General features: G+C 42.5%; 2 protein-coding genes across 9 annotated transcripts; one reads left to right on the top strand and one right to left on the bottom strand.

Annotated features, from left to right (window-relative positions):
* The first annotated feature begins 12,304 nt into the window (after window positions 1–12,304).
* Window positions 12,305–47,472, top strand: LOC115114355 (ATP-dependent 6-phosphofructokinase, platelet type-like). Of its 7 annotated transcripts, XM_029642516.2 has the most exons (23): window positions 12,315–12,533; window positions 21,200–21,273; window positions 23,009–23,086; window positions 24,754–24,943; window positions 25,201–25,366; window positions 25,539–25,583; window positions 25,794–25,902; window positions 26,066–26,161; window positions 26,424–26,519; window positions 31,284–31,376; window positions 31,706–31,831; window positions 32,057–32,121; window positions 32,308–32,377; window positions 34,563–34,709; window positions 37,712–37,782; window positions 37,939–38,026; window positions 41,801–41,953; window positions 42,802–42,966; window positions 44,270–44,331; window positions 44,737–44,848; window positions 45,008–45,107; window positions 45,330–45,435; window positions 46,500–47,472. In XM_029642516.2, the coding sequence occupies exons 1-23, from the start codon at window positions 12,440–12,442 to the stop codon at window positions 46,639–46,641; spliced, it is 2,448 nt and encodes an 815-aa protein (XP_029498376.1). In that variant the 5' UTR covers window positions 12,315–12,439; the 3' UTR covers window positions 46,642–47,472. The 7 variants fall into 7 exon arrangements, with proteins under 7 accessions (XP_064869452.1, XP_029498381.1, XP_064869450.1 ...); XM_029642521.2 differs by lacking the exons at window positions 26,424–26,519; window positions 41,801–41,953 and adding an exon at window positions 38,689–38,841 and having other exon boundaries at window positions 12,312–12,533; XM_065013378.1 differs by lacking the exon at window positions 41,801–41,953 and having other exon boundaries at window positions 12,313–12,533.
* Window positions 47,473–47,996: 524 nt separating this feature from the next.
* LOC115114353 (presequence protease, mitochondrial-like) lies at window positions 47,997–61,772 on the bottom strand. Of its 2 annotated transcripts, none has more exons than XM_029642514.2 (27): window positions 61,462–61,772; window positions 61,120–61,296; window positions 60,755–60,861; window positions 60,389–60,540; window positions 60,161–60,275; window positions 59,968–60,064; window positions 59,674–59,834; window positions 59,315–59,441; window positions 58,920–59,008; window positions 58,593–58,721; window positions 58,330–58,443; window positions 58,143–58,239; window positions 56,818–56,952; window positions 56,413–56,551; window positions 56,213–56,329; window positions 55,806–55,935; window positions 53,845–53,965; window positions 53,679–53,755; window positions 53,320–53,485; window positions 53,056–53,156; window positions 52,829–52,949; window positions 52,226–52,282; window positions 51,830–51,942; window positions 51,512–51,634; window positions 50,508–50,653; window positions 49,986–50,088; window positions 47,997–49,799 (listed from the first exon to the last, which is right to left on the bottom strand). In XM_029642514.2, the coding sequence occupies exons 2-27, from the start codon at window positions 61,285–61,287 to the stop codon at window positions 49,706–49,708; spliced, it is 3,099 nt and encodes a 1,032-aa protein (XP_029498374.2). In that variant the 5' UTR covers window positions 61,288–61,296; window positions 61,462–61,772; the 3' UTR covers window positions 47,997–49,705. The 2 variants fall into 2 exon arrangements, with proteins under 2 accessions (XP_029498374.2, XP_029498375.2); XM_029642515.2 differs by having other exon boundaries at window positions 61,120–61,225; window positions 61,462–61,771.
* Window positions 61,773–119,442: the final 57,670 nt, after the last annotated feature.

Below are 119,442 nucleotides of genomic sequence, written 5' to 3'. Positions count from 1 at the left end.
GAATGATGATGCATTCCAAACAGTCATTATCCTAATGGTAGAACATTTACCTGCTATCATTATCCGCAGCTTTGAAACCCACATCCATGAAGGTTGCTGAAGCAATGGCTTTTCAGTGGACGCATGTTAGAAGGCAGTTCACGCAATCCACAAACTCCGGTCATTTGTATCATAATACCTATTTTGCATAATCCTCCCAATAAATACCATTTCAACTTTACTTTTAATTAACTGGTGTTTAATCCCTGCCAGTCACATACCATTGTTGTCCCCAGAAGGATCATTATCATAAATAATATTCCAATTATGATTCCAATATATGGCACACGTTGTACACAGGGATGCAACAATACCATATCAATATCTTGCTAATTGTGGCTGTCATATTTGTTTCAGTTCCAGCTGTATGGAGAGCAGAGATGCAGGTTCAGGTTGTTTGTGTCCTTTTATTTCTAAGGCGGGTCGATTTGAACTATAAGCCTCCTCGAGGGGATCAGTTTGATACTGTAACCTCCTTTATCTATGATTCCAATGCTGTGTCTGGGGGATTGTGTCGAGCCCGTTGTGATCCCTTCTTCCAGATATCCTTTCACCTCACTGCCTCTGTGTGTTTTTTAGTCTCTACCCCACAGCTACTTGAGATTATGAGTCCCAAATGGCATCCTTTGACCTGGTCAAATGGTCAAAAGTAGAGCTCTATATAGGAATAGAGTGCAATTCGGGAGCATCCTGGTAGTAACAAGGTGTACTTTCATTGTTTGTCTGATACAAAATCTGTTCTTAGAAGACCTTAAGATAAAGGAATGAATTTGGGAAAATTCTAAAAAAATTTTTTACAGAGACTCATTCACTACACTATGTTAAATAATGTCACCAGTGGTAAATGTCCTCTGTTCATATCACATGAACATGTTTATTACTGTAAAAAGGTACAGTATAATTAATACCATTCTTTCAGGATTCTCCGAGACACATTGCTGATGGTGTTAAGTTCCCTACATGTATATTGTGTAAGAGGAATATAGCCTTGGTGGTGGGCAGAGTACAAAACATGATTTAGCACGTTAACACACAAACTGTTTTGATTCAAAATGGAAATTCCAGCAATGTAACTGTTACCATTCAGTGGATCAACCTGCTGTCATGTTTGTGCTTCTCTCCATTTTGTTTACCACACACAGCACCTTAACTCCTAATGTGAGCTTGAGAACCATCTCATGCAGCCCTTTTTCAAAGGTTTTCTTTGGGCAGTATCTAGAGGCATGCACCTGCTTGAGCTATGATCTGTGTGCCAATTGGAATCCCTATTTCCTGCACTACTTTTGACCAGTGCCTATAGAGAATAGGGTCCCATTTAGGACACAGATATAGGCTACAGCTAAAATAATCCTCATGGGTGGGAGAAAACCCCACTGGGTTTAACATTGACTATACTCATGCCTCTGTCACGCCGTGTCATGTGGAATAACTTTAGGATTTAAGGATACATCCCAACTTTGGGATGGAAACGGAGGGACAGGGTTAGATGAAACAGGGTCTGCGTCCCAAATGGCACCCTATTCCTATTATAGTGCACTTTGTAGGAAATAGGGTTCCATTTGGAACACAGCCAGTGATGTGACCTCTTTTCACCTCAGTTCAGGCTGAGTTTAATATAAGATTTCAGCATTGTGTTGGCATAAGAGAAAATCCAAGTCCTCATTGTGTCTCATAAGGAACAGATAACACATGCTCCAGTCAGTGGCTGAGAGCCCAGGGGGCAGGCAGGGGGAATGAGCTGCTGCCTAAATGATCCTAACACAGGCCACTCAGATAGGATACAACATTTTGTATGTGCTCTCCTGAGGCCAGGCATGAGAGAAAACAGATCTGACCCTATTCCACTGGAAGTATCTCTTCCTCCAAGACATGTGGAAAAATGTGTATTTTTAAAGTGACGTTTGACCATATAATATTTGGCTCTCTATTCTCTCTTTGTTTTCTTCAATCAGATTTGGCATCAAATGGAAATGTGATAATGATTGTAACACTTTCTATTTAGTTGAATGCAATATTTGGCATGAAACCAGGCTCTCACATTTTTCATATGTAAACCTGCAACAGTTGTCAGCATCAAATTTTGACATTGTCCCTCATATTTTGAATGGAGCTCCACCCACCAGCCTCCACTGCTGTATACAACTACAACTAAATAAAAACTAGTAAATCAGGTCTGAAAACTAACCTCAAATAAAAATGTAAAAACAAATCGAAATAAAAACAATTATAAAAACACAAATCTATAATACCCTTAATAGCAATGTGCTGTAATGGTGGCCTGGCCACCAAAACAACATAAAATGTACCTTGTGCTTACATCCATTGCAGGTTCTTGTGCCACCTATTACGAGATTATGAGGTGGGAAGTAGCGGTGCGTGGGTAAAATCACTGGGGAAGCCAGAAAAAAAGCCATATTACAACCTATGTGTTGTGATATAATTACGTTGTTTTCTTTATAACCTGTTAGTTCATATGCCTTGCGACTGTGATGTATATATAGGCCTAAAGGCCAAGACTACAAGAAAACACAGTGGCAGAATCAATTCAACCAGGCCTTTGTTTCATCACAAAACTGGAGAGCAACCTCTGTCTGGTGAAGTCCACAAAACATATTGCATGTAACAAACAGTTACATGACCTACAGCATGGTCCAGCAAGTTAATGATTCCGACATTTTCAGACTACTAAACAACTATTGATTTAGAACCAGGGAGAGTTACCGCAGGTCGCAAGGAAAACAGGAGCTACCTCCACTATTTCAGCACCATTTCAACTTCAACATCATCAAATCACCTATGCTAAGTCTAATACAATGACAACTAAAGATACCAACAACAATTTAGTAGAATCAATTTAAGCTAAATATAATGTGGCAGCCCATGGTTCTGATTTCTGTGTGCACGTTTGTGCAGGTAGAAAAAACATGTTGACTCACCCTACTTGAAGAGAATGCCATTCTCCTCTCTCTCATGTTGACGAAACGGTCCCTTTCTCTGTCATACAGTACACACTTTTTTATTTTTTGTTGTCCTAGGCTACCTGGCTACAATGCTTGCTCGCTAGCCAACCTTCCTTTCATTGGCAACGTTAGCTAGTTAACAATCGCCTGCTACATCACCCTAAATATTGAACTTCTATCCTCTCAGGCCAGGGGCACAATGGGAAGGTTGGATGGTTGGATCAGATTCGCTATTATAATCATTGGCCAGTACGGAGAATGTAGTAAAACCCTAATCCTATCTCCAATTTAGGAAAGGGACCATTTTAGCTAGCTAGCTAGCCACCGGAGGACAACAACACAAGTTCCAGTAATCACCCGGTCTAGAGTGTCAGCTATAGCCCCATTAGTTCCATTAATCACCTGGTCTAGAGTGTCTGCTATAGCCCCATTAGTTCCATTAATCACCTGGTCTAGAGTGGCTGCTATCACCTAATCAGTTCCATTAATCACCTGGTCTAGAGTGGCTGCTATAGCCCCATTAGTTTCTTAATCACCTGGTCTAGAGTGGCTGCTATAGCCCCATTAATCACCTGGTCTAGAGTGGCTGCTATCACCTAATCAGTTCCATTAATCACCTGGTCTAGAGTGGCTGCTATAGCCCCATTAGTTCCATTAATCACCTGGTCTAGAGTGGCTGCTATAGCCCCTTTAGTTCCATTAATCACTGATTGCTATACTTTGTTGCAATATTAATTGCCTCTGTATCAGAACCCCATTGACTGTTTTACTGAAAATAACAGTAATCATGAGCTAGGTTCACGTTTTGGCAAAAATGATATTTCCTACTCTAGTCCACATGCCTGTAGCTCTGTGCACTGACAGTATCACATTCAAAACTTGTAGTATATCGTGTTTGATTATAATGATCTTTGGGCATAGCCATGGGAAGTAGTGATGCTGAGGGTGCTGCAGCGCCCCCTGATAAAAAAACAATAATTACATGTTTTATTGTTTTTAGGTGGATGGAATGCAATACTTATTTTAACAGTAGTCCAATGATACTGATTTTCTGAATAATTTCACAAGATATCAAAAACTGTTTGGGGGAACTAGAATCACGTTAAGAGTGATAACTGTCAAAGGTTGGAATTCTCCTTTAATATCTCTCAATCTGTATTTTATATGGCTTTAAAGGGGGAATTAGCAGTTGTGACATCCATTTTTAGACTTATAAATGAATTATAAGTATCCATTGATTCTTGAAAAATACAACTTATAAATGCCTCATGAGCTTAGTTCAACCGCCGTACCCCATCAGAACCCTAAATATAAGCTTGTTTTACTCAAATTTTTGTAAACAATGTAAATGTAAACAAACATTATATAGCCACACAGCATGGTTAAACTATCATTTTATTATCACGGATGGTCAGTCCTTGTATCCATAGCTCTGTCTACGAATTTGAGAGTGGTTACATTTCTCCAGCATCATCAGCTTTTTACTGAAATGGGCAGGGAGTGCACTTTGTTACTGTTTCTATTGCTGATTGCCACTTTATATGAATTATATGAATATGCATGACTTGAGGCTGATGCATTTGTTTACTGGGTTCTATTGTTTTCTTTCTTTTTCTACATCTAGATGAATGGTCGAGAGTGCATGCAGAGGATGAGAGAGACATTTGCACAAGAGTTAATGCGGACCTGATGAGTGATGAGGAGGATGGCCTGCAAACCTAGATCCCACGGACCCCTCAACCCTCACCACAGTAACCCCAATGGAGGCTGGCCCGAAGCCAAGCTGGATGACTCCTGGCAGTACTGTGCTTGATTATTTTGAACACTTTTGTTGATCTTTGAATTTTGAATAGGCTCTTTCATATTGAGGTATACACCCCACCCTCTTTAACCCATGTAAGCAGGTAAACACCACATCTGAAATTCGAAGATTAACGAAAGGGTCTTCAGAAGAATGAAGCAGAGTACAGGCAGTCGTTCTCCAGTTTGGAGGCTAGCCCTGGGCCATCGGGCTTCCTTCAGTTTCAGGCCCTGCTTAGCCTAAATGCAGATACTATTACTTACTTTCTCCTGCTCTACTGGCATGAATTGTCATCCTTCAAGAAGTGTATTTGTGTGTTTTATTCAAGGGACTAAGAATTGTTTTAGGAAAGCGATGTCATGAGGTGCTGGAAAAACCTTGATAGTGGTGCTTGAATTTTATTTCTGAAAAGGTGTAGGAACCCCAATGTGTGATATTAATAACATTAAGTGATATTAATAACATTAACGTGTTCATCCAGTCATTCATAACTCACTGTAATTCATTAACACTGACATTTATTGGCGAGTCGTTGGCGGATGTGGACGAAGATGTTTTGCATCTCCAGTAGATGTCAAAGGTGTGCACTGGATGTGTCCTGGTAAGTGGGTGGACATGTGTTTACTGGGGATTTACTGAACTGTTGCTGGCCATATACACGTCTGTGCACATCCGTGCACTAAAGTGGTCCGTTGTCTGAAATTTACGGGACGTGTGCAATGCCGAACACTGCTGGGCATTTTCAGAAATTGTACATTTTCGGACTTGCGCACTGGAGTGTTCGACACATAAATGTGCCTTTTCATGCAGTGTTACATGATTGGGAGAAGCTGGTTCTAGAAAGAGTCAGTCTGTCTCAGTTATAACCTGAAGACAATAAGATAAGACCTAACCTGTATTTTACACTGAGGCCTGAGTAACTCGGTAAAATGGAGCAATCGTCCATTGAGTAGGCTAGTCTCAATAAGTTCAAATCAAATCAAATTTTATTTGTCACATGTGCCGAATACAACAGGTGTAGGTAGACCTTATAGTGAAATACTTACTTTACAAGCCCTTAACCAACAAAACAGTTAAGAAAAATACAGAAAAAAAGTAACAAATAAAAGTAACAAATAATTCAAGAGCAGCAGTAAAATAACAATAGCGAGGCTATATACAGGGGGTACCGGTACAGAGTCAATATGTGGGGGCACTGGTTAGTCGAGATAAGTTATTGAGTGTAGGGGGCATGATTTTCGTTTTTGGCTAAAAAAAAATGTACCCACTTGAAACTTCCTATTTCTCAGGCCCAAAAACTAGAATATGCATATAATTATCAGATTAGGATAGAAAGCGCTCTAAAGTTTCTAAAACTGTCAAAATATTGTCTGTGAGTATAACAGAAATAATATTGCAGGCAAAAACCGGAGGAAAATCAAACCAGGAAGTGCTGTTTTTCCTGAAAGCTCTCTGTTCCATTGGATGCCTTGCCTCCATTTAAAGGGATATCAACCAGATTTATTTTCCTATGGCTTCCTCAAGGTGTCAACAGTCTTTAGACATAGTTTCCACACCCTGTGCAACTGGGTCCTGGACTTCCTGACGAGCCGCCCCCAGGTGGTGAGGGTAGGTAACAACATCTTCACCCCGCTGATCCTCAACACTGAGGCCTCACAAGGGTGCGTTCTCAGCCCTCTCTGTACTCCCTGTTCACCCACGATTGCGTGGCCATGCACGCCTCCAACTCAATCATCAAGTTTGCAGACGACACTACAGTGGTAGGCTTGATGACCAACAACGATGAGACGGACTACAGGGAGGAGGTGAGGGCCCTCTCTTTGTGATGTCAGGAAAATAACCTCACACTCTGTCAACATAACAAAGGAGGTGATCGTGAACTTCAGAAAACAGCAGAGGGAGCAGCCCCTATCCACATTGACGGGACAGTAGTGGAGAGGGTGGAAAGTTAAGTTCCTCAGTGTACACATCACGGGCAAACTGAAATGATCCACCTACACAGACAGCGTGGAGAAGAAGGCGCAGAAGCGCCTCTTCAACCTCAGGATGCTGAAGGAATTCGGCTTGTCACCAAAAATACTCAAACTTTTACAGATGCACAACCGAAAGCACCCTGTCGGGCTGTATCACCGCCTGGTACGGCAACTGCTCTGCCCATAACCATAAGGCTCTCCAGAGGGTAGTGATGTCTGCACAACGCATCACCGGGGGCAAACTACCCACCCTCCATGACACCTACACCACCCGATGTCACAGGAAGGCCAAAAATATCATCAAGGACAACAACCACCCAAGCCACTGCTTGTTGACCCCGTTATCATCCAGAAGGTGAGGTCAGTACAGGTGCATCAAAGCGGGGGACCGAGAGACTGAAAAACAGCTTCGATCTCAAGGCCATCAAACTGTTAAACAGCCATCACTGACATTGAGTAGCTGCTGCCAACATACTGACTCAACTCTGGCCACTTTAATAATGGAAAAATTGATGTAATAAATGTATCACTAGCCACTTTAAACAATGCCACGTTATATAATGTTTACATGCCCTACATTTCTCATCTCATATGTATATACTGTACTCTATACCATCTACTGCATCTTGCCTATGCCATTCGGCCATCACTCATTCATATATTCTTATTCATTCCTTTACACTTGTGTGTATAAGGTAGTTGTGGTGAAATTGTTAGGTTAGATTACTTGTTAGATATTACTGCATGGTCGGAACTAGAAGCACAGCATTTTGCTACACTCGCATTAACATCTGCTAACCATGTGTATGTGACAACTAAAATTATATTTTGATTTGAGTACAGGAGGGGACTGAGCACGCACCCGTGAGGGGACCCCGTGTTGACGATCAGCGTGGCGGATGTGTTGTTACCTACCCTTAGCACCTGGGGGCAGCCCGTCAGGAAGTCCTGGATCTAGTTGCAGAGGGAGGTGTTTAGTCACAGGATCCTTAGCTTAGTGATGAGCTTTGAGAGCACTATGGTGTTATAAACCAATCTTTGTCCCCCTCCTTTAAAAAAAATCTGACACAGAAAATGTTACTTATTTGGGGGTGCTGTTTTAGTGTTGTTGTGTTGTTTTTTCCCCCCTGCGAAATCATGCTGTTTTAGTATCAAATGATAAGCAACTCTCAGGTTTTTTGATTGAGTCTTTTTCTTTGGTTGGAGCGCCCCTTGCTGGTTAGAAAGCAGAAGTACATTCATAGAGGTTCACAACAGCCTGCAGAGATACAATATGCCACTAGATGTCTCTCTTGACTGACAGTAACCAAACAGATGCCTTCCTGAACCAAATCAAATCACATTTTATTTGTCACACACGTGATTAGCAGACGTTATTGCGCGTGTAGCGAAATGCTTGTGCTTCTAGCTCTGATAGATTTTATTACTTGTTAGTGCAGTAATATCTAACAAGTAATATCTAACAAATTACACAACATATACAAGTAGGAATGTATTAAGACTATTGACGTCAGAGCGGAACGGACTAAGATACTGTAGAATAGTATAGAAAACATTATATACACGAGGTGAGTTATGCCAGATATGTAAACATTAAGTGACTAAGATAGCATAGAATACAGTATATACATATAAGGTGAGTAATGACAGATATGTAAAAATTATTAACGTCGCAAGTGTTCCATTCCTTAAAGTGGCCAGTGATTCCTAGGCTATGCCTATAGGCAGTAGCCTCTAATGTGCTAGTGATGTCTGTTTGGCAGTCTAATGGCCTTGAGATAGAAAGAAAAACTGCTTCTCTCGGTCCCAGCTTTGATGCACCTGTACTGACTTCACCTTCTGGATGATAGCGGGGTGAACAGGCAGTGGCTCGGGTGGTTGATGTCTTTGATGATCTTTTTGGCCTTCCTGTGACATCGGGTGCTGTAGGTGTCCTGGAGGGCGGATAGTTTCCCCCCCAGTAATGCATTGGGCAGAACGCACCACCCTCTGGAGAGCCTTGCAGTTGCGGGCGGTGCAGTTGCTGTACCGGGCGGTGATACAGCCCAACAGGATGCTTTCAATTGTGCATCTGTAAAAATTTGTGAGGGTTTTAGGTAACAAGCCACCTTTCTTTAGCCTCCTGAGGTGGAAGAGGCTCTGTTGCGCCTTCTTCACCACACTGTCTGTGTTGGTGGTCCATTTCAGTTTGTCGGTGATGTGTACACCAAGGAACTTGAAGCTTTCCACTTTCTCCACTGCGGTCCCGTTGATGTGGATAAGGGGGCGCACCCTGTGCTGTTTCCTGAAGTCCACGATCATCTCCTTTGTTTTGTTGACGTTGAGTGAGAGGTTGTTTTCCAGGCACCACACTCCCAGAGCCCTCACCTCCTCCCTGTAGGCTGTCTCGTCATTGTTGGTAATCAAGCCTACTACTGTTGTGTTGTCTGCAAACTTGATGATTGAGTTGGAGGCGTGCTTGGCCATGCAGTCATGGGTGAATAGGGAGTACGGGGTGGGGGGGCTGAGCACGCACCGTTGTGGGGCCCCAGTGTTGAGGATCTGCGGAGTGGAGGTGATGTTTCCTACCTTCACCACCTGGGGACGGCCCATCAGGAAGTCCAGGACCCAGTTGCAGAGGGCGGGGTTCAGACCCAGGGCCTCGAGCTTAAGTGGGAAGAAAGACATCGGTCTCGGCGACGTGGCTGGTTTTCATTTTGTAGTTTGTGATTGTCTGTAGTCCCTCCCACATACGTCTCGTGTCTGAGCCGTGGAATTGCGACTCCACTTTATCTCCACACTGACGTTTTGCTTGTTTGATTGCCTTGCGGAGTGAATAACTACACTGTTTATGTTCTGCCATATTACCAGTCGCCTTGCCATGGTTAAATGCGGTGGTTCGCGCTTTCAGTTTTGTGCGAATGCTACCATCTATCCACGGTTTCTGGTTAGGGTAGACTTTTCTCATCATCAAACAAATACCCAAATGAACCGGAATTCTATGACAAAAACGATTAATTTGGAATTCATGGGCACATGTTTAAGTAGTAAAACAGTAAATTTTAGGAAAACAGTGATGCCTTTTTTTTCTTTACTTGTTTGACAAATCATTTCAGACACAGTGTTTAGACAACTTACATGACTGCACGTGCTTGCCCTTTTGGATAGGGTTAAACAACCAACCAGTTAGAACCCTTAGAAACAAAGGAGATGTTTACGCAACATGATTGAGCAACTCCCGGCCAGTTAAGGCTGTCAATGAGGGACTACTTTTCTCACGAATTAAGCCACAAAAACGCACAAAAACGCACGAAATTGGCTGAAATGCATTTTGTACATATATGCACGAATTGATTGTGAGACTGTGTTGCGTGGTGACATGCAGGACCAAACAGTTGAAGTGTACCTATGATAAAAATGACAGACCTCTACATGCTTTGTAAGTAGGAAAACCTGCAAAATTGGCAGTGTATCAAATACTTGTTCTCCCCACTGTATACACACTCACACACGCTCACACCTAGACTCGAACACACACAGAAACACACTCCCACTCTCTCACACACAGAACACACATACCCACGCTACACACACACTCCATGACTGCTGCTACTTGATACCTACGGTGCCTTCAGAAAGTATTCATACCCCTTGATTTATTCCACATTTTATTGTGCTATAGCCTGAATTTTATAATGGCCTTTGATCATGTTTGAGCTGTCACTACAACTTGATTGGAGCACCCTCCTATCCACATCGATGGAACAGTAGTGGAGAGGGTAGTAAGTTTTAAGTTCCTCGGCGTACACATCACAGACAAACTGAATTGGTCCACCCACACAGACAGCATTGTGAAGAAGGCGCAGCAGTGCCTCTTCAACCTCAGGAGGCTGAAGAAATTCGGCTTGTCACCAAAAGCACTCACAAACTTCTACAGATGCACAATCGAGAGCATCCTGTCGGGCTGTATCACCGCCTGGTACGGCAACTGCTCCGCCCACAACCGTAAGGCTCTCCAGAGGGTAGTGAGGTCTGCACAGCGCATCACAGGGGGCAAACTAACTGCCCTCCAGGACACCTACACCGCCCGATGTCACAGGATGGCCATAAAGATCATCAAGGACAACAACCACCCGAGCCACTGCCTGTTCACCCCGCTATCATCCAGAAGGCGAGGTCAGTACAGGTGCATCAAAGCTGGGACCGAGAGACTGAAAAACAGCTTCTATCTCAAGGCCATCAGACTGTTAAACAGCCACCACTAATATTGAGTGGCTGCTGCCAACACACTGACTCAACTCCAGCCACTTTAATAATGGGAATTGATGGGAATTGATGTAAAATATATCACTAGCCACTTTAAACAATGCTACTTAATATAATGTTTACATACCCTACATTATTTATCTCATATGTATACGTATATACTGTACTCTATATCATCTACTGCATCTTTATGTAATACATGTATCACTAGCCACTTTAAACTATGCCACTTTACATACTCATCTCATATGTATATACTGTACTCGATACCATCTACTGCATCTTGCCTATGCCGTTCTGTACCATCACTCATTCATATATCTTTATGTACATATTATTTATCCCTTTACTCTTGTGTGTATAAGGTAGTAGTTTTGGAATTGTTAGTTAGATTACTCGTTGGTTATTACTGCATTGTCGGAACTAGAAGCACAAGCATTTCGCTACACTCACATTAACATCTGCTAACCATGTGTATGTGACAAATCAAATTTGATTTGATTTGATTTCAGTAGATTGGACATGATTTATAAAGAAACACATCTGTCTACACAAGGTCCCACAGCTGACAGTGCACGTCAGAGCAGAAACTATACCATGAAGTCCAACAAACTCCAAGATAGAATTGTGATGAGGCATATATCTGGGGATGGTTATACAACTATTTTTATAGTGTTGAAAGTTTCCAAGAGCACAGTGGTCTCCATCATTGGGAAATTGAAAAAAAACATGGAACTACCCAGACTCTGTCTATAACTGTCCGTCCGACCAAACTGAGCAACCGGGCAAGAATGACCTTAGTTAGGGTGGTGACCAAGACCACTCTGATATAACTACAGTGTTTCTTGGCTGAGATGGGAAAACCTGCCAGAAGGACAACCGTCTCTACAGCACTTTACTCAATGCTTCCTGTTTAGCTGTTCCTCGGTCGTGACTAGTTACTACAGCCTCAAAGGCACAAACCCCGCCTATTTATACAGTTTAAAAGTGATTTTAAACCTAAACATAACGTTTAACCTAACCTTAACCATACTGCGAACATTATGCCTAACCTTAACCTTAAATTAAGACCAAAAAGATCCAAGAAAAAAAATCTATATTCAATTTTGACTTTGTGGCTTTGGTAAGTAGTGGACACCTTCCTAGTCCCTACCATCTTGTCGCTGTCGTAGTTTCTAAGGACCCAATTGGTCAGAAAAGTTTGAGGAATATACGTGATGCAGTAATCTAATGGATAACAGCACTGTCAATTAATTAATTACAGGAGGAAAGCTCCCTCATAGGCTCACTGCTGCCATCGGGAACAGTGGGGACATGAGCGTGTCGAGAGCAGGAAAAGGGGGCGTAATCACTTATTCTATTTCATAACAAAATACAACTACCGGTGTTCAGATATTATATTTGTGAAGGATAGACGAGCCATGGCGAAGCAGCAGGACACAAAGAAATTATTTGAGGATCTCTCTGGCGCCGGGAAATCCATCGGCGTTCTGACAAGCGGAGGAGATGCTCAAGGTATCGATTACTGAAACAAGTGGATAAGAGTGATATATTGTATCAAATGGATTACAGTGTAATAACTACATGATACTAAAAGGGAAACAAACTGTTGAGTTATCATTTTTCCAAGTGTTGTCATTGTTTAGCCTAAAGGATCCATTTATCTTACAATAGGCCTATTTGTTATCGTATGGTCAACAAAATGATGCAACAGATGATATGGTTGAGTATTGACACTGACAGTCGTATAAGCTATTTAACAGAAACATTTTAAATGTAGGGGCCTAACCATTCTTTTTTGAATTATTTGGAAGTTATGTTACAATATCTCGTAATTTAAAGAAATGTGATTATGCACTCTTATAACCGATAAAACACATGTAGCCTATAGGAGCAAATAAGTTAGGATACCATCTTTGAGGTTACTGAATCCTGCATTGCAGACTTCCAATCCTTGGGTAGATTACGTGGCGCAGAAATGTCAGTCTGCAGCTATCGCGCCCTGCATGTTAAAGTCTACATGCCAAGATTTTAGAGAGCAAAGATATAGACCTACACCTCAAATTCCATCATTGGCGCTTACCCAATATTGTAATGAATGTAACTTTATAGACTGTTGCAATGGCTTTCATCGTCGACTTCCCCTGTGCGTTAAAACAGGTCTTGTAGCGTGCATGACAGATGGGCAGACATCCACTTGAGTTGTGAGGAAGGGTGGGGGTCATGTACTGTAGACCAGGCCTACGTGAGGAGCGGGAAGTAGCGGGGTTTTCCCAAGAATTTATATATAAACTAGATGTCCGATTGGGGGAGCTATGTTGAAGCCACCGGACCTCCATCTTGACACGCCCCTACCTTGTAAAAAAATATTTTGGAATTGATAGAAATGCATTTATTAATGTCTACATTCGTTTTTGCCACACTTATTCTATTACAGACATCATACTTTTAAGTTATGTTATGTGAGCTAAGCATAAAAAAGGAAAATATATGAAAACATTTTCCTTAGAGTATACATTTTTGGAGATGACTAATGTTACTGGCCCCGCTACAACCAAAACATTGTAATGTTTGTTCTGTACATGTAATTTTGTTCTTGAAACATTTAATTGAAAAACTGTAGAATTCCATTCATTCCTGTGGAGGACTGCTCCTACTGGGGAATGCCAATATGTCTGATCTTTTGGTTCAAAGCCTCTCAATCCCCAGTCCAGGGTGTATAAACAGTTGAAGTTGGAAGTTTACATACACTTAGGTTGGAGTCGTTAAAACTCGTTTTTCAACCACACCACAAATTTCTTGTTAACAAACTATAGTTTTGGCAAGTCGGTTAGGCATGACACAAGTAAATATTTCAACAATTGTTTAGAAACAGATAGTTTCACTTATAATTCACAGTATCACAATTCCAGTGGGTCAGAAGTTTACATACAGTAAGTTGACTGTGCCTTTAAACAGCTTGGAAAATTATGTTATGTTTGGAGGAAAAAGGGGGAGGCGTGCAAGCCGAAGAACACCATCCCAACTGTGAAGCAGGGGGTGGCAGCATCATGTTGTGGGGGTGCTTTGCTGCAGGAGGGACTGGTGCACTTCACAAAATAGATGGCATCATGAAGATGGAAAATTATGTGGATATATTGAAGCAACATCTCAAGACTGGGTCTTCCAAATGGACAATGACCCCAAGTATACTTCCAAAGTTGTGGCAAAATGGCTTAAGGACAACAAAGTCAAGGTATTGGATTGGCCATCACGAAGCCCTGACCTCAATCCCATAGACGATTTGTGGGCAGAACTGAAAAAGCGTGTGTTAGCAAGGAGGCCTACAAACCTGACTCAGTTACACCAGCTCTGTCAGGAGGAATGGGCCAAAATTCACCTAACGTATTGTGGGAAGCTTGTGGAAGGCTACCCGAAACGTTTGACCCAAGTTAAACAATTTAATGGCAATGCTACCAAATACTAATTGAGTGTATGTAAACTTCTGACCCACTGGGAATGTGATGAAAGACATAAAAGCTGAAATAAATCATTCTCTCTACTATCATTCTGACATTTCACATTCTTAAAATAAAGTGGTGATCCTATCTGACCTAAGACAGGGATTTTTACTATGATTAAATGTCAGGAATTGTGAAAAACGAAGTTTAAACGTATTTGTCTAAGGTGTATGTAAACTTCCGACTTCAACTGTATAATGGGACATTTTTTCACCAAATATTTTTAATATAAGGTACGATCCTCGCTGCGCTTTGATAGGTGGGGGCAATGTACTGGTGGGGGTCATTAGCATATTTGGGGACACAGTCAAATATATGTATATTTGTGCCAACCATCAGTGGAAGTGTTGTTGCAGATTAAATTTGAGGGTTATGCCAGTGCAAGTTGAGCACCTCATTTGACACTGTCTGTTCTGCAAATGTTGTAAGAGCATGTGTCACTAACAAGCTGCTCTGTAGTTATTGTGCATTTTCCAGCAATTTAACAGCAACTTGTTGTTAGAAGTTGCTGTGAATTTGTATTTTCTTAATTAACTGGAAAACATTTGTCAGTAAGTTATTGTAAAATTCACAATAATTTACAGGCAACTGGCTGCCATGAGCAATACATGCCAGTAATGTTATGTGCCTTCACTGACTCTTCTGTTGACAACAAGCAACATTACTTGCTAATTGGCAGCATACTGTAGAAGTGGCAGCCTATCATAATATTGCAGGCGTGGCTTTCAGCTCCCATGAGAAGGAATATCATCCCAGTTAATGTGATCTGTTCTATTCTGCTCATAAACACGATCTTGTACACTGTCAGTTATCCAGCCTTGTTAAAAGCTGACGTACACTACATGACCTTCAACCTTCTGGGAAGAGAACTAGTGAGGTTAGGCACTGATGTTGAGCGATTATGTAAGGCTCGTAGTCGGCGTTCCAATTCACCCCAAAAGTGTTCGATGGGGTTGCCCCTGTGCAGGCCAGTCAAGTTCTTTCACACTGATCACGACAAACCATTTCTGCATGGACCTCGCTTTGTGCACAGGGGCATTGTCATGCTGAAACAGGAAAGGGCCTTCCCCAAACTGTTGCCACAAAGTTGGAAGCACAGAATCTCATTGTATGCTGTAGTGTTAACATTTCCCTTCACTAGAACTAAGAGGCCTAGTCCTAACCATGAAAAACCATTATTCCTCATCCACCAAACTACAGTTGGCACTATGCATTGGGGCAGGTAGCATTATCCTGGCATCCGCCAAAGCCAGATTCATCCGTCGGACTGCCAGATGACATTGTACATGGTGATTGCCCATGAAAACTCATTTTGTGAAGCTCCCAACGAACAGTTATTGTGCTGACATTGCTTCCAGAGGCAGTTTGGAACTTGGTAGTGAGTGTTGCAACCGAGGACTTGAGTACTCGTGGTCCCGTTCTGTGAGCTTGTGTGGCCTAAAACTTTGCGTCTGAGCCGTTTTTTCCTAGATGTTTCCACTTCACAATAACAACACTTACATTTGACCAGGGCAGCTGTAACAGGGCAGAAACTTGACGAACTGACTTGTTGGAAAGGTGGCATCCTATGACTGTGCCATGTTGAATGTCACTGAGCTCTTCAGTAAGGCCATTCTTCTGCCAATGTTTGTCTGTGGAGATTGCATGGCTGTGTGTTCGATTTTATACACCTGTCAGCAATGGGTGTGGCTGAAATAGCCAAATACACTAATCTGAAGGGGTGTCCACATACTTTTGCATATATAGTGTATCACCCAACCCTACTCTACAGCTTTAAAGATTGTTACTGTGCATGGCCCTAATATTGTGGCCTTACTTATAGCCTTCAAACACAGTGTTATGTCTATGACATTATGGGCATTTAAAGTATTCAATTTTCTTCTTCATTGGCTGATTGCTCCCAACTCATAGTAATCCCCACCCTGTTGACTACTTTACAATGGCAATGTCCATGCTGAAACAGGTTATACCCATAATGAATACTCTATCTATAGAACAGGTTCAACTTCACATGCATCCACTTATATCAGTCCATTCGTAACATTCATAACAACCTAACCATCTTCTATTTGATCAAGCAAATTAGCAATAACAAAATGTGTTGTCCAATTTTACACTCTTGTTGATCTCCATACAAAAATTCCTCACTTCTTGGGCTTATTTTCGTGGACAGATTTTGGGCAGAGTAAAACCTCTCACTTTTCCTCTTCCTCGAACTGACTATCCTCCTGAGACCCAGCAAAAAAAAGGGTTTGGATTTCTTATTTTTTATTTTTTTACACCACGTAAGTGTTTGGGGTGGGAAAAACATCTTACAAAGAACATTAAAATAGATATATATATATATATGTTCTATTTTATTTTAAATTTTCCATAAAATTATCTCAGTGGATCTCAGTTGATAATATGAAAAATGTAACATTACAGTAAATGTTGACAGTAGGTAGAAAACATCCAGATGAAAACTCACCAAACTGTTACTGAGATATTTACCTATTAGAAACAATTTGAATATCAAACTCACAAAAATTATAATTCCACAATTACACGCACTTACCATAAAATGTGCTAATTGTAATGGAAATTGTGATGGTTGCCATTTTGAAGAACCAGAAAGAAGAAATGATCAAGGTGACACTCATACACATATGGTATCATTGAAAAACCCAGAATGCCCTCTTAAAGGTACAACAGGACCTAACACAGTGGCAAGTATGGTCTTAGAGATATAGACCAAAAACGAATGTCCGTTAGAGAGAACAAAAATGAGTCTCAGGAGGCTACTATAATGTGGAAACCTAACTGACATCCCAGTTAAGGACTGTGGTAGTAATAGAGTAATAGTGACTCAGTCCTTCATTGCTTCATGCCTGGCTGTCATCCAGTAACAATATTGCAATCTCTGAATATGGACGGTCTTATTGGCATACAGGCTACAGTAGGCTGAGATTTCCACTGAACTTAGGATACTGTAGTAGGCTACATTTGCAATAATAGCCTATCTGTCATTGAAGTGTGACGTGGTGGGGAGTAGAGTAGTGGGCTACTCCCTTTCTCACCAGAGCACCAGTGACAGGAGCCTACAAGTTTCATTTATGATCATGTAATGACAATTCTAGCTCTCCACAATAGGGTTGGGCGATGTCAACCTTTGTCCTGTCGTGATTATGTACTCACTAAATATTGAGCTATACCTGGCCTGGGCAATCCCAGTACTTGGGGGCCCGATTGGTGTCACACCCCCCCCCCATCCCTAGCAAACACAGCTGATTTAAACTAGGTGCATTCTAAACTGAAGATCATGATTAGTTGACTATTGGAGTCAGGTGTGTTAGCTAAATAAATAAAATGAACACCTCTGGTAAAACCCCCGTTGAGCTATAGCTCAAAATCGCATGCTACATCTGGACAAATCATGACCAAAGATATTGTTGTTGGAAGCCTGAGCAGAGGTTAAGTGCTGGCAAATATAATATTTATTTCTGGTGGAGATTCAGCATGGAACAGGTGTGTCTGTCTGTGTCTGTGTCTCGTACATATGATGGAGCAAAGTGACAGTCAGCTGATGAGGAACAGGCTGTTTTACCGTAGTGAGTTAGGTTATAAATAATGGGTGTTATAGAAACAAAGTCTACAGTCTTGAGAACTGGATAATAATTGCGTTGCCTCATCAGCCTGTTTTAATAGGCTATTGTTTGTTATATCACTCATAAATCTGTGATTGAGAATAGCCTATAGACTCCGATTTCCATTATTTTTGAAAGCTGCAACTTTAGGAGAACAGTAACTTCTTAGGCTATTTGGGAAATTGGCTAGTTGTTCATAACTTTAATTTGTCTTAAATCCTTATGGAAAAAAAAACACATTTTTTATTTGATTTATTTCACCTTTATTTAACCAGGTAGGCTAGTTGAGAACAAGTTCTCATTTACAACTGCGACCTGGCCAAGATAAAGCAAAGCAGTTCGACACAGAACAACATAGTTACACATGGAATAAACAAACATACAGTCAATTATACAGTAGAAAAAGTATATATACAGTGTGTGCAAATGAGGTAGGATAATGAATGTGCAAGTAGAGATATTGGGGTGCAAATATGGAAAGGTGCAAAGATAAATACATAAATACAGTATGGGGATGAGGTAGTTGGATTGGCTATTTACAGATGTGCTATGTACAGGTGCAGTGATCTGTGAGCTGCTCTGACAGCTGGTGCTTAAAGCTAGTGAGGGAGATATGAGTCTCCAGCTTCAGTGATTTTTGCAGTTCATTCCAGTCATTGGCAGCAGAGAACTGGAAGGAAAGTGGGCCAAAGGAAGAATTGGCTTTGGGGGTGACCAGTGAGATATACCTGCTGGAGCGCGTGCTACGGGTGGGTGCTACTATGGTGACCAGTGAGCTGAGATAAGGCGGAGCTTTGCCTAGCAGAGACTTGTAGATGACTTGGAGCCAGTGGGTTTGGCGACGAGTATGAAGCGAGGGCCGGCCAACGAGAGCATACAGGTGGCAGTGGTGGCTAGTATATGGGACTTTGGTGACAAAACGATGGCACTGTGATAGACTGCAATTCAATTTGTTGAGTAGAGTGTTGGAGGCTATTTTGTAAACGACATCGCCGAAGTCGAGGATTGGTAGGATGGTCAGTTTTACGAGGGTATGTTTGGCAGCATGAGTGAAGGATGCTTTGTTGCGATATAGGAAGCCAATTCTAGATTAAATTTTGGATTGGAGATGCTTAATGTGAGTCTGGAAGGAGAGTTTACAGTCTAACCAGACACCTAGGTATTTGTAGTTGTCCACATATTCTAAGTCAGAACCGTCCAGAGTAGTGATGCTGGACAGGCGGGCAGGTGCGGGCAGCAATCGGTTGAAGAGCGTGCATTTGGTTTTACTTGCGTTTAGAGCAGTTGGAGGCCACGGAAGGAGAGTTGTATGGCATTGGAGCTTGTTTGGAGGTTAGTTAACACAGTGCCCAAAGAAGGGCCAGAGGTATACAGAATGGTGTCGTCTGTGTAGAGGTGGATCAGAGAATCACCAGCAGCAAGAGCGACATCATTGATGTATACAGAGAAGAGAGTCGGCCTGAGAATTTAACCCTGTGGCACCCCCATAGAGACTGCCAGAGGTCCGGACAACAGGCCCTCCGATTTGACACACTGAACTCTATCAGAGAAGTAGTTGGTGGACCAGGCGAGGCAATCATTTGAGAAACCAAGGCTGCCGATAAGAATGTGGTGATTGACAGAGTCGAACGCCTTGGCCAGGTCGATGAATACGGCTGCACAGTAATGTCTCTTATCGGTGGCGGTTATGATATTGTTTAGGACCTTGAGCGTGGCTGAGGTGCACCCATGACCAGCTCTGAAAGCAGATTGCATAGTGGAGAAGGTACGGTGGGATTCGAAATGGTCGGTCTGTTTGTTAACTTGGCTTTCGAAGACTTTAGAAAGGCAGGGTAGGATAGATATAAGTCTGTAGCAGATAGGGTCTAGATTATCTCCCCCTTTGAAGAGGGGGATGACCGCGGAAACTTTCCAATCTTTGGGAAAAACATGTGACCACGTGATTTTATGTAAAGTTACTGTGATAACATGTAACAACGTGAAGAAAACATGATCTCATTTGAAATAAAAGTGACAACATGGTGATGCAAAATTTCAACATGTGATGCCATGCCAACTACACATGTGATGACATTTGAGCACGTGAAAACACTGTGTCAAATGTTATTGAGAATATTTTATTTTCAAATGTATAATGGACATTAATTCAATCAGTCATCGTCCCCTGCAAGTGTTATCTAGTTCCGTTTGTGGACAAGAATGTTTTTAGAATGTTGTATCATGGTCCCCTGGATAACTTGAGACTCAACCTTACAACCTCTTGGCCAAGTTTGTATCAGGCCAATGTCTCATCAGAATCCAGGTGCGGCCAATTTGCATAACCACTCCATCCTGTAGCCTACCTTGTAAACTAAAGAATGCGGTATGTATATTTCCTCACATGATGTTAGTAAAAACCACTTGCAAGTCTTACCTGCCAGAAAAGATCAGTTTGTTCTGTATATAGGTGGATTTCTATAATGACTCACAGAACCATTGGCCAAGCTTCAGGAAATCTTCCAGTGGATTAATAACTTTTGAAGTGTTTATCATTATTAGTCCACATTGAGAAATCTGTGCCATTCTCCATGTGTAGACTCATCTCCTTCATCTTATATCGTTACTGGTACCCTAGCATGACTGCTTGGCACTAGCCAAGCCACAGTACCAGTATCAGTGCTTACAGTTTCATTGCAACTAAGATGCCAGTTTTTATAATCATTATGATCAGTTTTCAGACTGTAAATGGAAAATGTATTAGATATTGAATTAATGCAATGACACATGGCCGATGGCTATGCAAGCAACTTTCTCTGCTGGACAAAGCACCCCACTGGGCAAAGACGTCAATTCAACGTCTATTCCACATTGGTTCAACGTCATTTCATTGAAAACAACGTTGATTCAGTGGGACATCACTTTAATTTGGTTGATTTATCTCTGTGATTCATTCCATCTCCCTGATGAGTATTTTCAGTCTGGAGTCTACTGGATGAAACACGCAGTGCCATAGCCATTCATGTACTGCCATTTTTAATTCTCTCTCCAACCTCTCTCTCTCTCTCTCGTTGTGCAGGTATGAATGCTGCGGTCCGGGCTGTTGTCCGCATGGGTATTTATGTGGGAGCTAAAGTCTACTTCATCCATGAGGTGAGATCATGACAGACACGACTTGGGGGCTTGTACCATTCTACCACTGACACTGAGACAAATCAACTCTGGCAAGCTCTGTGTTCAGAGGGCAAAGCTATTCTTTCAAATGAGGGTCATGAAAATGAGAAGTAAGGTTATTTAACATTTTGCCATGTCATGGCTATCCCTATAGTTCTGTTTTTATGGGGCATTCACTCTGTTATTAGTACTCCTGCGCAGCAGTCTCGTTGTGGATGAACCTGGTCTGAGTGCAATGGCAACCATGTATTGTGCTAATATGGTTTAGTAAACGTTGTTGAACTGGAACCTTGTCGTTGTGTCATTTCGAGTTAACAATGGGGTCAGTCCTAAATGGCACTCTATTCCCTATATAGTGCACTACTTTTGACCGGGGCCCTTTATAGGAAATGGGGGCAGTTGATAGTGGGAGTAGTTTCCCATAGATAAGTAGCTTCTTAAAGCGATAGTTCACCCAAATTACAAAATGACACATTGGTTTCCTTACCCTGTAAGCAGTCTATGGATAAGGTAGGACAGTAATTCATGCGTTGGTTTTGTTTTCCCAGCACTGTTTCCACATGATAACATTTTAGCATTTGTGGCACAAATCCCATTCAAGTCATGGGACTGATATAAGCATTTTTCACGCATCATGTCTAAATCATTCAAAAGTATCTACAATTTATGGTGAAGCTCAACAAAGTCACTTAGATGATTTGAACATGATGTGCGAAAAATGCTAATATTGGTCCCATGACTTGAATGGGATTTCCGCCACCAATGTTAAAATGATAGCATGTGGAAACAGTGGCAGGGAACTTTGCTTAAGTGTTGTCTATTGTTAGAGACTCTGGTGTTTAATGAGTGATGAAAGGCATCCCGTTGAGGAGGCTCACATCACACTCACTGGCTTTGTCCCAAATGGCACCTTATTCTTTATATAGTGCACTATTTTTGTCCAGTGCCCTATATAGTGCAATACTTTTAACCAGGGCCCATAAGGTCTCCTATTTTGTGCCCTACTTTTGATCGGGGCCCATCTGGTTCTGGTCAGAAGTAGTGCACTATTTCCTATATAGTGCTCTACTTTTGACCAGATTCCTATGGGTCCTGGTCAAAAGTAGTAAGAGGTGTTAGGTTCTATTATTAGAGTAAGAACTCAACAGACACTGTGAAAGCTCAAACCAAGTTTATTCTTCCCAGAGGGTCAATACAGCTGCATTAGACAAAGCCATGGTTCCACCTGTGGTAGTATACAGACCCCACTTTGGGTGGAGTCTCCTCGTTATCGCTACACATTGCACCATTATTGCTAGGCAGGGAGCTGAGTGATATTGGCCTTAAACGGTTCCTCACTGTCACGGATCCCTCCGGAACTTTCATCACACACACCTGTCCCCTATTCCCACTGATTAGTATTGGTATATATGTGCCCTTTGATTTCCATGGTCTTGTTGATTATTGTTACAATCTGTCTGACTCAATATAGGATGTAGGATTCCTTGAGTTGTCTATGGAGGCCAGTAGTGACAGTATCTATGATATTCTGTTGTTTACTTTTACAGGCAGTAGTTAGCATGATTTAGCATCGTCATCTCAAAGTCAATGTCAATATCCCTGATAGCAAAGCTGCATTGTAGAGTCAATGACTGATACTATGTAACAACATTATAAGTGGTGAAGATGTTCGGAAATGAATAGGCCAATGTTAAGGTTTCTTTTCTCCTTGCAGGGTTACCAGGGTATGGTAGATGGTGGAGATAACATTGAAGAGGCATCATGGGAAAGTGTCTCCAGCATGTTACAAGTGGTAAGGAGGCAAAATACTAGGGATTTCTTTAGAATTCCCATAGGCCATGTACAGTATACAATGCTAGGAATATGAGTTGAAAGTTATTCCGCTAGCTAAGAATAGCAAAGCACCCTTAAGCCAATTAGCCTGTTACCGACCCTTAGTCAACTTTTGGAAAAAATTGTGTTTGACCAGATACAATGCTATTTCAAAGTAAACAAATTAGCAACAGACTTTCAGCACGCTTATGGTGAAGGGCATTCATCATGTACGGCACTTACGCAAATGTCTGAGAAAAATGTTTCATCAGAAAACACTGGGGGCTGTTTTGTTAGACTTTCAGTGCAGCTGATGATTGACATTATCAATCATAATCTGCTGCTGGAAAAATGAGGTGTTATGGCTTTACATCCGCTGCTATATTGTGAAGGAGAGTCACCTGTCTAACGGAACACAGAGGGTGTTCTTTAATGGAAGCCTCTCCAACACAACCCAGGTAGCCAGGCATTCCCGAGGGCATCGGTCTAGACCCCTTACTTTTTAAAACCACTGGCACTGAGTAAAGCCTGTGTGTCGATGTAACAAAGAGCTGCAGTCAGTTTTAGAATGGGCAGCAAGAAATAAGCGAGTCCTAAATATAAAAAAAAAACTAAAAGCATTTGGGACAAATCATTCACTAAACCATAAATCTCATCTAAATCTTGTAATGAATAATGTGGAAATTGAGCAAATTGAGGAGATTAAACTGCTCGGTGTAACCCTGGATTTGAACCGTTATGGTCAAAACATATTGATGCAACAGTAGCTAAGATGGGGAGAGTTCTGCCATAATAAAGCGCTGCTCTGCCTTCTTAACAACACTATCAGCAAAACAAGTACTACAGGCCCTAGTTTTGTTGCACCCGGACTACTGTCCAGTCATATGGTCAAGTGCCACAAAGAGGGACATTGGCAAATTACAGTAGGATCAGAACAGAGCCTCTGGCTCAGGGTGGATGCAGAATCCACATTACTGCTTGTCTTTGTGAGCATTATTGACATGTTGAAATCACTGAGCTGTCTGTTTAAGTGACTAGCACACAGCCCAGACATGTTTTATTGTATGTAATTGTGATTGGAACCAAGGATGTGTAGCTGCTACCTTGGCAGCTAATGGGGATCCAGAATAAAATCCAAATCCCAAATGGTATAAATATATTTGTGGTCCCAGACTTGTAATTGACAAATTGCATGTGACAGATGAGCGCAGCTGCATTTCTGCCTGATGCTAACAGAGTGGAAGGTGCCTTGTCATTGTGGATTCTGCATGAACCCGTTAGTTAATGACAACAACAAAACACACCACACAACACAAAAAAAAAACTAAATGAGAGGTTGAATTAATGAGGCATATCAATGACTGCAGCAGTGCTCCATTGTGTCAGATTATGCCATCCATTGGTTTGGTCTAGAGCTTTGTGTTCCATCCATCCAACCGTCATCTGCCCATTCATCCAACATCCATCCATCCACCTTTATCCATCCATCCCTCCAGCTATCCTTCACCCATCTACCCAATCTTCCTTCATCTATCTATCCAACCTCAACCTATCCATCAATGAAATTGTCATCCATCCAGCAATCCATCTTTCCAACTGTCATTCATCCATTCATTTGAATTCTTAGCTGTTGTGTTTTCCTGTCAGGGTGGCACAGTCATTGGCAGTGCCCGCTGCAAGGAGTTCCGCAGCCACGAGGGGCGTCTAAAGGCTGCCCACCAACTGGTTCTGCGTGGCATCACCAACCTGTGTGTGATCGGAGGGGACGGTAGCCTCACGGGGGCCAACCTCTTCAGAGAGGAGTGGAGCGGACTACTGGAAGAACTTGTTCGACAGGGTAACTGAACGTTGTAGTCCATGTAGTGGACCAAATGTTCACAGTAATCTACTCGATCACTAAATTAGATCACTCATTTCCCACGCAAATTGCAAAAAAATGTATTTTCCCACATGATATGTAGTAAGACATGTATTACTAGGTATTACCAAAGTCTGTATACCAAAGCCTGTATACAGCCATTCCACCTATGCGTGTACATTACTCAGTAGTAAACGCAGTGGGTTAAATTGTGGTCTTGTGTATCCTGTTTAAAGGTCTGATTGATGAGGAGGCTGCTCAGAACAACTCAGAGCTGCACATCGTGGGAATGGTGGGCTCCATCGACAACGACTTCTGTGGCACTGACATGACCATCGGGACAGACTCTGCCCTGCACAGAATCATAGAGGTGGTAGACGCCATCATGACTACTGCACAGAGGTACTGACAGAAACAGTATAGCAAGTGTATCCCAAATGGCACCCTATTCCCTATATAGTGCACTATTTATTTGGGAAGCATCCAGTGAATTTAATAAAGGGTACATATTACAGCTCAGTGGTGTTGTTTGTACACACTCAACCTTTACACAAACTTCTCTCCTTTCTCTCAGCCACCAGAGGACGTTTGTGCTAGAGGTCATGGGAAGGCATTGTGGGTATGGAATTACATTTATTTGCTGCTCTGACTTCCTGCTTTATTCTTGTGTATTTCCTTGCTGTAATTTAGCTATGGGCTCTCAGCGGTCTTGCTTTGAAAATGTTTGTCCATAATACATACAAATGGGTTTGTGTTTGCATGTAGTTATTTATAGTTTATTATATTCTAATGTGTGTGTGTTTGCGTGCGTGTGTGTATGCGTGTGTAGGTACCTGGCTCTCGTCAGTGCTCTGGCCTGTGGGGCCGACTGGGTCCTGATCCCTGAGATGCCCCCTGAGGATGGTTGGGAGGAACATATGTGTCAGAAACTATCTGAGGTAAAACACACACACACGCACAGGTGACATCTGACATGTGCAGATGTAACAATAAACATATTTGCTTAGTGATCACAAGTGTTGTAGTGTATTGTATTCCCTTGTATTCCCTTCAAGCAAAATCAACAGTGTTCATTCATGCAGTGTGTTTCTTAATGCCCAGAGCCGATCCAGGGGTTCAAGGCTGAATATAATCATAGTTGCTGAAGGAGCCATTGACAGACAAGGAAAGGCTATTACTGTTGATAATGTCAAGGATGTGAGTACCTGAATATGCAACGAAGGGGGAACCAAAAGCAGGTCCGACAGATGCCTGAATAGCTCCATGCTTTACAGATGAAAGGAATCTGTACAGTGAAAGATAGAGAAAGAAAGAAGAGGTAGTAGACATATCTGTTCTTTCTTGTTCTAAGGTAGGCATGCAGCTGTTTCAGCATAAACCGGGTCCAGCTTTTGACAAGCCAAATGCAAAACTTTTCTGTCATGTACTGTATATCTGTGCTTTGTTTGTATTCCTATAGAACCGTGCAGATAAGAAACGGCTCAATATCATTATTGTAGCTGAGGGAGCGATAGATTGCCACAACAAGCCTATCACTACAAACCATATTAAGGAAGTAAGTGCTATGAGAAGACCAGCCCAGCCCAGCTGTCTTGTACTGGTACAGTACTCATCTGCAGGCCTGAGTTCAAATCCGGTTTAAAATCTTTCAAATACTTTGAATGTTTGCTTGAGTGGCAGATGGGTGGGGTTTGCAGTTTTGCGACTATTATATTGTTACCAAGCGCCAGCCAAGCTCAATTAAGCCCAACTTAAGTATTTTAAATGATTTCAAATAGTTTTTGAACCCAGGTCTGGTACAGTACTCCTTTGTTTCCATGGTTCCTTCTGGTTGGACATTGTCATCTCTCACTCTCTCTGTCCCATTAACAACATGCTGTACATGTTTTAACTCTGAAGTATTTTCATGGACCTTTCTTAGTGATGTGAAGTTCTGTGAATTATACTCCTTCCTGTTTGTGCATTGCCACCTTGTTCTTCGTCACCGCACCTAAGAACCTAGTAAGCATAGAATTACATATAGAACTTATAGGATCTCTGTGCTGGTAAGAGTCCTATACAGTACATTTTACCTGGGAGAACAGAAGAACAAGATGACACCCTATTCCCTATATAGTGCACTACTTTTGACCAGGACCCATTGGACTCTGGTTAAAAGTAGTGCACTATATACAGAATAGCGTGACATTTGGGACACAAAAGTGTTGGTGTTACATCTGCTCCTGCCACGCCCTGTTCTGCTCATCCTGTTTCTCCTTGACCTGCCACGTAACAGTACGATCTGGCCAAAGAGATGAACCCATACTCTCCACCAAACTCTCTCTGGCCAAGGCGCCCTGCTCGAGCAACATGACCAAGCCCTGAAAGTCCTTCTGGAGCACATCAAGGAGTTTTCACAGAGCCTGTCTGACCTACAGGGACGGACCTTCACCCAGAGCTCACAACCAGTCCCAAGTCATTCTTCTCCGCCTCGGGAGCCGTTTCCAACTCCCGAGCGCTACGATGGCAACCTCTGAGCTTGCAGAGCCTTTTTAGTATAATGTTCACTAGTATTTGAGCAACAGCCCTAATCTTATGCTAGCAAACATGCCACGATTTCCTTCCTGATTAGCTGTCTCCATGGAGCAGCGCTTTCCAGGGCCACAGCGGTGTGGGAGAGACAGTCCCCCATCTGCTTCTTCTACGATTCACGGAGGAGATGAAGAAAGTCTTTGACCACCTTGTCAGCGGTAAGGATGCGGCTAAACGACTCCTGTCCCTCCGTCAAAGCCACCATAGTGTTGCTGAGATGGCATGTGAGTTTCGCACCCTCGCCGCTGAACGCGGCTGAAATGAGGAGGCCTTTCAGGGAGCATTCCAGAATGTGCTCACTGAGACCATCAAGGACGAGTTGGTGTCCAGGGATGAACCTGATGGACTCGATGAATTCATCTTTCTCGCCATCCGCATCAACAACAGTCTCCATGAGCGTCGGAGGGAGAGAGTAGGTAAGGTTGCATGCACCATAATATCTGCTTCAGCACCTTGTCCTCCTTCTCCGACTGCATCCCTTTCCAAGGCACTTCCTGATCCTAAACCCATGCAGCTTGGCCGGGCCCGTCTCTCCAGAGGAGAGGCAGTGGCGAATCGGCGCTAGGAGCTGCCTATACTGTCGCCAGGTTGGTCACTTTGTCTCCACTGGTTCCCCAGTTCATTCTAGAACCTCCAGACCTGTCATCAGTTCCTCCAGAGTATCACGATCTACCTCCTGTGTTCAGCAAGCACCCGCCTCATTGGCCTTACGACTGCCCCATTGACCTCCAGCCTGGAGGTCCTCTTCACAGTAGCCGGTTATTTAACCTCTCTCGCCCCGAGCAAGAGGTTATGGAGAAGTACATCCAGGATTCTCTGGCTGTAGGACTTATCAAGCCATCTTCCTCCCTGGTGGGTGCTGGGTTTTTCTTTGTGAAGAAGGATTAGTCACTGAGGCCGTGCATAGACTTCCGTGGGCTGAATAATATCACAGTAAAGAACAAGTACCCCTTGCCACTCATCAGCTCTGCTTTTGCCCCCCTCCATGGTGCCACGGTGTTTACCAAACTCAACCTCCGGAATGTCTACCACCTTGTCCGCATAAGAGAGGGATCCACTGGATCACTTTGAGGAGTTGGTCATGCCTTTTGGTCTAACTAACGCCCCTGCTGTTTTCCAGAACCTAGTCAATGATGTGCTGAGGGATGTGATTGGACACTTCATTTTTGTCTATTTAGATGACATCCTGATTTTTTCCAAGGACCCTGAGGCTCACCATCAACACATTTGCCAAGTTCTTCAACGGCTGTTGGAGAATAAGCTTTTTGTTAAAGCTGAGAAATGTGAGTTCCATGCTGCTTCAGTGTCTTTCCTTGGTTATATTATTGCACAGGGACAGTTACGTATAGACCCTACCAAGGTCATGGCAGTCACAGAGTGGCCTGCACCATCCAACCTGAAGCAGCTACAGTGTCTTCTGGGGTTTGCAAATTTTTACAGACGTCTGGCTGCACCACTCTCACCTCCACCTCCACTCCATCCCAATGGACTCCTGAGGCAGAGGCAGTATTCCTGGAACTCAAGCGTCGCTTCACCTCCGCCCTGGTCCTTACTTAGCCCAACCCAGGACTCCAGTTCACCGTGGAGTTGGACACCTCTGACACTGGGGTAGGTGCTGTTCTTTCTCAATGTTCCCCCTCTGATCAGAAGGTCCACCCATGTGCATTCTTTTCCCTTAAGCTCTCACCTGCAGAGGAATTTTGACATCGGAAACGGTGAACTCCTGGCTCTTGAGGAATGGCGTCACTGGCTGGAGGGCTCTGTACTCCCCTTCATTGTGTGGACTGACCATAAAAATCTGTCCTACATCCAGACTTCCAAACGTCTGAACTCCCGGCAAGCCAGGTGGGCCTTGTTCTTCGGTAGATTCAATTTCACACTCGCTTATCGCCCCGGTTCAAAGAATATCAAGCCTGATGCCATCTCCCGCCAGTTCACCACCGACAGCACGGGTACCGAGGCAGAAGCCATTGAGCGATCCACCTGCATCATTGCCACCGTCACCAGGGAGATCTAGTCCCGTATCCGCCAGGCTCAGCAGAACCAGCCTGATCCGGGTAACGGTCAAAATAATGCTTTGTTTGTTCCAGATTGTGTTCGCTCTGTTCTTCAGTGGGGCCATTCTACTCACCTCACCTGTCACCCTGGTATGAACAGGACTCTCGCCTTCCTGCGTCAGCACTTCTGTTCACCGACCATGGAGAGAGATGTCCGGGAGTTTGTCTCAGCCTGCTCGGTTTGTGCTTGGAACAAAACTTCCACTAAACCCACTTCCGGACTGCTGCGCCCTCTTCCCTTACCCAGTCGCCCCTGGTCACTCTGGACTTCATCACTGGCCTTCCCCCATCTAACGGTAACTCCGTCATCCTCACCATTATTGACAGGTTTTCCAAAGTGACTCACTTCATTCCCCTCTCCAAAGCTCCCGTCCTCCAGGGAGACTGTGGACCTGCTAGTATCCCATGTGTTTTGTCTGCATGCCATTCCCACTGACATCGTTACCAACTGGGGACCCAACTCCCAGGTATGGAGATCCTTCTGTTCAGCTCTTGGTATCAATGTCAGTCTTTCTTCTGGATATCACCCCCAGACCAACGGCCAGACCGAACGGGCCAACCAAGAGTTGGAGACTGCCCTACGCTGCGTGACTTCGGCTAACCCTTCTTCCTGGAGCGCTGAGCTAACCTGGGTTGAATATGCCCACAACACCCTCACCAACGCCTCATCAGGTATGTCACCTTTCGAGTGTGCCCTGGGTTACTAACTCCCCTTGTTCCCCATCCAAGAGGTTGAGGTTGCGGTCCCCTCTGACCAGGACCATCTGCGCTGTTGTCATCGTACCTGGAGGAAGGCTCGGGCTGCCCTTCTTCGTGCCTCCGACAGGACCCAGTCCCAAGCCAACCGTCGCCGGGTCTCAGCCCCAATCTACACATCAGGTCAAAAGGTATGGCTCTCATCAGAGGACCTGCCATTGAAGAAACTGTCCCCCCAATTCATTGGTCCCTTTGAAATTGACCGTGTCATTAACCCCTCTGCTGTGCGCCTGAAACTCCCAGCCTCTCTCAGGATCCATCCTACCTTCCATGTATCCCTGATTAAACCTGTGTGCTCCAGTCCCGTCTCCTCCTGCAAGAGCTCCTCCACCCCCTCGACTCATCGATGACCATCCTGCCTATACCATCCGGCGGCTTTTGGATTGACGCGGTCGGGCTTGCGGCTGGCAGTACCTAGTGGACTGGGAGGGGTATGGGCCGGAGGAGCACTGCTGAGTGCACCACCGTCACATTCTGGACCCCTCCCTCTTACGTGATTTCTATACCTCACACCCAGATAAGCCTGGTCAGGGGGGGTACTGTAAAATCTGCTCCTGCCACACCCTCTATTGCTCATCCTGTGTCTCCTTGACCTGCCGCATAACAGGAGGCTCACTTACTGTGTACATGACAGGAAGTGTTTTGCATGTGTCTACAGTGCTTGTGCTTTCCCCTTCTGTCTTTCTTTCTGAGAAATAGCATGCTATTTTCATTCTCTTTCTGCCATACATAGTGTATTATGTAACATATCTCAAATACCACGTTTTCAAATAGTCAATAGTTACGTCCCAAATGACACACTATTCTTTATATAATGCACTACTTTAGATCAGAGCTGTCTGGTCAAACGCAGTGTATTATATAGGGAATAGGGTGCCATTTGGGATGTAACCAGTGTTATTTAAGTACACTCTGATCTTCCTCTCCTGCTATAGCTGGTTGTTAGCTGTCTGGGGTTTGACACCCGAGTCACCATCCTGGGTCACGTCCAGAGAGGAGGAACCCCCTCTGCCTTCGACAGGATCCTAGTGAGTGGTACATCCACATACCAATATTACATAATTAAAAGGCACTTACAGTTTCAGTATTGCTTCCCAAATGGCACCCTATTCCCTATTATAGTGCGCTACTTTTCAGTTGGAGTCACAGCCATTTGTGCTGCTGCTTGTCTAATAGCTGCATAATATCCCTGGTTTGTTTGTTTTGGTTAGTGACCATGAGGCAGCCAAAGTTTCAGAGTGGTCATCATAATTTAAAGAGCATGTCATACTATTAAGCAATTTATAACTTTAACTTGAAGTTACAGTATTTTCCCAGTGTCCCAAAATACAGTGTAACCTTTGACCTGTCTGTCCAGGCCAGTCGTATGGGAGTGGAGGCGGTCCTGGCCCTGCTAGAGGCGTCAGACAGTACCCCGGCCTGTGTGGTGTCTCTGTGTGGGAACCAGGCTGTCCGTCTGCCCCTCATGGAGTGTGTTCAGATGGTAAGTGCTGTTGGCCTGCCACTTACACTGTGTGTTCAAGATTGCTTTACTCAACTGTAAATGAAGCACACATATGGAGTGACCCCATTTTAGTGGTGTGTTTTTATGTTGTACACCCCCAAGTACTTCTACCTACAGTATACATTATAGATATATTATGAATTAAGATAATTGGTAGGCTGTTGATTAGAGACAAATTACCATTCGTAATTATTTTCTCACTAGACACAAGATGTCCAGAAATCCATGGACGAGAAGAATTTTGAGGAAGCCGTGAGACTGCGTGGGAGGTACATTATCTGACTGTGTATATAGGATTTCTTTGGTAAAATAAACATAAATCTCTGTATTTGGAAGCTTCATTGAATTGGGATTGATTTTCCACTGGCCTTTAAAAGCTTATGCAACTCAGTAATGGAGGCTTCTGGAGAATGGTAGAAGGATAAATAACAGTATGTTTCATTAATATTTTGCAGGAGTTTCGAAAACAACCTGAACACCTACAAACTCCTCTCTTACCACAAAGCAGACTCTGAACTCCCAAATGTAAGTAACCTCAGATAACCCAAGATAAAATGAATAATGTACATACACAAAGTAACTGTGATATTCATATTTATTTCCTCCTAACGTTTGTGTCATTCCAGCATTTCTCAGATTTGCGCGTTAGGAACAGGTACTTCCTGTTATGGTGCATTGTGGGTCATGCAGAGTTCTTTTTGTGACAGTAACAGTGTTTGTTCAATTGCTTCCGTCTTAAGGGGATAGGAGGAGGATGAGCCCCTGTTTAATGTATGTGCTATACTGTAGCCTACTATACTATAACAGTTCTAGCTCAGTGCTCCTAAGTGCCAACTATTAGTTGCAACTATATCTATTTTTAATTATTATACATTTTTTTAAAACCTTTTTCTCCCTAATTTTGTGGTATCCAATTGGCAGTTACACTCTTGTCATATCACTGCAACTCCCGGACTTGGGAGAGGCGCAGGTCGAGAGCCGTGCGTCCTCCGAAACACAAACCAACCAAGCTTGCTTCTTGACAGAATGCCCACTTAACCCGGAAGCCAGCCGCACCAATGTGTCGGAGGAAGACCTGGCGAACATGTCAGCGTGCAATGTGCCTGGCCCGCCACAAGAGTCGCTAGTGCGCGATGGTACAAGGACATCCCTGCCGGCCAAACCTTCCACTAACCCGGGCGACGCTGGGCCAATTGTGCACCGCCCCATGGGTCTCCCGGTCACGGCCAGCTGAGACAGAGCCTGGACTTGAACCCAGAATCTCTAGTGGCACTACGATGCAGTGCCTTAGACCACGCCAAGTTGCAACTATAGCTATACCTGTCAGATATCAGTCTCAACGTCAACAGTGAAGAGGCTGGCAGCTTCTATAGTACCCGCAAAACACCAGCCTCAACGTCAACAGTGAAAAGGTGACTCCAGGATGCTGGCCTTCTAGGCATAGCTCCTCTGTCCAGTGTCTGTGTTCTTTTGGCCATCTTAATCTTTTCTTTTTATTTTCCAGTCTGCAATATGGCTTTTTCTTTGCAACTCTGCCTAGAAGGCCAGCATCCCGGAGTCGTCTTTTCACTGTTGACGTTGAGACTGGTGTTTTGCGGGTACTATTTAATGAAGCTGCCAGTTGAGGACTTGTGAGGCGTCTGTTTCTCATTCTAGACACTCTAATGTACTTGTCCTCCTGCTCAGTAGTATACCGGGGCCTCCCACTCCTCTTTATTCTGGTTAGAGCCAGTTTGCTCTGTTCTGTGAAGGGAGTAGGACACAGCGTTGTACGAGATCTTCAGTTTCTTGGCAATTTCTCGCATGGAACAGCCTTCATTTCTCAGAACAAGAATAGACTGACGAGTTTCAGAAGTAAGTTCTTTGTTTCTGGCCATTTTGAGCCTGTAATCAAACCCACAAATGCTGATGCTCCAGATACTCCACTAGTCTAAAGAAGGCCCGTTTTCAGCTGTGTTAACATAATTGCAAAAGGGTTTTCTAATGATCAATTAGCCTTTAAAGTGATGAACATGGACTAGCAAACACAACGTGCCATTGGAACACAGGAGTGATGGTTGCTGATAATGGGCCTCTGTTTCCAGCTACAATAGTCATTTACAACATTAACAATGTCCACTGTTTTTCTGATCAATTTGATGTTATTTTTGTGTGTGCTTTTCTTTAAAAAACAAGGAACTTTCTAAGTGACCCCAAACTTTTGAATGGTACTGTAGGTGATTACAACGCTTATGATGTCACTCATTATACGGTGGGTCTATCTGTCCATGATCTTACTGTGATCATCATGTGATTGACAGAATTTTCCTAAGCTCAGAGCCAGTGGTCTATGTGAATGAAGTACAACAGCAGCCTATAACAGCCAGTAACATCTTGGAGCCATAGCATGAGGCCTTGTTAGAGATTATCAATGTATGCTGCTCCATTCTCCGCAGAGACAGCAGCTTTGCCAAGCCTTTACAGCATTTCTCCTGAACAACAAGCACTATGTGCTCCTATTGTATACAGAGAGATCTGCTGTTGATATGTGTGTCAACGGCTTGGAGTTGGGGCCAATTCTATTTCAAGAATTGGATAAGTGCCATTTATCTTCAATGAGTGTTTTGACATGAACTGAATTGAAAAAGAATTGTCGCCATCCTCGCTGTCTAAAAGTGTGTGTGTCTGCACATATGCTCGTGTGTGTGACGGCTGTGCTGTTGATCCTCAGAGCTCCTTCAACGTGGCTGTGCTGAACGTGGGCGCCCCCGCGGCGGGCATGAACGCAGCTGTCCGCTCGGCCGTCAGGGTGGGCATCAAAGAGGGGCACAAGATGTTTGCCGTTAATGACGGCTTCGAGGGATTCTACAAGGGACAGGTACTGGCGTTAAGACAAAAATCTGTTTTGTTTACCTTGTTGTCATTTCATTCTTACCCAATGAGGACTATTGTCCCTTATCAAGCCCCTATGACACCTACTTCCTGTTATTGTTAGTAGCGCCTTACTGCCACATGATCAACAGGTCAACGTGATAAGAACACAAACACATTTTGACCGTATTAGTCCCCTAGTATTGTTTACACCATAGAAATAGTTATGGTGTTTACACTATATCTTGAAATCACTAGCAAAACCAGAATACTTCTGCATATTTGATCAAAAGATATCAGACAGTGTTGGCTGTGATGAAAACATGACAGCGAAAACAGGTAAGCTATAGGTTATAGTGACCTTGTTAGTGTAATACACTTTTCAAACCAAGATGTTTTGCCGCCAACTTTAGCATGCTGCCATCTTTTTTTCCCATCTCTTTTATATCTGAAAGGTGTTGCCGGCAACAAAGCCTGTACTTTTATTTCCGCCGACCGACCTAGTCATGATTGCGGTGGCTAGCCAGCTCATATAATTAAGAGAACATATCTAACAATGTTTTGAGTTCAACTGTAGCCAACTTTTTATTCACCATAACAGGAAAATTAACACATTACAAAATAATTATTTACAAGTATGGCATGCTGCTATCTTCTGCTGTGAATGGGAAGAAATAGAACAACTTGCAGCTGTCACTCATGTTACCAGGACTACTGTTGCAACAACGGGGTCTAGGAGCTAGGGTCAAAGTTAAATGTCTCTTGCTCCTTGCCGGCTAAAGCAATGGCGATATAAAAGGGGAATGCAGACAAGAAAGACGTAGAAATAGGGCTGTTTGAAATGGGATCATAGAAACATTGCCCGATTGTTTTTACAATCCTATGTGAAATCAGTATAAGTCACCTATACCCCTGTGCCCATGCCACTGGCACAGACAGTGTTTTACAGATACAACTTGTGTGGGGAAATAAACAGCTTACAGTAAGCCATTTACTCTCACCCTCACCCCTTCTCCCTTATGGAGGCCTCTCTCTCACCCCCACTCTCACCCCTTTTCCCTTATGCAGGCCTTTCTCTCATCCCTACTCTTACCCCGTCTTCCTAATGCAGGCCTCTATCTCGCCCACACTCTCACCCCCTCTCTCTTATGCAGGCCTTTCTCTCATCCCTACTCTCACCCCCTCTCTCTGATGCAGGCCTCTATCTCGCCCACACTCTCACCCCCTCTCTCTTATGCAGGCCTCTCTCTCACCCCATTCTCATCCCGAGTTCCCAGGCCTCTAACCCAGTTCCCAGGCCCCTCACACCCACTCTCTTAGCCTCACCCCCACTGCCTCTCTTTGTCACTCTCTCACCCAAATCTCGTGCCCTCACCCAGGCCTCACAACACTGCCTGGGCCAGTCTATGTTCAACTGGAGGAAAGCATGAAGGCAGGGATAAGTGATTGAAAAGCATTGGCTGCTCATCCAGACATTGTCTAAAGCTACTGTACCTCGGCCAACATTGGGGGATGTGTAAGATGTGGGTAGAGGGCTGTTGGTAGATTATAGCCTGGGTGCTGCAGTACAGACAAGCTGTCAGCTCAGCATTCAACACCATATTGCCCTCAAAGCACATCACTAAGCTAAGGACCCTGGGACTAAACACCTCCCTCTGCAACTGGATCCTGGACTTCCCGACGGGCCACCCCTAGATGGTAAGGGTAGGCAACAACACATCTGCCACGTTGATCCTCAACACGGGGGCTCCTCAGGGGTGCCTGCTCAGTCCCCTCCTGTACTCCATGTTCACCCATGACTGCGTGGCCATGCGCGACTCCAACACCATAATTAAGTTTGCCAACGACACAACAGTGGTAGGCCTGATCACCGACAACAATGAGACAGCCTATAGGCAGGAGGTCAGAGACCTGGCAGTGTGGTGACAGGACAACAACCTCTCCCTCAACGTGAGCAAGACAAAGGAGCTGATCGTGGACTACAGGAAAAGGAGGGCTGAACACGCCCCCATTCACATAAACGGGGCTGTAGTGGAGCTGGTCGAGAGCTTCAAGTTCCTTGGTGTCCACATCAGTAGCAAACTATCATGTTCCAAACACACCAAGATAGTCGTGAAGAGGGCACGACAATGCCTATTCCCCCTCAAGTGACAGTAAAGATTTTGCACGGGTCCTTTTCAGTCATAATTTCTTGGTAGGGCAACTGCTCGGCATCAGACTGCAAGGGGGTAGTGTGTACGGCCCAGTACATCACTGGGGCAAAGCTTCCTGCCATCCAGGACCTCTATACCAGGCCGTGTCAGAGAAAGGCCCTAAAAATCAAAGACTCCACCCACCCAAGTCATAGACTGTTCTCTCTGCTACCTACGGCAAGCAGTACCAGAGCACCGAGTCTAGGTCCAAAAGGCTCCTTAACAGCTTCTACCTCCAAGCCATAAGACTGCTAAACAGTTCATCAGATGGCCACCCGGACTATTTGCATTGACCCCCTTTTCTACGCTGCTGCTACTCACTGTTTATGAATCCCCTACCTACATGTACATATTACCTCAATCTCTACTAACCTGTACCCCCGCATATTGGCTCGGTACCCGTACTCCCGGTATGTGGCCTCGTTATCGTTATTTTATTGGGAAACTTTATTATTCTTTTTTTTCTTTTTTATTTAAAATAAATATTTGTGCAAATATTTTCTTACTTACTTTAAAAACAACTCTGCATTGTTGTTTAAGGACTTGTAAAGTAAGCATTTCACCTGTTGTATTCAACACGTGACAATTTGGGGGGGGATATTGTCATACCAAGCAAGATAAATGTTGATTGTAAATCTGATGTGCTTGATTGCTTTTTAGAATGTAATTCATTCATTTAGCTTAAATGCTAATGTTTTGTGTCCCCTTGAAATGAACATGATGATGTTCACATTTAGCACAGCTTTTTGGAGACTACACAGAACACATTTGAAACCTCATTCTCAAACACAGTTTTGTTGTTTTTGTCTCCACACAGATAAAGGAGATTACATGGGGAGATGTAGCAGGTTGGACCGGCCAAGGGGGGTCCATACTGGGAACAAAGAGGTAGGCTAATGTTTATGTCTGTGGGACCTAAATGGCAACCTATTCGCTATATAGTGCACCACTTTTGAACAGGGCCGATAGAGTGCCATTGAAAAAAATCAACACTGACTTACTGTAGTGTGTAGATGATTATTGGATTTTCATTTCTAATTTTAGAACCCTTCCAGCGAAGCATCTTGATAAGATTGCTGAACAAATCAGGATACATAACATCAATGCTTTGCTTGTTATCGGTGGATTCGAGGTATGTAGAGCACATAACAGCATCAAGTACATTTTACATTCACAGGTGAATATTTACATTTTATATGTAATATATTTACAATATTATTACAGAATTATACCACTATTTTGCAGTACCAAATTGTATATTGTACTTTTTATAATTTCGAAAAGTTATTAACATTAAGCGTATGAGTAAAATTGGAATCTTTGAGTGATACTAAAACATATACTCTATTCTCATGTGTCTTTGTGTCTTTTTCTTAAGTGTTTCACGCAGTTATATTCATTAATTTCACAATCTAAAGTTACAAAATATTCTCCTTTATTTCCTCCTATAATAATCAAGAACATATTTCTGTATGTTCAAAGAAACCCTTTTAGGCTCTCTCCTCCCTGTGTGTCCCTCCCATCTCTGTGTGAGTTACTGTGTGGTGCTTCCTGTCTGAGTCACACTGTCCGTTGTGATAGGCCTGGCTCCCTCACCCTGGCTCCACCCACCTTGTCTCATCTTTACTCATGGTTGTGTCCCAAATGGCACCCTTTTCCATATACAGTGCACTACTTTTGACCAGGGCTCAGGGTCAAAAGTAGTGCACTACATAGGGAATAGAGTGTCAGTTTGTGCAAACACATTAACTCCTCGCTCTTAAGCCCTGGCTCTGGCTCTGCCCTGTACTGCAGGCCATCCTGGGAGTCATAGAACTGTCCGCGGCCCGGGAGAAATATAATGACTTCTGTGTCCCCATGGTTATGGTCCCTGCCACATTCTCTAACAATATACTGGGCTCTGATATCAGCATTGGCGCAGACACAGCTTTAAATGCTATTACTTATGTAAGTGTGGCTGGGGATCAGAGGTCACGAGGTCAGATGTGTTTAGAACACCTACCACCCAATCAGAATAAAGGACTTCACTGATTGCAGCTTGCGTGTGTGTACCAGCATCACAACAGGCTGAACATAACTAGGTCTAACCCAAACACACCATACTGATTTGTGTTGAGCTAGGTGTGCATGTGCTCCTATATCATCTGAAGGAAAATAGTTAGGTAGAGTTTAAAAAGCCTTAGAAGGGAATCATAAACACAGTGAAATAGCAAGATAAGGTATGACAACTCATCGTCTGATCAGCTGCAAACAATGTATACATTAGAAACAGCAAGCAATTACAAAACAGTGTTTTCATTCAAGCTCAACCCATGCAGAGGTAAAGTAGTATATAATTAGGGGCCAGTTTCCCGGACACACTTTAAGCCTTGTCGTAGACTAAAAAACACTTTCAATGGAGATTCTCCTTATGTTTTTTTAGTCCAGAACTAGGCTTAATCTGTGTCTGGTAACTGTCCCTGTAAGTCGAGGTCTTTCAGTCTGAGGCTTCTGTTGCTGGTAAATATCACAATGAAGATCCCAGGTAAGTGATAGATACTTGCATGAAGTGACGTCAGTGGCATGTTTTTGCGGCTAGCGTTGTTCTGCCTGCAGCTGCACCTTTCTATGCTTGTTTGCTAAACACAAGGAGTTGACTTGTCCCTGGTCTGGTTTAACACAACACTTCCTATCCTGCTATCTCTACAGCACTCCTATCCCGCTATCTCTACAACACTCCTGTCCTGCTATCTCTACAACACTCCTGTCCTGCTATCTTTACAACACTCCTATCCTGCTATCTTTACAACACTCCTATCCTGCTATCTCTACAACACTCCTATCCCGCTATCTCTACAGCACTCCTATCCTGCTATCTTTACAACACTCCTATCCTGCTATCTTTACAACACTCCTATCCTGCTATCTCTACAGCACTCCTATCCTGCTATCTTTACAACACTCCTATCCTGCTATCTCTACAGCACTCCTATCCTGCTATCTTTACAACACTCCTATCCTGCTATCTTTACAACACTCCTATCCTGCTATCTCTACAGCACTCCTATCCTGCTATCTCTACAACACTCCTATCCCGCTATCTCTACAACACTCCTGTCCCGCTATCTTTACAACACTCCTATCCTGCTATCTTTACAACACTCCTATCCTGCTATCTTTACAACACTCCTATCCTGCTATCTTTACAACACTCCTATCCTGCTATCTTTACAACACTCCTATCCTGCTATCTCTACAGCACTCCTAATCCTGCTATCTCTACAACACTCCTGTCCTGCTATCTTTACAACACTCCTGTCCTGCTATCTTTACAACACTCCTATCCTGCTATCTCTACAACACTCCTATCCTGCTATCTTTACAACACTCCTATCCTGCTATCTCTACAACACTCCTATCCTGCTATCTCTACAGCACTCCTATCCTGCTATCTTTACAACACTCCTGTCCTGCTATCTTTACAACACTCCTGTCCTGCTATCTCTACAGCACTCCTATCCTGCTATCTCTACAACACTCCTATCCTGCTATCTTTACAACACTCCTGTCCTGCTATCTTTACAACACTCCTATCCTGCTATCTTTACAACACTCCTATCCTGCTATCTTTACAACACTCCTATCCTGCTATCTTTACAACACTCCTATCCTGCTATCTTTACAACACTCCTATCCTGCTATCTTTACAACACTCCTATCCTGCTATCTCTACAACACTCCTATCCTGCTATCTTTACAACACTCCTATCCTGCTATCTCTACAACACTCCTGTCCTGCTATCTTTACAACACTCCTATCCTGCTATCTCTACAACACTCCTGTCCTGCTATCTTTACAACACTCCTATCCTGCTATCTTTACAACACTCCTATCCTGCTATCTTTACAACACTCCTATCCTGCTATCTCTACAACACTCCTGTCCTGCTATCTCTACAGCACTCCTGTCCTGCTATCTCTACAGCACTCCTGTCCTGCTATCTCTACAGCACTCCTATCCTGCTATCTTTACAACACTCCTATCCTGCTATACATTTGTCTACAAGCCAGTTGGATGAGGTAGATGTTTTCAAGGGAAGGGTATTTAATGAAGGAGAACTAGTAGTAGTAGTAGTAACATTTAGATATTTTTACTAGTTGATTTTAATTCCATCATCAACCAAAACTAGATTTTCACTAAGCATCTGAAAAGCATTTGAATAGTCACTACTGTATTGGAGAAGGAAGTGAATTCACTTAAGTAACCTACTTGTTGTGAACAAACACAGTATCTTATTTTGTGTTTACTGAGAATCTATTGCTAATAGTGAAAAATGGAGATTGAATGTGTCATAGAACAGTATTAGGCTATCTAATTGTTGTCTTGAACCAGGCCAGACCTCCATCTTGTTTTGAACACTGTCTGCATCGGTAGTGTACCTCACGAATAACAGCCAGCATTTTTCCACTCGCGTTCAAACATTCCCTCACGTCGTGAGGCCAAGTGCAGTGTCGCCAGGCTGCATCGTGACAGTCTGAGTCTACTGTTATTTCCACGTCAACACTTCTGTCTGTCTGCCAGCCAGGGTGACCAACCAACCCCACCCTTCTCTTCTTTACCAATGGGATGCCAAGCCAACCCCCCTATCACACGGAGATAGCCACCCTCAGGATACACAGACACTGCATTTTCTAGATCAGGCCCTAGTAGGGTAACAGGAGGTTCTGCCTCCCAAATGAGAGCCTATTCCTTTTATAGTGCACTACTTTTGACCAGGGTCCCATGGTCCCAATAGTGCACTGCATAGAGAATAGGGTGCCATTTGAGACAACGCCCATAGTCGGGGTAAAATGAAGTAGGATTTCTCTTTGAGTCTGAGAGTGCCCCCTCTAGTGGTCTAACACGTTTGTGCCGCACCACCTCCAGGCTTTTGAGTGTCTGCTGCAGCTCTATGAGGCCCGGACCAGCCATGAGGACTTTTGCATCCCGATGTGTGTGCTGCCTGCCACCATTAGTAACAATGTGCCCGGTACTGATCTGAGTATCGGGGCAGACACTTCCCTCAATGCCATTGTGGAGGTAAGGTAGAACTCACATAGTCTGGTCCCAGATCTGTTTGTGCTCTTGCCAACTCTATTGCTGTCATTGTCAAGACAAGCATGACAGGGAGTTGGCATGAGAGCACAAACAGACTAGCACTCAGGCAAGAACTCACAGCTTTCAATAAGGGGTGAAATTATACCGTACTATTGAAGTTATCAACCATCACTTGATTTGTATTATTATGTGGTATGCTTTCCTAGAGATCTTCAAGTATACTCATGAGCATTGTATTAGCTAAAATACAAAAATAGTTTAGTCAAGAATTCTCTTATTGGACAGACCCTAGTTGACATTGTGGAAAAGAAGAATGCACAAATGTACTTGGGAATATAGACCGACAACAGACACAGACATTTCCCACAATGTCTCCCACATTTACACAGACTTATACAAGCACACTGTACACAAGCCCATTTCTGTGCACTTACAACATGCATACTTTAATAGTTAGAATTACTCTTCCCTTTACTGACTGTTTTCTGCTTTAGTGTTATGGAAGAATTCTTTATCAGACTGCATCCTGGTAAATCTTGCAATACTGTTTGTATTTTACGATCGTATTATATTGTGACATGGAGCATGTTTTGGGCAATTGTGTGAGCATTTGATACCTACTGTATAGAAAGCATTTTTGTATGTACCTACTACCTAACAAAATAACATTGTCTGCAAGCTATTGATAACCTTACAGTCGTTGTGTCCCAAATGGCACCCTATTCCCTGTAGTGCACTACATAGAGAATAGTGTGCCATTTGGGATGCAGAAGTGTGTCTATTTGATCTGACTATGAGCATCTATGTATGTGTGTGTGTGTGTGTGTCAGACATGTGACCGCATCAAGCAGTCTGCCAGTGGGACCAAGCGGCGTGTGTTCATCATTGAGACCATGGGGGGGTACTGTGGGTACCTGGCCAGTGTCGGGGGGCTGGCTGCGGGGGCTGACACTGTCTACATCTATGAGGAACCTTTCGACATCAGAGACCTTCAGGTCAGGACCATTGTTTTACAAAGGGTTGCAAAATTCCGCCAACTTTCCCAAAAATCGCAGTTTTTATAGAAATCCCGGTTGGAGGATTCTCGGAATCAGGACATTCGGAAACCTCCAACCATGATTTATGGAAAACCAGGGGAATTTTGGAAACCTAGTTCTACACAGTATACAGTACATTGTTACAAATGTAAATGTTTACATCATAGTTCATTCCTCAGTGGATACATGTGCAGCTGTGACAACTTTCTAAGTTGAAGCAGTTTTTTTAGTATGGAGAACAATCTCCATGTGGCTGTCAAAGGTTACATTGTCCTATTTATACAGTGCTGTACAGTACAATTACACTCCAAGGAACGAGCATCCTTGACAGCAATGTTTGTATTCCCTTTATTGTGCACTACTTTTGAGCCCTTTTGACCTTGGTCAAAAGTGGTGCACTGTAAAGGATGGGGCGGCAGGTAGCCTAGTGTTGGGCCAGTAACCGAAAGGTTGCTGGATTGAATCCCTGAGCTGACAAGGTAAAAATCTGTCATTCTGCCCCTGAACAAGGCAGATAACCCACTGTTCCCCTGCCAATCACTCTCTCCTCCCTCAGCACAACGGGGCCTCTATTTTAGGAGTGCTCAGGTGACCCAGATACAGTACGTAGATAAGGCAGTTATTAATAGGTGGAGAGCATCATAATTCCAGGAGTGTTAAGCTCTGATCTAGACACATCACATTATGGTTTGAGGAGGTCTACTCAACACCAGTAGAGAGTTGTTGATGTGCCCGTTTTTATTGTCCGAGAGACACATTGCTGTTTTCAGGTACACAAAAGTTATAGATCCCCTCAGATTATGGAGAAAATATGCAGTCTCCTTCTAAGACCAGACCAATGTCATCAAAATGAAAGTATTATTTAATGCCATGAACGTTACGGATATGCTACATTGTGAAACGAGGTGATGTTGATATTTACCCGTGTGTTGCAAAGAGCACACACAGTATAAACAAAAGATCGTGTTGATTTTGTGTAATGAGTGCTCATCAATACCCTTCCCACAATGTTCAAGCTGTAGCCTACATTGGTCGGAGTGAATGGCGACAACTCCTCTAAGTGGACAGAAAATCAGTAGGATGTGAGCCACCTCCTGGTCACCAGAGCACACTGCAGCGCTCTGTCCCTGAGACACAGCAGAGGAATGAGCGCTCAGTCTGCAGCTCTGAAAGTTCGTGCAGGTTAGAGATAGAGGAGGAATACTCTAGGATACTTCAGACTTCTCACAGCTAATGTGAGGATTTTTCTGCACTGCTTCAGTCCAACGTCGAGCACTTGACAGAGAAGATGAAGACGGGGATCCAGAGAGGCTTGGTGCTGAGGTAAGTGAGCAAAGGCAGAGTCCAGCATGATAGCCTGTTAACAAGTAAACAGTATGTTAACAATGAAGGCATATGTGTACGTCGCCAGCTATGTATGATAGTCATACTATCTTAATGCCATACTGTATAGGCTATTAATACAAATTGTCTAATAAAACTCTTCATTTGTATGTTAAAATATAACCTTTTTGGAACTATTCATCACAATTATGGCCCATTTATATTGTGAACGGGCCCTAATTCTTCCTGTACTGTTGATATTCTATGGAGGCTCTATCAAGGCCACTCATCATCGCTCTGTGTAACTGAACCGAGAGGGAAGAGTCCCCCTGTAGTGCAGCAGCAGGACAACTGGAACCTTGACATTGTGTGTGCGCGTGCGTGTGTGTGTGTGTGACGTGACAGGAATGAGAACTCCAACGAGAACTTCACCACAGATTTCATCTACCAGCTGTACTCTGAGGAGGGGAAAGGAGTGTTTGACTGCAGGAAGAACGTGCTTGGACATATGCAACAGGTGTGGTTAGCTCATTAGCACACGCACACACAGCTGTGTATTCCACATAATATTATTAATATTATTAGCCTACTCCATAATATTATTAGCCTACTCCAACCCTAACCCATGAACCTGACCTGAGTAAAACAGATCAATTGTTTTTATTTATTTCCAAAGGGAGGGGCTCCTTCTCCATTTGACAGGAACTTTGGAACGAAGATTGCAGCAAAAGCAATTCAGTGGATTTCAAGAAAGCTAAAGGAGTCCTACAAAAACGGTACTGTACATGTACTGAATGTAGTTCATAAATCCTTTTTTAGTACTAACAGGATGTGGCCTCTTTAGTTTCCCTGTTGATTAAGGTTGCATTCCAAATGGCACCCTATCCCTATATGGTGCACTACTTTTGACAAGGGCCCATAGGGCTCTCTAGTCAAAAGTAGTGCACTATATTTGGGACATACATAAAGTGTGCTGACTGTATTCTCTTACCATGCAGGGAAAGTGTTCGCTAACACAGAGGACACGGCCTGTTTGCTGGGGATGCGTCGCAGAACCATGGCCTTCCAACCAGTAGTGCAGCTGAAAGATGAGACAGACTTTGCGTAAGACAACATTTATAGTACCTTCAGGCACAGCACTTACACCTACACAGACATCCATTTAGGATTTCAACCAATGTCTGCTCTTCAAATGAGAGATAGTAATTTTTCTGTGTAGACCTCCATAGTAGCACATAATGAGAAGAACAATTATTTATTCAATATGACTGACTAATCCTACTTCAAATCAAGTGTAGGTCTTACTGTGAAATTCTTCCTTACAAGCCCTTAATTAACTAACAGTGCAGTTCAAGAAAGAGTTAAGAAAATATTTACCAAATAAACTAAAGTAAAAAATTCTAAAATGTAACACAATAAAATAACAATAACGAGGCTATATACAGGGGGTACCGGTACTGAGTCAATGTGCAGGGGTACAGGTTAGTCGAGGTAATTTGTACATGTAGGTAGGGGTGAAGCGATTGTTCAGCAGTCTAATGGCTTGGGGGTAGAAGCTTTTGGTCATAGACTTGGCGCTCTGGTACCGCTTGCCATGCAGTAGCAGAGAAAACAGTCTATGACTTGGGTGACAATTTTTGGGGCTTTCCTCTGACACCGCCTGGTATATAGATCCTGGATGGCAGGAAGCTTGGCCGTGTACTGGGCCGTACGCACTACCCTCTGTAGCGCCTTACGGTCAGATGCCGAGCAGTTGCCATACCAGGCGGTGATGCAACCGGTCAGGATTCTCTAGATGGTGCAGTTGTAGAACTTTTTGAGGATCTGGGGACCAAATCTTTTCAGTCTCCTGAGGGGTAAAAGGTGTTGTCATGCCCTCTTCACGACTGTCTTGGTGTGTTTGGACCATAATAGTTTGTTTGTGATGTGGACACCAAGGAACTTGAAATGCTCGACCCACTCAACTACAGCCCCGTTGATGTTAATGGGGGCCTGTTCGGCCCGCCTTTCCTGTAGTCCACGATCAGCCGCTTACAACTCCTTACAACGTCCACCCGTTCAAACGTATAGTGGCAAATCGAATTGTCTTTATGGTCTCTCATACACAGCATGTGTGTCTCTTATCTTCCCCTCTCTCTCTATGTGTGTGTGTGTGTGTGTGTGTATAGCCACAGGATCCCTAAGGAACAGTGGTGGTTGAAGCTTCGCCCCCTGATGAAGATCCTGGCTAAGTACAAGACCAGCTACGATGTGTCTGACTCTGGCCAGCTGGAGCCAGTGACCCGGGTCAGGCCCAAGAAGGCAGACTGAACAGACCATCTAGCCTTGCTGACCAGCACTGACCAGCAGATAGCTAGACAGCTAGACTAGATAGGCTAGTCTGTAGAGGCCTAGGCTGCTCTGAGCTGATCTATTCAGTGTAACTTAGCCTTTATCATGATAACTCTTACCAGCACTTTTCAGTCCATCCCATTCTCATGTCTCCTCAGAAACTCCACCCTTCATCCGAAGTATGCACTTGCACACTTTCTCTTATGGGTTTTACAATGGTGAAAACTGCTTCCAGCCAACACTTGTGCTTTTAAATCCATGACTGGGCGTGTTATCGTGCACACTTGTGGAAAAGGGTGGAGAATCAGGATGTAGCTTGAGTCGACTCCCATAGGTTCTTCTTCCCTCTCCATGTTCTTCTAAAGGGAGAGCCGACTGTGTCTCCCATCACCTACTGTAGGTCTATTCCACTGTGTGTTGTTACTCTATACTTGCACTTTGTATCAAACCTGGGCTGTGTGTGGCACTTAAAGGGATAGTTCACCCAAATAAAATAAAAAGAACAGAGGTTTTCTTACCCTGTAAGTAGTTTGTGGCACTTAAGAGTAGGGGCTGTATTCAATCCGTGTTGCAGAAATTCAGCGTTCCCGCGTTAGCTGAAGATGCCGGCTCAGTAGGAAATGACCTTTACATTGCTTTAGCGATACAGATTGAATAGAGCCCTGGGTCATGTTTGTTCTGCTGCTGTATTATGTTGCTTTTTTGAGGATGATGCATTTGTGAAAACCATTATTATGCAATATAACCTTGTTCTAATATGTTGACTCACTGTGTGTTTTCTCCAATTAAAGAATACTTGTGAAACCTCAAGCACAGCAACACTATTCAACATATCAGAGGAAGGGCATGTAAACCTCACAGAATAAAAATGCATGTAGAATTGTGTCTGGTATAGAGATGGAAGTTCAAAGCCTTGTGAAACCGACTGAGCGCTGTATTTGTATTTATTATGGATCCCCATTAGCTGCTGCCAAGGCCGCAGGCTGCAACTCTCCATGTGGTCCGGCAAAATTAAGGCAGTCATTCAATTTACATTCATTACAGAATTCTCAACACACTAAGTGTGTGCCCTCAGGCCCATATGCCACTACCACATATCTACAACACAAAATCCATGTGTACGTGTGTGTATAGTGCACATGTTATCATGTGTATGCATGTGTCTGTGCCTATGTTTGTGTTGCTTCACAGTCCCCGCTGTGCCATAAGGTGTAGCTTTGCCAAGAGTGTGCAGAGCTGTCATCAAGGCAAAGGGTGGCTACTTTGAAGAATCTCATATATAAAATATATTTTGATTTGTTTTAACACTTTTTTGGTTATTACATGATTCCATGTGTTATTTAATAGTTTTAATGTCTTCATTATTATTCTACAATGCAGAAAATAGTAAATATAAAGAAAAACCATTGAATGAGTAGGTGTATCCAAACTTTTGATTGGTACTGTATATCATAAATGACACGTTGTCTTACAACAGAATTTAATGGTCATATTTTATACAAACACTGAACAAAAATATCAACGGAACATGCAACAATTTCAAAACTTTGAATGAGTTACCGTTCATAAGGAAATCAATCAAAATGAATAAATTAGGCCCTAATCTACGGATTTCACATGATTGGGAACACAGATACGCATCTGTTGGTCACAGATACCTTAAAATACATTTTAAAAAGTAGGGGCGTGGATCAGAAAACCATTTGCCTCATGTAGCGCGACACGTCTCCTTCACATAGAGTTGATCAGGTTGTTGATTATGGCCTGAGGAATGTTGTCCCCCTCTTGAATGGCTGTGTGAAGTTGCTGGATATTGGCGGGAACTGTAACACACGCTGTCATACACGTCGATCCAGAGCATACCAAACAAGCTCAATGGGTGACATGTCTGGTGCAGGCCATGGAAGAACTTGGAACATTTCAGCTTCCAGGAATTGTGTACAGATCCTTGCGACATGGGGCCATGCATTATCATGCTGAAAATAGCCCTTGAAGGCGAGCATCGCCGAACTGCAGTCAGGTCAAGACCCTGGTGAGGATGACAAGCATGCAGATGAGCTTCCCAGAGAGTTTCTTACAGTTTGTGCAGAAATACTTTGGTTTTGTAGTTTCATCAGCTGTCTGGGTGGCTGGTCTCAGACCATCCCGCAGGTGAAGAAGCCGGATGTGGAGGTCCTGGGCTGGTGTGGTTCCACGAGGTCGGCTCGGCTGTTGTGAGGCCGGTTGGACATACTGCCAAATTCTCTAAAATGACGTTGGAGGTGGCTTATGGAAGAGAAATTTACATTAAATTCTCTGGCAACAGCTCTGGTGGACATTCCTGCAGTCAGAATGCCAATTGCATGCTCCCTCAAAACTTGAGACATCTGTGGAATTGTGTTGTGTGAAAAAACTGCACATTTTAAAGTGGTCTTTTATTGTCCTCAGAACAAGGTGCACCTATGTAATTATCTGTTTAATCATGAATAATGCTGATTATTCTTATTCTTGATATGCCACAGCTGTCAGGTGGATGGATTATCTTGGCAAAGAAGAAATGCTCTCTAAACGGGAAGTAAGCACATTTTTTCTGAATGGAAAATGTCTGATCTTTTATTTCTGCTCATGAAACCAACACTTTAAATGTTGTGTTGTATATTTTTGTTCAGTATTCATTATATGTACCCTATGGAAATACAGTATTTCAATAGACCATCTTTGTACATACTTGCATACATTTAGAAACCAGAGGTGAGTCTATGTCTAGAAAGTACACCAATAAATTAAATGTATGTCATAATTGTATATTATGAATATGGTATCGAGGTGAGGTTAGGCATAATGTTATCTATCGGAGCACCTGTTCTCTGTTGTGCTCATTCCGTTTTTGCCCAAAAACCAAATAGACTTTCTGGTTAATTCAATACAATTCAAGTTATATTATTACCGGACACAGTCCAGTTATTCAGGACAATCAAGTAACATTGATGTTCACCATCTTATGACACAGTTCCTCTGAAGTCGCTTAATTGTAAAATAGAAAGGTGGATAATTCTATGTCTGGTTATTTTACCACCCACGAGGGGTCTTTCTTGATGATGTCATTCTCAGGGCCCAGAATAGCAACTCCACATGTCCTTTGTCCAATGCCAAGGTACCTGTGTTAAACAGAAATCCAAAATATTAAATGGCCATTCTCTGCATATAACATTTTATTCAGTCCAATAATATGGCTTACCTAGGGACAACTTCAAAAAATACAAATTCATGGTAAACTGTAGTTGGAGCACTCAAAAAACAGGTTCATATCTATATTACAAATTCAACACTTGAAATGATATTACCTGCCAGCAACGTCGACAATGTTCTTGTCTGTGACAGCAAAGAGTCTCTCTCTGTGGGCCTGTTTCAGCTCGTCTGTGATTCCACTCAGGAAGCGGCCCATACCTGCAACACGGTGGTGTGATGTGTCAACACATGGATTGACAGTCGGTCTATTTCATCTCTTTGTTTTGGTCCATTTATAACATGTCATTTAGAAGTCTCTAATGCAATGCATCTCTTTGTAGACACTGTAAATGTGTCCAGTGCTGTCCTCATGTACAGTAAAAGTTAACAGGACATAAACGAACAGCATGTTAAATGTCAGGTAAAGAGGTTGAGAGCTGGGACAACTCCAGGAGAGATAAGGAAGGGCCCATCTTTTGTCATCCAGTGGGATTTCTGTTCAGTATGGAAGGCTCTGAGTGAGTCCCAAATGGGACCTTATTCCCTACATAGTGCACTACTTTAAACCAGGGCCCATAGGGCTACTCATAGGTCTCTGTTCGAAAGTAGTGCTCTAAATAGGGAATATGGTGCTCTACCTTTATCGGAGGGGGCGACGGGGGAGTCCACGGCTGAGAACACGGACAGCTTGGCCTCATTGATGTCCTGCTGGGTAAACTGTCCTGAAATGGCCCAGTCCACACCCTTACGGAACGCTGACAGAGTCTGCACCGTGTTGGGGTCTCTGAAATAAACACAGGGACATGCAAATTAAATGAGAAGTTATCTAATGCAAAAATGTACATTAAATAACTCTCCTTAATGTACATTTTGATAGGTTCAGACTTCTAAACGTGAAATATGAAATGCAGAACGTTTACGTTCTGTCAGAACATGTTATTGTTAGACATCAGGTATCCTATGGAAAGGAGAAGGGCCACAGTCTGGTTTCAGTTGTTGGGTTGTAATTTGAAATACTTGCTAGATCAGAAGCTAATGGTTATCTGTAGGAGGAATGTATATGGTGCGTCAATAAAGGTTGAATATGAGTCAGGGGCTTGGAATGTTACTGAGGAAGGGAAAGGCAATCACATGGTTGTGGTCACTGATAAGGGTGGATAGCTGTGGATTAGTGAGGAATGGGGGCTGACGTCAGGTCACATGAAGGGAGAAGGAACAGTTTATTACCCACGTCACTTAACTTCCTGCCTAGCAATGAAGATGTAATGTTCAGAGAAAAGGAGAAGACTCCACCTAAAGTGGGGTATATATACATGCACATGTGGGAACATGTCTTTGTCTGTTCAGCTCTCTGACCCATTGGGTGAATAAACTTGGTTTTAGCTTTTCCTAGTTGTCCGTTAGTTTTTACTCTGTTTATTTAGTACCTAACAATTTCACGACTCTAAGATTTTAAAAAATGCACTCAAAATAGTTCCAATGTTTTGTGATTGCATGTATTATTTTCCATTTCCTGAAAAGTTCCAGTTTTGGAGATTTTCTTTCGACAGTGAGTCATGTTTCCATCTGGTTAACAACTGTTAAAACCGGTTTTAGTACAATATAATCCTGTCTTATTGCAGTACATTAATACACTACACACCTGTATGAATAGAAGGTGAATAGTCCTCCTCCCATCCTGGCCCCTCCACCGTAGGCCCCACCCTTTTCTCTGATCTCTCCATGCAGGTACTTAGACGTCATCATCCGGGCCAGGATATTCAGGCTGAGGGAGAGAGGGGGCAGAGCATGGGAAAGTTTTCCAGAAACCCCAGTTGAAGGATTCTGGATTTCGTGCATTTTCTAAAGTAACCAGAGTTTTGGAACCCTAGTAAATGTAAACATGGATCTGAGAGGGTATGGAAAGACATAGAACATGAACTACTAGGGCGATAGCTTAACACAGTATTAAGACAGTCACCTGGCACAGTCCTCATGGGTGAAGGGCACGGTGCGGATACACTCGCTGACAAAGTTGATTGGGAAGGGCATTGGGAAAAATGTCTTCATCTGGCAGGGCTTGAAGTTGGGCTCCTGTGTGGGGATGATCAAACACACTCACATTAGCTCAATGGTAGAATATGGAGGTCAGGGACCAATGAAGACCATTGGTCAGGGATCAATGATAGTAAGATCAAACTAATGTATGGATCAAGGGTCTGAGAGTCGGAGTGCTGATCTAGGATCAGGTCCCCTGTCCACCATGTAATCTTATTCATTGTGATCTAAAAGGCAAAACTGATCCTAAATCAGTATGTATGCTCTATACAGTACATACGGCCCCGGGGCCTAGGTTAAAAGTGGAGGCGATACGCACAGCGACAAGTTTTCTGCTTGGGCCAGATCCAGGGGGTGCCAGTGGGTCAAGAGGTCTCTGTTAGGATCAAAAGAAAAGTGAATGAAAAATCCTGTCAACTCACAGTGAAATACAGGCTTCGTCCCAAATGCGACCCTATTCTCTACACAGCGCACTTCTTTTGACCAGATTCCTATGGGCTCTGATCAAAATGTCACATGGAATGATGCTGGAGAGACGAAGCAGGTACGGGAAGTAAAACATTTAATAAACAACGGACATGGAACGAGACAGGAACAGCGTCAGCAAACGAGTAACACAAACAAAAAACAATGCAGACGCGGGGAACAGACAAATATAGGGGAGGTAATAACAGGTGAGGAGTGAGTCCAATGTCGCTGCTGCTCGTGACGAGGGAAGGCAGGTGTGCGTAATGGATGATAGGAGTGCGGGATGCAGGGCAGGCTGGCACCCTCAAGCACCAGGGGGGTGGGGCAGACGTGACACAAAAACAGCACACTATGTAGGGAATAGGGTGCTACTTGGGACAAACCCACAGTACTCATTTCAATTGGTTATAGTGCAGTCTCAGTACAGTACCAAGATAGTGTAACAAACTCATACCTCAGTGATATTGGAATGGACTGGTTTACGATCCTTCTTATTGGAAGAAACGTTACACATGAAGTTATCCAACTGTCCAGCGGCATTAGACATCTTCTGCGGCGTTGCGTTAACCGCACATCTGTCCAAAGAAGTTGTAAAACACTTTACGGAAAGTCAACATAGAGAAATCATAGTAATATCTTAACCTTTGATAAGTAACTGTCACGTGTAAAGACTTTACCCACCTCATGTTCAGTGGGTTGAGAATGTGTCTCTTGATTCTAGGAAGTGTCCGTAGAACTTGGGTGAGGTCTGGCATCTCTGCGACCCTCTTCATAAACTTGACCTGATATTCAAGATACACAAGATACCTGAGATTTATTTCATTTGAGGGTACAGAAGTGCATTATATTCTCATTCAGAGGGTACAATTCCAGTGTCCTTCGTCATTAGAGCTTTTTCTTCGCTTGTAGACCCTCAGGTTACATGGTCTGACTCCCCCCTCTCACCTGCTCCATCCCTCCGAAGGTCTCCTGTAGTTCTCCTGTTGGGGTAAGGTTGCGAGCTGCCCGTGTCATGGCATACATGTGACCAGAATTAGATATCCCATTGGCCAGTTCCTGAGCCGACATCATGACCAGAACACGCAGACGCTCCTCATCATCAAAGTGCGGGCTGTGGGTCAAAGTTCAAGGGTCAGAGCAGAGGGACAAGGGCTCAAATAATATCAAATTACTTATTAGAAAACAATGGACATGTGGATCATTAGTGATAGATGGATTATTTAAAGTTTGATAATTATCTGATAAGAACATATAACCACGTATTACTGTTCCATTGTATTGTTCTAATGGACATGTGAACCTACCTGTTGAATATGTCACTCCACAGGTGAAACATATCAGGAAGATTCCTCTCCAGGCAGGAAGATGAAAGGAGGACTCCCTGTGAATCAGAGGTGATTGAGAATGCTCGGTCTTGTAGCTAATTGCATTGCGTACTTGTGTAGGGTATAAACTAGGCTTTATGGTGACCTGTTCATATATATCCATGTTAGAGTAGTCAGGGTTGACTGATGTGGAGATGGACATGCCTCCTGTTTTCAGCTCCATCTGCTGGTCCTGCTGCCTGTAGTCCAGCCCTCCACAGCCCATCCTGAAATAACACACCGTCTCAATTATCATACGTCTCATTTTACAGCCACACGGGACCAACACACACTCCTTATCATATTCACCTTACATCCCATCAAGAAAGAACACACACTCCCATGGCCTTCTCACAAATCCTACTGACCTAACAGCCAACACAGCACGCCATCTCACAATCACCTCAGTAACCCAGACTGACACACAATCTCAAGACAAAAGCTCAATAGTCGGTATCACAATTGCAACTACCTCCATTACCTTCAACTAGAGGTAGACCGATTAATTAGGGCTGATTTCAAGTTGTTTTCATAACAAATCGGTAATCAGCCTTTTTTGGACGCCGACTACATTGCAATCCATGAGGAAACTGCGTGGCAGGCTGACCACCTGTTACGCGGGTGCAGCATCAAAAGGACCTTGTGGCTGCAAGAAGCCAAGGTAAATTGCTAACTAGCATTAAACTCATCTTATAAAAAAACAATCAATCTTCACATAATCACTAGTTAACAGCACATGGTTGATGATATTACTAGGTTAACTAGCTTGTCCTGCGTTGCATATAAGCAATGCGGTGCCTGTTAATTTATCTTCGAATCACAGCCTACTTCAACTTTACCAAACGGGGGGTGACTTAATAAAAGCGCATTCGCGAAAAAGCACATACGTTGCACAAATGTACCCAACCATAAACATCAATGCCTTTCTTAAAATCAATATACAGAAGTATATTTTTTTAGTTCAAATAAATGCATGTTAGCAGGCAATATTAACTAGGGAAAATGTGTCACTTCTCGTACATTCAGTGCAAGCAGAGTCAGGGTATATGCAACAAGTTTGGGTAGCCTGGCTCGTTACGAACTGTGTTTCTTCCTAACAAAGACCGGAATTAATTTGCCAGAATGTTACATAATTATGACATAACATTGAAGGTTGTGCAATGTAACAACAATATTTAGACTTATGGATGCCACCTGTTAGATAAAATACGTATCGGTTCCGTATTTCACTGAAAGAATAAACGTTTTGTTTTCAAAATGATAGTTTCCGGATTTGACCATATTAATGCCCAAAGGCTCATATTTCGGTGTGTTTATTATAATTAAGTCTATGATTTGATATTTGATAGAGCAGTCTGAGCGGTGGTAGGCAGAAGCAGGCTCGTAAGCATTCATTCAAACAGCACTTTACTGTGTTTGCGAGCAGCTCTTAGCAATGCTTGAAGCACAGCGCTGTTTATGACTTCAAGCCTATCAACTCCCGAGATTAGGCTGGCAATACTAAAGTACCTATAAGAACATCCAATAGTTAAAGGTATATGAAATACAAATGGTATAGAGAGAAATAGTCGACGCGTCATAATTCCTATAACTACAACCTAAAACTTCTTACCTGGGAATATTGAAGACTCATGTTAAAAGGAACCACCAGCTTTCATATGTTCTCATGTTCTGAGCAAGGAACTTAAAAGTTTGCTTTTTTTACATGGCACATATTGCACTTTTACTTTCTTCTCCAACACTGTGTTTTTGCATTATTTAAACCAAATTGAACATTTCATTATTTATTTAAGACTAAATAGATTTTATTTATGTATTATATTAAGTCAAAATAAAAGGGTTAATTGTTAATTCAGTATTGTTGTAATTGTCATTATTGCAAATATATATACAATTTATCCGATTAATCGGTATCGGCTTTTTTTGGTACACCAATAATCAGTATTGGCGTTGAAAAATCTTAATCGGTCGACCTCTACCTTCAACACATGTATATGAAACCACACAAGCTAAAGCTTCTGGACAATACACAAATGATCTTTCATATCATATTGGTTCCGGACTCACTTGGTGATGACACTGCAGAAGAGGGGCACGTATAGTTTGAGGTCCTCAGGGAGGCTGTTGAGACTACACATAGCTCTGAAGTAGACCATGCCATTGGTGGGCTGCTCACAGTACTGTACTGGCACTCCTCCTAGTGGGGTGAAGAGAGTAGAACAAGACAAATGTCAAAGGTAGGCAAAACCATGAGACTAATGACCTGAGTGTCCTAACGTTGAACTTCAAGGACTGATTCTCCAGGGAGCTACAGAGTTTATACATCAACACGTATCCATAGTACCGTGCATGTTGTTTTAAATGAGGGGTTTAGTCAAAACAGACAGACTGGGTGGACTAGAGTGTAATCTCAGAACCCAGAGTAACTAGAGTGTAGCGTCAGCATGTATCCATTAATACAGTAAGTACTGTACCTGCAGTGCCCATCTCCACATGTGTGACTGCTATCGTTGGCTCAATATCAGATACGTTCAGGGCAGGGAGACATGAAGCATCCTGGGTCTTGCTCTGAATCGATAGCAGCTCAAGACCTGAAAAACAAAACAAAATAAAAAATGTTTTCATAATCAAGTCAATGAGTCTCTCTATTCTCCTTTATAGACGTAGAACTGACCTTTCTCATAGATGTCTTTCTTGTCACTCTCAGACAGAGCCTGTATCTTATTCTGGAGTTTCTCCTCCTCTGCTTTGACCTGTTTCTCCAGGTATGCCTCATCAGGACTCATAGACAGAGTCAGTCTGTGAGTATTATCCTGCACAGGCACAAACATGACACTCATGACCACAACACTAAATCATGTAAATGACATTATTACACTGATGATGTCATGTTCTGCTTTCAACAACACCATGGTCTATGACCCCTGCACGATGACTTCTCAACTTCCTTGATTAGACTGCTGAATCTCCTTTATTGATTTGTTTTGTTGAATTTCCTGTTACATACGTCATTCAGATTTAGATGCTGTCTATACTGAAATGTAAAACTCAACTTATTTTCTCCTGTCTGGTTACTCACCTTGAAGTAGTGCACGACTTTCTCCTGGAGGAAGCGAGGGTTGTCCTTCAAGGCCTGTCTGAACTGGGTCACACTGTCACAGATCTTCAGCAGCTGAACCGGGTCTCCATCATGGTTCCAACAGGAAGCTATGTACTGTTAGGAGAGAGACAACATACAGGGTGAAACATGGTTACACTGTACATAAGAGCTGCCCAGGTGTGTGTGTGTTTGTTTGTGTGTGTCCATCGTGGTTCCAGCAGGAAGTTATGTACGGCAGAGACAAGTAAGCGTGAGTTGACCCACACAAAACACCAACATAGTTAGAGAGGTGCTGACTAACGGAATACTAAGCTTACCAGAGGTCATACTGTATACAGGAGTGCTCACAGGACAATCACTATGGTTATGTGTACATTCTTGAGTCTGTCTTTATATACAGTGAGCTACAAAAGCATTGGGACAGTGATACATTTTTGGTTGTTTTGTCTCTGTATTCCAGCACTTTGGATTTGAAATGATACAATTTGTGCATCTAACTTTCCAACTCATCATGATTCACGATTCATTCAGGATTATCCATAACATTGGTAGCATCCACATTAATGTAGAAGTGTTTAGAAACATATTCTATTCATATTTACAATTAAGGTGACTCCAAAACGACACATTGGGCACCAAATAATCTGAAAAACAACCAAAAGAAACAGCAAATGCATCCTAACAAATTTGTTGTCACAAGCTTGATGTAGTCATTGCGTGCTATGAATATGGGACCAAATACTGAACTTTTACTGCATCTCAGTGCTAGAGGCATCATTACATGCCATGGTTTGATTCCAGGCTGTATCACAACTGGTCGTGATTGGGAGTCCCATAGGGCGGCACACAATTGGCCCAGCGTTGTACGATGACGGCCTAACCCGGACATTTTTTTTGTTCTTAACTGACTTGCCTAGTTACATAAAATGTTAAATAAAAGTACATTTGACCTAATACTTTTGGTCCACCCAAAAATGGGGGACTATGTACAAAAAGTCCTGTAATTTCGGAACAGTTAACTCGATATTGATGAAAATACCCTAAAATTAAAAGGTGACAGTCTGCACTTTAACCTCATAGTCATTGTATTATTTCAAATGCAAAGTGCTGGAGAACAGAACCAAAACAACAAATAATGTGTCACTGTCCAAATACTTTAGGAGCTCACTGTACAATGTCATTCCCTGCACATTTAATCTCTGTTTCGGGTGAACGTGTGTGTGTTTAGGGACTTGACAAGGACTTGTTCATGGTTAAAGCACAGGGGAGGCACTAGTCATGCTGTGGCCCTGTACTGTACTCACCGAGGCCAGAGACAGGCCGAAGCTGGTAGACTGATGTTTCATCTGGATCTCAATCTTATGAAGCAGGGCCTCTATCCTCTCCTCCTCAAATCCATTACTGGACCGTTAGAAGGGAAGTACAGTTCGATGAAACGGCATTATTGTGAAGACAAAAGTTACAAGAAACATTAGCAGCAAGTGCACTTACGTAATGATCTCATCAAAGGTTTGGATGATGATTTGCTTGACTTTCTCGATATCTTCTTCGGCCATTCCTTGTAAGCCAATACTGAACGATGCCTCTTTGGTGCTCCCATCATATCTGAAAAATATACACGGGTAAATGAAGTATATACTGTTCCACTTAAAAAGGCAAACACTTTAAAGAACATTTCTTACATTGCTCCCCAGCATACTATGACAACGTTGTTCCTGTGTAATAAGTTCTCAGCACCTCCCACTTGAACCTACCCTACGACAGAAGAAAAGTCTGTTCCTATCTTGGGTTCTATAAGGGCCTTGTAGAAGGGAGCGTTAGGTCCAGAAATCATCAGAGAGGACATCAGACTCAGGGTGAAGCCCTCAAATGTATCTGTGATACTGCAGAGAGAAGAACACATGAGTGACACCACTACATTATCACTTACTGATTTCAAGTTAAATGACCAAAATGCATATGGAAATCACAGTATGCACCAATTGAGGTTACAGTCACTTTAAAACTGACCAATGTATACTATCCCAGACAACATTTTAGAGAAACAACTGTTAGTGTTGTAGTAGATCAGCATTACATACTCTCCAAGCAGGTAGCTCATACACAGTGTGTTCTGTTTGGCTGCATCAGGCGCCATAACGTCGGGACTGCAGGTCACATGGTCCTCTCTCTGTGGACAAATCAATTAGAATTACAGGAATTATAAAAGCTTTATTGTCCACACAATGTGGAAATTTACATTTGGCTTCACACGTAAAAAAAGACATCAAAACATTATCAAACAGCACCTTATCATCAAGATCATTCAAATAAGCAATTACAGTGAAATGTATTCAAACTTCCAAACCATAGACCTTGCCAAAGTTGCTCAAGTTGAGAGAACAGATTTGAAAAATCTAGGAGCTGATAATGAATTAACTAATATCTGATAGCTGGTACTGACTGAGCTACAATGATACTAAATGGGAAGACTCACAGGCCTGTCCCAGTGGACTTGGTTAGGGACAGCAGTGTCAGGCTCAGTGCGTTCAAACTTGGACAGAGCATCCTCATGGATCTGTTTCAGGTGCTGCTCTAAGGGCAGGTCCCCGTAGGTAAAGAACCTGAAGAGCAGAAAAGGGAAACCCTGTTACTGCCAAGGCCCAACAGAGTTGTGTGACAAGACACAGTGCGACTGTACAGAGTATTTAATATTGGGGTGTGTGACAGTGTGTTGTGCCGTGCAAGTGGTAATATGTGACAGTGTACTGTACAGGTCATGGTGTATCACAATGTTCTTTACAGTGTGTTGCTAGTATGGAGCAGTAGCTAGTGTGGCAGCATGTTAGACTGTACCTTGCGTTGCTGGGGTGGTAGTGTGTGGCGTGAAAGTGCTTGAGTTGCTCCCAGGAGAGGTCAGGGATGGCCAGAGGTTCCCCTCCAGACACCACACCATATGTGTGGTCAGGATACAGCTTGTTCTGGAGGTGCTGGGCATACACTTGCTCATTGTCTGACTGAAATCACATACAGAGAGGAAATGTAAGACTCCAATATGACATCCATTTGTCCATCTCCTGAGCAAATGATTCTGTAATTAACATTAGCCTAATTCTCTAGCTATTAATCATTTGGAAAGAAACAACTCACAAAAGCACCCTTCATTTCATTGAAGACAACTCCTTTGAAGACCAAAGGGGAACTAGGATCTGTAGGGTTTTCATTCTCCAGTCTCCATCCCTCCTGCCTTTAATGAAAACCATTGAGGACAAGGGTGTGAATGGCAGACTTCTGATGTCACCGATTATGATTAAAGAGGCATCTATTTAAACATCACACTTACCGAAAATCTAGTTCCCCCAGACAAGGGAAAAACACTGCATCCAGATACACGGAGAGGAGATTCTGGAAGTCTTTCCCGTTTTGTGTGGAGAATGGATACATGGTGAAATCACTGGCTGTGAATGAAAAACAATGATTTTAGACACCATTCTCTCACACACACACACACACACACACACACACACACACACACACACACACACACACACACACACACACACACACACACCTGTGAATGCATTCATGAAGGTGGAGAGTGATCTGTTGAGCATCTTGAAGAAGGGGTCTCTGCAGGGGTACTTCTCTGAGCCACACAACACTGTGTGTTCCAGGATGTGTGGGACCCCTGTGTTGTCCATCGGGGTCGTCCTGAGCTGAACACTGCAAAGGTGTTACGACAAGAGATGGAAACACTGTCATTACAAAAAGCATTGTCTTCAAATAAGTATTTTGTTATTAAACTAAACATTTAATTTGATCTAATCTTTTCCACCAGCCCGCTCTCTCTCTGTCACGGTAGCAATTGAGCCTGGGGACAAGGTTACATTTGACCTAATCCAAATAAAGCACAATCCCACAAATGTGGGATTATTACCTAAAGAGATTGTTTTTGTCATCTCTAGCTGCGTGTAGATACTGGGCGCCTGTGTTGTCATGGGTCAGTTTGACAGCAGTAAGGAACAGGTCAGGAACATCAACCACCTGCAGAAATACAGGAAGATAATTCACATGTTATCTTTACCTTGCGCTAACCCTTGACTAAAACTGTATGTGAAGATGATCAGAATCAGGGTAATCTTTTTGTTGTGGATTGGTGTTTTTCCATCCTAGGGTCCCAAAGGGATGCACATTTTTGTTTTTGCATTTGATTAGTGGAATCAGGTGTTTTAGTGCTAGGGCAAAACAGGACCATGACTGAGATACACAGTTGTGAATAATGTGATGACTTGATCATTTCACCTCCTTGACTGTGAAGCCATGGATCTTCTGTCCTGCCCGGTACTGCAATGCCCTCTCTGTTGCTGGGGTGCTCCTGAACCTCCATGATGGATTATGCCCCTGGAAACTGGATTTGCCAAGAGAGAGACCATTGCTGGCTTGCATCAGCTGTTGCATCACGTTATACATTGTGTCTTTCTAGACAGCAGAACACAGAGCAAGAATACAGCTGTACAGATTTACCTACGTGTAAGGAAAGCATCGATATACTTGACACCACTGAAGGAAAGGTGTTTGAATATAACGTTACAGTATATAACTGGCTAGCTGACAGGCTAGCTAGCTAACGTTACATTTACTCACCTTAAAGATCGAAGTTTCTGGAGAACTGTTTTACTCTGCCTAAACATTATTTCCTTAATTTAGCGACAATAAATATAATGGGTATTTATCCGTACACATGCATATCAGAATACTACGCTTGGAACAGCTCTACTATTAAAAAATAATAATCACGTTTTGGTTAGTTACACATCCATGTCCTCTCATGCCGACAATACTGCTGTAGCTAGTTGACACACGGAAATTGAAGTGGACAATGTCAACGTTGCGTCAACTGCGCAATGACAAACTAATACATGTGTTGACCCAAGTCACTCATTGATATTAGTATGCGTGGGTTCAGGTTGTTGATAGATCTACATAAATTGCGGCTTGCTATTTAGAGTTGATGGACTAGACTTTCAGTGTTGTACAACTTAACTTTCTATTGGCTAAGTAGGTAAGAACATCCGATATGATTGGGTAAACGTGGTATGACGACAGTTACAACGCCATGACGTCCGGAAATGTTCGGGCAACACCAAATATTTATAACTAACCCTGGCAACACGTGGTTCGGGACGTAGCTAGCGTGCAGCGAGTTGTGCGGACGAAGTGGAGAACATGTTTGGGTGTTAATTCTGATGATATGGAGCGGGAGGATGAGGGTCAAGGATCGGAATGGTCTGTAATAGAAAGACATACAGCACCAGGCAAAAGTTAGGACACACCTACTCATTCCAGGGGTTTTCATTATTTTTACTATTTTCTACATTGTAGAATAATAGTGAAGACATCGAAACTATGAAATAACACATATGGAATCATGTAGTAACCAAGAAAGTGTAACCAAAATATATTTTATATTTGAGATTCTTCAAAGTAGCCACCCTTTGCCTTGATGACAGCTTTGCACACTCTTGGCATTCTCTCAACCACTTTAATGAGGGAGTCACCTGGAATGCATTTAAATTAACAGGTGTGCCTTGTTAAAAGTTCATTTGTGGAATTTCTTTCCTTCTTAATGTGTTTGAGCTAATAAGTTGTGTTGTGACAAGGTAGGGGTGGTATACAGAAGATAGCCCTATTTGGTAAAAGACCAAGTCCGTATTATGGCAAGAACAGCTCAAATAAGGAAAGAGAAACGACAGTCCATCATTACTTTAAGACATGCAGGTCAGTCAATCTGGAAAATATCAAGAACTTTGAAAGTTTCTTCAAATGCAGTCGCAAAAACCTTCAAGTGATATGATGAAACTGGCTCTCATGAGGACCACCACAGGAAAAGAAGACCCAGAGTTACCTCTGCTGCAGAGAATACGTTCATCAGAGTTACCAGCCTCAGAAATTGTTGCCCAAATAAATGCTTCACAGAGTTCAAGTAACAGACACATCTCAACATCAGCTGTTCAGAGGTGACTGCGTGAATCAAGCCTTCATGGTCGAATTGCTGCAATGAAACAACTACTAAAGGACACAAATAGGAAGAAGAGACTTGCTTGGGCCAAGAAACACAAGCAATGGACATTAGACCAATGGAAATCTGTCCTTTGCTCTGACGAGTCCAAATTTGAGATTTTTGGTTCCAACCTCCGTGTATTTGTGAGATACAAAGTAGGTGAATGGATGATCTCTGCATGTGTGGTTCCCACTGTGAAGCATGGAGGAGGAGGTGTGATGGTATGGGGGTGCTTTGGATGGTGACACTATCGGTGATTCTGCAGCAATACGCCAACCCATCTGGTTTGCGCTTAGTGGGACGATCATTTGTTTTTCAACAGGACAATGACCTCCAGGCTGTGTAACGGCTATTTGACCAAGAAGGAGAGTGATGGAGTGCTGCATCAGATGACCTGGCCTCCACAATCACCCGACCTCAACCCTATTGAGATGGTTTGGGATGAGTTAGACCGCAGAGTGAAGGAAAGGCAGCCAAGAAGTGCGATATAGAATCAGTCATATTGTATCGTATGCAGAGGCTGTAAGACAGATTAGTAGAACTACAGTGCGGACTGATTGAGCTTACATGGATGTTCCTGTAGTAAGTGGACACACTGTCGGAACTGTGCTTCTGCTGGTCCTGGCGCGGTTTTGAGGCCTGTTCATAAATCTTGTGCTCATGAATGTGCGGTGTCAAAGGACACTTTAATAATGAATCAAGTTGACTTCATAGCGTTTATTGGGAAGGTTATCAATACGACTTGGGTTGTGGAAAGCAGAAATGCCAGGTTGAAGGTTAAGATGGCATTGTTCAGAAGCGGGAGTGTTTGAATTCATGTTCCTTTAAATTGAGGAGTTTGTGATATTGCTGGTGAATTTGATGACTGTTCTTCTTTCAACCGTTTTAATTTGTTGCACCAAAAGGTGATTAAGACGAGATGTCATAGTTTTAATGGGCACAAAAGATAACATTTGTGTGACTCACAAACACCTTCCCGCGAGCACAGAATTAAATGTAAAGTATTCAAAACATAACACGTCCATAGTCAATACTTAGACTGCATTTTTATTTTTCACTATTACATTTGTGCACACTTTCCAGTTATGTTCCCAGCAGAGAAAGTATCTAGCTAGAGATAAACAATCTCTTTCCAGTTCATAGTCTGGCTGTAAGTTGCTTGGTCTACCAGCAGATGGTGGTAGAGGGTCATGTCTTCCAATTATGGACGTTTGAGTCAAAATGTTGCAATTTTGGTCAGTTTCCATATGATTACTTTAGCAGAGATCTGTAGCCTAACGTTAAAGTGTGATTAAGCTTCAAGTACTTGTCACAAACTAGGTTATTAGCCCACACACTACAAATATTGCTTGTACTGATATACCCGGTCAACAGTATTGACGAGGGTCTGAATGTAATGTAATGCAATTTATATGATTGGTGCATTTCCAATGACAACAAACTGAAGTTATTCCACCATATCAGCATGAGGAGACCTTGAGCTAGAGGTCAGCATGAGGAGACCTTGAGCTAGAGGTCAGCATGAGGAGACCTTGAGCTGGAGGTCAGCTTGATGAGACCTTGAGCTGGAGGTCAGCATGAGGAGACCTTGAGCTGGAGGTCAGCATGAGGAGACCTTGAGCTGGAGGCATGAAACCGCTTGCCTTGAGCAGAAAGGGACAAAGTTTTTTAGATGTATTTTTTTTTATTGTTGGACGTAAGACTAAGAACACCAGCAAATCAGCTCCAAGTGATTATCATATAGGAAATATGTACCAAAGTATTCCTACGAATAATAGAGAGATATATGCGATCGTATAGCATACAAATGTAAGCAAGGTTTGAAATTATGTTTTAGTCAAATATTATATCTGTTTGGGCTTCTTGCATTCAATTTGCAGTCAAATTGTGTACTGTCCCCTCACCATCCGCTCAAGAAAAAAAATCTCCCTCCCGGTTGAATCTTGTTGATGATCCCTGCTCTACAGTATACTGTATGATCTGTTCCATTGAGATACCACAATAAAAGTGCATCAGATTGTATACTTGGAATCTTGACAAATACAAGCAAAGCTAGTTTAAAAAAGTGGCCAGTGATATAGAACTCTAGAGCCTAGAACACAATGTAGAAGTACAGTGCATCATGCAGTAGGTAGCAATGCATTATATTCAGTGTTTGTAGTGCATCATATTCAAATACAGGCTTCTGGTGTGCTAAACAATGTGCTCTCTAGCACACACTGTTGTTATGGCCAGTGCTGTGCAGGACAAGGCTGTCTACACAGGATCCAAGATCTTCATTCAGGCATCTGTGCAGGATAGTGTATTGATAAGGATTCTGATATTGTCTCCTGTGAGCTATTGCTGCTTTGATGTGCCATGTCCAGCCCTCAGGTACCATCAAGTAGCCAATGTAAATGAGCAGAATCAAACATTTTAGGTTGACCAAGAATGGACTCACTTTCACGCACACACATCTCTCTCTCGCTCTCCTGAAGGGTTTGGTGTGAAATATTAGAGTTGATCTCAGTGGGACAATTATCAGGACAGATATCCTCCCCCAGCCACTCAACACATATAGACCTCAGATGGATTCTCTCTCTGACGAATGGCCCCGGGTCCTGCTCTCTTTTATTCAGACACAGTAAAAACCATGCTGTGGCACTATATAAAAAATCTGCCATGTTGTAAGAGCACAATGAACAGCACTTGTGAGATTGAGGTTAATTGGAGAGAGCCAAGAGGTCGATAACATGCAAAGTCACTATATTCTGAGTCAGGTAGACCAGCTAGAGTTTAATATCTTGCTTTTTCAAATCCCTCTGTGGCCCAGTTGGTATTGTTTCATTCAAATGTAAAACTGTCCTGTATATCTCAAGTAGGCTATTCACAGCAGCCTCAATTGTGAGAAAAATATATAAATAAATGTATAACTAATCAGAGCCAAATTTTCAAGTTCGATACCATTAGCTTCTGTATCGCTCCAGCTTCCCCCATTGCTTTTATTAACTAAGCTGTGCTTCACTCTAGTGGACAATTCTCCTTAGACTGGACCCCACGGACATTCTCATTCTGCTGTTTGAACAGTTCCCCAAAGATGAATTCAGTGAGTGAGAAGCTCCCACTCAGATCCAGTTTGCTTTGCATGGGCTGCTTTAGCCCAATAATGGACTAAAGGAGCCTAACATTACTCCTTATAGTCCAAGGACCTTACATGTCTAGTTCTGTTTAAAGGCGAGTAGGCTCTGGAAGCAAAACATTTGCGGTATGGTTCTGGAAACATAAATCCCTCTACTTTCATATCATGTCAAAATAATTGCCCAAATACAAAAATCACACTTACTATATGTACTCTGTTTTAACCGGTTTTAACACAGTTGCAGCCGATTGTATTTTTTCAGTGACAACTTGTTTGTGGCGTCCATCTTCCGTTTAACACAATACCCCATAATGACAAAGAGAAAACAGGTTTTTAGAAATGTTTTCAAATGCATAAAAAAAAAAAAAAACAGAAATACCTTATTTACATACAGTAGGGAGCACAAGTATTTGATACACTGACGATTTTTCAGGTTTTCCTACTTACAAAGCATGTAGAGGTCTGTCATTTTTAAAAATCATAGGTACACTTCAACTGTGAGAGACGGAATCTAAAATAAAAATCCAGAAAATCACATTGTATGATTTTTCAGTAATTAATTTGCATTTTATTGCATGACATAAGTATTTGATCACCTACCAACCAGTAAGAATTCCGGCTCTCACAGCTCTCACGGCTCTCTCTTAGTTTTTCTTTAAGAAGCCCTCCTGTTCTCCACTCATTACCTGTAAGAGCATTGAAGATGGGTCGTGGCTGGGTCTTCCAGCATGACAACGACCCGAAACACACAGCCAGGGCAACTATAAGGAGTGGCTCCATAAGAAGCATCTCAAGGTCCTGGAGTGGCCTAGCCAGTCTCCAGACCTGAACCCAATAGAAATTCTTTGGAGGGAGCTGAAAGTCTGTATCGCCCAGCGACAGCCCCGAAACCTGAAGGATCTGGAGAAGATCTGTATTGAGGAGTATGCAGTGTGTGCAAACCTGGTCAAAAACTACAGGAAACGTATGATCTCTGTAATTGCAAACAAAGGTTTCTGTACCAAATATTAGGTTCTGCTTTTCTGATGTATCAAATACTTATGTCATGCAATAAAATGCAAATGAATTACTTAAAAATCATACAATGTGATTTTCTGGATTTTTTTTATTTTTAGATTCCATCTCTCACAGTTGAAGTGTACCTATGATAAAAATGACAGACCTCTACATGCTTTGTAAGTAGGAAAACCTGCAAAATCGGCAGTGTATCAAATACTTGTTCTCCCCACTGTAAGTATTCAGACCCTTTGCTATGAGACTTGAAATTGAGCTCAGCTGCATCCTGTTTCCATTGATCATGCTTGATATGTTTCTACAACTTGATTGGAGTACACCTGTGGTAAATTAAATTAATTGGACATGATTTGGAAAGGCCTACACCTGTCTATAGTTGACAGTGCATGTCAGAGCAAAGACCAAGCCATGAGGTTGAAGGAATTGTCAGTAGAGCTCCGAGACAGGATTGTGTCAAGGCACAAACCTGGGGAAGGGTACCAAAAAATGTTTGCAGCATTGAAGGTCCCCAAGAACATATTGGCCACCATTATTCTAAAATGGAAGGTGTTTGGAACCACCAAAACTGTTCCTAGAGCTGGCCGCCCGGCCAACCTGAGCAATTAGGGTAGAAGGGCATTGGTCAGGGACCTGATGGTGACTCCGACAGAGCGCCAGAGTTCCTCTGTGGAGATGGGAGAACCTTCCAGAAGGACAACAATCTCCGCCTCACTCCACCAATCAGGCCTTTGGGGTAGAGTGGCCAGACGGAAGCTACTGCTCAGTAAAAGGCACATGACATCCCGCTTGGAGTTTTCCTAAAGGACCCTAAAGAACTCTCAGACCATAAGAAACAAGATTCTCTGGTCTGATGAAACCAAGATATTGAACTCTTGGCCTGAATGCCAAGCGTCACACCTGGAGGAAACCTGGCACTATCCCTACGGTGAAGCATGTTGGTGGCAGCATCATGCTGTGGGGATGTTTTCAGTGACAGGCACTGGGAGACTAGTCAGGATCGAGGGAAAGATGAACAAAGCAAAGTACAGAGAGATCTGTACTTTGGTTCACCTTCCAACAATCCTAAGCACACAGCCAAGACAACACAGGAGTCTCTGAATGTCCTGGAGTGGCCCAGCCAGAGCCCGGACTTGAACTCGATTGAACATCTCTGGAGGGACCTGAAAATAGCTGTGCAGCGATGCTTCCCATACAACCTGACAGAGCTTGAGAGGATCTGCAAGGAATGGGAGAAACTTCCCAAATACAGGTGTGCCAAGCTTGTAGTGTCATACCCAAGAAGACTCAAGGCTATAATCGCTGCCAAAGGTGCATCAACAAAGTACTGAGGGAAGGGTCTCAATACTTATGTAAATATGATATTTCTTTTTTTTATTTGCAAAAATGTCTAAACCTGTTTTTGCTTTGCATTATGGGATATTGTGTGTAGATTGACTATTTAATCAATTTTAGAATAAGGCTGTAATAAAATGTGGGAAAAGTAAAGAGGTCTGAATACTTTCCTAATGCACTGTATACTTCCATAATGTTTTACAACTGGCACTAGGGGACCTTCAGACAAGTCTTGTGAGGCCTGTGGGTGTCTTAGAGCAAAACAACTGACACTTACATGTTCATGAGTCTCACCTTTGCACAGAGGTGTATTAGTGTGTAGCCCAAACTGTTCGGACACTACAGACAGAAGTTGTCAGATCGGCTGTACTGCTCCAGACACTTGTGGAGGTCGGAGAGCAAAACGGAGAACACCATCATGTTAGTAAGAGTCACATTTTTCATCTTTCATAATAGTTTGAAGGCCAAACCGTTCAGCAGCTACCGACTATTTTGTGAGAAAACCTTTCATAGAAGATGCTGAAGTGCGACATAGGGGCATGCGGTGGATTGAGATGCATCCAATGCAGAAATATATATCAGTTATCTCTAGCTTCAACTAACAGATTTTTTTGGGGGGGATTTTTGTATTATGCTTATTCGTTTTTCGTGGGGGCGCAGACATCGACCGTAGTGGGCACACAGGTGTTCGGAGACGCAGATGGTTAATTAGCACAGGTAGTCCACTCTGTCTTCCGTCTGTTTTCCGTAAACAAGCGCTGTAAAATGGAAATATAGACGTGAGGGAAGTTGGGAACGCTAACCATATTAAGGTGTGTAGTAGTGATGTGCGGGTTGACTCATAACACGCAGTCCCCGAGGTGGGCGCACGCCAAATAGCCTATATGCCAAATGCGTTTGGGAACGGGCAGACAAGTTAATGTTGATCCAAGGAGGCAAAATGACAATGTCTGAGTTTAGTGCAATAAAATAAATGTTGCAAAATGGAAAGTTGAAAATAAAGAGATGAGAGGGCCAGGAAAGTAGGCTAATGTTTGGTAAAGTGGTAAAAGAGGATGATAGCAGTTGTGGCTATGTTACGTGTGATGGTTGTGACGCGTTAACATGCCAGTTACAAGACGGGGACTTCAAATAGGCCTATGGCATATCAAGGGAACTGTCGCCTACTGTTCAGATTGGCTAAATGGAAGCTGAAATCTAGACACTGACTGTAGGTATAACCTCACAAAGCCTTTATATTAACTCTGCAGAATTAAACATTTCTTGCAGTACAATGATACAGCAAATGTAGGGTACATTTTGACTCGGGAACAAGAGTGGAGAAAAATGATTTCTTTCAGCATCTTGAGAGAATGCGAATGCGCCGTTAGATACCATCTGTAAAGCTTCCCTCTTTATCAGCATCATAAAAGCGGATAGAATTTCAACCACATAAAATATGCGTTCTAGCCGAACTTAAATCTTATCAGAATTTTTTTTTTTGTTATTGCATTTTCTCCCCGGTCGCTAAACGTCTTTTCTCCGAAATAAGCAGAGATGACAACGAACACTTTACCAATGTAAACTAGATTGAAGCATGCATTCTTAATGACATTCTGGTAAGAATGGGTTTATTTAGTCTTCTAGGGAAAATGACAGAAGAGAAGCTGCATATCTAATTATAGACTAACAAATAGCCTACCATAATGCAGGGAATTATAAGCAGAAACATCTAAATCAAGCAACAAGTCTTTAAAAAATAGTTGTAACCTACAGCGCATCAGATTTTCACTTTATCACATATAGTCTGGCGATTGCCGACGGGTTATTAGCAATTACGGGCAGGTGGGGAAGAACAAACAGCTGACCATTGGTGTGTAGTAATTTAGCCTTTTGTTTTATTGAAAACGATTTCTCGCTGATATGAAAGATTGTTCCTTATGTTTCTAAAACTGTACCGCAAGTGATGCGTGTTCATGTTTAGAGCAAGCATTGGTGCTCTTAAAACTCCCCCGGTCATTAGATACTATTATCAATATGTTTACCATCTGTGAATTGGGTAGGTATGCCTCAGAGTCGTAAGGGTCGTTCCACAAATAGGTGTCTTTTGAGAAGTGTAACTCGGCCCCCAAAAATTATATTTCACAAAATTTGAACTTTCTGTCATAAATAGCACGTTCAACAAAAAACATGTTTTCCCATCTCAAGAGGCTAAATTTAAAAAATGACATTAGTAAGTGCCTATTAAGTGCCTAATAAAGTAACAGGGTTAACGATTTCATCTTAAATCAGCCATATCAGCCTCTTGACAGGGGGAAAGGAAGCTTGTTGTGTGCAACATGGACATAGAAAGAGGATACCTAGTCAGTTGCACAACTGAATGCATTTAACAGGAGTGGAAATTGAATGCAAGTTTCACAAAACATCTCTAGCCTGTCTATTCATGGGTAACGAATTGACTCAGTTTTCCACCACAAAACACCAGAAAATTACCAAAAAGAGTAGAACCAGCTCACTTGCTTTTACACTGTTAATTGTTTTTTAGAAAAAAATATTTAAAAGGAATTGTTTCACATATTAAAATGGGAGTTCAGTTCACATAACAGGGTTGACTTTAAAATGAGGGACAGACATAAATTAATCACTAATCACATTACATAAATAATAGTCTTCAGAAATTACTTTGTCAAAGCAACAAAATAACTAGGGCTCTACAATGATGGTGAAACTTGGAGATATTTTGGGATTAAGTCTGTAGAAATCGTCCTAGAAGTGACAAAGTCACCCTACTCCCTATGTGGTGCACTACTTTTGACCAGTGCACTATAAAGGGAATAGGGTGTCATTTGGGGTGTATGCTGTGGCTCTGGTGTAAACTTCCTAACAGTAAGCTTTTACTCTACACTTTATTTCACCTTTATTTAACCAGGTAGGCCAGTTGAGAACAAGTTCTCATTTACAACTTGTTGCCAACATTTGTTTTTGAAATGGCAATCACACAGAATAGTTAATGTGATGTGATCTGACATTGTAACCCTGAATGCCAGGTTTTTTTGCGTCACATTTGAAGTGTGTTTCTAGCACATAGGATTTTTTTTTACGAATAGTTGACAGCGATATCAATTTAACAAGCCACGGTCATGAAAGGCAAACCTTGTTTGGCAGTTTCTAAAAAGCTTCCTTTAATGCAATGTTGTCATATGTTTAAATTATTCATTAGAGTTATTATAGACAGGAATATCATTATATACTTTGACATTGTTGTCGAAAAATCCCCAAATTCATTTTTATCTCTCAAACATTCATGCATATTTAATGGGGAATGCAAAGAACTTCACAGAGCAATATAATCCCAATATGCAGACACTCGTTATCACTGTCATATGCAATAATTCCTCATACCACTTTGTAAAAAATGAAAGCTTCCAAAGTCGAACCCCAGAGTTTGGATCCCCTGGGTCTTGTTCTTTGTTCTCCGCTGCCCAAGAGACAGGCGCTGTTAACTCAGTGACACTCCTTGATTGGCTCCTTGTTCTCCTCAGGGGCTCCGTTGCCTGGAGCCGTGTAAAGCCATCACAGCTCCAGCAGACCTGTTGACAAAGCAGCAAGAGATTTTTAAGGAAAGGGACTAGAAAATGGGGCTATAAACAAATAAGATAGGTATTCATTCCCTTGCTTTACTCTGTAAGTTTATCTCACTCTCAAGGTACATTTATTTAATCAAAGGTACACCTGCCAAACAAGGCATGGAATTGTATTTGTCTTGTCGAAATGTTTAATTAAAGACTGTCTGTGTGTCCCATGTGACTTTAAGATTGCATGAGTGAGCAGAAAATATCTACTACAAAAAAAGCCATTCAATAATGTAGCCTATCGCTGCCAGAAGAAACATAAAAATGGAAAATGAAAGACAACAGAAAGACGACATGCCACATAGAGATCAGCACACTCAATAAGACTCCCTCACAGGGGTACCTACACAGAGATAGAAAGCCAACGCCATAAAAGGGACCAACACTATTCACCATGACTTAAAGGCAAGGTTTTTTTAATGACATTTAATGGGAGAAGAGGGGAGAGATGTTATTTTCTATGAAGCACAAATTGAGTCGACGTACCAGAGAACATCACATGGGCACAAGTGTCATCGCACTTGTTTGGGTTTCCAAACTGGGTCCTGGAGCCACCCCATGGGTGCACATTTTGCTTTTTGCAATAGTACTACACAGCTGATTCAAATAATCAACTAATCATCAAGCTTTGATTATTTTAATTGGCTGTGTAGTGCAAGGGCAAAAACCAAAACGTACACCCACGTGTGTATGTTGAGAGGAGAGGGTCTGTGTCCCAAATGGCTCCCTATAGTGGACTACATTTGAGTAGAGCCCTAGGAGGTTCAGGCTGCAACTTTACCTGTTGACCAGTAACCTAATCCGTAGGGTTTCCCAAACTCACTCCTGGAGCCCCCACATGGGTGTACGTTTTGGTTTTTGCCCTAGCACTACACAGCCAATTAAAATAATCAAAGGACCATGTTTGGAAACCCAAACAAGTGCGTTGACACTTGTGCCCATGTGATGCTAGAGACGTGACCCTGTCGTTCTTTCAATTAGTTTGATATTTATGGATGCGACCCAGTCATTCGTTCCTATGTTCCATTGCCCTGCTCAGTGGCAATATTTATTTTTACCTCGCTAGCACACTAGCTAACGTTATGGCTACACAGTCACGACCTCTGCAGCCAGAATAACAGTTTTTTGAATTGCATTTGTTTAAGCTGTTTATCCCGCTTATACCACAGTTGCCAAAGGAAACAATACTAAGCACACATTTACCGGTAGAAATCAAAAAAGATATATATATATTTTAATTGACATAAACAAATTCATACTTTCTCATCTTTTGGTTAATAGAGACAATACCCAGTCATTCAATTGTATGCTGACTACACCGGCCACGGCATGCGTTCGCATGCGCCATCGCACGCATGTTGATTTTGTCCATCGACACCAGACATGATCATGACATGCAGGCTTAAATATCAAAATGAACACTGAACCAACCATACTAATTTGGGGAGTGATCGAAATACGTATGAAACATTCATGGGTATTTAGCTAGCTAGCTTGCTGATGCTTGCTAATTGTTTCTGGGATATAAACATTGGCTTGTTATTTTACCTGAAATGTACAAGGTCCTTTTTTGCTGGATCTTTGTAGATTATTGACCAATTTTGAGTCACACAAAATTGTGTGTTCTCTCCTCTGACAATTAATCCACAGATAAAAGGGGAAACATAGTTAGTTCCTTGTAATCTCTCCTCATTTAGTCTTCTTCTTCTGTGGATTTTATATGGCAACCAACTTTAAGGTGCATTACCGTGTGGACCTTGTTCATCTTTCAATCACCCACGTGGGTATAAGCTCCTAAAAACCAGTGAGGAGATGGGAGAGGAGGGACTTGCGGCGCGTTCTATTTTACACACACGAGCAGTTTGGATGAAATGATTGAATAACATGTATGCATATATTTATTTTGCAATACTCACGCACGCAACGCGGGTCAGCATGTTGGTTTAATATTTATGGATGCGACCCAGTCGTTTGTCCTTTATGTTCCATGGCAACATTCTTATCCCTTGCTTGCTAACTACATCGGTGTACACACGTACACAGAATAATGGCCACACAACCCTTGTTACTGTGCTGGACCCTTGCCTTATACCCATGTTGGGCACAGACCTGGTAATACCTGAATCCCTCAACTCTACTCTCATACAGAGATTAATGACCATGCTATTTTACGACCCTTGCTTTATGCCCATGTCTGGCTGTATTTTCTCCACAGCTCATTTCAGATGCACAGACCTGTTCACCAGAGTCATGGGCTGCTTACCAAATGGCACTATTCCCTATACACCGAGTCTACAAAACATTAAGAACACCTGCTCTTTTCATGACAGACTGACCAGGTGAATCCAGGTGAAAGCGATGATCCCTTATTGATGTCACTTGTTAAATACACTTCAAACAGTGTAGATGAAGGGGAGGAGACAGGTTAAAGAAGGATTTTTAAGACTTGAGACAATTGAAACATGGATTGTGTATGTGTACCATTGAGAGGGTGAATGGGCAAGAAAAAACATTTAACTGTCTTTGAACGTGGTATGGTAGTAGGTGCCAGGCGCACCAGTTAGTGTCAAGAACTGCAACACTGCTGGGTTTTTCACGCTCAACAGTTTCCTGTGTGTATCAGTACGGGTCCATTACCCAAAGGACATCCAGCCAATTTGACACAACTGTGTAATGCATTGGAGTCAACATGGGCCAGCATCCCTGTGGAACAAGTCCATGCCCCGACGAATTGAGGTCGTTCTGAGGGCTGGGGGGTGGAATGTAACTGGGTGTTTATATTAAAATTCATTCACTGCGACCTCAGGGGAACAAAACAATTATGCTCTCTACCTTTCGGTGACTTGTGAGTGCACGACAGAGGTAGTAGACTAGAAGGTAGGATGACTGGTTGCCAGGTAGGATGTTCTGAGACACAGGATGCATTTGATGTGCGCCTCACTTCCTTTCCTTCCAGAGTCCTTGGCTCGTTATCATTGCGCATCAGTAGTTTCTCTGTGTGCGTCCCAAATGGCACCCAATTCTCTACATAGTGCACTACTTTTGACCTGGGCTCTATAGGGAATAGGGTTCCACTTGGGACACAACCCTGGTATTTAGATCTGCTCTGGGTTCATCTAGTGGACGGTGACAGTCTTATCTCCCTCGGGGCTCACTCACCTGGAAAGGCAGAAATTATGGAGCTCAGAGCTCAGTGGGGAAAAGGCTAAAAGAAGCTTCCCTTTGTTAGATGCCAACCTTTCATAGTTCTCCTTGTGTATCTGATATCTAATGAGCTAGAAATGGTTTTGATGTTATATGATCCTTTTATGGAAGATTAGATAAGACTACATTTCATCTTATGCACATTCAAACATTCATGAAGGCAAATGTAAGGGTACATACTGTATGTATGTCAACAACAACATAAAGGTTTCAGTGACCTTTCAACTTGTTGTTGACATATGAATTTCCATGTTTCATAAACATGAGAATTGACTATCCTTTTAGAGACCATTAGGCTGCTTTTTTTGCTTACCATGAAAAATATACACAATATTAAATATGTTTATACCACAGCGTTAGTGAATACTCGTTTATGATTGGCTACAAGGGCATTCTAGACTGGACAGTAAAACCAGATAAAGTGACAGTTGGAAAATATATCGGGACACCTTGCAATCATGACGCAATAAGCCTACTTGCTTCAAAGTTACAGAAAGCTAAACCAACAACCACACACCGAAATTGGATGCAAATGTAAACGCAGGTCCAATGAGGGAAAACACAGTTATCTAGCTAGCATTTGTTTGTTTTTGCAGATACTTTTTGGGGGAGTATCTGATGAGCTCATGGTGAGTGGTAAACATGAATTGCTTTGGTCCCTACTGTTGGCTGCAGTCATGACGCAAGTGGTGCTATGCTGTCAAATCCTCCCACGTTTCTAGTTTGACCAGCGGTTTTCAGCAACTGGTATTTTTTTATTTGATTGTCGTATTGGCGGGTTTGCTAGCAACAAACTATTTAGCTAGCTTCTAGCCTATTGTTTGATATGCAATGTGATCTCCTAGAAATGAACAGTGTCAAGTGTTCTGACAAGAAGCCACACTTTTCTAGCTATGCTAGGCGAATAGGGCATTATGAGCTCATTGGTATGGATGTATCCAAATGAATGTCAATAGAAAACAGCTACTTTGCTGTTATTCTGTCTGCAGAGGTCATGACTGTGTTAGCCATAGCTAGCTAGCTAGTTAGCAAGCAAGGGATAAGAACGTTGCCATGGAACATAAAGGACAAATGACTGGGTCGCATCCATAAATATTAAACCAACATGCTGACCACACCGCCCAGGTTGCGTGCGCGAGCATTGCAAAATAAATGTACCCATACATGTTATTCAATAATTTCATCCAAACTGCTCGTGTGTGTAAAATAGAACGCGCCGCAAGTCCCTCCTCTCCCATCTCCTCACTGGTTTTTAGGAGCATATACCCACGTGGGTGATTGAAAGATGAACACGGTCCACACGGTAATGCACCTTAAAGTTGGTTGCCATATAAAATCCACAGAAGAAGAAGACTAAATGAGGAGAGATTACAAGGAACTAACTATGTTTCCCCTTTTATCTGTGGATTAATTGTCAGAGGGAACACACAATTTTGTGTGACTCAAAATTGGTCAATAATCTACAAAGATCCAGCAAAAAAGGACCTTGTACATTTCAGGTAAAATAACAAGCCAATGTTTATATCCCAGGAACAATTAGCAAGCATCAGCAAGCTAGCTAGCTAAATACCCATGAATGTTTCATACGTATTTCGACCACTCCCCAAATTAGTATAGTTGGTTCAGCGTTCATTTTGATATTTAAGCCTGCATGTCATGATCATGTCTGGTGTCGATGGACAAAATCAACATGCGTGCGATGGCGCATGCGGACGCATGCCGTGGCCGGTGTAGTCAGCATACAATTGAATGACTGGGTATTGTCTCTATTAACCAAAAGATGAGAAAGTATGAATTTGTTTATGTAAATTGAAATATATATATATATATTTTGATTTCTACCGGTAAATGTGTGCTTAGTATTGCAACTGTGGTATAAGCGGCATAAACAGCTGAAACAAATGCAATGCAAAAAACTGTTATTCTGGCTGCAGAGGTCGTGACTGTGTCGCCATAACGTTAGCTAGTGTGCTAGCAAGGTAAAATAAATATTGCCACTGAGCAGGGCAATGGAACATAAAGAACGAATGACTGGGTCGCATCCATAAATATCAAACTAATTGAAAGAACGACGGGGTCACATCTCTAGCAACTAAAAGATGAAAAAGTATGAATTTGAAAATATAAACAAAAAAGTTTTTTTCTACTAGTAAATGTGTGCTTTAGTATTGTTTTCTTTGGCAACTTTGGTAGAATTGAGATAAACGCCTCTGTTCTGTACATTGCCTTGAAAAATTTACTCAGCTCCGCCTCGTCATCCATTATATCCAAGGCAATGTACAGAATGTCGGTACGTGGATGCCTGGATACAGCCCTTAGCCATGGTATATTGGCCATATACCACAAACACCTGAGGTAACTTATTGGTATTATAAACTGGTACCAACGTAGTTAGAGCAGTTAAAAAATATATATTTTTTTGTCATACCTATAGTATACTGGCTGATATATAGGAGCTGTCAGCCAATCAGCTTTCAGGGTTCCAACCACCCAGTTTATAATAAGTTTTATACAACGTGTGGGTCTAATCCTGGATGCTGATTGGTTAAAACCGCATTCCAGCCGGTGTCTATTCCACAAACTTGCCTATTTACTCTGTTCCATCTGACTACGCAATCCACTGTCTCATCAGCTCAGCCTGGCAATTGATATACTAGATCTACACTGTAAAAAGCATATAGACATTATCTCCCATTTCTTTAGACTAGGATTTGGCTTTCAACAGCGGAGATTTGTAATAACCTTGATGTCTGTCTCTCCGACATATGCAACATTGTTTCAGTGTTGAAATTCGATCTCCAAATGTCCTATGGTAATGATCGTGTCGGGAGTCAGGACCTGACAGATAGGCTGGCAGATTTTCTCAGCCAGTCAAAATCATTAATCAGCATCATGTTTATGGATATATTCAAAGAAATGTCAATAGAAAAACACAAAACTGTGTTAGCCAAAATTGTCTAGCTAGCAAGCAAGGGATAGGAATGTTGCCAGCCATCATGGCAATGGAACATTTAGAATGGACGTCCATAGATTTAAAACAAAAATACTTAATGACTGGGTAGCATCTCTGGCAACCAAAACGATAGAACGAACAACCAGCCGGGTGGGTAGCAACCCTAGATTTATATCGGGACTATATCTTGTGGAAGGATGAAATAGTATGAATAAATTCATCAAAATATATTTTTTTATGAAAATATGATCATCATTATTTTAATATGTTGGTAACACGTTGTATAAGAGTGATAATGCCCTTGAAGCCCGTGTTTGGTGGATATATTGGCACGGTTTTCGTCTCGGGCCTAACAATACCCGGGCCAATAATATTATATCCTCCAAACACCGGCTTCTCAGGCATTATCACTTAAGTCAACTCTTGAGTGAACTATTGTACAGGTGAGGGTGAATGTTTTGTTTGAATGACATAATCAGAAGTCTTTCATTAACGCATTCTCCTTGGGTTTCCATGGAAACAGACTCTACAGTCACGTGTTTAAAAATGGATGGATAACACAGTGTAAGAGGGAATAGCTGTGTGTGTAATTGTGTGTGCATGTGCGTGCACTTGTGTGTGGTGTGTAAACGCCAGAATAAAGGAACATTTTTGGGAGAGGAGAGGACTCAGTTTTGAACAGACTTTGTTATCCTCTTTTCTTTGAACGCCACCCACCAAACACAAAGCAACTTCCCCATTGAGCATCCGCTATGGAGTTGACACAATTGAGCCTACTGTATCACCACAGGCAGGCAGAGGCAGCTTGCTGTCTGACATTTCAATGTTAAAAGGGAACTCATTTGACAGATTTGACTCTCCAAAAGGCTTTCTTGATCCCTTATTAATGCCAATTGAGTTTCTCGTTTGTACATCCGAGGTCTCTGTAAGAGTTCAGCTCATCAGGGAAGCTTTATACACAAGTCAATTTATGACATCTTTGATCTCAATAGCATCATTTATTAATAGGCTAGCTCCCTCCAAGTCTCCCTCCCGCCTGCTTTACAGTACAACGGCTTGACATACACACCAAAAAACTAGACTCCCCTAAGCTCGCTCCATTGAGTGTTATACCAGTTGATGGACTGCTTCTGAAACAGCTAGCAGAGCTGCATGTCCCTGGATCTTGCCTGTATGAAATCACCCCCCAGTGCACCGTGTACCAACACCGTGTCTGAATTAGCCCGGGTGCCTCCGGCTACCTTCATCTTAATAAGTATGTTGTTTATGGGCCTATAAGCAAAATATTGCCTGCACTGCTCATTACTGCTGAGTGGGAGGAAATCCCATGAGGTCTGCCTGCCACGCAGTTAAAACAATTCATATCCACGGCTTATGGCAGGCTCAAGGAAACACAATATAAAAAATAGTAACAGTACAGTGGCGCTGCTGATGCTCCAGCTGCTGCTTCACTTCAAATGGAAACCCTGTTCCCTCTGTAGTGCACTACTTTTGACCAGACCCTATTAGAATAGGGCACCATTTGGGACGATGGCTCTGAGTGCCTCTCAAATATTTTGACTGGGCACTTCAACATACATTACGGCCTACATTGAGGACTGTGAATACTTATTCGTGTCAGCAGTAGTTTAAATGGTTCAGTGGTTCCGTGTTATCGCTACAGTACCAATCTAAACTGTACTGGGTGAGTCGTAACACTCCTATATAAAAAAGATGACTGTGTATGCATCCCAAAAGTAGTGCACTAAAGGGAATAGGGTGCCATTTTGGGAGCCTAGTTTTTTAAATATACTGAATAAAAATATGAACGCGACATGTAATAATTTCTACTATTTAACTGAGTTACAGTTCATTTAAGGAAATCAAACATTTTAAATAAATTCACTGGACTCTAATCTATGAATTTCATATGACTGGGAATACAGATATGTATCTGTTGGTCACAGATACAGTTGAAATCATAAGTTTACATACACCTTAACCAAATACATTTCAACTCAGTTTTTTCACAATTCCTGACATTTTAGTGGCCTTGTATTGTCCCCAGCACAAGGTGGACCTGTGTAATGAACATGCTGTTTAATCAGCTTCTTGATGTGCTACACTTGTCAGGTGGATGGATTATATTAACAAAGGAGAAAGGCTCACTAATAGGGATGTAAACAAATTTGTGCACAAAATTTGAGAGAAATAAGATTTTTGCTTGTATGGAAACTTTCTGCATATGGAACAATTCTGGGATCTTTTATTTTTTCAGCTCATGAAACATGGGACCAACTCTTGACATGTTGTGTTTATATTTTTGTTCAGTATAAACTCAGCAAAAAAGAAATAGCCCTTTTTCAGGACCCTGTCTTTCAAAGATCATTCGTAAAAATCCAAATAACTTCACAGATCTTCATTGTAAAGGGTTTAAACACTGTTTCCCATGCTTGTTCAATGAACCATAAACAATGAATGAACATACACCTGTGGAACGGTCATTAAGATACTAACAGCTTACAGACGGTAGGCAATTAAGGTCACAGTTATGAAAACTTAGGACACTAAAGAGGCCTTTCTACTGACTCTGAAAAACACCAAAAGAAAGATGCCCAGGGTTCCTGCTCATCTGCGTGAACGTGCCTTGGCATGCTGCAAGGAGGCATGAGGACTGTAGGTGTGGCCAGGGCAATAAATTGCAATGTCCGTACTGTGAGACGCCTAAGACAGCGCTAGAGGGAGACAGGACGGACAGCTGATCGTCTTCGCAGTGGCAGACCACGTGTAACAACACCTGCACAGGATCGGAATATCCGAACATCACACCTGTGGGACAGGTACAGGATGGCAACAACAACTGCCCGAGTTACACCAATAACACACAATCCCTCCATCAGTGCTCAGACTGTCCGTAATAGGCTGAGAGAGGCTGGACTGAGGGCTTGTAGGCCTGTTGTAAGGCAGGTCCCCACCAGACATCACCGGCAACAACGGGCACAAACCCACCGGCGCTGGACCAGACAGGACTGCAAAAAGTGCTCTTCACTGACGAGTCGCGGTTTTGTCTCACCAGGTGTGATGGTCGGATTCGTGTTTATTGTCTAAGGAATGAGCGTTATACCGAGGCCTGTACTCTGGAGAGGGATCAATTTGGAGGTGGAGGGTCCGTCATGGTCTGGGGCAGTGTGTCACAGCATCATCGGATTGAGCTTGTTGTCATTGAGGGCAATCTCAACGCTGTGCATTACAGGGAAGACACCCTCCTCCCTCATGTGGTACCATTCCTGCAGGCTCATCCTGACATGACCCTCCAGCATGACAATGCCACCAGCCATACTGCTCGTTCTCTGTGTGATATCCTGCAAGACAGGAATGTCAGTGTTCTGCCATGGCCAGTGAAGACCCCGGATCTCAATCCCATTGAGCATGTTTGGGACCTGTTGGATCGGAGGTTGAGGGCTAGGGCCAATCCCCCAGAAATGTACAGGTAGTTGCAGGTGCCTTGGTGGAAGAGTGAGGTAACATCTCACTGCAAGAACTGGCAAATCTGGTGCAGTCCATGAGGAGGAGATGCACTAGAGTACTTAATACAGCTGGTGGCCACCAGATACTGACTGTTACTTTTGATTTTGATCCCCCCCCACTTTGTTCAGAGACACATTATTATTTTCTGTTAGTGAAATGTCTGTGGAACTTGTTCAGTTTATGTCTGTTGTTGAATCTTATGTTCATACAAATATTTACACATGTTAAGTTTGCTGAAAATAAACGCAGTTGACAGTGAGAGGACGTTTCTTTTTTTGCTGAGTTTATATCATGTCTTCACTCTGGCCATGTCTGTACTGCTTTTGCTTCACTGGTTGTCTCGGACTCTCTGGGTTTGCCAGAACATATTTGTTGGGGTTGTGATCAGACCTTCTGGAGCTTTATGGTCTTATCGAGGCATCTGACAGGCCGAAAACATGAACAAATGACGGTTCTTACAGTGACTTAGGCCTACAAACTTTCAACCATGTCTCGACCTAAACAGTATAGTAAATTAGATAATGTAGTCTTTACTTATGTGCCGGAAAGTGTTTGCTGTGGTTCTGTCCAGAGTTGTTATGGTTTTATGGAGATGTCTGTGTCACGTGATGAGGTTGGGACCCAGGAGCAGAGACCAGACAAGGAATCAGTGGTTTGGATAAATGTAAATACTTTACTGAGAAATGGTAACACTGAGAAAACAACAAACACTAGGGCTCAAAAACTCACACTGGAGACAAAAGCACATGGCAAACGAATCAAGCTTCTGCAAAATGAAACAGAAAACGCACCTCTCTTAAAAGGGAAATCATAATTAGTGATAGAACACACCTGAGTGTCATTATTGTCTCAAGGACGGTCTCTGTCGCACTCTGGTGACAGGTGGAACCATGACAGTCTGAACTTGAATGGGCCAAAAAATAACAAATATCTATTCCCACTTTGACTTTAATACAACAGACATTTAAGTTGAGCTATCAACATGCCTCCCTCCACCTACAGTAGATGATATCTTGACCTGTATACTGCATGTATTTGCAATATGCAATACAGCAGAGGCTAAAAATGGAGGTGTATTAGGTTTGTATGCCAAGATGCTAAAAATACTAGGAGATGTAGAATGAAAAATAATTCAATTTATTGAAACATTATTCTCACTTAATTTAGCAAATAATTTAATCCAATTCCTATAACACCTATTACACCACTTTCAATCTCTTTAAGAGATACAAAAAAACAGTAACAAAATTATAAAATGTACCCCTCTGCCATTTTATTATACTAAACTCAATGAGTGAACCATGAAAAGTCATTGATATGAATCTACTTCAATTCAGTCTTGATGATCTAAAATGGATTGACACCATCAAAATCCAAATAACTGCCTTAAAAATAACTAATTAATGTAGCTCTCACACACTAGTCTACAAAGTGTATAGTGGCATTAATATTAGCTTGTTGAGCTTTCATCAGATTTGATATCACAGCGATGGAAGCTCTTATTGCATCCCGAATGGTACCCTTGTCCCTAGAGCACTACTTTTGAGTAGTTCACTGTATAGGGAATAGGGTTCCACCTGGGACACATCCCTTGTCTAATAAAATAAACCAATTATGGTTCAGACAATTATGTGTGAAAACATGTTCTTTTTTGTGTATTTTCCTGTTCTTTGGATGAAAGCCCTTTGACATACAGTACCAGTCAAAAATCTAATCAAATGTATTTCTAAAGCCCTTCTTACATCAGCTGATAACTGAAAAGGTTGGACACACCTACTCATGCAAGGGTTTTTCTTTATTTTTACCATTTTCTACATTGTAGAATAATTGTGAAGACATAAAAACTATGAAATAACACATATGGAATCATGTAGTAACCAAAAAAGTATTAAACAAATATTATATTTGAGATTCTTCAAAGTAGCCACACTTTGCCTTGATGACAGCTTCAAGTAAAATTTCAAGAACTTTTAAAGTTTCTTCGAGTGTATTCGCAAAAACCATCAAGCGCTATGATGAAACTGGCTCTCAATGAGGACCACCAAAGGAAAGGAAGACCCAGAGTTACCACTACTGCAGAGGATACATTCATTAGAGTTACCAGCCTCAGAAATGGCTTCCCAAATAAATGCTTCACAGAGTTCAAGTAACAGACACATCTCAACATCAGCTGTTCAGAGGAGACTTCATGGTCTAATTGCTGCAAAGAAACTACTAAAGGACACCAATAATAAGAAGAGACTTGCTTGAGCCAAGAAACACAAGCAATGGACATTACACCGGTGGAAATCTGAGTCCAAATTTGAGATAACTGCAGTGTTTTTGTGAGATGCAGAGTAGGTAACCGGATGATCTCTGCATGTGTGGTTCCCACCGTAAAGCATGGAGGAGGTGTGATGGTGGGGGGGGGGGGGGGGAGTGCTTTGCTAGTGACACTGTCGGTGATTTATTTAGTATTCAAGGCACACTTAACAAGCATGGCTACCACAGTATTCTGCAGCAATACGCCATCCCGTCTGGTTTGTGCTTAGTGGGACTATCATTTGTTTTTCAACAGGACAATGACCCAACAGACCGCCAGGCTTTCGCCCAACAGACCTTCGCTCTCTCTCCCCCGCTACTCTCTCCTCTTCCATCCTATCATCTCTTCCCTCTGCTCAAACCTTCTCCAACCTATCTCCTGATTCTGCCTCCTCAACCCTCCTCTCCTCCCTTTCTGCATCCTTTGACTCTCTATGTCCCCTGTCCTCCAGGCCGGCTCGGTCCTCCCCTCCCGCTCCGTGGCTCGATGACTCATTGCGAGCTCACAGAACAGGGCTCCGGGCAGCCGAGCGGAAATGGAGGAAAACTCGCCTCCCTGCGGACCTGGCATCCTTTCACTCCCTCCTCTCTACATTTTCCTCTTCTCTCTCTGCTGCTAAAGCCACTTTCTACCACTCTAAATTCCAAGCATCTGCCTCTAACCCTAGGAAGCTCTTTGCCACCTTCTCCTCCCTCCTGAATCCTCCCCCCTCCTCCCTCTCTGCAGATGACTTCGTCAACCATTTTGAAAAGAAGGTCGACGACATCCGATCCTCGTTTGCTAAGTCAAACGACACCGCTGGTTCTAATCACACTGCCCTACCCTGTGCTCTGACCTCTTTCTCCCCTCTCTCTCCAGATGAAATCTCGCGTCTTGTGACGGCCGGCCGCCCAACAACCTGCCCACTTGACCCTATCCCCTCCTCTCTTCTCCAGACCATTTCCGGATACCTTCTCCCTTACCTCACCTCGCTCATCAACTCATCCCTGACCGCTGGCTACGTCTCTTCCGTCTTCAAGAGAGCGAGAGTTGCACCCCTTCTGAAAAAACCTACACTCGATCCCTCCGATGTCAACAACTACAGACCAGTATCCCTTCTTTCTTTTCTCTCCAAAACTCTTGAACGTGCCGTCCTTGGCCAGCTCTCCCGCTATCTCTCTCAGAATGACCTTCTTGATCCATATCAGTCAGGTTTCAAGACTAGTCATTCAACTGAGACTGCTCTTCTCTGTATCACGGAGGCGCTCCGCACTGCTAAAGCTAACTCTCTCTCCTCTGCTCTCATCCTTCTAGACCTATCGGCTGCCTTCGATACTGTGAACCATCAGATCCTCCTCTCCACCCTCTCTGAGTTGGGCATCTCCGGCACGGCCTAACCCTTGGATTGCGTCCTACCTGACAGGTCGCTCCTACCAGGTGGCGTGGCGAGAATCCGTCTCCACACCACGTGCTCTCACCACTGGTGTCCCCCAGGGCTCTGTTCTAGGCCCTCTCCTATTCTCGCTATACACCAAGTCACTTGGCTCTGTCATAACCTCACATGGTCTCTCCTATCATTGCTATGCAGACGACACACAATTAATCTTCTCCTTTCCCCCTTCTGATGACCAGGTGGCGAATCGCATCTCTGCATGTCTGGCAGACATATCAGTGTGGATGACGGATCACCACCTCAAGCTGAACCTCGGCAAGACGGAGCTGCTCTTCCTCCCGGGAAGGACTGCCCGTTCCATGATCTCGCCATCACGGTTGACAACTCCATTGTGTCCTCCTCCCAGAGCGCTAAGAACCTTGGCGTGATCCTGGACAACACCCTGCCGTTCTCAACTAACATCAAGGCGGTGGCCCGTTCCTGTAGGTTCATGCTCTACAACATCCGCAGAGTACGACCCTGCCTCACACAGGAAGCGGCGCAGGTCCTAATCCAGGCACTTGTCATCTCCCGTCTGGATTACTGCAACTCGCTGTTGGCTGGGCTCCCTGCCTGTGCCATTAAACCCCTACAACTCATCCAGAACGCCGCAGCCCGTCTGGTGTTCAACCTTCCCAAGTTCTCTCACGTCACCCCGCTCCTCCGCTCTCTCCACTGGCTTCCAGTTGAAGCTCGCATCCGCTACAAGACCATGGTGCTTGCCTACGGAGCTGTGAGGGGAACGGCACCTCAGTACCTCCAGGCTCTGATCAGGCCCTAAACCCAAACAAGGGCACTGCGTTCATCCACCTCTGGCCTGCTCGCCTCCCTACCACTGAGGAAGTACAGTTCCCGCTCAGCCCAGTCAAAACTGTTCGCTGCTCTGGCCCCCCAATGGTGGAACAAACTCCCTCACGACGCCAGGACAGCGGAGTCAATCACCACCTTCCGGAGACACCTGAAACCCCACCTCTTTAAGGAATACCTAGGATAGGATAAAGTAATCCCTCTCACCCCCCCCCTTAAAAGATTTAGATGCACTACTGTTCCACTGGATGTCATAAGGTGAAAGCACCAATTTGTAAGTCGCTCTGGATAAGAGCGTCTGCTAAATGACTTAAATGTAAATGTGTAAGGGCTATTTGACCAAGAAGGAGAGTGATGGAGTGCTGCATCAGATGACCTGGCCTCCACAATCACCCAACCACAACCCATTTGAGATGGTTTGGAATGAGTTGGACCGCAGAGTGAAGGAAAAGCAGCCAATAAGTGCTCAGCATATGTGGAAACTCCTTCAAGACTGTTGGAAAATCATTCCAGGTGAAGCTGGTTGAGAGAATGCCACGAGTGTACAAAGCTGTAATCAAGGCAATGGGTGACTACTTTGAAGAATCTAAAATCTAAAATATATTTTGATTTGTTTAACACTTTTTTGATTACTACATGATTCCATATGTTTTATTTCATAGTTTTCTATGATGTAGAAAATAGTAAAAATAAAGAAAAACCCTTGAATGAGTGGGTGTGTCCAAACTTTTGACGGGTACTGTATATATATATATATATATATATATATATATATTAGATATAGATATTGTAGGCAATATCGCTGGGTTCAACTAAATGTGAACAAAATGAAGTTGAGGGAAATATACAGTAAAATGTCAAATATACAGTACATATATATAATATATATATAATGTATGTACTGTATATTTGACATTTTACTGTATATTTCCCTCAACTTCAGTTTGTTCACATATGGTTGAACCCAGCGATATTGCCTACAATATCTATCTCTAAACCATTCACTAGTGAAAGTACTAAAGACCTTGCTCTGCACAATTCTGTGAGAATTTGTTACATTTCTAAAAAAGACACAAAAAGTCCATAAAAAATTCACAGCCATATAGACCAACTGTAAAATTACGCACCTGTGCACTCCCATTGACCCTGTTGGCGCGCCAATCCCTGAGTCCCTTGGGTGCAGTGTTACATACAGTAGTGTCTGACTGCATTTAAATCCCAACCCTGAGGCTACTAAGGGTGTAAAGACACAAAGAAAAGGATGGGAGCCAGCCTTCTCACACTGAGCAGAGTGCCACTGAACTACAGTATGCATTGTGTCGTTACATTTCCTGCGTTGGGAGTTAATAATTTATAGGAAATATAGGCTACCCTTTCATTCCAACAAGGGTTAGGTTTTAAGTCAATTCTACAGTACTGTTGCATGCAGCACTATGGCTTAATACCAAATGGCACCCTATTTCCTATATAGTGCACTACTTTTGACTAGAGCCCTATCATTCTACTTTTAAGTAGTGCTTTACATACGGAATAAGGTGCCATTTGGGAAGCAGATAAGGCTTGCCCAAGTGGTCTGAAAGGGGCATGATTAACCAATAAGACTGGATCAAACTGATTGTACTTATAATCAAGGCAATTGAACACCTCGTGAAGTTGAGTAATGATTGTAATAGCAAGCTGATTTACCCGCCTCAATTTGCAGTTTTTATTGTGGGATGCTTACAGGCAGTCTCGCTCAATACTGCATATTGTTGCTGATGTGTTGATTTGTTTTCTTGTGTTGGCCTAACTGTTCCCGTCACAAATGGTAACCTATTCCCTATATAAAGCGCTAGTTTTGATAGAGCCCTATGGGCCATGTGTACTGTTAGGGAATAGGGTGCCATTTGAAATGCTGCCACTGTTGTTCCTAGAATTCAAACAGTATTTCAAAAGCTTCTCAAGAAACCAGGATGTCCTTGGATTTCAAGACCTGCAGAATGTTATTGTCTTATTTCTTATTGTCTCATGTGTCTGAAGAAAATCTGACACAGCCTCACAATATTCCCACTGAATAAGAAATGCTTGCTATCTCCAGTTTCCTTGGTTTCGTCACCAAAATGTAGAATTTTAACACAGAATAAATATCTCACAGGCAAGTTTGTTTCTTTGTGTTAATAGATAAAATACCACTTTAATTAGCATCGCATATGACGTGTATTTGATAAATGTGTGTTAATAATTTGAAACACACACTTTTTAATATTCTACCTTTTGTATTTCACACAATGATTCAGTATCAGTGTAAGTCACCAAGTGCATTTGATGTTGGCAATGGTATGTGATCAAAGTCAAGTGTAGAGGCTGTCAGTAGTAAAGGAGGTGGTGAGAGAAGGTGGGGGGAGTGGATTGTGTCAGGGAAGGCAATCCCCTTGAGTCATGCAGTCACCCATGATGCCTTCTTCAGTTGTGATACCCTGATGAGCTCATTTATGATGAGCTCACCATCTCTGTCTCTTCTCTTTATACTTTGAAAGCCAAGACACTTTTAAAGGGGCAATCTGGGATTAGACTTGAATGGATGATAGCCTTTGTTTCTTGAGGAATATACAGTGCCCTTGGAAAGTATTCAGACCCCTCAGGGTTTTGAAATTTTGGCAAACGTATTTCAAATAAAAAAAACAGAAATACCTTATTTACAACATAAGTAAGTATTTACACCCTTTTTTCTATGAGACTCGAAATTGAGCTCAGCTGCATCCTGTTTCCATTGATCATCCCTGAGATGTTTCTACAACTCGATTAGAGTCCACCTGTGGTAAATTCAATTGATTGGACATGATTTGGAAAGGCACACATCTGTTTATATAAGGTCCCACAGTTGACAATGCATGTCAGAGCAAAAACCAAGCCATGAGGTCGAAGGAATTGTCCGTAGAGCTCTGAGACAGGATTGTGTTGAGGCACAGATCTGGGGAAGGGTACCAAAAAATGTCTGCAGCATTGAAGGTCCTCAAGAACACAGTGGCCTCCATCATTCTTAAATGGAAGAAGTTTGGAACCACCAAGACTCTTCCTAGAGCTGGCCACCCAGCCAACGTGAGCAATCGGGGGATAAGGGCATTGGTCAGGGAGGTGACCAAGAACCCGATGGTCACTCTGACAGAGCTCTAGAGTTCTTCTGTGGCCTGAATGCCAAGCGTCACACCTGGAGGAGACCTGGCACCATCCCTACGGTGAAGCATGGTGGGGGCAGCATCATGCTGTGGGGATGTTTTTCAGTGACAGGGACTGGGAGACTAGTCAGGATTGAGGGAAAGATGAACAGAGAAAAGTACAGAGAGATCCTTGATGAAAACCTGTTCCAGACCTCAAGACTGGGGTGAAGGTTCACCTTCCAGCAGGACAATGACCCTAAGCACACAGCCAAGACAACGCAGGAGTGGCTTCGGGACAAGTCTCTGGATGTCCTTGAGTGGCCCAGCCAGAGTCCGGACTTGAACCCGATCGAACATCTCTGGCCGTAATCTAACAAAATGTGGATGAAGTCAATGGGGTGAAGGGGAATACTTTCCAGCATGTTAAATGTGCAACCAGAGGGGGGAAACAACAACTCTAGACCACCTTTACTCCACATACAGAGACACGTACAAAGCTCTCCCTCGCCCTCCATTTGGAAAATCTGACCATACCTCTATCCTCCTGATTTCTGCTTACAAGCAAAAACTAAAGCAGGAAGTACCAGTAAGGTACTCAATAAGGAAGTGTTCAGATGATACAGATGCTAAGCTACAGGACTGTTTTGCTAGTACAGGTTGGAATATATTCCGGGATTCTTCTGATGGCATTGAGGAGAACACCACATCAGTCACTGGCTTCATCGATGACGTCGTCCCTGCAGTGACCGTGTGTACATACCCCAACCAGAAGCCATGGATAACAGGCAACATCTGAGCTAAAGGGTAGAGCTGTTGCTTTCAAGGAGCGGGACTCTAACCCTGACGCTCATAAGAAATCCTGCTATGCCCTCCGACGAACCATCAAACAGGCAAAGTGTCTATACAGGACTAAGATTGAATCGTACAAAACCGTCTCCGACCCTCGCCAGATGTGGCAGGGCTTGCAAACTATAACAGACTATAAAGAGAAACACACCCGGGACGAGCTAAATAACTTCTATGCTTACTTCGAGGCAAGCAACACGGAAGCATGCATTAGAGCATCAGCTGTTCCGGATGACTGTGTGATCACGCTCTCCATAGCCGATGTGAGTAAGACCTTTAAACGGGTCAACATTCACAAGGCCGTAGGGCCAGGTGGATTACCAGGACGTGTACTCTGAGCATGCGCTGACCAACTAGCAAATGTCTTTACTCACATTTTCAACCTGTCCCTGACCGAGTCCAGATGGATTTTCCTCAGGTTTTCACCTACCATATCAGTTCTGTTATACTCACAGACATTATTTTAATAGTTCTAGAAACTTCAGAGTGTTCTATCCAATGCTACCAATTACATGCATATCCTAGCTTCTGGGCCTGAGTAACAGGCAGTTTACTTTGGGCACGTCAGTCATCCGGAAATTCAGGATGCTGCCCCTAGCCCGAAGAGAGTATGAGAATTGGGTATATTTATCCATGCATGCCTGTTTTTTTTAGATCACAGGCCTTTTCAATGCTAGCCTATGGGATATACAAAAAAAACGACCCAGATTGCAGTTCCTTTGGCTTCCACTAGATGTCAAAGGTCTTTAGAAATGGTTTCAGGCTTGTTTCTTGAAAAATGAAAAAGTAGTTGTAGTTTATCCAAGGTGTTCTCATCAGGACAGGTAGACTTTTGGCGCGCGTGAAAGAGGGCGCGCTCTTCGTTATTTTCCTTTTCTATTGAACACCGTTCTTTCCGTCTGAAATATTATAATTTATTTACATATTAAGGTACCTGAGGATTGATTAGAAACATTGTTTAACTTGTTTGGACAAAGTTTACCGGCAGATTTATGGATGCCTTTGTATGCATGTTGAAGGAGTGGATTACTGAAATCAATGGCGCCAACTAAACATACTTTTTTGGATATAAAGAAGGACTTTATCGAACAAAACAAACATTCATTGTATAGCTGGGACCCTTGGGATTGCAAACAGAGGAAGATCTTCAAAGGTAAGTGATTTATTTTATCGCTATTTGTGATTTTTGTGAAGCCGGTGCTGGTTGAAAAAGTATTTTGATGTGGGGCGCTGTCCTCAGATAATCGCATGGCATGCTTTCGCTGTAAAGCCTTTTTGAAATCTGTCAATGCGTAAGGATCTACAAGAAGTTAAGCTTTAAAATGATGTGAGACACTTCTATGTTCATGAATGTTTAATATTTCGATTTTCTTATTTTGAATTTGGTGCTCTGCAATATCATCAGAAGTTGTCGCAGATGGACAGCTAGCAGCCCTCGATCCCTAAGAGGTTTTAATAGAAAATTACTCAAGTAAAAGTGAAAGTCTCCCAGTAAAATAGTATTTGAGTAAAAGTGAAAAAGTATTTGGTTTTAAATATAATTAAGTATCAAAAGTACATGTAATTGCTAAAATATACTTAAGAATCAATAGTAAAAGTATGAATAATTTAAAATTCCTTATATTAATAAGCAAACCAGACGGCATGATTTTCTTGTTTTAAAATTTTACGGATAGCCAGGGCACAGTCCAACACTCAGACATAATTTACCATCCAAGCATTTGTGTTTAGTGAGTCCGCCAGATCAGATACAGTAGGGATGACCAGGGATTTTCTCTTTAAGTTTGTGAATTAGACCATTTTCCTGTCCTTCTAAGCATTCAAAATGTAACGAGTACTTTTGGGTGTCAGGGAAAATGTATGGAGTAAAAAGTACATTATTTTCTTCAGTAATGTAGTGAAGTAAAAGTAATCAAAAATATAAAGAGTAAAGTACAGATACCCCCCAAAAATACTTAAGTTGTACTTTAAATTATTTTTACTGAAGTACTTTACACCACTGCTGATGGGTGATAATATGATCACTTGATGAGAAAACAGCTGTGCAGCCTGAGGTAAGGAAGCTTTTTTGCGATTCTCAAATCAGCAATAGCCTATAGTTGCATCATGCCGCTCATGTATGTTTTATTTTCTAAGACATTCTAAGGTTTGTATCATTCACAACTAAAGTAGCTAAACAACTCTATATCTAACATATAGGACCTGTTTCAAATAATAACGCTCAATATAGCCACTTCTTAACTTCATATCATATGTGTACTCACTCCGGAATGGTACTTTCTATTTTATTCAGCTAAGTTCAATTATATTCTTCTTACTATAAAATCATATAATATAAAATAATGGCATGGGACTTATAAGCATATCTTGTCAACTAAACCAAAAAGCCTACAGCTTATGGCATGGAGCATAGCCAGGTAACATACAGCAGCCAACTCATAAGCTATTCTGTTCTTCTGAAAGGTTTTCTTCATTTCATAGTGTTTCTTTAGACTTTACTAACATTAAGAACAGATTTATTGTGATGGTGTGTATTCAGTTTATTTATTATACTTTTAAAAATGTAGATGTTGCAAAGGCACACATCAGCGGCTTGTGTCCAGCTTGCATGTGTGAAGGCCTGGAGATACTAAACGTGTTTATGCCAATTAATGGTCAATTACCGTGAGAACGGCAGGCTGACAAAATGTCATGAACGCCACAGCCCTAAATGGAAGAGTTTCTAACTTTGTGTTTGGAACCAAACCGGATGCATTCTGTCTTGTCTAAATGCAGAGACAGTTTGTTGTCGGATAAGGCTAGGGTCCTTTTTTCCGAATTTCCGCCTGACTGACGTGCCCAAAGTAAACTGCCTGTTACTCAGGCCCAGAAGCCAGGATATGTACCATTGGATAGAAAACACTTTGAAGTTTGTCAAAATGTTACAATAATGTATGAGACTATAACACAATCGATATGGTAGCCGAAAATCCAAAGAAAAGCCAACCGGAATTTTGTTTTTTGAGCTCCCATGCTCTTTCAATGGACAGCTATGGGTCCTATCTAATTCCAGCTCCCAGATTGCAATTCCTATGGCTTCCACTAGACGTCAAAAGTCTTTGATCAAGGTTTCAGACTTGTTTCTTCCAAAACAAGGAAGAATTTAGAGTTTTGGTACAAGGAGTCACAGTTGGAACTCAATCTGTGGGCGTGCGACGAGGAGGATGCGCACTTGCTAATTTTACTTTTCTATTGAACATACTACTTTCCATATGAAATATTATAATTTAATTACATTTTAGGGTACCTGAAATGTAATTCAATTGGACAGTCAGGAAGTCCAGGACCCAATTGCACAGAGCGGGTCGAGACCCAGTGTCTCAAGCTTGATGATGAGTTTGGAGGGTACTATGGTGTTGAATGCTGAGCTGTAGTCAATGAACAGCATTCTTACATAGGTATTCCTCTTGTCCAGATGGGATAGGGCAGTGTGCAGTGTGATGGCGATTACATTGTCTGTGGACCTATTGGGGTGGTAAGCAAATTGAAGTGGGTCTTGGGTGACAGGTAAGGTGGAGGTGAAATGATCCTTGACTAGTATCTCAAAGCACTTCATAATGGCAGAAGTGAGTGCTACGGGGCGATTGTCATTTAGTTCAGTTACCTTTGCTTTCTTGGGCACAGGAACAATGGTGGCCATCTTGAAGCATGTGGGGACAGCAGACTGGGATAGGGAGAGATTGAATACGTTCGTAAATACACCAGCCAGCTGTTCTGTGCATGCTCTGAGGACGCGGCTAGGGATGCCATCTGGGCCGACAGCCTTGCGAGGGTTAACACGTTTAAATGTTTTACTCATGTCGGCCACGGCGAAGGAGAGCCCACAGTCTTTGGTAGCGGGCTGCGTCGGTGGCACTGTATTATCCTCAAAGCGGGCAAAGATGGTGTTTAGTTTGTCAGGAAGCAAGTCGTCGATGTCTGCGATGGCGCTGGTTTTCTGTTTGTAACCTGTGATTGTTTGTAGACCCTGCCATATACGTCTTGTGTTTGAGCCGTTGAATTGCGACTCCACTTTGTCTCTATACTGACACTTTGCTTATTTGATTGCCTTATGGAGGGAATAACAACATTGTTTGTATTCGGCCATATTCCAGGTCACCTTGCCACGATTAAACCTAGTGGAATGTGCTTTCAGTTTAGGGCGAATGCTGCCATCCATCCACAGTTTCTGGTTAGGGAAGGTTTTAATTACAGTGGGTACATCTCCTATACACTTCCTTATTAACTCTCTCACAGAGTCAGCGTATATGTCAATGTTATTCTCTGAGGCTACCCGGAACATATCCCAGTTCACATGATAGAAACAATCTTGAAGCGTGGAATCCCAGCTAGATTGATTGTGATGATGCTGAACGTATTGGACCTTAGGTAACAGACATCATCAACCTTTCCATTCAACATGGAAAGGTACCACAGGAGTTGAAACATACAAGAGTTGTTATTTTATACAAAAAAGGAAGCCACTTTGAACAAGGGAACTACAGACCAGTGTCATTTGAGTATGTTTTCAATGATTTTACATTGATGACCATACCATTTTATATGAACTTCAGTCTGGCTTTCGACCATCCTATTCCACCGACACATGTTAACTTTACTTGACAGATTTTATCAAGCAAGAAATTAACAAAGGCAACTTCTGTGGTATGGTCATGCTTGACCTTCAAAAATAATTTGATACTGTGAAACATAATATTTTGTTGTAAAACGGAAAGCAATTGGTTTTGGCACTGACTCCTTATTATAGGGGAAGTCATACCTAACTGATAGGGTCCAAAGAGTGGATGTGGGCGAGACACTTGTTTGATGCTAAGGAGATAAACTGTGGTGTCCAACAGGAAAGCTTTTTCTTGCCTTTGCTTTTTTTTCTCTACATAAATTACATGGACTCCTGTTCGTGCCCTCTGTTCCTGTTTGCAGATGAGTCTGCCCTCTTGGTTTCACAGTAACTGCTGTTGAAAAGAGCCTAAGCAGCAAGTGGTTATTATGAGCATCTGAGGAATTAATATAAGAACACTTATTTGACTCCATGCATCAACCATTGGTTGGGGAGCATGCTCTCGCTGCGCAAATGTCAAACAATATCCACAAGGAGAAGTGGGCGTGGAGTCAGGCGCAGGAGAGAGCAAATTTCGAAAAGGGTGTTTTATTAACAAGTCCCAAGAACAGGAAACAGGACTACAACAGTAGGCTCAAAACAACCGGACACTGTCCAGGAAAGAACCACCTGAACACAAGAAAACGCAACCCAAACTAAATGACAGCAACGTAACAATCCCGCACAAAACCCAGAGGGTATGGCGAGATAAAATACTCCCCCCTAATTACCCTAAATCGAACACAGGTGAAACACAAGACAGACATAACCAATTGAAAAGGAAAAAGGATCGGTGGCAGCTAGTAGACCTGCGACAATGATCGCCGAGCGCCGCCCGAACAGGGAGAGGAGCCAGCTTCGGTGGAAGTCGAGATAGCAACAGGTGACAGTCCGCCAAACTCTGTATGTCATTGCTCCCCAACCTTGTTCCTGCAGCAACCCCGTGCTTATTTTGGGAAACCAAGATAAATCTGTTCGGGAACATCAATAGCAACATGTTTTCGCAAGGAAACATATTTCACTAAATTGTTAACAGCCCCTCATCGCGCTCGAGAAAGGAATTAAGGAGGAAGAGGAGAAGGTGGAAACGCATGGTGGTGAGATATTCTGTATAGTTAATTACAGAGTAGTTGATGACAATTCTCCCGGATCCGGGATGGGTAGTTCCAAGAATTAAAGGTAATGTGTCAACTATTTAATTTTGAAAGTTTTTATTTTATTTGAACTATTACTAGGCTTTTCAAAATCGTCCTCCACAATCAATGAACCAACTGCATCACCTAGGGCTATACGTTCTCTCCCAGACTCGTGGATATACATTTTGGAGCGTAGCATAAGGTAACCAGTCAACCTAGTATGCAGTCAACACTGGAATTAGTTTGATTTTGGAGTATAGGCTCGCTAGACCAATAATGTACCAAATACATCTTAAATCAGTTTTGTTTTATGTTTCTCTGCCATGCGTGATATAGTATATTGTATAAAGGCATTAAGAACATTTTAATTCCAAGTTTTTTTTTGGGGCTTGGGTTCATAATTCATACATATGCATAAGGTCTAATATGCGTATGGGCGTTTTGAATGAATTATCACCTTAGAAAGAAAGCCCTGTCCATTTCGTTATGTTAGGTTTTGAAACATCCACAATGACCATGTATTACATTCAGTTTCAACCTGCTGTGAAACTTCCTTCAAATGGATCATCACAGTTTTAAAAGCATGATACTGTTTTGATGATGTGTTTGATGTGATGTTTTATTGCATTTGCAATGATGTCAGAGTGGTTAGAGGGACAATAGAGCCCTGAGTACTAGAGGTCGACCGATTAATCAAAATGGCCGATTAATTAGGGCCGATTAATTAATTAATTGTTTTCAACAATCGGAAATCGGTATCTTTGGCCAATTTTTTTACACCTTTATTTATCCTTTATTTAACTAGGCAAGTCAGTTGAGCACACATTCTTATTTTCAATGACGGCCTAGGAACGGTGGGTTAACTGCCTTGTTCAGGGGCAGAACGACAGATTTTTACCTTGTCAGCTCGGGATTCAATCTTACAACCTTACAGTTAACTAGTCCAACGCTCTAACCACCTGATTACATTGCACTCCCAGAGGAGACTGCCTGTTACGCGAATGCAGTAAGAAGCCAAGGTAAGTTGCTAGCTAGCCGTAAACTTATCTTATAAAAACAATCAATCAATCATAATCACTAGTTAACGACACATGGTTGATGATATTACTAGTTTATCTAGCGTGTCCTGCGTTGCATATAATCGATGCAGTGCGTATTCGCGAAAAAGGACTGTCTTGCTCCAATGTGTACCTAACCATAAACATTAATGCCTTTCTTAAAATCAATACACAAGTATACATTTTTAAACCTGCATATTTAGTTAATATTGCCTGCTAACCTGGCTCGTTGCGAACTCTGTGAAGACTATTTCTTCCTAACAAAGACAGCCAACTTCGCCAAATGGGGGATGATTTAACAAAATCGCATTTGCGAAAAAAGCACAATCATTGCACGACTGTACCTAACCATAAACATCAATGCCTTTCTTAAAATCAATACACAGAAGTATATATTTTTAGCAGGCAATATTAACCAGGTGAAATTGTGTCACTTCTCTTGTGTTCATTGCACGCAGAGTCAGTGTATATGCAACAGTTTGGGCCGCCTCATTTGCCAGAATTTTACGTAATTATGACATAACATTGAAGGTTGTGCAATGTAACAGGAATATTTAGACTTATGGATGCCACCCGTTAGATAAAATACGGAACGGTTCTGTATTTCACTGGGGCGGCAGGGTAGCCTAGTGGTCAGAGCATTGGACTAGTAACCCAAAGGTTGCATGTTCAAATCCCTGAGCTGACAAAGTACAAATCTGTTGTTCTGCCCCTGAACCCACTGTTCCTAGGCTTTCACTGAAAATAAGAATTTGTTCTTAACTGACTTGCCTAGGTTAAAGGTTAAAAAAAATAATAAACATCTTGTTTTCGAGATGATAGTTTTCGGATTCCACCATATTAATGACCTGTATTTCTGTGTGTTATTATGTTATGCTCTATGATTTGATAGAGCTGAGCGATGGTAGGCACCAGCAGGCTCGTAAGCATGAATTCAAACAGCACTTTCGTGCATTTTCCAGCAGCTCGTCGCTGTGCTTCAAACATTGAGCTGTTTATGACCTCAAGCCTATCAACTCCCGAGATTAGGCTGGTGTAACCGATGTAATATGGCTAGCTAGTTAGCGAGGTGCGCGCTAATAGCGTTTCAAACGTCACTCGCTCTGAGACTTGGAGTGGTTGTTCCCCTTCCTCTCCCGAGGAGTGGGACAGAAGCTATACTGTTACACTGGCAATACTAAAGTGCCTATAAGAACATCCAATAGTCAAAGGTATATGAGATACAAGTTGTATAGAGAGAACCTAAAACTTCTTACCTGGGAATATTGAAGAGTCATGTTCTGAGCAAGGAACTTAAACGTTAGCTTTATTACATGGCACATATTGCACTTTTACTTTCTTCTCCAACACTTTTTTTTGCATTATTTAAACCAAATTAATTTTATTTGAGGCTAAATTGATTTTATTGATGTATTATATTAAGTTAAAATAAGTGTTCATTCAGTATTGTGTAATTGTAATTATTAACCATTAATTAATTATTAATCATTAATAATTGTCATTATTACAAATAAATGTAAAAAATAAATAAAAAATTGTCTGATTAATCTGTTTTTTTTTCATTAAAATCGGTCGACCTCTACTGAGTACCAGGCCATTAGGACCTGATGGAGGGACAATAGAGCCCTGAGTACCAGGCCATTAGGACCTGATGGAGGGACAATAGAGCCCTGAGTACCAAGCCATTAGGACCTGATGCAGGGAAAATAGAGCCCTGAGTACTAGGCCATTAGAATCTGATGGTAGTTAGCAAATTGGGTACTACCAAAGCATTCCAGAGTGCAGACTCAATGGTCACGTGCTGTCATGACTCATGACTGCTGGTGTGGCGGTAATATAGTCACCATAACACCTCTATTTCCAAATTCTCTGTCAAGTATAATGGTGTAGCGGTGAAGGAGAAATTCTCTGTTACATACTTGAGATGTGAACTGGACCACACATGACAGGTGAACTTTCTGAAGGTCATCAGGACCCTGGCAACATCTCTGATACAGTGACTATGCCTGTATCTCATGGTTCAGTGGCATAACAAAAAATCTTTAGGACCAAGGCCCAAAACAAATGGATGAGAATTATACTCAAGCTCAGCCCTAGGATGCACATTGGTCCTAAGAATTGTAGGGAACTTAACTGGCTTCCAGTTGATCTCTGGGTGGTGCAGATTAACTATTGATGTTTTTTCAAGTTATACATGACCTTATCTGGTTATTTCAATTTCATTATAGACTCTCATAGCCATCACACCAGAGATAGTGTTGCCAGTATCTGACCGCTGTGCTATAGGAGCATTGCTGGAAAAAGCTCTTTCCTTACACCGGTACAGAGGAATGGAATGGTGTACCAAACCATATAAAATCCATCACTATGCTAGGGAGTTTTAAGATAAACCTGAAGAAATGGGTTAAAATGCTTTAAAACTGCATAAAGAAAGTATAATTGTATCAATGAACATTACTTGGTCATCTGCTTTATTCCTTCACCCGTTTCCTCCCTATTGATGACATGTATTTGAGATGTTATAATCTTGTCTATATTTTGTTTTCATGTCTTTTCAAGAGGACCACAAATGGAAATATGTTATGAAACTTTTTTTGTGTCATCTTTGATTATTTGAATGGCATTATACAGTATCCACCCATGTGGTTGTATTGTGTTTAAAATGGTCAAATACATCAAATACCTTTTTGTTTATCAATCACTATATTTTGTTATTTTGATACAATAAAGGTACAGATTACCTAATTAAATACCATGTATCAAAAAAGACTATCCTGAACAAAGACCTTACTGTCTAAACATAAAAACAGAAGTGTGTGCCTAGGTTTTGATATTCAGCTTCAAATTGCAGCTTGTGAAATATAGTAAATTGGTTTCCTTCCCTCTGAATTCGATGTAGCACAAGGTACATGAGAGGGGGGTTTGGTAGTAAATTACAGCACTTTCCTCCCCTGAAGGTAGTGGACTTGTGTTGGTAAATTATTGGTCAAGTAGCTGACATAAAACATTATTCAAATCATGCTTATCCCCAGACCGCTAAAATCTGTTATTTAGCTGCAACATGAGCCAGTTCAAAGAGTAATAACACACAGGAACACTGAGAGGGTTTGGCCAATGTTTGTGTTGTCATATCAAGACTCTCTGGTGGAAGTTCCCTCCAGACCCTTGCAAGGTGCTCTTATTGCTGTCCGCTTATTAATCAAATATTTGACATGGAGCTGGTCCAGATTTGAGACAATGAAAAATGACTTTCTCTAGCTAAGAACACACACACACACACACACACACACACACACACACACACACACACACACACACACATAATTTTCTCTACTCTTCCTGTGTACATTTTGGAGAAGAGTTGGGTTCGACATCAGCTGAGGGGTATCTTACGAAGCAGGTTTGAGGCGTCAGTGAGGTAACTCTGGTCAACTATGAGTTCAACTCGGGATAACAGTTCCCACGAAAATGACTCACCTTTTAGCCAGTTAGCCAGGTACATTTCTATGGCAATGAATCCTTCAGAAGTAACTCCACTTACCCTGAATGAAATGACTGAGCCGCACGTTGAGCACCAACGAAATCAGATTCCCTCCCCTTCATTTGAGGAAGACGACTGATTAAAAATTGTTTTAATCAAATGTTTTTTTGTGTTAAATAGTAGTAATGTCCAAAATATATTGATAGATGTGGGAAAAATAGGAGCTCGTGCATTGATAAGCACACATTAAACGATACGTAATAAAATAAAGACGGCACTTCTAAAAAGCCTCTTTCACACCATAGCCTGCTGAATTTGCAAGCAACATTTTCTTTCATTTTGATTTCGGCACAAAGCATTGACTTAACCCATGGATTGATGGTTCAGCATTGTCACAATGTGCGAAACATGCACACACAGTTACAAGCCTGCTCAAGTTAGCGGTAGGCGGACGAGCAATATCCACCGTTAGTAGTATGGATGAAGCCCGAGCTGGAATGTGAAGCTAAATTAAACTGGTTAGCTTTAGAAAACCCTGAGTAGATATAGCTTGCTTCACAGGATGCCCCTCTGTTGTCTAAGCCTACGGATTTCTCAAGATGACAAAACATATGAATTACCATACTGCTTCTTCTACTTTCTCTCTAAATAATAAGGTCAACTGAAGTTAATGTCACCAAGAAAAAGGCTCATGTATAGAATGGGGTATGGTCCTCAACAATGCACATGGTACTTACATTTACATTTACATTTAAGTCATTTAGCAGACGCTCTTATCCAGAGCGACTTACAAATTGGTGCATTCACCTTATGACATCCAGTGGAGCAGCCACTTCACAATAGTGCATCTAAATCTTTTAAGGGGGGGGGGGGGGGGGGGGGGGGTGAGAAGGATTACTTTATCCTATCCTAGGTATTCCTTAAAGAGGTGGGGTTTCAGGTGTCTCCGGAAGGTGGTGATTGACTCCGCTGTCCTGGCGTCGTGAGGGAGTTTGTTCCACCATTGGGGGGCCAGAGCAGCGAACAGTTTTGACTGGGCTGAGCGGGAACTGTACTTCCTCAGTGGTAGGGAGGCGAGCAGGCCAGAGGTGGGCCCTACACCTTGTTTGGGTGTAGGGCCTGATCAGAGCCTGGAGGTACTGAGGTGCCGTTCCCCTCACAGCTCCGTAGGCAAGCACCATGGTCTTGTAGCGGATGCGAGCTTCAACTGGAAGCCAGTGGAGAGAGCGGAGGAGCGGGGTGACGTGAGAGAACTTGGGAAGGTTGAACACCAGACGGGCTGCGGCGTTCTGGATGAGTTGTAGGGGTTTAATGGCACAGGCAGGGAGCCCAGCCAACAGCGAGTTGCAGTAATCCAGACGGGAGATGACAAGTGCCTGGATTAGGACCTGCGCCGCTTCCTGTGTGAGGCAGGGTCGTACTCTGCGGATGTTGTAGAGCATGAACCTACAGGAACGGGCCACCGCCTTGATGTTAGTTGAGAACGACAGGGTGTTGTCCAGGATCACGCCAAGGTTCTTAGCGCTCTGGGAGGAGGACACAGTGGAGTTGTCAACCGTGATGGCGAGATCATGGAACGGGCAGTCCTTCCCCGGGAGGAAGAGCAGCTCCGTCTTGCCGAGGTTCAGCTTGAGGTGGTGATCCGTCATCCACACTGATATGTCTGCCAGACATGCAGAGATGCGATTCGCCACCTGGTCATCAGAAGGGGGAAAGGAGAAGATTAATTGTGTGTCGTCTGCATAGCAATGATAGGAGAGACCATGTGAGGTTATGACAGAGCCAAGTGACTTGGTGTATAGCGAGAATAGGAGAGGGCCTAGAACAGAGCCCTGGGGGACACCAGTGGTGAGAGCACGTGGTGAGGAGACGGATTCTCGCCACGCCACCTGGTAGGAGCGACCTGTCAGGTAGGACGCAATCCAAGCGTGGGCCGCGCCGGAGATGCCCAACTCTGAGAGGGTGGAGAGGAGGATCTGATGGTTCACAGTATCGAAGGCAGCCGATAGGTCTAGAAGGATGAGAGCAGAGGAGAGAGAGTTAGCTTTAGCAGTGCGGAGCGCCTCCGTGATACAGAGAAGAGCAGTCTCAGTTGAATGACTAGTCTTGAAACCTGACTGATTTGGATCAAGAAGGTCATTCTGAGAGAGATAGCGGGAGAGCTGGCCAAGGACGGCACGTTCAAGGGTTTTGGAGAGAAAAGAAAGAAGGGATACTGGTCTGTAGTTGTTGACATCGGAGGGATCGAGTGTAGGTTTTTTCAGAAGGGGGTGCAACTCTCGCTCTCTTGAAGACGGAAGGGACGTAGCCACCGGTCAGGGATGAGTTGATGAGCGAGGTGAGGTAAGGGAGAAGGTCTCCGGAAATGGTCTGGAGAAGAGAGGAGGGGATAGGGTCAAGCGGGCAGGTTGTTGGGCGGCCGGCCGTCACAAGACGCGAGATTTCATCTGGAGAGAGAGGGGAGAAAGAGGTCAGAGCACAGGGTAGGGCAGTGTGAGCAGAACCAGCGGTGTCGTTTGACTTAGCAAACGAGGATCGGATGTCGTCGACCTTCTTTTCAAAATGGTTGACGAAGTCATCTGCAGAGAGGGAGGAGGGGGGGGGAGGGGGAGGAGGATTCAGGAGGGAGGAGAAGGTGGCAAAGAGCTTCCTAGGGTTAGAGGCAGATGCTTGGAATTTAGAGTGGTAGAAAGTGGCTTCAGCAGCAGCGACAGAAGAGGAAAATGTAGAGAGGAGGGAGTGAAAGGATGCCAGGTCCGCAGGGAGGCGAGTTTTTGCACTTGCACATGGTACTGTAAGTACTGAAGGGATCAGAGTCAAATCCCCAACAGATGACAATCTCTAAATGCTGATTCCCCAGCTGCCTGTAAAATGCTCTGGAATGTCTGAGTAGTGTGGTTCTGCCATAGCCTAATATGTCATCATTACAGGACATTCACATCCAACAGTCAGAACCAATGGTTTGTTTGCGTTCAAAAGCACCGCTGTTATTCAAGTTACCCTTTCCAAATGTAATATGATTTTTTTTTAAATGGTTGAATGTAGGATTGTATTTTGGTTTATTAAGGACAGCAGCGCTACAAGAGTAAGAAAAAAAATGAATTTTATGTCAGAATAAAGAAAATGGGAGGCCAAGTGTAAAGACTTTCCACTTTTGTAAAAAAATTAAATCTGAAACAAAGCACATACTCCACAACCTCTAGGTTTTCCAAAGTTCAATACCCTACACACTGTACTACACTGTACTACACTGCATTTCAGTACTCATAAAGAATGCTGCTATCTGTTCACACGTCTCTTCCTTTGTGGGCTACTTCTATGAATAAGACAGTGGGGCTTTGGGTCAAGTTTGAAGGATTCCCCCCATGTGTCATCCTCCCTTGCAGTTCGGGACAGAAGGAGAAAACAATAACAGGTTGGTCGCATTCCAAACAGTACACTATTCCCTTTATAGTGCAGTACAGGCCCAGGTCAAAAGTAGTACACTATATAGGGAATGGGGTGTCATTAGGGATGCAACCGCTGTCCACGAATCTGTCATCAGCCATCTGGGAGAAAAAAAGGCTTTGTTGCCATTGCAGTAAAGAACCAGTGTCTCAGTACTGAGTGAATATTTATTGATAACTATTGGAATGTATGTTCCAGCTGCATCCCAGCCATGCTTGTAAACATGGTCTCTAGAGGTACCCCCCCCCTCTCTTTCTTTCGTTCTCTTCTATGAACATACTTTAGAGAAACCCCCTTTATTGCCCTTTCGATCTCTCGCTCTTCCATTTTCTCTCTTTTTCTCACTCTCAGACTCTACACCTCCACATCAACACTAGATTTTAAATGTGAAGAAGAAAGAAGCGGCCTCACACTGCCTCTCTGCTGTACACTCTTCGAAAAAATGGTTACAAAAGGGTTCTCTGGCTGCACCCATTGGAGAACCCTTCAAAGAACCCTTATTGGTTCCAGGTAGAACCATTGTTGGTTCAGGTAGAACCCTTTTGGTTCCAAGTATAACCATTTTAGGTTCCATGTAGAACTCTCCGTGGAAAGGGTTCTACCTGGAACCAACAAGGGTTCTTCAAAGGGTTATCCTATGGGGACAGCCAGAGAACCCTTTTAGGTTCTAGACAGTGTAGATTATATCATTCATGGGGATGAATGGAAGTATTCAAAAACTACTAACCCCCTTGCCACACACACGTACACACACACACACACACACACACACACACACACACACACACACACACACACACACACACACACACCTGATTAAGCTGGGCAAAGGGTGCAGCCAATGGATGTCTGCACTCTGCATGCTGGCTAGGGCCTAACCCCAGAGGGATGTTTCATGGATGAGATCACTGCCTTTTTTTTTTTTAGAATGACCCCCTTTGTACTGGTGCTGTTAGGGGGCAATGAATAAATCAAATGTGGGAAATACAATCCAGTCAACAATAAACTGGAGCCAATTATTATCTTTGTCTCTCCCTGGGGCTGCTGACAGGGCAGGGATGGATGGGGGCTGGGCTTGCACAGTGCAATGACCGTCCTGGGAAAGCCCATTCACCTATACGTCCGTGGCTCACTTGCTCTACTATAAACAACATGCAAGGGTTACTCCATACCAAATGTATTTCCATAACAGCAGCTTACTAATAACTATTAAGGGCGATCCACGTCTGCCATTGACCAAGCCTGCCGTTGTCATAGAAACATCCAATAAAGGAGGCTGTGAGTGTGGATCTGTGGAGAATTCAGCCTGAACCTGGGGGTCATAGTTGCAATATATTTATGTCTCTATTGGTTGTTTGTGTTGACCTTCACATTAATGAGACAGAAACAGAAAAGGCAACAGCACGATCATACAACTGCCCTGATTCATGTGCCACGTCTGTAAACTGTCTAGCTATACCGAGGCTTGATATATTTCAATGGAATTGCTCAAGTTTAGGGCATTATCTGAAGTTTTCAATTTAAGTTACCTGTTAGAATGTAACACATTTTGTTGTGTTACAGCCTGGATTCAAAATGGATGAAATATATTTTTTCTCACCCATCTACACAGTACCCCATAATGATGAAGTGATGACATGTTTTTAGACAATTGTGCACGTGTTGAAAATAAAATACAGAAATATCTCATTTACGTAAGTATTCACAACCTTGAATCAATACTTTGTAGAAGCACCTTTGGCAGCGATTACAGCTGGGAGTCTTTATGGGTGGGTCTCTAAGAGCTTTCCACACCTGGATTGTGCAACATTTGCCCATTATTATTTTCAAAATTCTTCAAGCTCTGTAAAATTGGTTGTTGGTCATTGCTAGACAACCATTTTTAGGTCTTGCCATAGATTTTCAAGTAGATTTAAGTCAAAACTAACTCGGCCACTCAGGAACATCCACGTATGTAGATTTGGCCTTGTGTTTTAGGTCACTGTCTTGCTGAAAGGTGAGTTAATCTCCCAGTGTCTGGTGGAAAGCAGGCTGAATCAGGTTTCCTCTAGGATTTTGCCTGTGTTGAACTCCCCAGTCCCTAACGATTACAAGCATACCGATAACATGATGCAGCCACCACTATGCTTGTAAATATGAAGAGTGGTACTCAGTAATGTTTTGTATAGGATTTGCCCCAAACATAACACTTTGTAATCAGGACAAAAAGTTCATTGCTTAGCCACATGTTTTGCAGTTTTACTTTAATGCCTTGTTGCAAACAGGATGCATGTTTTGGAATATTTGTATTCTGTACAGCCTTCCTTCTTTTCACTCTGTCAATTAGGTTAGTATTGTGGAGTAACTACAATGTTGTTGATCCATCCTCAGGTTTCTCCTATCACAGCCATTAAACTCTGTAATTGTTTTATTGTCACCATTGGCCTCATGGTGAAATTCCTGAGCGGTTTCTTTTCTCTCCGGCAAGTTAGGAAGGACGCATGTATATTTGTAGTGACCGTCCAAAGTGTAATTCATAACGTCACCATGCTCAAAGGGATATTCAATGTCTGCTTTTTATTTATTTTTTACCCATCTACCAATAGGTGCCCTCCTTTGCGAGGCATTGTAAACCCTCCCTCCTCTTTGTGGTTGAATCTGTGTTTTACATTCACTACCCGACTCGAGGGAACTTACAGATGTTTGGGGCCAAGAGATGAGGTAGTCATTCAAAAATCATGTTAAGCACTATTATTACACAGTCTGTGCAACATATGTTTGCTCCTGAACTTATTTAGGCTTGCCATAAAAGGGATTGATTACCTATTGTTTCAAGACATTTCATTTTTAATTAATCGGTAAACATTTTGAAAACATAATTCCACTTTGACATTGTGGGGTATTGTGTGTAGGCCAGTGGCCAATTATTTTTACATTTAATAAAACATTTATTCAGACTGTAACACAACAAAATGTGGGACAAGTTAAGGAGTGAATACTTTCTGAAGGCAATTGCATTTGACATGTTTTTCTTTTTATTGTATTATTTATTGTATTAGTTATTTTATTGTACTATTGTATATATTTTTGCTGGATACAGTATGTTTTTTGCAGTATGTTTGCTCCCATGATTCTCTGTTCTGTTTCATTTCAGTTAAACATCGAGTCTGTTATTTGTCAATACTTCCGAGTTAAGTTATTTGTCTCGGGCCTACAACACCTGTGCAAATATTATATCCTCCAAACCACGGTTTCTCTGGCATTATCACTTAATTAATACACAGCTTCAACTGCATGTCTTCTGTGTTGTCTTTGCTCTTCAATCCTCCCTGCTAGCTATCTGGTTGTCTCACCAAGCTATCTTAAGATGAAGGCACTAATTGTAAGTTGCACTGGATAAGAGCGTCTGCTGAAAGACTAAAATGTAGAATGTAATTACCCCTGAGGTTCTACACAGTAGGGTCTCAGCCGGGTGGAATCAAGCATGAGTGCATCCCATTGTTGCCATAGAAACCCTGTAAGCCACCAACAGCTATGGGACCGGGGAACTTAGGCTCGCTGTATATGGATACAGAGTTAAAACTCTAGCTCAAACGGCAGCATAACACGGTTGACAATAAATAAATAATTATTATTATTAGTGTTTTGCGTCTCCATGTATAAATTATTAATTAACTTAAGATTCTATTACTCAATATATGCCATTTAGCAGATGATTTTATCCAACACCAACCTACAGGTGTGCATACATTTTGTAAGTATGGTTGGTCCCATCGGGAATTGATCCTACGACCCTTGGCGTTAAAGTTGTCTTTGATTGGTATGTCACCTGGGTTTTGACGATAGCTACACTTCATAGCCCATGTAGGTTGGACACGTGCTCGTCAAACATCTCATTCCATAATCATGGGCATCAATATGGAGTTGGTCCCCCCTTTGCTTCTACAACAGCCTCCACTCTTCTGGGAAGGCTTTCCACTAGATACTAGAACATTGCTGCAGGGACTTGCTTCCATTCCACCACAAGAGAATTAGTGAGGTCGGGTACTGATGTTGGGCGATTAGGCCAGGCTCGCAGTCGGTGTTCCAATTCATCCCAAAGGTGTTTGATGGGGTTGAGGTCAGGGCTCTGTGCAGGCCAGTCAAGTTATTCCACACTGATCTTGACAAATCATTTCTGTATGGACCTCGCTTTGTGAACAGGGGTATTGTCATGCTGAAACAGGAAAGGGCCTTCCCCAAACTGTTGCCACAAAGTTGGAAGCACAGAATCGTCTAGAATGTCATTGTGTGTTGTAGTGTTAAGATTTCCCTTCACTGGAACTAAGGGGCCTAGCCCGAATCATTTAAAACAGTCCCAGACCATAATACCTCCAACACCAACCTTCACAGTTGGCACTCTGCATTGGGGCAATTCAACGTCCTGGACTTTCTGACGGGCCGCCCCAGGTGGTGAACGTAGAAAACAACACCTCCCCTACACTGATCCTCAACACAGAGGCCCCACAAGGGTGGGTGCTCAGCCCCCTCCTGTACTCCCTGTTCACCCATGACTGCGTGGCCACATACGCCTCCAACTGAATCATCAAGTTTGCAGACAACACAAGAGTCGTTGGCCTGATTACCAACATTGACAAGACAGCCTACAGGGAGGAGGTGAGGGCCCTGGCGGAGTGGTTCCAGGAAAATAACCTCCCCCTCAAGGTCGACCAAACGAAAGAGCTTTTCATGGACTTCAGGAGACAGCAGAGGGAGCACGCCCCCATCCACATCAACGGGACTGCAGTGGAGCAGGTGAAAAGCCTCAAGTTCCTTAGCGTACACATCACTGACAATCTTAAATGGTCACACAGACAGTGTGGTAAAAAAGGTGCAACAGCGCCTCTTCAACCTCAGGAGGCTGAAGAAATTCGGCTTGTCACCAAAAACCCTCACAGACTTTTACAGATGCACAATCGAGAGCATCCTGTCGGGCTCTTGACCGTAAGGCTCTCCAGAGGGTAGTGAGGTCTGCACAACATATCATCGGGGGCAAACTACCTGTCCTCCAGGACACCTACACCACCCGATGTCACAGGAAGGCAAAAAGATCATCAAGGACAACAACCACCCGAGCCACTGCCTGTTCACCCCGCTATCATCCAGAAGGCGAGGTCAGTACAGGCGCATCAAAGCGGGGACCGGGAGACTGAAAAACAGCTTCTATCTGAAGGCCATCTGACTGTTAAACAGCCATCACTAACATTGAGTGGCTGCTGCCAACATACTGACTCATTCCTAGCCACTTTAGTAATGAAAAATTGATGTAATAAATGTATCACTGGTCACTTTAAACAATGTCACTTTAAATTATGTTTACATGCCCTACATTACTCATCTCATGTGTATATACTGTACTCTATACCATCTACTGCATCTTGCTATGCCGTTCGGCCATCGCTCATTCATATATTTTTATGTACATATTCTTATTCATTCCTTTACACTTGTGTGTATAAGGTAGTTGTTGTGAAATTGTTAGGTTAGATTACTTGTTAGATACCAAAAACCCTCACAGACTTTTACAGATGCACAATCGAGATTATCCTGTCAGGCTCTTGACCGTAAGGCTCTCCAGAGGGAAGTGAGGTCTGCACAACATATCATCGGGGGCAAACTACCTGTCCTCCAGGACACCTACACCACCCGATGTCACAGGAAGGACAAAAAGATCATTAAGGAAATTAACCACCCGCTCCACGGACTGTTCACCCCGCTATCATCCAGAAGGTGAGGTCAGTACAGGTGCATCAAAGCTGGGACCGAGAGACTGAAAAACAGCTTCTATCTCAAGGCCATCAGACTGTTTAATAGCCATCACTAGCCGGCCTCCACCCAGTACTCTGCCCTGAACTTAGTCACTCTCACTCGCCGGCTAACACCCGGTTACTCAACCCTGCACCTTAGAGGCTGCTGCCCTACGGTGCCTTCGGAAAGTATTCAGACCCCTTGACTTTTTTCACATTTTGTTAGGTTAAAGCCTTATTCTAAAATTGATTAAATTGTTTTTTTCCCCCTCATCGATCTACACACAATACCCCATAATGACAAAGCAAAAATAGGTTTTTAGAAAAACAAACAAACAGAAATATGACATTTACATAAGTATTCAGATCCTTTACTCAGTACTTTGTTGAAGCACCTTTGGCAGCGATTACAGCTATAAGTCTTCCTGGGTATAATGCTACAAGCTTGGCACACTTGTATTTGAGGGGTTTCTCCCATTCTTCTCTGCAGATCTTTTCAAGCTCTGTCAGGTTGGATGGGGAGTGTCACTGCACAGCTATTTTCAGGTCTCTCCAGAGATGTTCGATTGGGTTCAAGTCTGGGCTCTGGCTGCACCACTCAAGGACATTCACACTTGTCCCGAAGCCACTCCTACGTTGTCCTAGCAGTGTGCTTAGGGTCGTTGCCTCGTTGGAAGGTGAATCTTCACCCTAGTCTGAGGTCCTGAGCGCTCTGGAGCAGGGTTTCATCAAGGCTCCCTCTGTACTTTGCTCAGTTCATCTTTCCCTCGATCCTTCGACCTCATGGCTTAGTTTTTGCTCTGACATCCATTGTCAACTGTGGGACCTTATATAGACAAGTGTGTGCCTTTCCAAATAATATCCAATCAATTTAATTTTCCACAGGTGAACTCCAATCAAGTTCTAGAAACATCTCAAGGATGATCAATGGAAACAGGATGCATCTGAGCTCAATTTCGAGTCTCATAGCAAAGGGTCTGAATACTTAGGTGAATAAGTCATTTCTGTTTTTTCAAAGCATGTCACATTCTGACCATAGTTCTGTTATTTTATTCTTTGTTTTAGTATGGTCAGAGCTTGAGTTGGGGTGGGCAGTCTATGTTTTGTTTTTCGATGTTGGTTTTTGTGTTCGGCCTAGTATGGTTCTCAATCAGAGGCAGGTGTCGTTAGTTGTCTCTGATTGAGAATCATACTTAGGTAGCCTGGGTTTCACTGTTGGTTTGTGGGTGTTTGTTTCCGTGTGAGTGTGTGGGCCACACGGTACTGTTTCGCTTTTTGTAAATTCACGTTGTTATTTTCTGTTTAGTGTTCTGAGTTTTAATTAAAAATCATCATGAGCACTTACCAGGCTGCGCTTTGGTCCGATACTTACTCCTCCTCAGACGAAGAGGAGGAAATCCGTCAAATCTGGTGCAGTCCATGAGGAGGAGATGCACTGCAGTACTTAATGCAGCTGGTGGCCACACCAGATACTGACTGTTACTTTTGATTTTGATCCCCCCCCACTTTGTTCAGGGACACATTATTCACATGTATTTAATTTATTTATTTATTTTGCTCCTTTGCACCCCATTATTTTTATTTCTACTTTGCACATTCTTCCATTGTAAAACTACCATTCCAGTGTTTTACTTGCTATATTGTATTTACTTTGCCACCATGGCCTTTTTTGCCTTTACCTCCCTTCTCACCTAATTTGCTCACATTGTATATAGACTTGTTTTTTTTTTACTGTATTATTGACTGTATGTTTGTTTTACTCCATGTGTAACTCTGTGTCGTTGTATGTGTCGAACTGCTTTGCTTTATCTTGGCCAGGTCGCAATTGTAAATGAGAACTTGTTCTCAACTTGCTTACCTGGTTAAATAAAGGTGAAATAAATAAATAAATAAAATAAATTCAATTTCTGTTAGTCACATGGCTGTGGAACTTGTTCAGTTTATATCTCAGTTGTTGAATCTTATGTTCATACAAATATTTACACATGTTAAGTTTGCTGAAAAGAAACTCAGTTCGCAGTGAGAGGACATTTATTTTTTGCTGAGTTTATGTGTGTGACCAATCAAATTTGATTTGATTTGATCTGGCATCCACCAATCCAGATTCGTCCGTCGGACTGCCAGATGGTGAAGCGTGATTCGTCACTCCAGAGAACGCATTTCCACTGCTTCAGAGTCTGATGGCGGCGAGCTTTATATCACTCTATCCCACACTTGGCATTGCATATGGATATCTTAGGCTTGTGAGTGGCTGCTCGGCTATGGAAAACCATTTCATGAAGCTCCCAATGAACAGTTCTTGTGCTGAAGTTGCTTCCAGAAGCAGTTTGGAACTCAAGGGAGTGTTGCAACCGAGGACAGACGATTTTTATGTGGTGCGCACTTCAGCACTGGGTGCGATTCTGTGAGCTTGTGTGGCCTACCACTTCGTGGTTGAGCCGCTGTTGCTCCAGTTGACCGGGGCAGATTTAGCAGGGCAGAAAATTGACGAACTGAGTTGTTGGAAAGGTGGCATCCTATGACGGTGCCACATTGAAAGTCACTGAGCTCTCCAGTACAGACCATTCTACTGTCAATGTTTGTCTATGGAGATTGCATGACTGTTTGCTCGATTTTATACACCTGTCAGCAACGGGTGTGGCTGAAACAGCCAAATCCACTAATTTGAAAGGGCTTTCCACATAGGTTAATTGTACACTAAAAAATGTCATATTGACACAGCATTGTCACTTTTTCCTGGATTTACCTCCAATAATGTGAACTTTTCAGTCTACGGTCCAAATCGATGTAATCTCAGTCATAGCTGCTCCATGCACATGTTCCCTGAGTGCCAGCTGCTACCGACACTATCACAGTCAATCTTTCATTTAGCAACAGGGTTATAAATCTGTCAGGACGAATAAGACTGCTGGTATTTACAGGGGAATCACACAGATAAGCCTATCACATGGACACCCTATAAATTGGAGTCCCAAATGGCACCCTATTCCTAATATAGTGCAATACAGCAGACAACCTACAATGAACAGTTGATAATAATTTAGGATATGGGATGTCTAATGTCTTACTAATATTTTTTACAAGCTAATTGACCATGGCTTCATGAATATGTATCTAATTCATTACCTGTTAATTGGTAGTTAATTAGCCTTGTATATTCATACAATTAGACTCAGGCACTTACAAAGCTATTTGGAGACTGACTAGTCATTAGTAAATCACGCAAACTAGGCCTAAATGTTGACCAAAAAGAGACCCATCTGTCAATGCAAAACACAAGATACTCTAGTGGATTTCTGACATGCTGTTATTGTTACTGCAATGGTTCTGTATCACAATCAGAAATTAACGTTTGTATTTCTGCAGAAAGAATAATGTGCTAAAACAATTATTTTGTATTAGCCCAGGTATTCAATGTGACCTGGAAATAAAATAGCATTCTGTCTGTCTTTTGAAAAAAAAAAAATTGCGGTGGGGGGGGGGGTATTTTTTTCTACTAATGCAAATAAAAATCCCAAATAAATGTGTTCTTTCATCAAAGCAATATGTAAATGTTGACACTCCAAGGATATGGTTCCTTGAGGAATGCAAGCAAAGCGAAGTTGGTTTCATCAGTACTGTGCCTTTATGGAAGCAGCAAGCGTCGCTGCGGAGAACGAACTGTTTGTTGTTCTTGTGGAAGAGAAATGTATGCCTTTAATTAAGAACAGGGTGTGTGTGGCCTCGCAGGAATGCTATTATTGCTATAGAGCTACTCACCCCAGAGCTGTATGCTAGAGGGCTTCATGCAGCAGGAGTTAAAGGGGCAATCTGGGATTCAAACAACAACAGAGCAGGCACCCCGCTACTTTTTTTAGGTAAACAGCTGAGGGATGGTGCTGGAGAAATGTAACCACTCTCAAGATCATAAACAGAACTAGTTTTAACCATGTTTTAACGCTAGGCTATACAGTCTTTGTTTACAATTACATTGTTTACAAGCAATGGTGTCAAGCAATCTTATATGTTTGGTCCTGATTAGGTCAAACAGTTGAGCTAAGCTCAAATCAAATCAGAAATCGAATCCAATTTTATTTGTCACATGCGCCGAATACAACAGGTGTAGGCAGACCTTACAGTGAAATGCTTACTTACAAGTCCTTAAATGGAACACTAGTCACTTTAATGACGGCACTTGAAGAATGTTTACATATCTCGCATTACTCATCTCATATGTATATACTGTGTCCTACACTATCTATTCTTTACTATCTATTGCATATATTTCTATATTTCTATATTCTTATCCCATTTCTTTACATTTACATTTACATTTAAGTCATTTAGCAGACGCTCTTATCCAGAGCGACTTTACTAGATTATGTGTATTAGGTTTTGTTGTGGAATTGTTAGATATTACCTGTTAGACACTGCTGCTCTCACGGATCTAGAAGCAGAAGCATTTTGCTACACTCGCAATAACATCTGCTAACCATGTGCATGTGACCAATAAAATTGATTTTATTTGATTTTATGTTACTCAGGCCTGTGGCTTTCTGTTTGTCAAGATATTTAAGGATCTTTGCAACATCTGAAGACCGGTGAAAATGCAAACTGTCCTTTGGAGATGGCCTTGGCAAAATAAATGTTTTTAATGTGATGGTTTCCAAAGATGCCAGAACATTCTGTGAGTTGGCCAACACAGTTGCTGGCAAAGGTGGTGAAAGGCTCATTAAAATGATCAGACACCTGTGCCCTGTCAAAGGTTACAGTATCATTGATGCTCTGTCCAATGCTGTTTGACTTTGTTTTCAGCTTGTTGCAGCTGCCAGAGGTCCCTAGGCTCAGTCTTATTGTCCTGGATCTCGTTCTTATAGAAAGACTGATTCGATCCGTCAACCAGCCTTTGAATTGTATTCCTTAGGTGTTTTTTATTGAGTGAAGTAATCTGGCAAGTCTTTTAGAGCATTGCTTCTCATGATGATGGAATGAAGGATTTCCCTAGTGATCCAGGGTTCTGTCCTTTGTCTGATCCTCATCAGCTTGTCCACGGTACTGAGAAGTTTACATTGGAAGAGATCCCATACTATATCAACATCCTCACAACATCCAACAACATCATCAGACCAGTCTACCTGTCCTAGCAGTTCAGTAAACTGGTCTTTGTCATAGTTTTTGAGGGATTTGGTCCTGATGGTATTATGACAATTTTTTGTATCACTTTCCTAGTGCTGTGTATTACGAAATGGTCTCTAATTCCATATGCAATTACACCACTTTGGGATATTTTGTGATTATCTGATACCATAATGAGATTAATGGCAGTCTGACTGGTGTCAGATTCTTGAAAGCTTATCAGCTGAGTCAAACAAAGTTTTGCAAAAGCTAGACAAGGCCTTATACAGGGGGCAGCTCAGGTTCAGTACATCAGTATTTACATCACCCAGTAGAATCACTTCAGAGTTTAGAAAGTCATAGTAGGCAGTACACATATTTTCAAGGATCTCATTAAAGTCACTCTGGTCTGGAGGTCTATAGGCTACAGAGCACCTACCAAGATTTGCTCGCTCTTTGGTAATAATATGTCCAGCCAACCTGCTTCCATGCTGTCATAGTTGAATCAGTTCATATTTTAAAACCAATGTCTGTTCTGACAGATGCACACACCACCTCCTCTATGATTTCTGTCCTTTCAGGTAATTAGGAAGTTTTCAATTTATTTGAATGAAGGATCTAACCAAATCCCTGTGAACCATAAAACCCCTGCAGTACTCTTTCTGGTAAGCAAGTGAATCTCATCTTTTTTTGGCAGTATACTGGATACATTAAGATGTAAACAATGCAAATCTCTCAAGGTGAGGGGCTTGAAAGAGTCTACCTCAGGAAGATTTGTTCGGGTCACTTGGTTGAGTTCTCCCCCTGAGTTTTCCTCTTCAACAAGGAGACTGCTGACTCAATTGAATGGTCCATTGTCCACTCTCCCACAATGGGTTCAGCCCTGTCCATCTCCAAGCTGGGTTGGGCCTCCGCCTCGGATGGTGGAGCCACCACCTCCACCTGGCACCTGCCGGTGTTGGTAGGCTGCCCGACGCATCGATGGAATGTCGCAGCGAGTCTCTTGAGTCTCTGCCTCACTCCCCCTCTTCTCCCTCACTTCCTGAGCTGTTCTGGTGTGGCTTGACTATTCCCAGCATCCCCTCCAGTCCTGGTGGTAAGTAGTACTGTCTTAAAAGAAGCAGCCACTCTCGGTGTCTAGTTGCATCTTTTGTTCCCATGGTTAGCACAGGTGAGATGCACATCAAAAGCAGCCGAAATGCAGCTAAAAGACCCCTGATCGAGAAAACCCACGTCCAGCAGCCGAAGCAACCATTCTAATGCAATTCACAGAAACCTGCAAGCATGAAAAACACCACGGTCCTTTTGGCCCCAGGAGATGAGATGACCCAGGAAGATGTAGGAACATCTAGGCTGATATTTAAAATCCAAACAACTAGCTAGTTGATTGGAGAAGTAGTTTTGGAAAAGTAGTCAAATATCCAATGTTGTTGGTGAAAAACAAATGACATTTCTGTATTCTATGCTTGAATAGCTATCAGAAAAACAAAAGGTTGATAAAAACAATGCACATGAAAAACACCTAAAACAAATCATTATAGAGACAATCGCAGGAGTAGATTAAAAAGGTCCCACTAGGTGCCATGGCAACCATGGAACCAATCACCACATTTTTTAGGAAGTAACATTTTGCATATAAATATCCTTAAAATATGAAGTATGTTCCTTTTATTAGCATCAGTTCTTCTTGTAAATCTATGATATGCTATTAAAAATGAACAGATAACACACATAATATTCACATACATACATTCACATACACCTACATGTGCAAAATGTAAACTGACATGAAAACAAAGCATGTGATAGGGTTGAAAAGTGTTACAGTAAACTATGGCATAGAAAATAAATGGAGCTGCACGAGATGCTCTGGCACTGCTGTTACGTAATTTGGACGTCAAGCTCAGGACCCAGGGGACAGAAATAGTGCTGTCGCCTCGCTTAGGGGGGTAGAAGCCTAACATAACACAGGGCTAACAGTGTCAGTCTTGCCTGGGTGAAATTTCTCACGTCAGAAGCAGTTTAGAGACTTCAAATCCCTGATAACGCAGCACTTTGCTGACACGACACAAAGCACGAATAGAGCTGATCACTTAGTATGGAGACAACATTCACAGGTTAAGTTGTAACTGTAAAAAATGAAGATTATAGAAGCATCTGTTAGGGGGTTGTTCCTTTATTTATTATAGGCCGCAATCTTCAGATGACCAAATTTGACATTTGGTAAACATTAGGCGACCTTTAAAAAACTATTGAGATAGTATTGTAAAAACAATAGTCTTTCCTGCTTTTTATTTGAGTTGTGTTCACTCACAATTTCCCTCAACATTTCATCCTTTACGAACAAATCGTATCAACAATGAATGAAGATACGAGGCCAGGAAAACCACGCCTTCTTTTATCCACTGACAGAGCAGACATTGATGGAGTTGTCTTTCCTCTTGATTAAGCATGACCCATTTTGTGTTACACACTTTCAATAGAGAAATCTGTCAAGCCGAGGCCTCAGATAAGACATGGATCGTCACAGCCTTCTAATCGTCCCTTTGTGATGCAATTCCCTGCTACTCACACAGTTCAACATCGTTGTCAATCAAAAACCAAAGCAAAGCATTGTCAGAGGGAAGCACTGTCACTATGGAATTATCACGCAAAACAAATTATATCTCTCAAGTAGTCACTCAAAGAAATCCAAAACCGAGTCTCGTCTTCATCTGTTTGATATTCAGTCAGGGTATCTATCCTCTTGTGCGTTCAAAAAATATTTGAATAATTCTGGTATTAAAAGAACAGAGTTAATTCAAATGTCACCGTTTAGTGCTGTGCACTTCCCTCCTTGTATCCATACTTACAATCTGCATTTGACTATACCATGTGCCATGGTTACTTAGGATAAGATTAGGATGTTGCCCTGTACATACCCTGTGACATAATAGGGGTTTCCATTTTCAGACCTCAATGAGACACACACACACAGAAAGGCTGACTATACATGCATCCCAAATGGCACCCTATTCCCTATATAGTCCACTACTTTTGACCAAGGCACAAGCTATCCATACAGCCTACAGTAATACTTTACCTTGATGGTAACCATAGGTGTAAAGCTCATAAACTGCCGAGCACTGAGACCTCCATCGTACTGCACTTGTCAGATAGTTAACATCGCTGCTCTTTTGATTAAGTTCGCAACACTACTCTATAGACACTGAGTGTGCAAAACATTAGCAACAAGATTTAAGTGCCTTTGAATAGGGTATGGTAGTGGGTTCCAGGTGCACCGGTTTCAAAAACTGTAACGCTTCTGGGTTTTTCACCCTTAACAGTTTCCCGTGTGTATCAAGAATGGTCCACCACCCAAAGGACATCCAGCCAACTTGACACAGCTGAGGGAATAATTTGAGTTCACATGGGCCAGCATCCCTATGGAACGCTTTTGACACCTTGTAGAGTCCATGCCCCGATGATTTGAGGCTGAGGGCAAAAGGGGGTGCAACTCACACTGCAAAAGGGGGTGCAACTCACACTGCAAAAGGGGGTGCAACTCACACTGCAAAAGGGGGTGCTTCTCACACCGCATGCAGGGCAGCCTTTTTTAAAGCCTGTTGAAATAGCAGTATGTTTATATAGTAGGTTACGTTTTGTGTTCTGGTACCCACTGCCTGCTTTCCTATTCCTCCTCCATTGTGAGTGTCAAATCCCCCCCCCGCCAGATGACGAATGAGTGTGCAAAAACCCACATCTATAAAATAATAAAATGGGCGAGTAACACAACTCTCTCTATCTCAATAGACTTATATCGGCTGGCAGCCAAAGCACACATTTGGCCAGTTACATAAAATACAGATAAGTCGGTATAATGTTAGACAGAGCCAAGGAACTGCATATTATTGATGCTTAAAAGTGACACCATCATCATATACATACTAAACATGGCTTGCGATCCAGACAATGTGATAGAGTAGGTTGCTTTTTCAGGGTGGAGCCTCGATCGACGTCCAAAGTACGCCCTATTCCCCATATAGTGCACAACTTTTTATGAGAGCCCTATGGACTATAAAGGGAATAGGGTGCCATTTGGCCTGGAACCTGGGAAATATAACGAAAAAAAGGTGCATTCTTGATCTCCTTGCAAGCATAGACTGATTTGACACGGGTCATTAGCCTAAGAATGTTGAAAACAACCATAATAACTCTACAGTTGAGCCTAGCGAGCCAAATCAAATACATTATTTTATGAGAAATTCATTTCTCAGCATGGTTTTCTTTCAACAGTTAAGTGGAGAGTTGAGTCCTAGTATGTTGATACTGTCTGGATGAATCCTTTAATGGCCATGTATCGTGATTTATGGGGCCTTATTGGAATTCCTTTACAAGAGAGTACCTTAGATGAAAAGGGACGTATTTCTCAACAGAAGATTGTTTGCTGATAAGGCCTCTGTGAGAGAGAGATAGCGATCTGAAAGGAAAGGACTAGGAATCTTTGTTATGCCTAGGATGAAAAGAAATGCAGCCCTCTGTATTATGCAATACTAGATAGGTAAACGCTACCAAAGAGAAGAAGGTTTGTCAAGGAGGCCTGTACCCATGAGTTAAATGTAGTAAAGGACAAACATAATCACTATTCACAGAAATATCAAACGTTTATGTAGTTTTAAGTTTATTAACCAGTGGTAATTCTGTATGTCATGTACACTATGAAACC

This window comes from Oncorhynchus nerka, linkage group LG9b (assembly GCF_034236695.1).
Source record: "Oncorhynchus nerka isolate Pitt River linkage group LG9b, Oner_Uvic_2.0, whole genome shotgun sequence".
Classification (NCBI taxonomy): Eukaryota; Metazoa; Chordata; class Actinopteri; order Salmoniformes; family Salmonidae; genus Oncorhynchus; species Oncorhynchus nerka.
This window is presented reverse-complemented; position numbering and strand designations above follow the sequence as displayed.

Excerpts from the sequence above, each read along its gene's own strand:
- LOC115114355 (XM_029642516.2), top strand. The coding sequence starts at position 12,440 with ATGGCGAAGCAGCAGGACACAAAGAAATTATTTGAGGATCTCTCTGGC. Across the intron at positions 31,832-32,056 it reads TCATGGAGTGTGTTCAGATG|ACACAAGATGTCCAGAAATC; the intron begins GTAAGTGCTGTT and ends TTTTCTCACTAG. Across the intron at positions 45,436-46,499 it reads AAAGATGAGACAGACTTTGC|CCACAGGATCCCTAAGGAAC; the intron begins GTAAGACAACAT and ends GTGTGTGTATAG.
- LOC115114353 (XM_029642514.2), bottom strand. The coding sequence starts at position 61,287 with ATGTATAACGTGATGCAACAGCTGATGCAAGCCAGCAATGGTCTCTCT. Across the intron at positions 56,330-56,412 it reads GAAAGACATCTATGAGAAAG|GTCTTGAGCTGCTATCGATT; the intron begins GTCAGTTCTACG and ends TTTGTTTTTCAG. Across the intron at positions 50,654-51,511 it reads TTCACCTTCTATTCATACAG|AGACCCCAACACGGTGCAGA; the intron begins GTGTGTAGTGTA and ends TGTTTATTTCAG.